We start from the raw sequence: 144,179 nt of genomic DNA on the forward strand, positions 1-144,179 counted from the left end.
TTTGGCCTTTACTTAGTATTTTTTATTTAAAAAATAATATACGTTCGATTGATAAAAAATCTTCTTTATTGCTACCAGATATAGGAGAAGGCAAAATTAAAACTTTTATAATTCCTCAGACATGAAAAACAAATAATATACGTTCTTAAATTCCTAATAATGTTGATGATTCTTTTATTAGTAAAGCTATATTAACATCTCACAGTAAATACACTCACTTTTTAAACAAAAAAATTTTAAATAATATGGTAGGAAAATTAGTAACGTACTATAATATTGATAAAGCAACTTACAAAGAAGTGGATAAATTAGACGATAGTATTTATACTCATTTCTCTAAAGAATATTTAAACAGTAGTATAAGAGGTCTTTTTCACACGAATTAGATTTTAAAATCAACGCTGTTGTTATGTCTATACGAAACTTAAACATATCTGGAGGACTTTGCAATGGTACAAGATTATGAATTACAAAATTATTAAAATACAACATCAAAGCTGAAATAATCTTAGGTAAAAAGAAAGGAAATAGAGTTTTTAGTCTAAGTATAACACTCAATACAAACAATTCTTCTTCACTACCATTTATATTATACAGAAAACGATTTCCATTTATCTTAACTTTTCCTATGGCTATCAATAATCTCAAGGTTAAAATTTTAATGCTTTATGGTTATACTTTAAAAAACCATTATTTTCTAATGGGCAATTATATGTTGCACTGTCTTGATGTTAAAACCAAAAAAAAATTTTTATTCCAGTTGATTTAGAAAACAAATTTTAAATTAAATATATTGTTTGGGATGAAATTTAAGAGTAACAAAACAACTATTATATAGTTCATTTCTATTTTTATACTCTCTTGCAAATTTTATCTTTCATCAAAAAAGCAAATTTCAGTACCGTCTAGTACCCAGATTTATGTAATCATCAACAATTCGTTCTTTGTTATATGTTTTTAGATACACCATCATGGATGCAAAATTTTATCAGTGTGAGAATTGTAACTCAAAATTTTCAAATCAAGAGTGTCTATCATCGCACGAAAAAATTCACAAAAAAAAATTTTTTGTATGTGATCTGTGTAGCATTATAATATTGAACAAGAAAAACTATTTGCGTCACACAAAGGAATGCCAAAATATTGAAAAAAATTTTAACAGTATTAATTGCGAAAAAAGTTTAAAAAGAAATCATCACTTACAGAGACATTTGAAAAGTCATGAAAAAAACGTTAAAAAAAATATTTGTCAAAATTGTGGAAACGGTTATGTAAGAACAGAGCACCCAAAAAGACATTTTAGAATATGTAATCAAAATAAATATCACAAGTAAGATAATTGTAACAAAATTTCTTGTTATGGTCAAATAAAATTATGTGTAAAAATTAGATCACTTGAAACAGTCAACATATAAGGCTTTACGAATATATTTACATTATATATGGCGAAGCTGGGGGGGAGATGGAAGGGAGTCGGGAAGGGAGCTGGGGGGGAGCGGGGGGGAGCTAGCAAAAAAGTAGGACTACTCGAAAAATGCAATAAAATGAAAGAATAACTACCTACTTTGGGGGCAGCGGGGGGAAGTAGGAGGGAGTGGGGGAAAGCTAGACCTCGCTCCATTTCTTACGACTATATAATATAGGAAGATATATATATTCATATTGTAGTGCTCTACGCCCGGGTCCTTCAAAAAGGGTACTACTATGGGCACTTAGCTCTTTGGAGAAGGAAGAGAAGAGGGATGGGAGCTGCCCCATTACTGGGAGGGGGTAGGGGGAAATAGGCAATTTTGCTGAGAGAAAGTCGCCTAAGCTTCCTTGAGGAGCATTGCGTGGTGAAATGCACATGTGAAAAATCACAGAAGTACTTACCCGAAAAGTCACACGGGCTGGAAATGGAACCACGGTCTCCCGCGTGCCAATCCACGACCTACCCGACTGAGCCACCGCGCACTCTTACATATATATACTCCCATATTGTATAGCTATTCATGTAGGGCATTCCACATATATCTTCCACATCTCCCCCACAGCCCCTTAACATCTTCTCCACAGATCCCTCACGGATCCTCCATAAATAAGCTGAAAGTTCGACAGTTTTTACCTTTAAATGGAGATCTCTCATTTTTTTAAACCCCTTACAGCCCCTCCACATCTCTCCACACATTTTTTCTTGTCCCCCTACGGACCTTTACACTATTTTTTTTGTCTTCCAAAGCCTTCCCACACCATTTTTCTTGTTCTCTAACAACTTTTTCTGTTAAGTATAAATTACCTTTTTTAACAACAAATATTAATTTTACTTAGCTTTTGAATAATTATGTTCATCTATTTTTCAACACTGCCAAGAAGGCAAGTGGATGGACTTCATACATATAGATGAAACATCAAATCCATGTTCAATTAAGTTATAATGTAAATAAATAATTTAGTAAAAATCGTTATATAATAATTGTCAAATTTTTGAAATTCATAAATGAGTATGAGGTTTTTGGTGCATTCAACTTTTTTTGTGTTACTATCATTTAAAAAAAATGTAACATTCATTATTTTATAAATGTACATACATAACATGTTAAAAAAATAACCTATCAAACTTGGCTCTATCATAACCACGAAGAGACATTCGGATAATATAAATTTTTAATGATACACATGTGTACTTGTTTCATGTATATTATTAATTTATACATGTTCTAAGTGTATTAGTATTTTATGTGTTCATTCCAATATATTACCTCAATTTGGAGAACCCGACTGTCTCTTATCTATTGCTTTAACGTAAACGTGTGAAAATCAATTATTATTGTATTTCTATTTTGTCAATCAATAACTCAATATTTAACTTTATAACTGCCATTTAAGATATTATTGATAATCAAATTAACTAAACGTTTCTAAAAAAGCTGTAATAATTTTTTTTATAACATGTTTAACAAGCTATTATATTTGAATGAATTTTGTTAAAAAAGATTTTTTATGCCAAAAAATTAGAAATGAAATTTTATTTAACAAAAACTATCTTCATAAAAAAAGTATACATCATGTCATATACACTTGTTAACTAATGACATATTCATTAATAACTTTTTATTTACTGCCATAAAAATTGAAGATTTATCTATTAAAATTTTTAAGTAAACTCAATAAATTATGTAAAAATCTCTTTCCAAACAATATTTTTTATTTTTTTATTTTTTCCTTTCTACTTGAATACATAAACTATTTTTATCTTTGCAACTTGATAAAGCCACTTACAATTGACCATGAAAAATGAGGGTTTTTTAAAATACAAACCTACGTTATCAAAACTTTGACTCTGGGATTTGTTTATTGTCATAGCAAATGCTACAACGATTGGAAATTGTTTACGATACAAAATGAAAGCTGATGTTAAAGAGTTTCTGCTATCTAAAGTTATGATTGGAATTAATACTTTATTTCCAATTTTTTCTCCAGCTGTTATTTCTTCTTCTATATTAGACCGTAATAGTTTTGTAATTCGTAAATGTAGTCCATTGCAGAGTCCATCTAATATACTTAAATTTCTCAGTAACATTACTATTGTACCAATTTTTAGATTTGGTTTATGAGGTGGTAATCCCTTACGAATATTGTTCATCATTTCCACCGGAAAATTTAAATAAATATTATTGCCAATTTATCAACCCCTTTAAGATTCGGGTTTTCTATCCTACAGTAAGTTTTTATTTCCCTAGTAAATTTTTTAAGAATTTTATTATTTATATGAGAGGTGTAGTTATAATACAATGTAAGTATAACACTATTTATCAAATAAGTAAAAACAACGTCCAATGGTGGTACTGTCAAATTTTGAATTTATTAAAAAACAAAACGACGTTTCGGCCGTTTGGACAACGTCCCGGCCCTCATCAGGTACAAAAATCTCTGACTCTTACGAAAGGGATGTAAAATCGTCATTTTACATCCCTTTCGTAAGAGTCAGAGATTTTTGTACCTGATGAGGGCCGGGACGTTGTCCAAACGGCCGAAACGTCGTTTTGTTTTTTAATAAATTCAAAATTTGACAGTACCACCATTGGACGTTGTTTTTAATTATTTACCAACTGTCATTGGACGTTTTATTTGAATTATCAAATAAGTGTAGATGTAAGAAAATATTTTAGAACATTTATCATTTAAAATCCAATTTTTAGGAATTTTCCTAATTTTTAATAATGATTATGAAAATTCTCTATTGTTAAAACAAATAATTATTTTTAGTTTTAAAATTTTGAATGAGTTCCATAAAAATAAATATTTAATAGTTTGTTTAATTATGGTTCTTCTATTACTATTTTTTATCACAGGAAGAATTTGACGAAAATCACCTTCTAAAATTATTAATTTACTTCCAAAATATTTTTCAGTAGTACAAAAATCTGGTAACGTTCTGTCTACTATTTCTAATGCTTTTTTTTTTTAATTATTTAAGTCTCATCCCAAGTAATTAACTCAATTTCTATAATTTTTTTTTTATCTGACTTAAATTCTAAAAATGCACTTTCTATATTATTAAGATCTAAAGGAAGTCTAAAAGTTCTATGACAGGTCATCTCCTTAGGTAGCAAAATTAATGCTATGTCAGTCCATGCCATTGACATGATTTCTTTATCTTAAGAAATAGAAAAATAAATTAACAATTTTTATAAATAAGTTTTTCCCAAACTCCCAGAACCATCTATAAGGAAAACGTTGTTTCTTTGTTCACAAATAACATGAAATATATTTTTCTGGTCATTATTCAAATTTTTATACATCGAACTTTTAATATGTAAAAGAGCTAAACTATCCTTATTATTAGGCAAACCCTCCGTAAAAAATTCTTTGCATTCATTCAATATTTTATCACCTTGAAAATTTTCTGAAAGAAGAAATTAAGCAAAAAATTGTCTGAATTGATACAGAAACATCACAGCAATTTATTTAAAAATATCATTAATGTTTTTAACATTGTCTATTAAATCTATTGCAATTGCAGTATCTTTAAAAGTTTCGTAAGTTATTTCATTGTATGTTCTTATATCTATAAACAATGTCAACCAGTTTCGTTATTTAATACAAGTTTAAAAAAAATTGTTCATGATCTTGTGAAGATACAATATTTAAACTACCTATTGCAATATTTCTTATTACATCTTTTCTCCTTCGCCAAATTTTTTAATTTATTACTAAAAATGGGACTCTCTGGAATGTTTACATACTTTATGGATTTTGCAAAGGTCATCAGGCTTATTTAATTTGAGGCTAGCTGTAAGCTGTGTCTCTTATTTTTTTATAAGAGTTTTAAAATTATTTTCTTCAAATACCAGTTTTTGTTTGTTTTCAAGGTAAACAGCTAACTTTACGACTGTATGACTTCGACCGCAGATTGGGAATTCTTCTAATCTCCAAGCTGCTTTCATTGGCCCTACATATCTAGCATTAACGCAACTGTTAATTTCAGTAAATACTTCTTTACCTTGGTCGTTTAATTTTTTAATTTTAATGTGTGCTATGCCACTACCTTTATGTATATAGTCATAAATATATTTTATGCTCTGAATAGATGCACAGAATTCTACATTAATTTGACATTTACATTTCATTAACAAAAATTTATTATATGGTACGACCATTAAATTATCTACTAAGATTTCATCTTTTCTCTAAATTGTATAAACATGATATTAGGAAGTATTATTTTTTCTTCTATATGTGGGGTACCCATGTGTTTGAAATAAAGTTACGTTGGTAAAGCATTTGGGAAAATTTTTGGTACATTTTTCATCAATTATACAAGGACTTTATTCTGTATGAGGTCCATGAAGCATGTGTTTAATTACTAATTTTGTGAGCTTTGTATTACCAGAAAGAATATCAGTTAAAATAATTGAATTAACTTTCTCAAGTGTAACAATTTTTTTTAGCAGGATGCAAAGTTATTAAAATATGTGCATGAGGTAGACCACGTTTTGAAATTCAAAGGTTTAGAAGTATGCTAATACTTTAACGAATACATCGTTTTTAATGATGTCATCCAAAACTGACATTAATTTCAAGTGAATTAGTCTAACAGTTGAGTTTAGAAAATTATTTAGTGTTGTATTTTTAGGAAATTATGGTAAAATTAACTTTAATTCTTTTTATTTAGGACTGCATGTTACTGTTATGAATAAATACGGTCCACAACATTTCCTTACTATAGACATTGTATCTTGATAATGTTTTTGCATATATCTTAGACTTTCAATGCATGTAGATGGGAGAATAGAAAGATTTTCAGTTTTCTCTTGAAATTTCTTGAAATGTTAGATGCGCTATTAACAATTGCATCTAATAAACCTTGATTACATTTTATTCTTAAATTTTGTTGATTATTATTTAAAAAATTTAAACGGTTTTATTAGATCATTATGTAAAAATGAATAAAAAATCGTTGTGTCAGCCATCTCCCGTATGATAATAGATGAAAATTATTTTATTTGGTCTGTAAGACAGTCTGTAGGAATAATGTTGTAACATACTTTCATTCAATTCATGTAAGTTTTTCGCTCTTATTCAAGTAATTTTTAAAATAATCGGTACCTTATCCTAAATCTTCTGAAGCAAAAAATTATGGAAATTCCATGGGATCGATAAAATGAGACAGTTTATTTAAAAATGTTTCTCAAAAATAATTATTGGGTGATTCGTTCGGGTATATACAAAGATTGAGACTTTCTGGTAGTTCAAAGTTTAAAACTATAACAGCACCATATCCTGCTGTCAATGGTTTATTGTGTGCATGTTTTAGCTCGTCAGTTTTTCTAAAAAAAATTATTTCATAATTTGGTAGTTTTTCTACATTAGTAATTTGATGTAAATGTTTGTACATTTTTTCTATTGGATTTTCTTTCATAATTTTGTCAAAGTTCCGATATGTTTTGTAAGAATTTTTCTGTTTTTTACAGATTTCATTCTTAGATCAATAACATTTCCATCGTCATCATATATTTATAGCTGACTATCTTTTAGTTTTACATTGAAATCAGAATTCAATGTGTATTGTGACACATGAAAAAATTGTCCTTCAGTTTTAATATTGTATGAACCTTTTTCTTTTCGTTTTATTTTTCTAGTTATCAAAGATGCAAAGACAAACACATTATTGGAGTACCTGATAACTATTCTAAAATCATCCAGGAAGGATTCATTAAAAAAGAATGTTCAGACATATCATAAGAAGAGAGTAAAGTTTTAACGTTGATATTTGATTCAATATTACCAGATTAATAAATATGGTGATATATAATTATTTTATTTATTTCGAAATTTTGACAAAAGCGTTTTTTTAAGAAAAATAAAACCACGAGCAGAAATTATACTATTTTTTTAAATTTATAAATAATGATGAAATATGTGCGTAAGAATTTCAAATATTTATTTTTGTACATGGTAAGAAATACTTAAATGAATTAATTTTCACATTTGCGGTTCTTTTACATTTGAAAAAAAAATAAATAAAAATAATACAGATAAATTTCAAGTGCTTCAAGATTTACGGAAAAAACTTTCAATCTTTTACACCGAGGAAAGGGGCGCAAAGCGCGCAGGAGAGTGAAGCTTCACTAGTATACATATACATACACGTCTATAGAAAGTGCCTTGTGTGGACTTCACGTACCTTGAGAACATATGTGAGTGAGATGGTAGAGTTATGCAGACATCCACATAATTCTACTTTTGGCCTTATAGTTTCCCTTACATACATGTAGTTGTCCACATGAGTACTCTCTTAATAAACACACACACCCATATGTATATATTTCCCCATATTATATAGTTGTATTGACAAACGTGAGTCTCAGCCCCCCCTCGTTCCCCCTTAGCTTTCCCCTTAGCTCCCCCTCGATTCAAATGGTTATTTTCTTGTTTTAACGTCATTTTTAATCAAATTATATTTAAGTAACCTCCCCCCCGCTCGTCTGCAGCTCCTCTTCCACTCCCCTTCCGCACCCCCTTCACCACCCCCCAAAAAATACTTATTTTTAGAATGTTTTAACGTCTGAAATGTTAAAATATATATGTCATTTAGTACCCAAGTCATACCTCGTTTTTAGGATTTTTTAAGTCACTGATCATAGGTCCCCCTCTGTCTATTCTATCCCTCTTACTCACTACACGTCTCTAAAGAACTATTATTCATTTAACTTGATTAAACTTTTACATTTGGAATCTTTTTCTGATCCATGTGTACTTTTGAAACAATAATTCAATCTGTTAGCTTAATGTTGTGACATTTCATGTGTCATTTCAACCCATCTGTTCTTTTAAAAAACCTTTTCCACATTTCTCACACATTTGTTTTTAATGGTTTTTATGAATTAACATACGTCTGTTTAAATGTCATAATCTTTGAAGTTACATATTTTTGAGTTACTGAAAAATTTCTTGCTAAGGTAAAGTACCCAATTGTGGTCCCCTTACCTCAGTTAATGATCCATATCTGAATTAAACGTTAATAAATAATTGTTCATCAAGTTTAATGCCTGTAAGTCAATAGTAAATCGAAACATAAGGCACTGAGCAAGGAATTAAAAAAATTTTCTCCCAACCATCATAAAATTAGCATTTTGTTCAACGTATTTATTATCGTCATATGCAGTGCGTATAGCAAGTCGGTTAAGTTGTGCAGGTGTTATTGCGCTTTTCGTCAACTTTGAAATACAGGTTTAAAATTTTGTATTATGTTTTGTGCAATGTTTTTCATATGATCCAAAAGCTCATAGTTTGAGGATTTGACGTATTACCAATAAAAAATTGAAAAAATAGAATTTCATTAAAAATATTGATGGTCCATCAAAAGGTGTCCTTTTGGTGAATGTACCCCAGTTTTTGTCCCTCAATTACAACGGTCAATAATTACCGGCCCTTTTGCTTAGTCCCACTGTTCAAGCGAAGTTTTTCAATTGTGAGAGTATATTTTTTTTTTTAGTTTGCTGGTTACAATGATTTAATCGTCAGTAAATTAGTTTTAAAGTGCTACTGTAAGTATAATTTACCGTCCCAATCACACAATTGACTCATTGATGATTGTTATACGATTACTTAATACAAACAGATTCACATAACCCTACTTATGAAGAAGTTGCGAATGCTTTTAAGTTTTCATTGAATTCAAGCCTTTATTGATGATAAAAGTTTAAAAGATGCATGCACACTATTAATTTTCCTTACTATTTTTCACAGAGGAACTTATATTTTCAGACAGAAATGGATTCAAAAGGTGTTATCAAAGGTTTTAGAAAAAAAAATTAAAGTTCTTGAAGAAAAAAAAAAAAGAAAGAAATTATTGAAACTAAAAGAAGTTTGATCAAAAAGAAAAAGAAGATTAAAGATGATAAATTAAGACTTAACATGAAACTTAAAGATATTCAAAAACAGATTAATGATTTGCAGTACGATATAAAATCTGATAGTTAATTTCCAAATGTATTACTAGAACTTCTTGTAACTGTATACCAAAGTGTTTATTTTTTTAAATTAAATCTAGGTATATTTTGTAACATTACAATTTTACTGTAATATCATAACTTTGATAAATTTTTAATAAAAGGCTATAATAGTAAATATAAATTACTACATCTTCATAAAAAGCTCATAATTTACTTGCTCTGCGTAAATAATGCGAAAACACACAGCGGTCCAATAATTGGGGTACTTCGACGTCTAGTCTCAAAAATATAGTTTTAAAGGTCATATTTTTAAAAGCTTATTAATTAATAAATGAGCAAAAATTTTAAGTAAATTTTGTAAAGTTTCATTCAAAAGGCATTTAAAATGAATTAAACAAATAACTTTTGCATACTATCGGTGTTTTGTGTGTGTAATATTTATTACGTTGCTGACCTCAACATTTAGGGGACCACAATTGGGTACTTTACTTTAAACAATGTTTTTAGTTTCAGATCATTCTGAACTTTTTTCAGATTTAATCTAAATAAAAATTCTTTTTTGATTCTTGCATCTTAATCAAGCAACGTATAATTGTCCGTGAGAGAATAAAGGTTCTTTAATATACAATTCTAAGAAATTAAAACTCTGTCCTTGTGATTTGTTGATAAACACAATAATCGCTAATACAAAGGAAAACTATTTTCTATAGAAGACAAAAGGTAGTAATAATGAGGTGCCAGTATACCATGTTAGTCTAAGAATATAAACTTTACTTCCTTTTTTTCTCCCGTTATTATTTCTGCTTCTATATTATACTTAAATAATATAAATATTTTAGATCTTGTAACATTACAAAGACCGTCCAATATACTTACCATAGCATTTATTTCTAATTTAATTTTGTGTTGTGAAAGGCATTCTCTGATATTATTTCAAAATTCTATTAGAAAATTAATATTCATGTTATCATCTGTTTTATCAACTACTTAGTGAGTCATGTATTCTGCTATTGTTAACTCATCCTTAGTCTGCATTGATAATTACATGAGTAATGTTGTTATTTTGTGTACTTAATCTGTTAGTGGGGGTTGGCGCGTGGAGCGTGCAGGGGAGGATTAGCCCCACTAATATAATTATATATATATATATAAGTTATTACGTCACTATATACCTAGATTTTTTAAGCAAGTCATCGTCGGCTACCAAGTCTTATAGTTATATATATATATATATATATATATATATATATATATATATACACATGTGCTGAGGTATATTAACATTTATTTATAAATATTTACCTTACCCTTCTTGTATACAAAGTGAGAGAGGGAGAGAGAGGAAGAAAGTGAGGGATAGAGAAAGAAGGTGTATTATTTTTGAGGAAAAACTAGAGAACAAATAAATTGCGCGAGTGAGCTGTGAAATTTATACCAGTAATTGTGTTTATTCGTAATTAGTGCCTCCTTTGCTTCCTCTAAGATTTTCTTTTAGAAGTGTTTGGCCTTTCCTAGCTGAACACCTCTGGCAAACCTCCTGGAAAAGAGGTATTTAGTGTGTAAAAACTAGGTTAATGGCATAAGATAGAATTTTGTGATAGGATATTAGGATGGCTGTTACTGGCTGGAGAATCCTTGTTATAGTACAGTCATAAAATAAAGGGGGAAACTTTAAGGAAAAATTATACTATGAGGTTTAAAAAAATAAAGTATTGCAATAATTATTTTTCACGATCATGTGTGCACATAACCCTTAAAATAAAAATAAAAAAACGTCATACCTAGACAAGATACAAGATAGTCTAAAAAAAAAGGTTGAAAAGAAAATTCAATGTCTAGATATAAAGACATAAAATTATGTAAAAACAAAACCTTACATTTAAGTTTGACATTTATTACTCTTTTGCTAAAAAGTAACAAAGGAGTTCCTTCAAATGTTAAATATGCTTCAAGAAAGATAGATGAAGAGATTGAAAATGGAAATTTTTAAATGTATTCCCGTGTGTGCAGTTTGAATAAGCCATTTTCTTAAAATGAACATTATGTCAGGATACTAAGCACAAGACTGAATCTTCATAGCCGCAGCATAAGTACTATGAATTTGAAAAAACTTTTATAAAAGAACATGTATATGGACACTTTTGATTTTTAACCCCTTACTTTGGTAGGTGAGATGGTACATGACTTATAGCTATAGATACCAATAAAATTTCAAATTTAAATTCATCTTTACGTAAATATTACGAGAGACATATTCTTTAATTTATACAGGTTAAAAATTAATATATGCAATTGATTCTGAATTAACCTATTATCCGTGGTTAATACCATATTGAACTGGGAATCCTTTCATTTTTCATTTAAATTCATTCCATGCATAATAAGCAGGACACATTCTCGTATGTACTTTATCGATGCTTAACGGTAACATAGCAAGCCGTTGGAAATTCAAAGTAATCAGTGATCCGTTCGGGGCGAAATGTGAGAAAATAAATAAATACAAGTAAAGTGTATTTAAATTTTCTTGCGCTGATTTATTAATGCGCAACGTTTCCCTGACAATAAGCGTCAGCCTCATCAGGCGCAGGTACGCGAGAGTTCGTAAGTTTGGTTGACTTACTCGTCACCTGTCGTGCTATTGACAAACAATTGTCCTATGTTGTATAGTTATCTTAAAGGGTCATTTCACACAACCCCTCATAGCCCCCACAGACACTCAACAAAATAAGACAAGAATTCGTTATTTTCTTGCTTATATTAACACACTACAGTTTCTTCTTAAACCCCCCTACAGCCCCCGCAACCCCCCTCCCACAGACCATCCACAGTCTCCCTACCAATCCCCATGCGTTTTTCATCACACCCAACTTCTTCCCACAGTCTTTTTAGGGAACCTGACAGGGATCATACAGTCTTTTTTTATCACAGGTTACTGCCATGGAATTGTTCACTGTAATCTTATTCTAACAATTTTTAATAGTATACATGTCAGTATCACATCTTTTATAATTTTGTCTTTACTTTAAATACAAATTTTTTTATTAAGAAATAATCCATTTTGTTTTTAAAGAGTTTTTGTATAATCATTTTGATGACTTGTAAGATAAGGACTATATTTGTTGTAAGATTCATAAATCGTATGTTTGATAATTAATTTTTTTATGTATGAATCAAGTAGAATTTCTGCAAAAATACATTTGTTAAAGTCTGTTACAGTAAAATAATTCACTGTTAGGATACAACCTCACAATAAATAATAAAGGAAATACCATTAAATCAACATGCTGTATTCAGCATACAGTATCAACATTGCAACCGATAAAGTTGTTAATAAATCAGATATCAAAATGTATACACATCAAATATACATTTTCTATTAGAAGTGTTAAAAAGATTTCGAGTAGGCTTGCCACCTCATGAAATTGAGTTTAAAAAAGGTTCAATAGTAGCGTTAAGTTTTAGTTTTTGTATTTTAGGTGGCTAATGTAACGGTATACGATTGCAAATAACTAAATTGTTGAAGTATAAGGTTAAAAGCAAGATAAATATGAACGAAAAAATTGGTTTTTACTAAAGTTCTAATAAAGTTTTTATTTAAAAAATTACATCAAAGACTAAAAATACTTCATCGTTACCTTTTATTTCATACATAAAACAATTCCCGTTGGTTGTAACTTTTGCTATGATTATAAACAAGTCTCAAGGTCAAATTTTTGATAATGTGGGATTATTTTTGAAGGAACCTTTATTTTCTCATGATCAATTGTACGTGACTTTATCGAGGTGCAAGAAAAAAAATAAAATCTTTTGTTAAATCGATACAGAAAATATTTAAGGTGGCCCCTGACTATAAATCCCACAAGAAGAGTAAGCATACTGCAACAAAGCTTTTCATTGGCTGTGGAGGTTCTTGACTAAAAGTGGATAGGTACCTATAATCCCTTCAAAAAAAGTTTAGTCACATCTACAGCACCGTTGACCTATATCGTACAATACAGTGACCCGAGCAGACGTATGTATACAAATCTGACAACATAACCCTTGTATGTAAATAATAATAGTCAGCGTCTCATTTATTTTTATTATAATTACGATTCCCCACAACTCCTATTTATTTTACGTACAACTTTCTGACCAATTCAAACTACGCGGGCTACCGCTCTTCAGTGTAGCAGACGCTCCACACTTTTCATCTGTTTCGTGACTTGCACAGTTATCTACTATTTTCACAAAATATCCTATAAAACCCATGGTAATGTCCAAGTAGCTGAATGTCGTTGGAAAGATTCTGATTTCTTCTATCTGCTACATAGTTTTCTATTAAGAATTACAGTATCTTTGCTGAGATATCATACAACCTGCGCCACCGATTTGACGACCCTCCATATGAGGCTATGTTACAGAGTCTATTTTCCAGTTAGTTTTTTTCAACAATTTTGGTGGTGACGAGGTCTAAGATTTTGGGAGAAGACTCCTGGCACCTTCAAGAATTATCCTTTAAAATATTATTTAATACTCCAGTGTTTTGATTTAGTGAGGAGCCACCTTAAGTTATTAAAAATATAGTTTGGAAGAAATTTTTGATTATAAGTTATAAAGTATGTCATAATAACAACATAATTGAAATATTTTCATACGTATGGACGGAATTCATTATCTAATAGTACATTTAATGAATTTATATTGTGTTTATCTTTGGTACCAATTTGAACATTAATTTAAAACAGAATTGGAATAGACCTAGGACTTGGTGATTTCATAAGGCTTAACAAGTTGACTCATAAAATAAGTTATCCTGATGTAAATTTCGCACGGTTTATTTTAATAGCCAGATAAATCAGAGTTGAATTTATACATGAATAAGTTTTATTAACACATACGAAAATAATATTAAACATACACATAAGAATGCTATTAAAAAAAAATTAGCGTACCAAGAACCTTATACTTATTAATAAATAAAAATGCAATTGATATGAATTGGTTTTTTATCGTACTCATAGTTAAAGAAATGAAATGGTCAGTAATTATTCGTATGTATGAAGTCCATCTATATGCCTCCTAAGTGATGTGGAAAAAAAGATTTAAAAAAAGGTTTATTGAAAAAAAGCCTTGTTATTATTAGTTAATACATTTTAAGAAAATGAAAATTTTAACAGTACAAATGTATACATGACACATTGTTCTTATAATTTAGTAAATTAAATTTTGACTAAAAAACTTCAAGTGCAACATGAATCAATAAATAATTATTTAACTACCAATATTAATGGTTTTATATGGTAAAACGTTGCTTAGAATGCCCCACACAGCTGAGTATATGATATAACAGTCAACTTTAATTTAATGTTTATATTAAATGACAATGTGCACAACGACTACCTACAAATAAATCATAACTTTAAATTTCTTCGTGATGCTGGGATGATTCATGTCGATAAGATAGTTTTCTGTTTTTAAGTAATTCGATAATAAAGCAGTTTAAAAATAATACATTAATCCATGTACGACACGTACACCTCTGTATACCCATCAAGGACCGAGAAAAACTGTATGATCGCTGCCAGGTCTCCCAAAAGTAGTAAGGAAGCCGCAGGGGGTGGTATGGTGTAACAAAAAATGCATGGGAGTTGGTAGGGGGGCTGTGGACAGTCTACGGGAGAAGGGTTGCGGGGATCTATAGGGGGTTAAAAGAAAAACTGCAATGTGTTAATATGAGCCAAAAAATGATGAGTTCTTGTCTTATTTTGTAGAAGGGCAGCAGGAGGGCGGTGGAAAGTGAATTAGGCTCTGTGAGGGGGTCTGTGAGAAGCTATGATGGGTTGCGTGGAATGACCCATCGAGGTAACTATATAACATAAAAAACCTACGTATGTGTGTGTGTGTGTGTTTGTGCGTGCTTAAGTGTGTGTGTGCGTGTATATGTGTAAATGTATGTGTGTATATATCAAAAGGGTATTAATGTGGCCGATAATGTGTATGTAAGGGAAAATATGAGGACAAGAGTAGAATTATGCGGACGACTGCATAATTCTACCATGTTATTAATACATATTCTAGAAGAACATAAAGTCCATATAAGTCACTTTCTGTGAACGTAAATGTATAAACGTGTCGGTTCACACCAACTGTGTGCTTTAAACGTTAACCTCTTAGTCTAATTAAGTATCAAAATATGCGTTGCAGAAAAAATTTGCTATGTTGATATTCCTAAATAATACTATTTTTTTTTAAGAACGACCACTTGGTTAAAACCAAAGATAGTTTGAAATAATTAAACAATAAGTTGACTTATGATGTTGTCATCAAATTTTTTTTAAACTAATTCGAAATCGCAGATATAAAGCAGAATCTTTCAAAACGTTAAAATCAGTTAATAAACAATTACATAGTTCATTTAAAGATACGGCTGTTGCTTCAGATTTAGTAAAAGACAATTTTCAAATTCATAATATTCCTGAAGAAGCATGTTCCATCATACTGCCATGCCAATTAAGAAAATCTTTTGCATGGTGTTTAAAAGTAAGAAGATGTTGGTAGCAAAAATTTATGGAAAAAACTTACATAGTTTTCTATTTCAGAATCTAAAAAATTTAAGAAAAATGATGCCTTTGTACATCTAAATTTGATTATTTCATTTAAAGAATACTCATTTAAAGATTATGAACTATAACAACTAATTTTATAACTAGCTTCTTTAAATAATAAAGAAATCGAAATAATTGTGAATTTTTAAGCAATTTTTTGAGATCTTTTCATGAAGTTAAGTAGTGATTAAATGAAAAATTTGATCAAATAATTAAATGTAGAACAAAATAATATTTTATTAATGGCCTATAAGGTTTTTGTGGAATATTTTTGTACAAAACATCCATTTCTTATTTTTTGTTGATGGAAACAAACCAATTTCTAGAGATGAGGGTAGTAAAGCATTAATTTTTTTTTCAATCATGCAGAAAGTTTATAAAGTTATTTAGTCTGCAGCTTTAATAATTTTTAAGAATGGTTTTAAAGTAGTTAACAAAACATTAAAAAACCTCAGTAACAATGACTGGCCATTTATTGATTTATTGGTAAGTTTTTTTTTTTTAAGGAGATTACATACAAAAACTTGCAGTGGTCACAAATGAGCGTCAAATTTTAATAATTAACAATTCTATAAAATACATATTGTTCGGATGTATGAGAAAGAGAGAGAGAGAGATGTAAGAGTAGAGAGTAAAATTGTAATTTGAGTAGTAGGTATGCTCTCTCTGTGTGAGTCTGTGTGTTGTTAGGTATTAACTAGACAAAGGATAGCTCGCTTTTCCTTATGCGTGGGGGAAAATTTCTTGAGGTAGTCGATGGTGTGAAGCGTATTCGAGTTCAGTTCGGCCGGAGCAAGCGATTGGGAAGCCACGGTGTCGACTCTTCTTCAAACTTGGAGATTCGAGAGAGCGACAAAACTACAACTTATCAATTGCCGTGGACTTCATCAGCAACGAGCAGTCTTTTGGAGGCACCGACGAATACATCGTTTTTCCTTCGTCAAATCAAGGCCTTCGTCTCACCTCAACATCTGCGAGCCAGATTAGTAACACAGCGCAGGTATTTTGTAAATTTACTAAGAAGAGATAAAATGTGTGTGTTTTGCGAGCGGCCAGGCAACTATATTATTCGAGGCCTTTCGAAAGGTAAAACAAATAAAGTCAATTTCGTTCCATGAGTTTAGAAAATTGTTCTTAGAGTTTATTTTGTATTCCTTTCCTTTACTATCAACCATGGCATAAATTGTGGCAGTTGCTCCGCGTATGATAGTCAATAATTCGATTGACTTAAAGCGTCAACATTTTTGGTAGCAGAGCGTGGTTGATAGTGAGAGGAAACGTTTTTTCTTCGTATCGTTGTGTCGGTGCATTTACTGTGGGTTGTAACAAAAAAAATGTACTCGCAGAAAAAGCAGTTGTCTTCAACTCGGATGCATTGGGAATTTTGGCCCTTTTCCGTCTACTGGGATGTGATTTCGACTGGTTGAGCACCGTTATCGTGGTGCTGCTTTGATTGGATACTCGCAGCGAAGTCGCATTGCTGCATGACGATAGAGGACGGCAAGCATCAACAACTTCGAGGTCACGATTGTTTACCTTCGGCGATTATTCCTGATGTACGTGCTACACATTGAGCACGGAGAGGTCACCGTCGCTGCTTGAGATACCTGCTCGCTGTATACCGATAAGTAGACGCTTGGCTCAGCCGAACTTTTGTGTTGTTGTTGTGGTTTTAATACAAAACTTGCTTTTGGTACCTTGTAAGCATATTCGTAGGAATTTTAACTTTGATTTTAAAAATTTGTTTTAGATGCTCAAGTAGAAGATTGGAACTTTTATACTTGTTATTGTTAATTTTACTGTGAAGGTTTTTTGTTATCGTTAATTGTTGTAAGGAAAGTACAGCGAATTTTTGTTTCTTGTTGAGAATACATCGAAATTGGCACGATGGCACAGACTGCTGTTTCGAAGCAGGTGCGACGCGCACAGTTAATTATTAATTTCGCACAAAATACTTTTGAGAAAGCCGGTCCGACTAAACAGACTATAGAGCAATATGAGTCGCGTGCGCCCTTGTTGGAGCAATGTTGGTCAACGTTTGTAACTGAGGATTATGCACTTATGGAGTACGAGGATCAATTAATGGATCATGATTATTTTCGTCAGGACGGTTATGCGTGGACGGAAACTGCATATCTTGATGCTCGTTCGTTGTTGGCGGCAAAAATTCGTGCACTTAATAATGCAAAGTCAATGCCTCCGGGTCATTTGGGCCTTAATATTGAGCCTGGTCTAGTAACGACGTCCACTTCAACCTTGCCTTCGTTTTCGCTTCCCATGTTCTCCGGTCGACAGGAGGACTGGGAGAGTTTTAAACAACGCTTCGAAGCCGTAATGCAGTCGCAGACAAACATGTCAGGAGTTACTCGGTTGCAGCATCTTTTGAATTCGGTACAGGGTGCTGCTGCTAGTAGATTAAAGGGGCTCGCAGTTATTGAGACGAATTACTCTGTGGCTTGGGAGCGTTTGCTGCGGCGCTATGATAATCGTCGCTTACGTCTTGCGACTCATTTGGAAAATCTTATTCAGTTGCCCACGGTTCGAGCACGCCGAGTGGACGATCTTTCGGCTATTATTGATCGCGCAGAAGAAACCATACAGGCACTCGTCGATCTTAATTGGCCTATAGAGCAGTGTAATCATTTTGTTGTTCACTGCATCGTGCGTAAACTTGACTCGGGCACGCGAGAGTCGTGGAATGTTTCACAGGAAGGCAAGGACGCATTCGATCAGTATAAAGAATTAATTGCCTTTATAGAGCGTCGAGCCCGATCTGTGGACCAGTCTCGCTCTGATTCAAGAAGTGAATCATTTTCTCGGGCCGATTCAAGCGGTAAATCGGGTGGTGCGATTAGGAATCAGTCTCGTGCTGTCGTGGCCAACGTGGCGAATGAGAATTCTAGAGAGGCTTGCGTATTTTGTCAGGGCATGCATTATGTATATTTGTGCGAAAAGTTTCGATCGTTGGATGCTTATGCGCGGTTCAAATTTTGTAAAAAAGAAAATTTATGTTTAAATTGCCTGGGGAGGGGACACCGTCTCGCTGATTGTTCCTCGAAGCGCTGTTGTAGTCATTGTCGGAAGCGTCATCATTCATTGTTGCATTTGCAGCCTGCTGGGGGTCCAGGGTCGGCTGCTTCGCAGACAGGAGCACATCAGGCTCAGACAGTTCATTCCGATTCTTCGAATGGTAGTAAGGAGATCACTGCTGGTGGATCGACACTCGCTTTTGCGGCTTCAATTGATGGTCGAGTTCTACTTGCTACAGCAAATAATATTTTGAAAAATCCGAAAGGTGGATCTCGTGTTATTCGTGCGCTTATAGATCCGGGTGCTGAACGGTCTTTTCTGTCAGAGAACGTAGCCTCTTGCTTGTTATTACCTCGGAATAGGGTTTCGGTATCGATTTCAGGCGTTGGATCAACGGTTTGTGCTAGGGCGTCGCACGAGGTCACTGCTCTGATCGGCTCCAGTGTGGATAGAGAATTCGTGAGTTCGCATCGATTTTTGGTTCTTGGTGAATTATCTCGAGTTATTCCTTGTAGAGTGACGGAGATTCCAGACAATCGGTATTTGAGTGGAATCCAGCTTGCTGACGAGCAATATAGTTCACCCGGTCGCGTTGATGCTATTCTTGGTGCTGACATTTATGCCGATATATTGAGGGAGGGCATACGACGTGGTCCGATCGGGGCACCGGTAGCTCAACTGACGGTGTTTGGTTGGATCCTCACTGGACCTGTTAATATTAATTCGGAGAGTCATTCGACTGTGCACGCTCATCACATTCGTGTTGATGAGAGTTTAGATAAGTTAATCGTTAAATTTTGGGAGATCGAAGAGGTGCCCGATACTAAAGTTTTGTCAAGGGATGATGAATATTGTAACGAGTTCTTTCAGCGGACCACCAAACGTGATCAGTCGGGTCGATTCATAGTTCGACTTCCGTTTCGCTCCAATGCTTTGTTGAGAGATTCGAAGGAGATAGCTTTAGCGTGTTTGCTTCGTTCGGAGAAACGTCGGCAGGGATCTTCCGAATTACAAAAGGCTTATGATAGTTTCATGCGCGAGTACCAAGAGTTGGATCACATGAGGAGAGCATTGCAGTCGGAAAGGAGCGCGGCTTTGTGTTATTTACCTCACCATGCAGTTTTTAAAAATGATGGTTCAAAGAAATTACGCGTAGTGTTCAATGCGTCGCAAAAGTGTTCTAACGGTTTATCGCTTAATAGTCTTCTACATTCCGGACCAAAATTGCAGGTGGAGATAGCGGCGTTGATTACTCGTTGGCGTTTTTTTAGGTTTGTTTTTACCGCAGACATAGTAAAAATGTTTCGTCAAATTCTCGTACATCCTGAGGATCGGAGATGGCAGAATATCTTTTGGCGTTCTAACAGGTCCGAATCCATACAAGAGTATCAATTGTCAACGGTGACTAATGGTACTGCTCCTGCTCCATTTTTAGCGATTCGTACCTTGTTGCAGTTGGCTGAGGAGGGTAAATCAACGCATCCTGAGGCGGCTGCTATTCTTCGGTCACAGGTGTATGTGGATGATATTTTTGCGGGTGCTGATACTTTGGGGGAGGCAACTCTTCGGCGTGATCAGTTGGTTTCGTTGTTGGCTGGTGCTGGTATGCAGCTCGGAAAATGGGCGTCGAATACAGTTGAACTATTGGAAGGAATTGAGGGCTTGTCAGAAGGGGAAGTTTCTGTAGATATCGATGAGATTGTTTCAGCTTTAGGATTGAAGTGGAGTCCAAATGAAGATAAATTTCGTTTTAAGATTGATCTTCCTACTCTTTCTGTTAAGATCACGAAAAGGCTTGTTTTATCGGAGACTGCACGTTTATTCGATCCTCTTGGTTTCTTAGCTCCTATAATTGTCGTGCCAAAAATATTAATGCAAGATATGTGGATTGAAAAATTAGATTGGGATGTAGCTCTTCCAGCTGACTTCGAGAGGCGTTGGTTGGCATTTCGTGATTCATTGAATCAGTTGAGTGAGATTAGGATTGTTCGAGCAGTGGGAGTCATATCGACTGAAAACTGGAGTCTCCATGGGTTTTGCGATGCTTCTCAAAGGGCATACGCTGCCGCAGTTTATTGTGTAACTTCTGATGGAAAATCTACTTTGTTGATGGCTAAGTCCAAGGTGGCTCCAGTTAAAACTCAGTCGCTTCCGCGGTTGGAGCTCTGTGGGGCTGTTCTCCTTACTCGTTTGACAGATTTTATTATTGGGCAGCTAAAAACGAAGCCGAAAAGTATTTCCTTTTGGAGCGACTCCCAGGTTGTGTTGGATTGGTTGAAGAGTCATCCGTCGCGTTGGCCTGTTTTTGTTGCCAATCGTGTTAGTGAGGTATTAACTCGTTTTCCTCATGTCACATGGAGTCACGTGAGGTCTGCCGATAATCCTGCGGATATTGCTACTCGAGGAGTTACACCATCGCGACTAGCTCTCAGTGAATTATGGTGGCATGGGCCTGCGTGGCTGGGTGATGATAGTCCTCCATCTCTGTCGGTGGCATCCATAGAGGGTTCCCAGGCCGTGGCATCTCTTGTGGCTAACGAAGTAGAGGAGAGTTCGGGTAGAGTAGAATCTGAAGCACTTACTCGGTTGAGGCAAATATCAAAGTATTCTAAGATTTTGAGAGTGCTAGTGGTTATATTTCGGTGGCGACTTGGACTGCGAGTATCGAGTGCAAATGTGAGTTCCGTTGCTTCGCGAACCTGGGCTTGGCGGGCGGCACGTATCTCCTTTTATAGACTTATACAGAGCCATCATTTTGCTCGTGAGATTGACCATTTGCAGAGAAAGAGCTCGATACCAATGATCTCGCGTTTGTTGCGCTTGGCGCCCTTTATTGATAAAGACGAAGTGCTGAGGGTTGGTGGAAGGCTTCAAAATTCTGTATTGAGTTTTGAAGAAAAACATCCTGTTATATTGCCAGCTGATGAGCCGTTGGTTCGACGCTTAGTTGAGTATTCTCATTTTATTACCATGCACGGTGGGGTTGCGCTCATGCGAAGTTATCTAGGTCGTTTTTGTTGGATTGTCCATGGTAACAAGCTGATCAGAAGTGTTTATAGAAAGTGTGTGATTTGTACGCGTCATGCTGGTAAGGTAGTTGAACAAAAAATGGGTATTTTGCCTTCCTATCGATTGAATGGAACTCGAGCGTTTGCCTTTACTGGAGTTGATTTTGCTGGACCGTTTCCCATACTCTTTTCTAAGGGTCGCGGGGCCAAAACGGTCAAAGGATACGTAGCGATCTTTGTATGCATGACTGTGAGAGCTGTACACATCGAGGTAGTGTCGGATCTTTCTTCTAAGGCATTTCTTGCAGCATTTCATCGGTTTACTGCTCGTAGAGGTGTTTGTATTAGGGTTTTCTCTGATAATGGTACCACGTTTCGAGGTGCTTCACGAGAAATTGAGAGCCGTTTCAACGGAGCGTTCAAGGAAATGAATGATGTTGTGGCTCGACTGGCGGAACAAGGGATTGTATGGGAATTCATTCCACCCAGGGCGCCTCATTTTGGCGGTCTGTGGGAGGCAGCCGTTCGATCTTTTAAATACCATTTGCGTAGGGTAGTGGGTGAGAATTCGCTTACTTTCGAAGAATTTTCGACTTTGGCAGCACAGATTGAGGCCTGTCTGAACTCTCGGCCTTTGTGCCCTTTAAACTCTCAGGGTGAGGATAGTGTGGCATTGACCCCGGGTCATTTTTTGATTGGATCCGCACCTCTGTCTGTTCTTGAGTCCTGCTCTGATCCAGGTGAACGATTAACTTTGTATCGGCGTTGGAACCTGCTTACTCAGATGCGCAATTCTTTTTGGGTTCGCTGGCGCAAGGAAGTCCTGAATCAATTTCAACTGAGAAGTAAATGGCTTAAGGAAAAGGAGAATTTGCAAGTAGGTGACGTAGTGATTTTGCGTGAAGAGCAATCTCCTGCTGGTCGATGGCCATTGGGTCGAGTGATTGAGTGTTTCCCTGGCTCTGATGGGTTGGTGAGAGTGGTAAAAGTCAAGACGGCGGCTTCAGAATTCAAGAGACCAGTCATTAAATTGATAAAGTTGCCGGTTGATCAGGAATTAGGGGTCGCGATTGCTCAAATAAATGGGAGTAAGTTGCTAGAGCAAGGCGGGCGGTAGTCAGTTGTGTTGGTTAACTCTCCAGGCAATGCGTAGAAAAAGAAATGTATTTGCTAGGAAATCCTGCGTCAATTTTAATTAATTATTGCGAATTATAAAGCGAAAATTTTAATTGTATAAAATTTGTTGTAAGATCTTTTGAAAACACACTTTTTAGTATTTATTTTTTGTAGTGATAAATTTATTTATTTTTTCTTATTTTTATTATTTGGTTAAGATGTGGAGTGTGAGTTCAACGGATCGTTGAAGAGATTTGTTCAAATTTCAAGAATTTAAATCAAGTTGAGCATTGTTATAAAGAATTTGGCTGAATTTTAATTTTGTTTTAGAATTAGTAGAAAACCAATTTGATTGTTGCTTGGCCGCAACAAGGCTGGCGGTATGTTCGGATGTATGAGAAAGAGAGAGAGAGAGAGATGTAATAGTAGAGAGTAAAATTGTAATTTGAGTAGTAGGTATGCTCTCTCTGTGTGAGTCTGTGTGTTGTTAGGTATTAACTAGACAAAGGATAGCTCGCTTTTCCTTATGCGTGGGGGAAAATTTCTTGAGGTAGTCGATGGTGTGAAGCGTATTCGAGTTCAGTTCGGCCGGAGCAAGCGATTGGGAAGCCACGGTGTCGACTCTTCTTCAAACTTGGAGATTCGAGAGAGCGACAAAACTACAACTTATCAATTGCCGTGGACTTCATCAGCAACGAGCAGTCTTTTGGAGGCACCGACGAATACATCGTTTTTCCTTCGTCAAATCAAGGCCTTCGTCTCACCTCAACATCTGCGAGCCAGATTAGTAACACAGCGCAGGTATTTTGTAAATTTACTAAGAAGAGATAAAATGTGTGTGTTTTGCGAGCGGCCAGGCAACTATATTATTCGAGGCCTTTCGAAAGGTAAAACAAATAAAGTCAATTTCGTTCCATGAGCTTAGAAAATTGTTCTTAGAGTTTATTTTGTATTCCTTTCCTTTACTATCAACCATGGCATAAATTGTGGCAGTTGCTCCGCGTATGATAGTCAATAATTCGATTGACTTAAAGCGTCAACACATATTCTCCCAAAATAACTTTAAGATTTCAAAATGTAAAAACTAAAAAGATAAAGAATTTGCTTTATTATATCTGTAAACTGCCTTTACTTGCTCCTTTGTTATAAAATAATATTTGGACCTAATCTTGGTGTTCTAGAGCATGACTTTTTAGTAGTCATTAGTAGTCATGCTCTAAATCACCAAAATTGAGTCCAAATATTAATTTGCTTTATTGTTGATGAGGTAAGAAACGAAAAAATAAGATTATTTAATATTCCCCACAAATAAGTAGCTAATAACATTTAAGTGTTATTATCAAGATCAAATTAGATCAACTAATTTTTTTAAATAATAAAGAAATCGTAATAATTATAAATTTTTGAGCAATTTACTAGGGACAAGTGATCTGGTGACTAATTTTTACCTTAAAATTGAATCGTATAAGTAATATATAAATGGGGAGAATCACGTCAACTGTCGCAGCACCGCGCTGGATGGCCCGCGCGGGCGTCAAACACGAGGTTTTCAACTCGTCGTTTCAGTGTCAAAACTTTGATAAAAAAATTATCTAAAAAAATATTCTTATGTATTTTTTCCTCAGCTTCTCAGTGGTGGCATCAGTTTTTCAAAAATTTTCTCCCATAACCTCGAAAAATGCACTTGTTTGAAAAACACGTTTTATCTCCATGATCTTCAACTTTTGGAATTTTTTTGATGGTCTAGATCGAAAGATGAGACATTTTTACGTAGATATGGACCATAAAAAAAAAGGGGTTCTTCGTTTTTATAACGTATTGAAACGACGAACGAGACGATGATAGCCACGGCGGCCGGGCCACGTGCGGCAGCAGCGCGTCCGCCGTGTGTCTGTTTGGCTATATAATATATAATGTAGTAGTGGCAATGTAAACAAGAATTAGTTAACCAGGGTTTACAATGGATAAATAATAAATGTTTCGATAAAATTTATTTATATACACAACAGTTTTATAATAAAGAAATAAATAATGATTAATATTGATTCAATATTAGATTATTACATAAATAAAGTAAAAAATAAAAAAAAATTTGTTTTACTTCGTTCTCTTTTTTTCTTTAGGCATGGTAATCGAAGTGACACTTGTTTTACGTTCTTTCAGTTTCAGAAAAATTTCATACTGGTTACTCAAAGAAGTTTTCTTCAACATTAATTTATTATCCTTAATAGGGATAAACGCATGATAATTCAGTGTCCCTGGAATCAGTTTCGCACTGGAAATTTCGTTTTTTAATCTCAAGGAAGTTTCTTTGGAGTCAGATTTGCTACTAAAAAAAAACCTTCGTTTCTTTGCAGTGTTTTTCCGCCCAGTAAAAAAGATCTTGTGCCGTTAGAATATAATTTTCGGAAGAGAGTTGCAAACTTGACCTTCTAGCCCCACGTTTTAAATTCGCACCTACCCCATCACATCCTTCTTTCCCGTGAGCAGTCGCGTGAAAGTGCCACTCCGCTGGAATCCCAAGCTTCTTTTCGTGATTCAACAGGAAATGAAAATTAGTTTTGTTTTTAAAGTGTTGCGATACGCCGTCGCTCACGTAATAATTTTTTTTCAGATTGAAATCTCTTATTAAATAATCAACGATAATTTTTTGGTAAACTTGTACGGCAACCGTGTCGTGCAAAAGGTTATCCGATATCACTGCTAAGCTTTTGTGTTTTAATTTATTGTTCTCTTTATAGTACACAACGCACGTAAATATCCTAGCCTGGTTGTTATTCCAGTGAAAAGACTGTGCCGAGTTTTGAACCACAAATGGGTTATTTTCCGCAAAATCGAAGCTAACAATAAATTCATCGCCAACCAAATTATTTTTCAAATTTTTTACGAATGAAGCTTGTTTCTTTGCGAAATAATCATGTGTCTTCAATTTCATTAACTTCTCGCCAAGTAAATCTAAAAATTCACGAACTCGGATTTCATTGGATGTTATCGTGCACCGATCAGTTTGCGTCCATGCGTCATAATTAGTTTCAAAAATTTCTTTAGCTTCTAGCGAATCTAATAATAATCTTCGAAGTTTTCCGAAATTGGGACAATCTAAACATTTTCCTAAAAAACAATTTTCGAAAAGATTATCGCAAGCAATGGCGTTCAAACAGTCCGTGGAATTTTTAAGAGGTGTTGCCGTAGGTTTCGTTAATTCTTCTAAATTTAGTGCATCTAGCATAAGTTTTAGGTTTTCGTGATGCACGCATACACAAACGTTATGAGTGCCACTACTTCCAGCTAAGATACAGTGAGGAGGTCTGAGCTGTACGAATTTCGTGAGACCCACTTTGACATTTTCATGCTCTTCTTTAAATAAAATGAATAGTTCGTTCAAATTTCCAAGTAATAATCGTTTTTGGACATAAACACGTTGACCATTACCCTGTTTTATAGAAACATAATCTTTTAATCCAGGCATCAAGTGGCTGACACTGTCACGCTCGTAAAAATTTTTTACGCAGACCTCAACATCAGCAGATAAAACTTTTCCTTTTTTTTTATCGGGCCATGAGAGTATGCCACGTTCTGCAACTGAATTTAAAGCTTGCCTAGCTTCTCTATCTGTGCAACCAAATTCTTTCATAAGCTCTCTTTGGTTCCAAAATTTCGGGGCGAGGGTGAGTAACGTGATTCTCTCTCGCTTATCGTTAGATGATGCAAATTTCTCCTTAATTTGCTCCAATACTGCGATGCCTGCTTTACGATTCTTCTCATCTTGAATACTTTTTACAGATTTATACTAACAGGCTTCTACCTTGCACTTAAGACATATAAAAGCATTATTTTAAATATTTCTTTCAAAGATTGTGGAAATGTAATCAAACTCTTTTTGACGTTATGGTTATCTATATTCAATGGATTGCAACATTTCACCATCTTGAGTACTTGAAATTGAAAGCGAGTTAAAAAAAAACCAAATCCCTTTTGAAATATACTAATAAATGCATAAATATAAAGCTCACTTTGATTCTCTATTGCAATCACATAACCAACGTAAAAAAATTAAAAAGAATAACATTACGAATTAAAAATAATAATAAAACCTACGAAAACTTCGACTTACGATAGCACAACCTCAAGTCATAAAAAAAATAAATACTAATATTTAATTAATCAATCGAAACTTTTTGCGAAGTGCAAACCGTCACGGTTAGGTGTATTTGTTTACATCCTGTCAGAGAGACGGTAGCAGACGGCACGCTGCTGCCACGCGTGGCCCGGCCGCCACGGCTCGCATCGTCTCGTTCGTCGTTAAAATACGGTATAGAAACAAAAAACCCCTTTTTCTTTATTGTTGATATGTATGTAAAAATGTCTCATCTTTCGATCTAGACTATCAAAAAAATTCCAAAAGTTGAAGATCATGGAGATAAAACGTGTTTTTCAAACAAATGCATTTTTCGAGGTTATGGGAGAAAATTTTTCAAAAACTGATGCCACCACTAAAAATCTAAGGCAAAAAATTCATAAGAATATGTTTTTAGATAATTTTTTTATCAAAGTTTTGACAACGAAACGACGAGTTGAAAACCTCGTGTTTGACGCCCACGCGGGCCGTCCAGCGTGGCGCTGGGACAGTTGACGTGATTCTCCCCAAATATACATGTTGACATTATAATTATATGTATGAGAAATAAAACTATACAGGAACTGGTACCACCCCTTTGCTACGCCTGTGCTTTTTTCCACGTGGCAATGAGCATGGGCTGAACCCATGGCTGCGATAAATGCTCGTGTGCTTGTCCCGCTCTTGGGTCCATAGCACCCATGGCTGCTGTTAATGACCCGCTCTTCTGCCAGTAGCTGCCGGATTAGCTCCCCTTTTGCTCGTTCCACTCTTATTCTTACCTGCAGTACCGTTATACCATCCGTTCTTGTTCATAATACGCGCTGCTAGGATTCCATTAAAACTGTCGAGCACAGTGCTAACTCCTAGGAGCTGGTACAGTCGTGGGCCAGATCTCGCGTGTGTACAAGCATACCCTCTCTCTATCGCCTACACCTGTAGTGCGTAACTTCTGATTATTACTCTATACTTTTATCCTCACCTACATCACTTCTAAATAAAGAGCAGTGGTGAGAGCTGCAAGGCTCAATTAGTGCTTTGAGTCGTAGACAGCCACGTCTACTCTCAGGAACGTCTCGAAACTAAGCTTTTTGTCTCATCTGTATAAAACTTATTTCCTTTTTTCTACTTAAATTATTTCTACTTTATTTAAATATTTAAAGAAATGTATAATTTAAAAAAAGTGAACAAAGGGTACTTGGTCACTTGAGTATGAAGTGATACTAAAAAAAAATTATATGGCAGATAATGTAATTTTAAATGTAATTATACCTCATGTAAAACGATACTATGTAAAAAGATGGTGCAATTAGCGTTGAATTGTGAATACCTACGTAAATTGGGTGTGGTTGTGATAAATATTTTAATATTCAATAAACTTAATAATTGAACACAAAATTTTGTGGCATAATTTAATTTAAACAATATGGCAGCCAGCCAGGATGAGACTATGCAGTTTCGTTGAATCTTCTGATGATTAAAAATTAACTTTCTACCATCTACGCTGATTACATATTCAACGTCATGCTCACACACTGATTTCTACTGTATACTTAATACCTTAAATGTAATTGTATTTCAAAAATTAGGACAAACCATCGTGTAGTACCATTTTTTTCGAAAGTATAGTAATAATTCCTAGTGAACATTCATCACACATATTTTTTTTACATATATTATTTTAACATTAAAAGCATACTCAAAATAGCAACAGGTAATCTCGGTCGATTCACAGTCTTAAAATAAATGAGCTAGAGAAAAGATTTTATCATTTGTAGGTTCTGAGCGTCGCTTAAACCAAACATGATTATAAAAAATGATTTTAATTGTCCGTTTTTTCGCTAGCACCTCCTTATCACCTATTAGGAGAGGGGGGGGTTGAAAACTTTAGTTCTTGTACAACATCGATAAAGTTGTGTGATTCTATGTTTTTTGGGATGCTGAAATCGAAAAAAAAAAACAAAAAATAAATTTAATACCTTTATCAAAATGATCACTCCTCTTAATACTCCTAACAGGGGGGAGGGAGTTAAATTTTTAATTTTTGTATGAGATCCAGACGAATGTACATCTTTATGCTTTTTTAGATGCTGAAACCGAAAATGATAACAAAAAATAAATTTAATATCTTTATTACCCATTAGTACCACCTTAGTCACCCTTGAGACCTTAATTGGAAGTTTTAATTTTTGTATAAATTTAAGATGTATGTGTATTCCTATATATTTTATGATACTGAGACAAATAATGGTTTAAAAGTATGTGTTAATGTAACTTTTCTGTATGCATGCATTTGTTTTTATAATGCTAAACCCCAATCATGATTTTTGTCCTAATATTAACAAGATTTTTTATATTTTATCGGTTTTTTTATTTTTATTTTGTATTTTATTTTATTTATACTGTTATCTACCCAAAAGTCTTATTTACGTTTAAAAGATGTCAGATCTAATTTTATGCCTAAAGAATATAATTGTTTTTTTATGTATTCGCAACTGAGATACCTGCATGCGATAAAAGCAGATAACAGTTTAACTGGCTAAGTTCTTACGTAAAAAACATGCCTTAATGGCAAAAGTATGGAAAATGATAACGGTGCAGGGGAAAAATACCTCAGTTTCAGTGGCTGGTCTGGGTGAGCAAGCAGGCCTGCAGATGACATCACTAAAGTTTTCCAGTTCTGGAGTAGTGGGAGACTTGGCTACTTTTGAGTTCAAAGTTCCAAGAAGATAAATAAATGCTTAAGTTTTTTTGAGTCAGTGTGATAAGGAACTCGAAGTAGCTCTTGATGGTGGACCAAGTAACAACACAATAATTACATGTACGGAATATGATATGGACATTTCTGATTCTTCTGTTCACACTTGTAACAAGGACAATTCGTTGTTCTGTTACGTATGCAGTAAGTTTAAATCGTAAAAACTTTGTAGGTTTTTTGCACACCATGAGGATAAACAAAAGTTTGTTTTATTATTGCAAGTTGAAAGTTGTAAAGATGATACGTGGGTACTGGGCAGAGTCTATGAAAAATGTAGAAATATATTAAATCGTCAATCATTTAATCCAAGTACAATGAATTGTATGAAGTTTCCTGCTGGGTGAAAAAAGTCTGGAACTCAAGCAAATCGCCATATTTGCATGGTTCAATTCAGAGGTATGTTTACATTAAACTATGCTGTATATGAAACAACTTCATTCTTTACTTCGCTAATTTATAATAATATCGACGTCATTTTAGCTAGGCATATAAAAATAAATTCCACGAGTAATACAATCGACGGTGGAAATAAAATAAATGTTGATAAGCTAACTGAAGAATAAAACAGTACTGAGACTGAAAGTAAGTCTTATTTAAATTCTGTTAATAATAATGATTATTTCAGGGATGATTAGCCAATAAAACCATAGGATTAAAAGAAAAAAAAAAAGAAGATTTGGTGAGGGATTTTAAATTAACAAAAGGTGTCGCAGAATATCTTGCTTCAGATCTCAAAAATTATGAATTTTTGGCTACAGATACACATGTTACATTTTTCCTGAATCGGAAGAGAGATTTTCTTTCTCTTTTCGAAAAACAAGACTGTTTTATCTATTGTATAATTGTTTAAGGTCTTATAAATGTTTTCAAACCAAATACTTACAAGAGTGAAGGATAAAGGCTTTTTATCGACTCATTTATCTGCAGTCTGAAAATAGTTCTTCTGCATAATACTAATGAGTAAGCTTTGAAATCAATAGGCCTTTCCATGAAGACGAATGAAGAGTATCAGTCATTAATGCTTGTACTTGAAAAAATGAGATATACAGAACACAACTGGCAAATTTGCGGAAATCTGAAGATCCTCATGAACCTTCTTGGCCAGCAAAGTGGTTTAACTAGGGATCCCTGCTTTTTATGCCTTTGGAATAGTCGAGATCATAAAAAGCATTACACAAACTATGATTGGACTGCTAGAGCCTCTTTAGTTCCTGGCTCAAAAAAAAATTTGAACCATTCATTAGTACTACCTACGAAAGTTCTTTTTCTTCACTCTTAATCAAGCTCGGCTAATAAAGTAATTTGTTAAAGCTTTAGAAAAAGAGGAAAGCACTTTAATGTATATCTGCCAGAAGTTTCAAACAAAACGTGACGCTAAACTTAAAGAAGGTATTTTTAATGGGCTGGAAATTCGGAATCTTTTGCTTGATAATGAACTCTTTAGGTTCAAGAGTGCTTACAAAATCAAATTCTTGGTCTAGTTTAAAGAGTGTAGTAGATAAGTTTTTAGGTAATAAAGAATGTCCAATCAACAAAAAAGAAATAGAGAAACTTCTAATAAACTATAAGAGGATAGGTTGCTTGATACATTTTAAATAACACCTTGTCATATCCCATCTTGACTATTTCCCTCGGAATTCAGGAGACTAAAAGAAGGAGCAAGATGGAAAGTTTCATCAGGATTTTAAGATAATGAAACAGTGCAGGAAACAGGGTGAATGGAATGTCAATATTTTAGCAGACTACTGTTGAAATTTAAAAAGATATTTGCCAAAACAGAAAAGAGGCAATAAAAGGCACCACTAAAAAAATCTTTTGAAAGCAAGAGAGTTCGTTATCATAGAAAGTTGTAGACACCGAATAGTAAGAGGCGAGAAGACTCACTTCAATCCAGCACCCATGATAGTAAGAGGTGAAGAGACTCACATTAATCTAGCAACTCGGATAGTGAGAGGCAAGGGGACTCACTTTAATCCAACACCTTGGATAGTAAGAGGCAAGGTGACTAAATTTATTCCAGCACCCCGAATAGTGAAAGGCGAGAGAACTCACTTTAATCTAGCACCCTGCATAGTAAGAGGCGATAAGACTCACTTCAATCTAGCACCCTTGATGGTGAGAGGCGAGGGGACTCACGTAACTCAAGCACCCTGAAGAAAACAAAAATCTACTACGTCCACGCCGTTGTTTCTGGGTTGCGCTAAAATGAGAATTAAATCATAAATATATCTAATACTTCTGATTAATAAGGCATTGAATTTTGTTATATAAGAGCTATTGGTAATCTGTAACTAGTTTGATAAACAAGTTATTGACTGTAAAACGTTATAGTTTCAAACGTTGAGCAATAAATAGCTCACTCACGTTAGCGCGTCACACACATACGCACACACATATTTATAGTTATTTAAATTAATTACATACTATTTTATTACTATTTTACGATTTATCTTTTATTCTATACCATACGGAATATTAACTCATTACCCTTAAGCGTGAGTGCTTATTCCTTGAGAGTATGGTATTTATTAAACCTACCTTTTCAACTCAATATTGTGTGATCTTTCTTTAACAAACGTCTGAAAGTCGCACCTTCCTTAACCAACAGGCTACACGAACTAACAAGTTTTATGTGTTATATACTACGAAAAGGGAGACATTTATGGCCTTTATTTCTTACATATTGCTAAGGATTCCTAGGCAGCTTATTCCTAGTTCGAACTGCTTGTATCTTCTTTACTTTTCTTTTCTTCATTAAATGCGTACGCCATGATGCCTTAATTCTTGAATTTTATACAAAAATTGAAATTTTCACCCTGCGTAGCAAGGGGAGGTAAGGAGATGATAGTGGGTTATAGAGGTAATAAATCTATTTTTTGTTATTCTTTTTGGTTCCAATATTTAAAAAAACATATAAATACACATTCTTTTCTATTTTATACAAAAATAAAGAGTTTTACCTCTCGTAAGGGGTAGTCAGGGTCTGATTATGGGCAATAAAAGTATCAAATTTATTTTTTGTTACTTTTTTCGGTTTAAACATCTAAAAAAAATAGAAATACACATCAATATTAATGCTATCGAAAAATTAAAAATTTTACACCCCGTGAGGAAGGGTAAGAGGGTGCTAGCGCAAAACCGGGAAACTCAATTTATTTTTCGTAGTCATAGTCTGTTTTAGCGACCCCCACAACCTTAAAAAGCATCTTCTCCCATCTGGTTTATGAAATTTTTTTTTGTGTGCCTGTGTAATGAGGCATCTGTTGTGGCTATAAGGACCTTCATTTATATACACTTATTACAGCTCGTACTGCGCACTCGATCAAGTGCTTGTGGACATTGAAGCCTTATCAGACCCTCGTTAGATGGCTTATAAGCTCGTTTCTCGAGCGTGCTGTGTCGAAAATTTGTGTACACCACACGTGCGAGAGATTATGTGACTAATACACATGGTTGATCACCTTTTCCGCGCACTTATATTATTATGTACTAATTTAGTTATTAAAACTAGTTTTAATCATGCCAAAGTAATTTCTCAACAATAAATTGAAATTAACACAAAAAAAAAGTTATAAACCTCTCAATAAGGAGAAGTAATCGACAAATACTAATATCGGGGTCACCTTAAGCAAAATGGGTAAGGGCCTCTGCCCTTAGTGGAGTCTAGTAATCAAGAGGTCAGGGATTCAAATCTATCTCGCAACTGTTTTTAAATTTTTTTTTATTTTTCTTTATTTTTTATCAATTTTTATACAAATTGCTAAAAAAAATACATAATATTCATAAGATTCGAAACGTGTAATCTGGTAGAGTTGTTTGTACTACAGGGGATAGGAGATCTGTCACAGGGGGTAGGAAAAAGGAAAAGAATCAATAAACTTTCACTTCTGATACACTTTTTCTTAAGGTCACCTTACAAAAAATTTTTATTGACTCTTATGCATTATGCACCTGCAGAAGTACTACTTTAACAAAAGTTTAATTAACTTCATTTGGATTTGAGCCTCAGTATTCCGAATACAGTCTGGTATGCTACCAGCTGTGCTATCGAACTATGGTAAGGTAGCTGTACTTATACAAACGTGTTTGCAAGATGGTACCGCACTGTAATATTATTATAAACTATTACACAAACTGTCTTAAAGACAACTAGTAGATGATTTTCGGATGACCTGGCATTGTTTCACAGATATGTGATTTTAAGATGACTTTAAAATAACTAAAAGATGAGTTCAATGTATCCTTGTATTAACGTAAAGGTATCTTAAAAATAACAAAAACATGTCACTTTTACTGTTTATATCTATATGATAATTTGAAAATTTTTTTAACGTTATTGAAATATTTATTTTATGGCTAGCTTGATAAAAGTCCTTCTTAAGCTCTCTTTTCTGTGAGATACGAGCATTTAATTCTTCCACTTCATAAGAAGCATAGCTAAAGATTTTAGTTTTCCTGGTGACTGCTTAATAGTGTATATTATATTTTATAATGAATTTTTACAGATCATCATTAGAGCTTGGTAAATCATTATTTATTACATTTACCGTATTTTTGACGGTGATTAGACAGTCCCTTACTGCAGTGGAATTTTAAATAGCACCAACTGGATTTTTACATAATTTATGTGCAAAGCAAGCTTCATAGTTTTTATTGTTTTTTTTTATAGCAGGGCATCCTAAGTTTCCAGCATTGCAAATGTTACTGAACATACGAAGCAATGTTGAGATTAAATTTTATGAATGATGTGTATGATAGTACTTACTATTTGTACAGTATCTTTGTCAGACAATTTTTTTCTCCAACCCTCAACGTAAATAATGTTGTCATTTATTAAGAAATTTTAAATGACGAAAATCATTTTGGATAAAGATGTCCTTCCCGAAACCCAGGGTATGTTTAATACTTTTCTCGAGCCAACTACTATCCATACGTTTCTAATGCAAAAGCTTGAACCATTTACATAGATCATTGAAATAAAAACCATTGGTTAAACATTTTTCTTGAAAGGAGAAATATTAAACTTTTTAAGAATAAAAATGTTAGAGTCATTTTTGAAGTCCTGAACATCAATAACGTAGTCCATGTTTAAAGAGGCCTGGTCTTTTGACTAGCTGCTCGACGACTGATCTCTCTAGCATGAGCCAGCTCTTTCTATCATTTTTTCCCCACTTTTTATTTTCACCAATCCTACCCATTAATTTTTAACACAGAGCAGTAGTTAAAAAAGCTAGGAGGTATAGTGCTCGAAGTCCTAGATTGGCGTGTCTATTCTAAGTACTATGCAGCAACTAACTTATTTTTACTTACTCTCTTTCTCTATTATTACTCCTCTGCACCCCCACTATTGAGATGTGATTCAGAAGTTCAGTTAAGGCTGCTTTTATCCCACCCCCACTGAATTTTAATGAAGTGGGGATGAGTGGTGAGAACTAAGTCAGGAGAGAACACAAAAAGACTCAGTTTGTAGAGAGGTCAATGTGAGCAGAGCTATTAGCAGTGTCTAACAATCATAATTGTTCTCTGTCATTTGCAGTAGTAAAGTGAGAGTCAGAGCTATACATAAGGCTACATTTATTTTTTTTAGAGCTCACTGTTTGTAATATAGTAAAAAGTCTTCTTAAAAAGTTTATTATTCACAGAGTTTTGTGATTGGATGGGGGTTTCTCTTATTATGAGTATATTTTTTTTTCTTAAAATGTACTGTTTTGTCCATAGACATCATGAGCGTTCAGTACTTTAAGTTCACTGCAGATTCTTTGCAAAAAGCCTTGAGGCAGATTTCTGAAGAAGACGATAATGATATACGAAGATGGTTGAAGTTGACCATTTAAGCGCTTAAAGCATTGGAAAAGTACGTTTTGACGTCATGATTTAGAGAAAAGATGAAATCTTGAGAATTTATCTGGGCTTCTTTAATCTACATTCAAGACAAGTCAAGCCATTTACTGAGTAAGATCAGAGGAGAATAACAGTGGCACTTTCTAGAGCAGCAGCAGTGTAGTGAACAAAATAGTCATAGTGTCGAAAACAGTACAGATCATTTTAGTACGCACAACAGTGAGGGTGCAGATAATGTTAGTTCACCAAACAATGTTAATAGACAAATAAGTGTTTTAAACAGTGACTGTCAAGATGATCCTAACAATATTAAAGGGCAAAATAGTGTAGAGATAGTCCAAGCATGTATTATAGCAGCTATTTTGATAATCAATCGTGGACACATGATTATTGCTTTCTTTCTAGATGATGCTAAAGTTCTTATTATGTCTAAGGTTATGAATTTTTTGTAACAGCACAATGCTCTAAAAGTTAGTTTTGAGTTCGCCACAGAGAACATTACACAAAACAATAATGCAGAAATCATTGACCGAAAGAATATTAATACTTAGAATGCTCAAGTGTTGAGATCAACAGACATGAGGTCGATTGGTTTGATTTAAGTATAAAACAGTTTGGAGACAAAGATTCTAGTGGGACACTGCAGCAGATAATTAGTTTGACATTAAATACAAATAATTTAATTCTATAAAGTCAAGCTTATATTTTAAATTATTAAAAAATATACTGGTGAGGAAAACATGTATTAATGTACCAATCTATCATAGCCAGTGTTTCAAGTGGGCAGTTTTATCTGCTTCACACCCTGCTGAGAACAATGCTTAGTGAGTGAATTATGCCATATCATATGAAAGTGGATTCAATTTTAATAATATGACATTTTAAGTTCCTTTAAAACAAACAAGTAAGTTTGAGACACAGAATCATATCTTTCGTTAACGTCTATATGTCTAGAAAATACGGTGATGAGCATCCAGTTTTACCCTCTTACATAACTTTGATGACGAAAGAAAATCATGTTAATTCACTTTTGCTACAAAATTTGTACATTAATGAAAATGCAATGGGGAAAAAGATTATAATATGCTAGAATTAAAAAACCACTATGAATGGATCAAAAATTTGTCCAGGCTAGTGGTAGATCAGATATTTGAGACAATGTGGAAATTTTGGGTTTGTGACAGACGTTTGCATTTTTGCTACAGTGAAGATAAAGTCAAGACACATAAACTTTATTGTACTAACGTTAACATGTGTCAAATAAAGTGACTCAGTGTAGGAGACAATATCTTCAAGCTTAGAAACTTTAATTGAGTTTAATAAGTTCCTCACATTTTCTATGCTGACTTCAAGTGTCTACTCGAACATCTAGGAAATGATGTGCGTGTGCTTTAAAAGCTCTTAGCCTACAGTCTAAAGTAGTACATGAAATGCTCATTCGACAAAAGCTTGTCAGCTGAAAAGAGTTACCAAAGAGAAAATAATATAGAGTCTGCTGCAGAGTGGTTTACTCTTGAACTGAAAGCCATCGCAGATTATCTGCAACAGGTACATAAAAATCTAAAGCCAACGATTTTGACTTAAACAGAAAAGAATGAGTTCAGAAAACTAAAAGCTTGTCATATTTGTGGTGGTTCATTAAAAAAAACCGAGAACAAAGTAACAGGCTATGGTTTACATTTTATATTTAAAGAATTTACCGCTAGTAAAGGTTTCAAGGGATAAGGTAACTTTACAGCTAAGATCAAGGAGAAGTGTATTTTATTAGCGAAGTACCTAATGGCCAGTGGTATTCAATTTTTGATTCGTCGATTCTATTCATTCCATCGTGTATGTAGTGAGGAGCAGACAAATTTTTTTCTAAGAACGGGTGTTTTTCCTTATTACTGTATAAGTTCTCTGGAGAAGCTCAAAGTAAAGGTGCTGCCACTTTCAGGAGGCTTTCTCGTGCAGAAATGCTCACCCTCGTCGTAAGTCTCTCATTTACCAAGAAACTCAGGTATAGTTGGAATTACTGGAACAAGGGGACACAGAGCAACCTGTGAAAATACAATGACTTGATCAAATTTTTAATAGAATATCTCAAAATTTTTCAGAGTAACACTCACTTGGTTAGGTGTCATGTGATAAAGGAGGTTTTTTCTACAAAACGTGTGCACTCTATTTCATAAACTGTTAATTTTATTGAGTTTCTAAGTTGTTATTATCGTGTGTGCAAGCTCTACCATAAGAAAGTTAAGAAAGCAGTTAGTAAGGAAAAAGCAAAAATACCGCGTATCTTACCAACCCGTGCTCGATCTAGTAAAGCTTTATCTCTAAGACCTTTATTTGCTGTCGTGAATAAGCTAGCTCACTAGTTAATGGTGTAGTAAGAATATCAAAAAGTATAGAAGCAAATAAGGCTGCACAACAGAAGCTGCAAAAAAGCCATGGACACAAGAAAATTACGAAAGCCATTACATTCTTGAAGGTCTAAAATTGCAACCGTATAAACTTGTTGCAACAGCAATAAACTTCTGTTATAAAAAAAATTCTGCAATGTTTTAAATGATACGTATTTCTCTTTTTTTTACGTAGTATATTAAGTTATTATAGTAAGCACAACATTTTATGGATCTCATGTTCTTGTTCTACTACTTTTAATCTACAATTTCACAGTAGTTTATTTTAATCTTACAAAATTATAAACACATCATTGATACATCAGTATCAGTTACGGAATTAAATATTATAGAAATCTGAGCTATAGATTCAGTACGGATAGCATTGCCTTGAAGGATTAAGCCCTTATAATCCTATGTTAGTACGTATATTGACATAAAAATAACATATTAGTTTCTGAAAGTTTAATGAAAAATTAGTTTCATCAACATAAATTTGTTCAGTTTTATATAACTTTGGTAAAAAATAAGTACAAAAAAAAAAGTAATTTTTGTGGTAATACAAGTTGTATATTTTATGTTACACTAATACGTAATGTTCTAAACTTATATATATTTTGTTAATGAATTTACATTTAGTGTGTTTAAGTATAAAGTCAACTCAATGTTCTTAAATTTGTAAGTGTATATTTACGATAAATATTTCTATGTCAAGGAACGAGTTTCATATTTATGTCAAAAGCCAATAATTCCTAAAATGCACGAATGGAAAAAATACTTACAATGAAATTAAGAAAACAGTACTGTTGTGATCTTTTAATACATAATGCTATTCAGTTATATGCAGTACAATGAAAATAACAATGTAACTTAAAAAACTTTTTTAAAGGTCTTGTAAAAACAAGACTGTATATGTTAAAATCAAAGTCGATTTATTGGTAGATATGGAACTTTTTTTACGCAATATTCTTTACTTTACTTTCATTATTATATTTATCATGCACAATAACACAATCGTTAGTCTTATAACTTAATAAAGATAAAATAGTAAGCAATAGATAGTACACCATGCAAGAACAATGATTTTTTTTCAAATAGACTGACAATACAAAATGTTTGACCTTGTGATTTTTTGATAGTCATAACAAAAGATAGAGATGAGAAAAATCGCTTATTCGATAGAGTTAATGATAATAGAGATAAATTTTTAGTACTCTAAATAATTTTTATAAAAAAACTTTTTATCTAATAATTTTATCACTTATTATTACTGCTTTAATGTTGTGCTTTCATATTTTTTTTATTTTTATCAAGATGCTATTCTTCAAACCTGTAAATATGTTTAAATTTCGGATGATCGTAATAATTGCTTCCGTTTTTAAATTAAGTCGATAAATTAGTAGATCTTAATAAACATTATTTGATATTTTTATTGCGAAACTCTGAATTAAGTGCTGTCAATAGATTTGACGACTTCTAAAAATTGTGCTTTATCATTACTGTACTATTTTTTTTCTTCATTTAGTAAATTTTTAATTTTAATATCGTCATAACATGTGTATTTCTAAAAACAGAAAAGTGTTGCTTTTATTATAAAAAACAAAGTAGTAATTCAAATATCTTAAATATTTTAAATATTTCAATACTAAAAAATATATTCTTGCCTAAGATGCAATAAGACAGTATGATAATAAATGTATTGTAAAACAATTTTATTTCTTTGCAGAACATTTTCGTCTAAGCATTCCCAAAAAGTGCTATCGTCTTGTACCTGATAACATAGCCTTTATTAAAATTTTTTTTTCTCCCTTATAACGAAATACACAAGGTTTAAATTTTAACAAAGTATAACTCTAGAACTAATTTTGTTAAAACTATAGTTATAGCATAATATGTAAGTAGGTAGGGGATTCGCACGTTAAGTTATAAAATGGCAAGTACCCACTAATATATATATATATATATATATATATATATATATATATATATATTTATTCAGAGGATACTTAAGCGGACAAATAATTGTACGTAAGGAGAATTATGACGACAAGAGTGGAATTATGTGGGCCTTCCGCATAATACTACCATGTTATTGATGTATACATGTGTCTGTGTGTGTGTATTGTTAGTAAGTGTGTGTGTGTTGAGTGAAAGTGTATTTTGACGACTTTACGTACTTTTAGAAAAAAAAATTAAAAACACAGTAGAATTATGCAGACGTTCGCATTACTTAATGTTTCTGTACATACGTACCCCCCTTCATGCATATAATTGTCTGCATAAGTCAACTTGCATATATATATTCATTGGTCAGTGGGCTACACACCTTTCATGATTTGCACGTAAACCCAATAGAAAAATTTAATGTATTTTGAAAATCACATCATATTCATCAATTTTATTAAACATTGCTATTAAAAGATCAGATATTGTTTCTTTAAAAAATGATGAAAGTTCTTATTATGAATTCACACTCAATATAATATAAAATTTAATATTATAAGATTTGAAAGCGTATAGTTAAAGTATTTACTAAACATTTAAAGATACTACTGTAGCAATGAGATTGCTAACAATGAGCAAGCAGCAGCAAAAATGAATTATAGCCGAGCAAGAGGGGCCAAGGAGGGCCAAGTGAAATGTAAAACAAAATTCGGAGGAGGGGCGAACTGGCAAAAAAAAAAAAATAAGAAGTGGTGGAAGGGGGCTAAAGAAATGAATACGAAAGAGATTTATGGCGTAATTTTTGTATTAAAATAAAAAAAAAATTTTCCGTCTGTGAAGCGAGAGCTAAGAAAAGGCTTAGGTGTGGCCGAGGGAGGAAGGAATTTTAAGGGGAGCCAAGAATGAAGACAACAATGGGCCTCAAAAAACTTTATTTGGTTAATTTTCTCTTTAAATGAAAACGATTTTTCTTGTTTTGAAAGAAGGCTGAAGGAAGGTTAAACGTCAATTAAGAGGAGGCTGAGGAAAAGGTATGTGGAAAGCCCTGGCTAAATGACTATATAATATAGAAAAATACATTCCTCCCTACATTATAGAGTCGTTTATGTTGAGTATTATAACATTCACGACCTCCCTTCCCCCTACAGACTTCATTCTTAAAAAGAAGTGTGCATAGTTTATGCATTATTAAGCTTAATCCCGCATGGAGCTAAAACTCAGATTTGAGTTTCTCACTTTGTCTCTAGTAGCGCTAACTTTATGTAAGTTATTTTATTTTTTAATGTGTGTTATCAGTTAAACAACGTTCAACGGTAAAATTAGCATATTTTTGTATAAAATAGAATACAAAAAAAAACGCTTAAGCAGCTGGTACAACGTCCTGGATCTTATTAGGTACAAAAAGCTATTAGTTATAAAAAATTTTTCTTACAGTACGAGCTCCACTTATATATAACCAACGATAGTTAAGTTAAGTGTCTACTGTACCTGTGACTATTACAGAAGAAATGCCTAATCGTTATGTAGTCAGAGTTTTTTTTTTAGCTGATTTTATACTCCACGCATACAAAAGTAATTGAAGTACACGTACGCAATACAAGTAAATAGAAATTGCATACAGTTTTATTGAACTTTAAGTTTTATATAAACTTAAAATTCGGAAAAAAAGGATTTTTGTTGTTTTATTTAAGTCTAAGATTTGTATCTTATTAAAACAAAATTTATGTGAAAATTCATAAGGTATGGTGTAATGGCACCAATCTTCTTTTTTGTTATTTATGTTTTCCTTGTGATCTATCAATCTTAATTTTAGAGCTTTTGATCAGTGACCAGCACCGAGATTCATAAAAGTATAATTTGGAGGAATCATAACATCTTTCGATACATTTTTTTTTTTTGTATTTTCGTGCCCACACTTTGTTAACAACGAAAGCAAAAGTACTATCAAAAAAAGTCATTTATGTAATCTTTTTGACACGCTGCTGCTGGATTGTGGTGCAAGTATGTAAGTGTTAGGCGATAAACTTAATTTTGTTTTGAATACTAATAAATGTCATTATCACAAATTTTGTAAGAATGTTAAACACTCACTGTAATACCTTAAGAAGTTTGAAATAGTTCAAAAGAAAAAAGTTAAGATTACTAGTAACGATGACCGTTATATACCTACTTGTCTTGCTTGAAATGATAGATAACTTAAAGCAAACATGAGACTCTTTTTGAACCACTAAGCCAATTTAAATCAATAAATTCAACGATGGTTATGTCACCATTGTCATTTTCACAGAAATTACTATAAATGGAACAGAAGAACTGTTAAGTGGCAGTAAAAATTATTTACAGTTAATCAAAATTCCTTGTAACAAATAAACATAGATACTCGAAACTTTGTGAGCAAGTTGGATCAATACAGCATTTTTATGGAAGTAAATAAATTTCGTAAAGGTTCTTATAAAAAAAGCTTATTTATATGCAATGGACTAATATTCATTCATAAAGCTATTTTTTATTAGTATGATTGTCTTCATATTAAAATTACCCACCTTTAATTTTTCAACATTCTGTTCAGACTCCTCTCATCAATATTATTTGACTGGCTAAGTTAAACAAAAAAAGAATTATGTATCAAAAAATAAATTTAAAAACCAGTGGGCAATCATAGGACTGCCAACAGGAGTGAAAACTTGAAACTATAAATTATATTTTTACTTAGATTCTAAAATGAATTAGTAGCTATCCAAATTATTTACTGTTTTTAAAATAAGTAACGTAAAGTTATGGTTAAAGTGAACTTAAAGTTATTCATATAATTATGTGGATCGTAATAATACATACAATAACATGCATACCTCTTCATAATACATACTTCGAAGAGTGAATTATGAAGTTTATTACAGAATAATACAGGTGTTCCTTAAGCTAAACATTCTGAAAATCATACGATTTCCCATGAAAACATTCATTTAAGATTTTACTACAACAGATACTGAGGAGTACGAATAAATTTATTAAAGAAGTTAGACAATTCATGTCCAATGTAGGATTATAATCATTTTTTGATAAATTTATTTGGGGTCCACGACATGCAGTTTGTAAATAATCGCATTTATTTTTCAGCAGGAATCCTAAATACTTACATAAAAGGAAGTGTTATTTCCATTTTTTTTAAAAGTAACTTAGTTTTCTGTGAAGGCCATTAAGTAATTTTTAAAATAATTGGTAATCACTACTAGTGAATTTGTTTGAGAAAAAGAGTAAGATAATTAAACTTGTAGTAAAATGTTAAGTTATACCCTTATTAAATAAAAGTTAAAACAATTTTAGAGGTTCTATGTTGTGACTCCTTCTAGTTGTGCTTTAGCCTCGTACATAAGAACGAGCAGTATATATTTCTTATATGTCTATAAGTGTTACAAGAAAATTCAAGTGCACACGCGCACAGTGGCTGTCTTTAAACAAGAAGAGAGTACTTAGCTATTGTCAGCACGACGAAGTGCGGCAGAGTATGGTAGTATGGATGGTAGTATGGATACGTACGGATACACTCCACCACACCACCAAGCTACTTTCTCCTTCTCTACTGCTGGCCATTACAGAGTGAGCTTACCCTCTTCTTCCACCCTCCTCGCCATTATTTTATTCTCTCGCGCTCACACGTGACTCTCTGCAGGGATCGCCTTGCTTTTAAACGAGAGTGATCTAACACGGAACCAAGAGTATTTTCTCATCCAAAATCGTCTAATGCTCCTAAAAAAGTTTTCACTTGAAAAATATTATTTTTACTCCTTGTTACACTCTCATTAGTCTTAATGTGGTCAGCTTATTTACTTATAATAGTAAAACACTAGTTATAAACGCAGTAAAACATTTTTGAAAGTTTTTTGAATCGTTAAATTAATGTCTTTCAAAAAATATTTGCACAGGTGTTCTTTATTTTAAGTTTGACTTTCTCTTAACTTAACAAATAATATTATGAAAAAACTTTTTGCTTATCAATAGAAAATTTCTGTAGGCTGGTACTCCGTAACTTTGTTATGCACTCACTAAAAATTTAATTCTTCAACAGTTTCTGTATTGATATTCCACTGTATGTACGATAAGTAAATGATACCCTAATACAAGAACCTACTTAAAATATTAATCATACTGAAAACATTTTCAGTAGCTATCGTCCTGAATTACAATTCACTGTTGAAACATGTAATGATAACATCATTATTTTCTTAGAGAAAGAAATTACCGTTTAACAAAACAATATAGTCCATTTAAATGGGTGCCAAAAACTCTATTTTTTCTAGGTAACAATTATCCTCAGAATATAACTGTTAAATTTGTGAATAAGAAAATAAACGCTTTACAAAACATAAAGTTAACTGACTATCACTATGAAAACGATAATAATTTTAAACCAATCTCACTATTACCACTTAGTCTTTATTTGTACAGTTGTATTAAATCTTATTGTAAGAAACTTAACATTATTCTTGTATACAGATTCAATAACAAGTGATGACTATTATTTCTTCTTACCAAAAATATAACTAAGCAGAAAAATGAAATATACTTTGGTTAACATATAAAATGTACAAACTGTAACTGCTTTTATGGTGGTCAAACATAAGGAGCTCTAAAATTAAGAATGATAGATCACGAAAAAGACATAAGATTATGAAAAAATGATTGGTGCCATTACATCATACCTTATGAATTTTCACATAATTTTGATAAAATACAAATCTTAAGAAAAAAAAACTACTACTAAAACGCTTGTTTCCAAATCTTAAATTCGCATAAAGCTGAAAGCTTGATAAAACTTAATTGCAATTTTTGTATTATTGTATTGCGTACGTGTCCACATGTTATTTTTGTAAGCGCAGAGTATAAAATGAGCTAAATAAAGATTTCTAACTACAAACCAAATTTATGTTCCTTCCGTAAAAGCCGTAAAAGTCAGAAGTATGTTGTACAATCAACTCTTTTTTCGTTGGTTGTATATTAGTAGAGTTAGTACTGTGAGAGAAATTTTCAATTACTCATAGCTTTTTGTACCTGATTAAATCCAGAACGGTATAGAAACGACTGAAACATTATTTTCATGTTCTATTTAATACAAAAATATGCTAGTACTACTGTTTCACGTTGTTTCTTATTATTTTTTTACTGTTCTTGGACGTCTAATCAGAACGTTGTTCAACTAATAACACGGAATTAGAAATAATATTACTTACATAAAGTTAGGGCTACTTGAAAAAAAAGTGAAAAACTCAAATTTGAGCCTCAGCTCTATGTGTGCTCAAGCTTTATAATGCATTATAATGCATAAACTATACATACTTCTTATTGAGAACGAAGTCTATAAGGGGAAAGGAGGTTGTGGAGGTTAAAATACCCCACACAATCAACTTTAAAATGCAGAAAGAAATATACTTTTCTATTTTATACAGTCATTTAGGCAGGGCCGTTCATATCCCCTTACCTCGGCCTCCTCCTACCTCATGTTTGATCCCCTCTCAGCCCTCCTTCGAAAGAAAGAAAAATTATATTTATTTCAAGAGAAAATTAACCACATACACTTTTGAGTGAGCCCTGCTTTGTCTTTATTCTGAGCTCGCCGTGTAATTCCTCCCCCCCTCAGCCACACCAAAGCCCTTCCTCAGCCCTTCCGTAACAAAGGCAAAATTTTATTTCATTTTAATACAAAATCATGCCATAAAACTTTTGTGGACCCATCTGTTTGGCCCCCTCCTACCACTTTTTAATTTGTATTTGCACCTGCTTGTTCCCATCCCTCACATTGTTTTTTACATTTCACTTGGCCCTTCTGAGCCCTCTCCGCTGCACTTTATCCCTTTCTTGCCCCTGCTAGCCCATTTCTAGCAATCTCGTTGCAACAGCAGTATTTTCAAGTTTTTCATGAATAATTTTATTATATACTCTTAAATATTAAAACAAAAACAAAATTTATAACCAAAACTTTCATTGTATTTTGAAAAATCGTAGATTACGACACTCGGCCGGAAAGTTGGAGTTTATGGCTGCGAGGTTATGACAGCCGAGGTGAAGCCAATTATGTGGGAATAGGGTCTAGAAGTATGTAAAGTTGTAGAAGAGTGTGAAACTAAAAAAAAGGCAGGAGCAGGGCTGTTTAAAAAGTAAGTCAAGTTGAAGTAAAGGAGAAAAAGATAAAATTTTATCTTATTTTGTGGAAAAACGTGTCAGGTCAATATTGTCTGTGGGAAGTAATGGTACAAGTTTGTGTGGAGTTCCTTATACAAAAAGATGTATACATATATACATGTATATCTTCCTATGTTAAATATTTGCATGGTTTTGAGCGAGTACTAGCTCCTCTCTGCTCCTCACTGCTCCTCTTCACTCCTCACCCGCTCCTCCCCAGCTTCCCCAAATAACTCAGTTTTTCTTATATTTTTAACGTGAAATTCGACTCTATTAAAATTTATGTCAGTCCTTCATGCTCCTCCCCACTCCACATTGCTATTCCCCACTTCCCCCACTTCTTACCAGCTCTTCCCTAACTTCTCATGAGACTTCCCCCCTACCACCCCCCTAACTTTTTTGAGACTCCTATCAGCTCTCTTAATCTTCCTATACCATAGGTTTTTCTCCCCCTGCTTCACCCAACTTAGGATGTATATGCGCGCGCATGCGCAAGTATGTGTGTATATGTGTGTGTGTCTGTATGTGTGTGTACTAATGGGGTTTAGCCCCCCTGCACACTTTGCTCACCAATCACCAGTGTAAAAAATTAAAAGATCATTTTCGTAAATTTAGAATTACTTAAAACTTATTTATATTACTTTTATAGCATTCTTCTAAAGTATTAGAAAACCACAGATGTAAGAAAGAATTTTCTTCAGTATTTCTTATTAAGTATAAGAAGTAACATTTAAAACTTTTATGTACATACTATGTTTATATTGACATATTTAATAAAATATAATAAAATCTGCCTATGGTATAACTTTTATTGAAAATATACTTTAATCAACATTCTAAAATGAATTATGTTAACATAATTTCAAATAATAGGACAAATAAAAGAAGTATTAAGATCAAAAGCCTTACAGATTTATTTAATGTTCACGTTAATAATAATTTTTTTAATAACGATATTTAAACAACTCAAAATTAAAATAGTAATGTTAAGCTTAATCAATTTTTCTATGAAATTATTTATTCTAGTCATTATGATATATGAGATTTTGAAAATCTAACAAAAATTTAATTCATAATATCTTTCGAAAATCATTTGGAAAACAAAAAAAAACTAGCGTAATAATGATGGAAGTATTGATAAAACGAGAGTTTTAAACAAATTTCTCAACAATACTACAACTTAAAGATATAAATTAAATAAAAAAACTTGTTATGTATTATATAATATTATTATTAATTATTATTTTGAAGATAATTTTTCTAAAAGTAAGAAAATTCAAAAAATAAAAATAATGTCTCAACAGAAGTTCGAAATTTGATAAGTAATACGTTAAGCATTATACAAACAAAAATCTTATGATAACTCAATAGTTAATCGTACTTAACTAAAATAATCAAAAAACTTATTAGATAGTAGTTTATGTAAAGAAGATAAAAATGGATTATTTGGAATTTTTTCTTTTTATTTGTATAATAAAGACTATTTTTATTCTGAAACAAAATTAATAACAGCTTAAAATATTGTAAAAAAATAAAACTTTCATGTCAATTTTATTTTTGGGCATAAACATTTCAAAAATGTTAAAATTCTCAAAATTATATTCAAATATTGATAAACTTTGAATTTTATGCTACGTCGATTGAACTACCAAGTTTTGTTGATATGACAAATACACACATTACAATTTTTGTTCAAAACTCCATACACGTGATATATTTTGGTGATTGTTCAAATGATTTAGAATGAATATTTAATTTTTAGAAAATATGAATTTGCATTCCTGAATTTTATGTTTAAAAAAAGTTATAAGTGTATGTCTTATTGAGCAGTAGTTTGGCCAGATAAAAGAAAAAAGTCTACGTGCTGTCATAAGGGAAAAGTTCGTTTTCGTCCGTTGAGTAAATATAATTTAAAATGAAAAGAACTTTTACTTTATCATGAAAATATTAGAATACTTATTAAGTTCTACAATCATGTGTTTAGTTTTGTATCTTTAATAAGTAGAGAAATAGAACAAAAAAGGAAAATTTTACAAAATGTTTGAATTCAAGGGCAATTTTTTTATGTTGCGTTAAACACATTTAATTCTGATCATAATAAGAACCAAAAAAAAGTCAACTGTATATACGTATATATTTAGTAGTAATGAAATTTCTATTAATGCAAGGTTAAAATCTATGATTCATATTAAGGTTCTTGGAAGACATCGAACTTTAGACAAAAACTATACAGAAAAATCCAATAGCAAAAAAAACCAACATTCACATCAAATCGCAAATGTAGAAAAACTACGATATTATAAAATGATTTTTTAAAAAAAATCGGCCAGCAAGAACATACGTAGAATGAACCATTAATCGCAGAATAAGGTTCTATTAGTTTCAAACTCTGGACTTTCAGGAATCTTTGACTTTTGTGTACATTTTGAGATCACGATACTTACCTAGACCATAACATTCTACTTAATACAATGAAATAATTTTGAGAATAAGCTCCTGCCCTTCTAATATCCTATGTAGAAGTGAACAGGTAAAAACCAGGAAAAGTTTGGGTGCCTGTCAATACTCAATATATTACGAGTATATCGAACAGTCCAAGAAAAGGTGATGGGATCCCTTACCCATAAACGTACAAGTAATCTGATTGTAATATAGTATTACGATCTCATGAAAAAAAACATAGAACGTATAAAAATGCTCATAAATTAATAAATACACGAAATAATATTTATGAAGAAGTAATCGCGTATTCAATTACATAACATACAAGGATACTCATGGCTCGAAGTTATACGAACAAGTTATGAAGCTCGTTCGTATGTGAATTTATCTTTAAATATCTTAGTAATCATCCAAATTTCAAGCATGACTATAACAATAAGAAATATAATTGAAAATTAGCTACAAAAATTTACAGAAGAATGATTTTAATTCGTGATAACGATTATAAGATAATAGAAAAATTAGCGTGATGCAGACGCAAAAGGATCAGACACAATGCCTCAGCAAGCACGTCGCTATAGGCCAGTGGCACAAATTTTGAGATCAGTCTAGAAATCCAAGAAGCGAGGTACTTTTGACCTGCTAAGCAGAGAATCTAAGGCTAGAATCTGGCGTTGCTGTGCCTTGCTTGTACAGTAGACCTCGGTTCTTTGGCGGCTCTGTGATAGCGTCGGGCGTGGGAGCTTTATATGTAAGTAATAACAAATGTTACATTGTTTTAAAATAATAGTAATACAAAAAAAGTTGAATGCACTAAGAACCTTACACCTATTAGTGAATTAAAACATTTTGATGATTATCAGATGACGATTTTTTATTTGTTATTTATAAATAACATCACATAATTAAATATAAAGTATGTACATGAGGAGAAAAGAAAAATGGTCTGGAGGGGCTGTGGAGAAGCTGTGGGGGCTGTGGAAAGTCTGTGGAGGATTTTAGGAAAAGTGAGAAATGTCAATTTAACGGTGAAAACAGTTAAATTTTAGCTTATTTGTGGTGATCTGTAGCAGATATGGGGGGCTGTGGAAGTATATGAGGTATGCCTAACGCAAAAAACTATATTACATAACGATATATTGACGCCCTGGGCGAGGACTATGCCCTGCTTCGAAGTCTGGACGAAGACTATGCCTTTTTCCGCAGTCTGGACAGAAACTACGCCCTTTTGTTTGTTCCAGACGAAAACTATGCCCTTTTAGGATCCCCGGCGAAGACTATGCCCTTTTCTGGCGCTCGGACGAAAACTATGCACTTTTATCTGTTCCAGACGAAAACAATGCCCTTTTTGAGTCCCGAACAAAGACTTAGCCTTTTTCCGGAGTTCGGACGAAGACTATGCCCTTTTCTCGCGCTCGGACGAAAACTATGCCCTTTTTTACTAGTTCGCGTCGAGACTATTACATTTTTTCGAGTCTGGACGAAGATATTGACTTTTTCTAGAGCCTGGTTTAAGTACAATTCATTTAAGCTCACCTTACATTTGTGTTCGTAATAAGATATATAGTCAAATATACTTATATAGTGGTTATTGTTTACATTCATACAAATAATTGTAAAGATAATACACCATTATAAAATAATAATCAAAACTCAGAAAAATTTTTATGAGCATGGTAATTTGCAATTAATGAATATGAAAGACTCGTTTATGTTTTATTTAAAAATTTATTATTTTTTCTACGTTTTTGTTGATTATGAAAAGTAATTGATATAATTACTTTTACTTGAAGTTAAAAATTAAGTAAAATTTGTACAATTCATGATATAATTAATTATAGTATTCGTAAAAAAATTAAGAAAAAAGTAAACTTTTTTTTATTAATTAATGTTTGTAAGACATGCATATTCGGATTACAAAGTGTTTTTTAACACATGCATAAATTAGCAACTTTAAATAAATTACAGTTATTGTTATATACAATTTACGGAATCTTTTTAAAAAAAGCTCACAAACCCCTGTTTTCTACCACTTATCACAACTCTAAATACTAAAGCCGTCAGATCTGCTAAGAATGATAATTACATGTTAATTTTTTACAAAAGTGTCTGTGGATTCACGTACATGTCAATCTCGATGTGAAGATAAGACTTACATCGATATAAATACATACACAAGTATCAAGAAATCTGAAAATGTTAAATTGTTTTCAGAAGTTTCGTATTCGTGAGCTTCTTGCAGCGTACTAGTAACTAGAAGAGGAGTAAGTATATGTATTTGGGGTGTTTTTTAATTTTATTTTCGTCTGGATGCGAGAAAAAAACATATTTTTAGCCCAGACTCAGAAATAATAACATAATTTTCGTCCGGACTATAAAAAAGGGCAAAGTCTTCGCGAAGGCTTAAAAAAAACTGGCATGTCTTCGTTGGGGACCAAATAAGGCTATAGTTTTCGTCCGGACTAGAAAAAAAGGCATAGTTTTCGTCCGGGCTTAAAAAAAGGGGATAGTCTTCGCCCAGACTCGAAAAAACCGGGCAAAGTCTTCGTCAGGAATTAAAAAAGGGCATAGTTTTCGTCTGGACTAAAAAAAAAGGCATAGTCTTCGCCCAGGAGGTCAAAAGGGCATAGTTTTCATCCAGGGCTAATTAGGGGATAGTCTTCACCTGGTGCGTTAATATATGTGTGTGTGTTTTTTTGTGTATGTGTGTATGTGTTTATAGAAAGTAACGTATGCAGACTTGACGTATTTCTAAAATATATATCAATAACATGGTAGAATGATGCGAACGTCCACAGAATTTTACTTTTGTTCTTATAATTACCCTGACATACATATAAGGGTCCGCATGAAACCACATAAGTCTACACACACACACACACATTTATATATATATATATATATATATATATATATATATATATATATATATATATATATATATATATATACCTATATTATATAGTCATAAGAGTTAGAGCGAGGATTTGGTCCCCCCACTCCCCCGAGCTCCCCCTCTGCTCCCCCCGAACTAAAGTAGTTATTCTTTCATTGTCGTAAATTTTTTGAGTAATCCTACTTTTTTGCTAGCTCCCCCGCTCTCGCCCATCTCCCCTCCACTCCACCCCCCAGCTCCCCTCCCCACTCCCCCACAGCTCTCCCCAGCTTCTCCATCTATAATGTAAATATATTCGTAAAGCCTTATATATTAACTGTTACAAGTGGTCTAATTTTCACATATTATTTTATTTAACCATAACAAACAATTTTGTCACAATAATCTTATTTACGATATTTATTTTGATTATATACTCTAAAATGTCTTTTTAGGGGCTCTGCTCTTACATAACGTTTTCCCTAATTTTGACAAATATTTTCTTTAACGTTTTTTTCATGACTTTTCAAATGTCTCTGTAAGTGATAATTTCTTTTGAAACTTTTTTTGCATTTAATACACTTAAAATGTTTTTCAATGTTTTGGCATTCCTTTGTGTGACGCAAATAGTTTTTCTTGTCTAATGGTATAATGCTAAACAGATCACACACACAAAATTTTTTTTTGTAAATTTTTTCGTGCGATGATAGACACTCTTAATTTAAGAATTTTGAGTGACTTTTGTCACACTGTTAAATTTTGCATCCATGATGGTGTATCTAAAAACATATTACAAAAAATGGATTGTTTATGATAACATAAATCTGGGTACTAGACGGTACTGAAATTTGCTTTTTTGATGAAAGAGAAAATTGGCAAGAAAGTATAAAAATAGTAATAAACTATAAAATAGTTTTTTTGTTACTCAAAAATTTTATTCCAAACAAAATGTTTAATTTCAAATTTTTTTTCTGATTCAATTTCAGTAAAATTTTTTTTTGGGTTTCTACATCTAAACAATGCATCATATAATTGCCAATGAGAGAATAATGGTTTTCTAAGGTATAATCCTGAGGTATCAAAGCTTTGATCTTGAGATTTATTAATAGTCATAGAAAAAGCTAAGGTAAATGGAAATTGTTTACTGTACAATATAAATGGTAGCGAAAAAGAATTATTTGTTTGTAGTGTTATTCTTGGAATCAAGACTTTATTTCTTTTTTTTCACCTGTGATTGTTTCAGCTTCGATGTTGTATTTTTATAATTTTGTAATTCGTAATCTTGTACTATTACAAAGTCCTTCAGATATGTTTAAGTTTCATATAAACATAACAATAGCGTTAATTTTTAAATTCAATTTATGTGGAGGAAGACCTTTTTTAATACTAGTTAAATAGTCTGTAGGTAAATTAATGTGAATATTATCGTCTAATTAATCTACCCCTTCGTGAGTTGCTTTATCAATACTATAGTACATTACTAATGTTCCTACGATATTATTTCAAATTTTTTTGTTTAAAACATAAGTGTATTGATTGTGAGATATTAACACAGCTTTACTTACAATTATTTATTTACTAAACGTATATTATTTTTTAAATAAGAAATATTAAATAAAGGCCAAAAATTGGAAAATTTTGTGGTTTCTTGAACAATAGTAATTTTGATTCCGTTTTTCACTACTGGGAGAATTTGACAAAAGTCTCCACCTAAAATTATTATTTTATTTTCAAAAGGTTTATCACTACTAGATAAATCTCTTAAAGTCCTATCAACGATTTCTAACGCTTTTTTCGGTATCATAGAAACTTCATCCCAAGTAATTACTTTTACATTACATAATTTTTGTTTATCTGGCTCAAACTAAAAGAATGCACTTTCTATAGTGCTTAAGTCTAAAGGAAGTCAGAAATTTCTGTGAGTGGTCATTCCCTTTGGGAGCAGAATAGAAGCAATACCTGTCCAAGCCATTGTAAAAATTTTTTTTCAATCAATATGAAATGACAAATTTATGTTTCGTATAGAAAAGTTTTTCTAGATCCACCGGGACCATTCATGAAAAAAATTTTTTCTTAAATCTTATTATTTCTTGAAAAATTTGACGTTCATCATGACTGAGTTGCAAAAACATTTTATGGAATTTATGTGTACAAAATATTCTCTCATCATTGTCAGTATTAATATTTTTTTTTTTCCTTTTTTATTGGTTCGGGTAAACTAAAATCTTTACAAGACATATTTTAAGTCTTAAAAATTTTGTTCTAATGTAAAAGAGCTTTATTTTGATCATCCTTACAATCTTCTATGAAAATTTTTTTTGCATTTGTTTCAAACAATATTACCAAAAAAATTTTCTCATTTTTTGAAGCTTAAAAAATTAGTAATACAAACCTTATTTTGAAAAAATTACTTTTATTACACAATAAAAGGGGGAGTGAGAGCACGGAGCCCGCAGGAGGGTAGAGCCCCATGAGGTGATATATATATATACATATATATATATATATATGTACAGGCTCATAAATTTTCGTGGCATGTTCCAAGAGCAGCAGTTTTTCTGAAGCAAATATCGTCAGACTTAGTTTTTTAGGGCAAATAGCTTTCGAATAGAAAAAGATGAAATATAAATTTCAAACTCCCCTAAATAAAATGTAATAATTAAAGATTCTGTAGCTATCCAATGCTTTATTTATTAAAAAACTGGCCAGTAAGTGCCCCTGGTTACATGGTCCACCTGGATGTACGAGCAGCGTTGCCACATTATTATTAAGCTCAGTCGGTAAGTAGAGAGAACTATATATGTAGGTATATCTATGCGCACGCAATAGGGTCTGCTTATATACTGCAAATAATAGTAAGATTTAATGTTGCAAGGTTAATATTATCTGCTTTTTATGCTGCCAGGTTGAAAAGCCATTAGATGTAATTGCATGAATATTACAACGATAAGGTGAAAAATCGTGTGACCACAAGAGTGTAATGGTATAAGCTCATCATCTAGTAATAATCGTAGCAGTTATTATAGTTACAGAGAAAATATAGAAATTACAATTCTTAAAACGTGATAATTTCAAGTGGGTAAAACTTTTTTTTCAAATATTTAGACTCATATCTTTATACAATTTATTAGTTTAATTAAGTTCTGTTATCATATTAAGTCGAAGCGTTATTATTGTTTCTTCAAAACTGTATTAATAACACAGAAAATTCTTTAGTTAAGCAACTCATCTTATTTCTTAAATTTAAAATTTCAAAGTTTTTTTTAAAAGAATTGGAATCTTATAGTATTGTTGATAATCGAAGGCTTACACTTATGCTTTACCACTAGAAGTGTTTACTTAAAATCACTTCTCAAATTGCATAATTTTTAACATTACAGTAAGTTCTTATTACTCGAGTCTTTCAATGTTTTGTCGATGATTATCAAAGGATTTTTAACGATCGTGGAAGCTTTCTTTTAAAGAACTACATTTCTTTTAGTTAATTTTTACTTAAATTCATTTACAAAGAAAACTTTGAATTTTAGTCAAATCTAATAGTAATCGGAATTTTCTTCGACTAGCCATTCCCTTGAGTTATACGATTAAAGCTACTACAGTTCAAGCTATGAAAATTTTTTTTTTGAAATTTATAAAATTAGTAAATAATTTTTTGCACAAAAATCTTTTTCCATATCCTCTTAGACCATTAATTTGTGGCTTGGATATAATGACGATTGATTTTAAGTGATCTTTTTTTCAAAGAAGAGAAGCTGCCATATATATTTATTTTCATATTATAGTGCTCTACGTTGGGCTTCTTTAATAAGGGCACTACTATGGGCACTTAGCCCATGGAAAAGGGACAAGGAAAGGGATGCAAGGTTTCCTATTAAAGGAGGGAGGTCGAGGGAAATGACACAATGTAGCTGCGAGAAGTTTGCCTAAGCCCTCCTCAAGGAGCATTGCGTGGTAAAAAAGTACTTGTGAAAAATCAGAGGTACTTGCCCGAAAAGTCGTACTGGCTTGGACCCGAATCAAGGCTTCCCGCGTGCCAATCCACAACCTAGCCAACTGAGCCACCACGTGCTCATACGTGTATATATATATATTTATATATATATATATATATATATGTGCCAATCCATGGTTCGATTCCCGGCCAGTGCGACTTTTTCGGGCAAGTACCTCTGTGATTTTTCACATGTGCTTTTTCACCACGCAATGCTCCTCGAGGAGGGTTTAGGCGACCTTCTCGCAGCATAATTGTCTAATTACCCCCTACCCCTCTCCCAGTAATGGGAGACCTTCCATCCCTCTACCCTTCCTTCTCCCAAGTGCTAAGTGCCCTCAGTAGTGCCCTTATCAAAGGAGCCGGACGTAAAGCACTATAATATAAAAAAAAAAATATATATATATATATTTGACTGTAGGATAGATTATCAGAGTTTTTTATAATAGATTTAGTTGAAATGTAATGAACGTGACCTTGAAATTTTTTAATTATAATGGTACATTACGTCATTAGGGCACAAAGTACATACAGGGTGCAGTTGATGTATGTTACTGCTCCAGGAGTGTATTATGTTTTTCCTGCTGAGGGTGGAAAAATGCTGGTGCAACTTATTCCCATGGTAAATAACGTAGCTTTCGCTTTTATGCACGACATTTGCACTTATTAATGCAAAAGAGAAAAGATTATTGTGGAATCAATTAAAATATTTAATATTAATATCGTTTAGCATTAGTGTCTTTGATTTATTTCCAAACAAACTTGAAAGAGATAATGAACCTCGAAAAACTTGAAACTCGAAAGAGAAATATTCTTTTACTTTAACAACTATTCAATGTTAGTCCTAATATGTGCTAAAATTATGCAGAACAAAATTCGCATTGAATATTTATTTTGTCAAATCAGCTGTTTTTTTTTAAATTCTTGTTTTTTCTATATAACGTTTTTATTTATGTGTGTTTTATTTGTTGAAATATTTTTCTTCCTGAGCTATTCTTTTTTTGATTTCATACTACTTTCAGTCATCTCTTTGAGATTATAATAATTTTAAGTTATCGTTTTAAATTTTTATTTATAACACCTGAAGCCTTACACGCAGCGTCTATGTTTATTATTTTCTCTAGCGTTATATCTACAGGGATTTGAGAGAAAAGCTTCGTTGTCCTGCGGATACCAAGACAGGTACTTCTGGAACCCTCCGGTGAACCCATACATACATACGTGCTAGCCTATAAAAAAGGGAGCAAAATTCAATAGTTACATTTTGAATCTCAAAAAATAATGAAAGAATTGTAATGACGTCTCATTCATAAAAATATAAAAAAAATTTTTCACTACGATTAATAAGCTTTTCTGTATAACTATTTCTCTATTGTTTTGAACGTTAATTCGTAAAACTATCCATGATGAACTACATATTTCCGGTTACTTCTACAAAATCGATTAGTTTAAAAAAATATTTTACTATATTCTAATTTATAAATGAGCACATTGTGCGTACTGCAATCTCATTAATTTTAACGAATACGTTTATACCACGGTCACATGGTAACCATATCATGTTGGCCAAAGTATACGTTATATTGTTTGCTTTATTCTACAGAAAAAAAATTTTTTTCAAGTATATTATTAGGAAATATGGTGACGCAATAAAACTACGTAATTAATAGCCTTAAACTAAAAAATGAACAAATTGTTTTTGTCAGACGAATTTGATAGTAAATTTTTAATAATATTTTTCAGCAGTATAAAAAAATTAGTTTGTTATCAATTAATATTTTTGAGTCCTCATTTACAGACGTTTCATGAGGTAAACACGGATAACAATTTAAAATTTTTATCTGATAAATCTTTTTTCTGGCGTTTCATTAATTCTTCTTGCAATTCTTTTTCATGGTTTTAAAGAATTTATAAATTTTTGGAAGTTTGTTAAATACACGACTTCCCAGTACATTAGGGGGAGTAAGCTGTAACGTTGGTAAACTAAAATTACTAATAAATTTTTTTCCCTGCTTGTTTCTTCGAAATTTTTTATGTCAACTTAAAAGTACTGTCAAACAGAGACCAAAGTGCATTTAAAAAAGATGAATCACCTGCAAACTCTATTCGTAGCTGCAGCACATCAAGCAACTATAATTCAGGCAAACGCACGTGAGCCTATACTGACCTGAAACGAAAAGCAAATAAGATAATAAAATACTTTTTAATACAGATAAATGGAATAACTTCAAAAACTAATAGAGGCAAATAGTTTAACTGGGAACAGCTAAACTGGGGTGCAATACTCAATGCTGGTACAACTTGATGAGATGTCAAAAGTAAGAATAACGTTGAGGTAAATAATATAGACAAATAATAATACATACTGCAGTAAATCTAGCAGAGCGACATTGTTAACTTTTCGCTCGTTTCAATACATGAACTACCCTCTTACACCACAGAAGTTTTTTGCAATAGCCTAATTTTTGTAAATTCGACAAATGTTCCTTCTTTTTAGAATGTAAAAGAAAGCGGGAAAGTTGAACCAATAATTGACAATAGCTCCCTCTCCTCTTCCTGACTCAGACATGTTGAGAGAGAGCTTGTACGGCCGCTCCAATATAAGTAACAGAATTTTCAAATCCCTAGTGCACCATGTGCCAACGTCCTCTCCAAAGAGTAAGCAAAAGGGAAAATGAGAATCGATCCCACTACTGACATTTTTAAGTATATTCGTAGCTAACAATAAATTAAAATGACTGGGAGGCTTAGATAAGTTAACAAATAATGGGTCACGACGAACACCTAATTAGTATTTGGACCACAACCACAGCTATTTCAGAGATAAGTGGTTGGACTGCTGTTAAAAATTACTCTTTCTTGACTATCAACTTATTCAATTAATGTATTTGGCAATCTTTGCAACTATTGTGGATATTAACGTATAAAAACTATTATCACTCAACTTGTTATTAATATAGCAACATATTAAACGACTATTCGATTAACATTTACGTGAAATACTGGGCGATTTGCACCTCTCATATTACAACAAAATTGATTGAGTAAACGATCTATGCTTAGTACAAGTTGATTTTTATAATATGTTGTTCTAATGTTAATATTAAGTAATATGGAAATTCTGTAAAATTTCGATGTAAAAGAGAAAGGAAGGGCACTAATGAGTGAATAACTTTCCCTTCTCTTGACGCACGGAGGAGAATGAGCTGAATGTGGGATGTGCCAATTTTTGAGAAGCAGATCTAGATTATCTCTAGCCAATTAAATTTTTAGTTATTATCTTTCCCCTTTAAGATTTTTCCGACAAAATTTTTTCTGCGTCGTCTCAAACCAGCGCGTTGCAGAGGTCCGCTACTCCTTATAAAAAAGCCCAGAGGCCCCGAGAAAATCACTCGACTCGACGATAACCCTTCAAGGTAGACTAAGTAATAAGAGTCCACCTCTGCTACAACCCAGTCTACTGCGAAGCGAGACACAGTACAGTCCAAATTTTACCCTTGAACGGTTGACTAGATAGTTAGAGTTCGTCTCTGCTATCCCACGGTCCTCCATGAGTGCCGTTTCAAAAGTTGTAACCTCGGATAATTTGCACTGGTTCCACGTGTATATTTTAATACTTAAAATAAAAATAAATTTTTTCAAAGTATTTAGATACTTAACTGTGTTTTTCTCTTTTGTTGCGAAGTCTGCATAATTGCCTACTACGGCATCGATGAGTTCTAAAACCGTGAGAATAAGTAATCAAATATTTTTCGTGAATCTAGAGCAATCATATTTACTCCGGATGGTATTGGTGGCTCATAGATCGATCGTGAACTCAAACTCATACGACCCATAAATCTGGGGCAATCATCTTTTACTCCAGATGGTATTGGTGGCTCTTAGACCGGTCGCAAACTTAACCTTATACTTCCTTCCTTTACATAAATCCAGAGAAATCACATTTTTTCCGGATGCTATTAGTGGCTCACAGATCGGTCGCGAACTCAAACTATTTTTCCCCTTGCGTAACTTCTAGGGCGTAACTAACTTTAATCTCTATATCACGGACAGGACACTAGTTTGACATCATCGCGTCGGATATCCCCAACGAATTATAGGCACGCCGCAAATGAGTGACGACCACTTCAATTCGATCAAGACAATCAGGCTCCCCCCTTCAGGACGCCCTGTCAAGAGATTTAGCTACCCTTTAGTCTCGCGTCCCACCTACGGGCCCAGTGTAAATCCTGAGTTATTAAACACAAGCTTAGACTCAAATAATACGTCACGCCGGTGCAACAAAGCAGTGGCTTAAGACTTTGCCAAGAGAGTGGGCTGATAGACTTGGTATACTTCAACTGGACAAAAATTTTCAAGGAGATATGTTTTAATTAAAATTTTGACGGCGAGCACCTAGACTAAAATTGTTATATTTATAGATCAACAACTAGATATTTAAGTAATATAATTTAATCTGTCTCAATAAACATAATGCTTTGTGTAGCACACTATTATGCAAAAAGTAAGCATGCAATATACGTTACTTTTCGAATTATAAAATCTTATAACTTATAATTAAGGACTAAGAAGAAAGTTATCATAATAAATTACACAAATTTTTATTTTGAGATTGAATACTAGGGGGCTGACATGCAAAGTGAAAAGGTGGTTAAGTCTCACTAGTATATTCGTGTAGTTTGAGTGGAAGGTAATTATGCAAATATTACGATCTTTAAGCTAAAGAGAAAGCTGGTCTATTACTCACTTGTTGAGAACAAGCATAATCTCGAAATTCCTGGATTATCTTAATTTGTGTCTGCAAGATGAGACTACTGAAAATTTAAGAAGCAAAAGACATCTAAATGATTTAAAAAGCATAATATGCCAGTGCCCAAGTCCTTTTTCTCGTGAATCAAACGAATTACACTTATACGGTATTTTCTCTAGGTAGTCCGTACCTAATAGACCCTCATAAACAATACATATAACTTAAGGGTCAGTGCATAAGCACACGATCAGTAAGAGCTAATTTAAGAGTAAGAATTAAAAACTCCAAAAAGTCAGGTGCTGGTTTGAGCAACGTTTCGTTGGTCCTAACGCTAATCACATCAGGCTTACTTCATTCACAAAAACAAAAACAAAAAACACAACAATTTACGTAAATTACATTATAGGGCCACTATTTACAAATATTAACATTAATTCCATAAGTGATTATATCTTAGTAGTCTAATATAAGTTGTAATAAATATAGTTTTTGAAAATTGAAAAATCCCTCACGTCTATATTGTTATAACGATCGTTACAGACTGTTGGTCCCCTTAAACGAATAACATAAATATCGAACTTGTATGTATTTCCATTTATAAGAATAAACAACAAATGTACGTTTCTTGCGAATTCAGATAACGTGTGTACATATCTACAATGTAGAGTTAAAAGAGATCACTTATAAAACCTTTATATGTATTATTGAGAAATGAGGTGTCCTCTTTTTTATTGATTGTGTGTTTAGTAGAGTGTACGTACAACATTTTTGATATTAATATCTTCTGTTCATTAAGGTTATGGTCTAGGATTTTGGTTTGAGAAAAATTAAAATTATGGTTGAATTTTTTCATGTGTGAAGTGACAACAAGTTGATCTTTCTTTGAACTTTCGTGTTCATTCAGACATTTTCTAAATGCTATCTTTGTCTTGCCTACGTATAATGAGGAACAAGAATTACAAGCGAAATGATATATGATATTGGTTTGGTCAAGCTTATCAATTTTATCCTTTCCATGAATAACAACACTGCCTAATTTATTTTTAATAGTAAAGTTAAATTGTATGTTTAATTTTTTCAAAGTTTTTAAACAAAATTTAAAAAAAAATAGGTTGTAAGAAATAGAAATTTTCAGTTTAGCACGTAAACTGTAATTTAGTAGATCGTATTTATTATTATTAGTATTTTTAATTGGGTGAAGACTTTTCTTGATGTATTTTTGTATAAAAAGCTCAGTATAGTCATTATCGTATAAAATTCTTTGAGCCATGAAAATGTTCTTTCTGTGGTAGAATTTATTAGATAAGAGAATGGCTCAATCAACCAAACCGTATACTGCATTGACTTTTAAAGATCAGGGATGGTTGGAATCATAATTAATAATTATATTGGAAGAAATAACCTTAGCATACTGGTTTGTGGTTATTTTGAAGTTTTTATACCTAATTGTAATGTCTAAGAAATTCATAAAATTATTTGTCTCTACTTTGTAAGCAATTTTCAAGTAATTGTCTTGTTTATTAAAAATCCGTAAAATCTTTGTGTACACGTATAAGAGTATCGTTAATATACATTTTATGTATAAAAGGAACGTAATGATGGTTTTCTTTTAACAAGCACAGGGCTTCCGTCTCAAGATCTTTTTAAACTAAATCAGCGAATAGTGGAAAGATAGGCTGCCAAAAATATGTTTCTCAATTGTTTTATCAAAGGTGAAGTAAATATTGTTGAATTAAAATTTTGTACTTTCTATGATTTCATGATACTAAATTTTCGATAATCTGTAGATTTGCATGTATTTTTTTCCAACCATTTATGACTGATTCTTACGAAGCGTTAATTTATTGTTTATATTTATAAATGGAAATACATACATGTTCGATACTTATATTATTTCTTTAATGCGACCAAAAGTCTGCAACGATCGTCATAACCGTATAGACGTGAGTGATTTTTTTAATTTTCAAAAATTATTTTTACTACAATTTAAATTGGACTACTAACATGTAGTTATTTTTAAAATTAATATTAATTTTTTTAAATAGTGGCCCGAAAATGTCATTTACGAAAATTGTTGTGATTTTGTTTTTGTTTTTGTTAATAAAGTAAGCCTGGTGAGGTTGGTGTTAAGACCAACGAAACGTTGCTCAAACCAGCAGCTAACTTTTTGGGGTTTTTCATTCTTACTCCTAAATTAGCTATTATTGATCGTGTACTCATGCACTGACCTTTAAGTAACGATGTAACAACTGAGAGCATAACGACGTATTCAACAAATGACAAGATACATATAACTTTAACTAGTTTGACGAGCCCCAGAGTCCTTTTTTTCAAGAAGTTTCGATAGATACGGTAGGTTCTAGATATCGGTACGATACATGATCACGTGTTTGGCATGTTTTTCGAAAAATTAAATTTGTTTTTGTCCAAAAAATATGAATAAGGTTTGTGACATAAAACGACTTAATTAACAGCCTCAGACTAAAAAATAAACAAATATTTTTTGTCAGAGGAAATCGATGATAAATTTTCAACAACACTTGGAAAAATCAGCTTGTTATTAATTATTAATTTTGAGTCTTCATTTTCATATTTTTCAGGCAGTAAACACGGATAACAATCCATAATTTTTATCTGACAAATCTTTTTTCCTGCGTTTTATCAACTTTTTTTGCAGTTCCAGTCTTTTACGGTTTTGCAGTATTTATAAATTTCTAGAAGTTTGTTATCAGTGCACAACTTTCCAGTGCATTAGAGGAAGAAAGGGGTGGCTTAAGACTTTGCCAAGAGAGCGGGCTGGAAGACGTGGTATACTTAAATCGTATAAAAATTTTTAACAGGACACATATTAATTAATATTTTGACGGTGGGCATCTATATTTTTACTAAAAAACAAAGAAATTTTTAGTGTCATTGTTAGTAAGACACAATAAAAAAAGAAAAATTCAGAAAAAACGTTGTGTCAATAAATAAAAAAAGTGGAAATGAGACTTCTATGCGCAAAAAACAAAAATTTATAGAAATACGCTATTTTGGTGAAATAAATATTGAATGTAAATTATATTTGGCAAAATGTTAGCAAAGTGAAAGACAAAAATTGGATTGTTGCAAGCGTGAAAGAATATTTGACTTATAATCCTTCTTTCGGTCAATTGTAAGTGTAATGACCTCACTTTTGTAGTAAAACCTTTAAAATCTAACCTAATATTATCGAAGCAACAAATTAAAATACTAACACAAATTATTAAAAAAAATTCGAATGCAAAAAACACAATCATTCAATCAAATCGCTACTGTAGAATGTCCTTAAGACCTTAAAATTTACCATCTGAGAAAATGTAATAATGGAAACCATCGGTACAATAAACTTGTCACAGCAGAATATGAAGCTATAATTTTTTTTAACAATAAAATATTGAAAATAATCACTTATGTGTGTATCTAAATAATTTTCTAAATAACATACCAAGTCACTTATATTTAATAAAATTATAACAGTATCTTGATCTAATCGTTTTTTGTTCATCATTTCTATCAGAAGATGTATAGTGGAGCACTTGCAATAAGCAAAAAAAATGTGTAGTAGCAAAAAATCTCACCTTATTACAATATGATTTGCTTAGAACTTTTTAGTTACGAAACAGTAAAATTTTCAGTCCAACACTTTATTCTGGAAAAATAACGTAACAAATTTGTATTCTGCATGAACTTATAATTATAGGTTGCAATAGAATGATTTTTTTCGTGAATATAAAAAAATGTTTCAAATTTAATCTAATAAAGGTCTCATAAATCATATAATACGTAGTGCATCGAATACTTGAAAATGTTTCTAAAATAATCATGTATAAAAAGTTTTCATTCGACCTTTATATTAATATCCTATGATAAATGCGAAAACATAACTCAAATGCAATGGCAATAAAGCAAAAAATTAAAAAATCTAATTTTTCCACTACCGTGAAATGTAACCTGAAATAGAAAGAAACAAAGCAAGTTTTAAAAAATTTTTCTCAAGGTACCACTTTAAATGACATACTGAATATTTCTGTTAGATAATTTTAATCAAAAATTAAACCCACATTAGATAATATAAGCAAGAAAAAATTGTTTTTCTAAGTTATTTCTTACGTTTACACAATTAAATTAAATGTTAAGAAGGAAGAAATGCTCCCATTAGTGTTACATTTTATCCTAAGAATGAATTATACACAACTACAGACATTGACAACTATATTCCGGCAAAAGTTCCATTTGATTAGTACATAAAAAAGTAAGTTATCAAATATATGCTCCATGCACTTCACAATGTATGGCTCTGTTCGGAAATGATGCGTTGGTCAAGTATTAAGTTGATACCTACCCCCACCTAGGCTTAACTAACCAACTGTGTGTTCGCACATGTAAACAATATAATCAGCTGATCACGTTTTGGTGCACTTTGAGCGCTTTCAAGTCCTCTCTTTAACCACAAAAGCGCTCAAAGTGCGCCAAAACGTGATCAACTGATTAACTATTTTTTACATATGCGAACACACGGTCAGTTAGTTAAGCCAGGGTAAGGGTAAGTAGCAACTTAATACTTAACCAACGCATTGTTTCCGAACAGAGCCCTTGTAGTTTTTGTCGTACAAGTCATCAAAATGTTTGTACAAAAAATTTTTTTAAGAAATTACGTTAATCTACATTTTCCAAGCAAGGTACAAGAGAAATGATAATAGATTGAATAGTCACATATATATTATAAAAAGAAGTTTACAAATTCCAATTAATAATTTTATGGTAGGACCATATAATAAATTTTGTTGTTCTCATAAAACTGTCGTATTAATTTTGTTCATTGGGCATCTTCTCAAACTCTGAAGTATATTTTTGATTGTATAAATAAATGGAAAATGGGAGATAGAGTATGTGTGAAATAACAAAATTAAGTTTAAGCGCTTATGAAAATAATATAGAAATATTCCTCTTTGTAGACAAAATCAATCGGTATTTAACTAACCAGTACTTGTTAAAAATAAACAAAAAAAGTATTTAGAAAGAACATTATCTTTAAAGCCGTGAGAAAGTAAGTAACAGCCTTAACGGCAGTTAAAATTCGCTTTTTAATATTACCTATTACCAAACACTACTATGTTAATTCAGTTACAAAAACTTGAATGAAATGGAAAGGAGTTTACAATAATTTAATAATAGGCTGACTTACTATAGTGTTTCTTAAGGCTTCGAAGCGTTTTTTGATCTCATTTTAATTCGCATTAATGAACAAAATCTTTTAAAGTAGTAAAAAGTTGGTATTTATATAAATATTGATATGCATTACTATGAATATTGATGTTCAATAAATTTTCATCTTTATGAGTTTTTGAGCAGTATTTACATCTTATCCGATAAGTAGATCTAAAAAAGTTATATTTTAATAAAAATGTATAAATTTTTTTTTTTTTTTATTATAGTGCTTCACGTCTAGCTTCTATAAAGGAATCTACTGGGATCACTTATCACTTGGAAGAAGGAAGAGGGATAGGAGGCCTCCCATAATAGGAGGGGGGGTAAGGGAAAATTAGGAAATTATGCTGCGAGGAGGTCGCCTAAGTCCTCCTCGAGGAGCATTGCGTAGTGAAAAAGCACATGTGAAAAATCACAGAGGTACTTGCCCGAAAAAGTCGCACTACCCGGGAATCGAACCCTGGTCTTCCGTGTGCCAATCCACGACCAAGCTGACTAAGCAACGGCGCGCTCTCAAGAACATATAAATAATGTAGCCCAAAAAGTATACAGATCATTGTCTTAGACAGTATGATTTAACTACATTTCATTATTTATCATACATTTAAAACATTTATTCATTAAATTTATATGGACATGGAATAAGTAAAGGCCTTGCATTGGTACATGTTGGAATTTTGAAACAACTTGTGTTAATTTTTTATTGTAAATATTTCTGACTTATCTTCACTTCAGAATACATTTGATTTTTTGGTGATTTTAATGAAAAAGATACATAAAGACCAGTTACTCACGATACAAACTTTTTTTAAAGCAGTCTTACTGTCATCAGTTACGGTTTACAAATAAAGGTTAGCAGTATAAAATATTAATTGAAATAAGCATTTTTATATGAAATCTACATTTTTAGTTTATAACCAATAAATGTTTACCAGAAAGGCTAAAATTAGTGATTGAAAGATCAAAATAATGAAATTCTCGTACTAGAAGGAAACAACATTATAACCTCAATTTAACAAAAAACTTTTAAATCACGGCAAATATTTTTAAAAAATAATGTTTTTTCCCACTTATAAACACAATTATTTAAAAAAAATTTTTTTTTTTTTACTACAAAAACTCTCATTACTTTTACAGAATGTCAAAAAAAACGAAGGGCTAACGAATCTCATAATCAAATTGAGAAAAGCAAGGGTGGTCCCTTGACAACTACTTAATTTCAGAAATTAAAATCCAACGTGAGAGATAAATCTGCTAAAGTTTTTTTGTTGAAGTGTTATCAAATAATTAAGCATAGTTCAAGCAAATCAGTCAGTACTAAGCTAATCTTTGTATCGAAATTAAATAAAAGTTTGGCAAATATTCAAGATGTGATTTTATTAGGGCTTTAGGCGAGGTTTACAGCAATAGACAATAAATGTTGTTTATTTTCTTAAAAAACATATTTTTTCTAATATTTTTATTGAAGATACTAAATTCTTAATAAATAATGCTTTACTCACTGTTGAACACGAATTTACTTACATTTTTATTATTAAACCTTAAAATCATGTGAGAAGACAAACAAAAACATATTACAGCATAAAACTTATTGGCTTATCTCGTTACTAAGTTCAAAAATTGTGAGGGAAGCCTGAGGGGGCGTTAAAGAGCCTGGTGATGCTCTTCTACATAAAGTTTGGGGCTGAGGGGACCTTTTTTGAGACCTTATAAAGTTCATTCCAAAGTCTAAACAGTCGCATAATATGCTCTTATAAAACAGTGCTCAATTCCCTTTATATCAGGCCCTGACTGAGAAATATTTCACACTTATCTTTATCAAACTATGATTTAAGGTAGAAAGTCTGTCATCACTAACAAATCAAACTTTTCTTGAATCTGAAGTATGTAGTACATCAAAATATTTTATGTTATCAAAAATTTTTAAAGGTAGGGTATTGGGACTAGTTTTTGAGATATTTGAGTTTAAATTAACTTTTTAACGTAGGTTCAATGGATTATACTAATAATAGCTTTAAAGTCATACGCAACAAATCAAACTATTTTTATAAAAAATACTCTTCAAATCTTAAAAATTCGTACTTTATTTTGGTATCATCAAATAATGGTGTGACAGCACTAAATAAAAATCAGTTTGTTGATTAACATTTTTTCTGTTACAAAATCATATGGCCATAACCTATAAGACTGTTACATTAAGGTAAATGACGCATTTCACTCGCATGATTACCTGAGTACGGATTTTCTACCTAAAGAAAATTAATGGATGAAAATTGGAAGAATATTATGAAAAAGTTTTTCTTGTACTAGCCACTTATTTTTACACATTTTTTAAATTGTTTAATGTCTTTGTGACATTACCTTGAAGTAAATACATAAATACATTTGTAGTTGACATCTAAATGACTTTAAGCAAAAAACTTATAATCTTTTTGATGGGAAATTTTTCATTAGTGACTGGCTAATTTTATTAAATAATTATACATGATCCAATGTCATTTAAAATGTTCTAGTCTTCTTTTGTCAATGCTTTAGAGTAAATATGTTCCTCAATTTAAGTTTAAGTCTTTGAAAACTATTTAAACTTTGTGTTTAAATTTAAAAAATTTAAATGCTATTCATTTATTTCCAACCACGTCCAATACGAAATTAAATTGTAAATAAAAATTTTTGATTGATTAATTACAACACTGTTTGTATACAGCATGATTCATTATTAAGTTTATTTTCTATTTACGTTGCTGGTTCTTGCCAGTAGCGATAACAGTGACAGAAAAACTTTTAATGTTTAAATACATACCCGTCTTCTGCTTCCCTGTATTTCTCTTCCCTCTACCCACACCTCCCTCTTTTTTTTCCTCGAATTGACGTTTTTATACACGGTGACTATTTTAAAAATTTCGTAAATAATTTTCTTTAGTAAATCCATAAACGTTTGACATTTTTTTTTACATAATTATTATTTTAATTAAAATTAAGATAAAAAATATACGTCGTTAAAAATAATTTCTTTCAGTAGACGTAAAAAATATTAATGGTAAGTATCAAAATATAAGATTTTAATTTATAAAATTCATAGTTTATTTGTAAAAAATACATACATTTAAACTTTTTTATTTAAATGAGACAAAAAAAATTGTTTCTCGTCAGACTCTGGCGATCGAAAGTACTCCATAAAAAAAGTTACTGTAATTTTTTCAGATTTTTTTACTATTGCCTCTGTTATCAGTGACTGTCACAAATTTTAGATTTTTCATGAGAAGGGAAGACAAATCGATGTTTAAGACAAAAAGAAAAAACTTTTTGTTAGTATTATCCCCGTAAACTACGATAAAGATAAGTACTACGTATCTCTTACTCGTACTTACTCATGGGCTTAAATTAGTTGCGCATTGATTTTTTCTGCATATGTGGCCATAGCAAATTAAAATTGTCCAAAATATAAGGTCCAGGATTATATTTTGTTTGTTGCTGTTCATCTATCAATAACGTTTTTCTTAAGATGTAATGCTAGGGTAGTGAATAGTGTTTTGCAAAAATTTTTAGAAGTACTTTGTTTTGTTTACTTCAATTTATCATATCAGTGACTAAAACGGACCTATACTAGTAGCAAAATAACATACGAAATATGTAAGACTCTGCAAAAGCTAAGACTGGCTCTTTTTGTTGTGGACAGTATATTGCAGAGCTCTATTGCGTAACGTGAAACAGTGCCCTAATGAAAGTTACTGTACTGCGTTTACTTTTATTCAAAGCCGTAACACGATAATGTATCATCACCATGTCATCTGGATGGGCCTTGGTATTTATACAAATAGCTTGAGAAAACTGACCGCTTTCCAAGTATTGACTTTGAATACTGTGATTCTAAATCAACTGATTTTAATCAGAAAAAACTGCAAAAAAAAATTAGTATTAGCTCTAGAATACAAAACATTTAGACCAAACATTCTTTAATCTTTAAAAAACGGAAAGAATAGAGCGGAAACATATTCGCTATCTTTTACTTATAAACATTTTCAAATTATCAAATTTTTTTTTGTTAATTAGTATTCTAGAACTTAGTATAACATATATTTTTTTAATGAACATAAAATTTTCGAATTTATTGTAAGGTATTGGAGAAGGAAAAATTGAATTGTTTGAAGTACTGAATGAATAGAAAAAACTTCTGTTCGTTCCCATATTTTTTGTGAAGGTATTCACTTTTTTATAAACAGCGTTATACTTACTTCTCATTACAAATCAATTTACTTTTTCAATAATAAAATTTTAAATTATATAAAAGAAGTAATAAAACCATAATATAGCATAATTTATGGTACTCACAAGAGTCAATAAGTGTAAGAATAATATTAATTTAAATTCTTTAATTAAATTTCTAAACAATACTTGTAAAAGCTTACCACCGTATGAGCCTTATTTGAAAATTAGAGCAATTAGTATGTTGATACAAAATTGAAGTATAGTTGATGGCTTATGCGACGGTACCTGATTACAAATCAATCAATGTATCATCACCATGTTAACTGGATGGGCTTTGGTGTTTATACAATGGCTTGAGGCTGATATAATATGTTTAGATCGAATTATTTTATCGTTGGGATGTAGTGTTATGAGAATATGTGCATGTGGTATGCCATGTTTTTGGAATTCCATAGTATAATTATAGACTGGTACTTTACCAAGGAAAAGAATTTATCTAAATCCCAAATAACTGTTTTAATGAATGAGTATCTATATTTTGCTGTTGACATTCACGTATTGCTCTAAGATTTTAGCTGATAAAAGGTGAGCACATCAAATACCATGTTTTTAAACGTAACTAAGTTATTGTTATATAAAGTCTGCTTACTGAGCCCGCAGGAGGATGACAAAAGTATAGTTGTATGGTTGTGAATCTGTATAGCTCACCCTGAATAGTTTTTTCTGGTTTTACCAGTTGTATGAAACCAAGATAAAATAGGTTAATTACCCTTGAAAAAAATATGTAGCAACATAAGCACCTCTAACTACGCAATCTACTGCTGATACCCCTGGCATATATATATGCACCAACCCCCAAAAATTATTTAAAACTTAAAAATTTAGTAACTGCGTATCTAGAAAATGATGGACTTTTACAGTATACTTGAAATACACGAACAACAGACAGTTTCGTACAACAATATTTCATTTTACAAAAAATACAACTTATACTTGGAATTAAAGTCTTACCACAAACATTTTCAGATATCAAAAACCACGCGGAAAAAATTCTCCAAAAAAAACCTTGTTAGGGGGGTTGGAAACTGAGTTGAGTCTTACAACTATATAATACATCGATTTAATAACAGTGTAAGGTCAGAATAGTTCCATTAAACTGAATACTTCATAGTTTTCTTGATTATAAAAGTTTTCAAAGGAAAGCTAATACCTGGCCAGCTCATCGAATAAAGTCACTTTCAGTTGTACAAAGAACATCACAGCAAGTTAAACACTTTTTTAGAAAACATCTTTTCATTAAACTTGATAATAGCTTGAGTATACTTTAAGCAATGCCGTGCCTCATAAATAGTATTCAGTTAAATGGACTGGATGTTACTATCATTGATTGACAAACTAAAACTTTTTTATTACTATTTTTATTATGTACTTGTAACTAACGCATCTACAGTAACTTATTAAATATATAAAATTATTATTTTTAAAACTCATTAAATACAACTAAACATAAATATAAGCCTTGTGAGTCATTATCTTGACAGCTCATCGGGTGAAGCCACTTTGGATTATAAAACCATCAGTACAGCAAGTTGGATAGTTAATTGAAAAATATCTTTTTATTTAACGAAATAATACCTTTAGTGTGCTTTCAACAATCGCTGTGCCCTGTATATCGTATCGAGTAGAAAGGACTATATGGTACTATCATTGATTTACAAACCAAAATTTTCTTATTACTATTTTTATTATTTACTTGTAATTATAACATTGATTGTATCTTTTTATGTATGTGTGTAAATAAATTATAAGTAAAACTGAATAAATACAACTAAATATAAAAATAAGATCTGTTAAATCACAGTTAGAAGCCAGAAGCGTGACCAAAAGGTAGACCAAAGGGGGACCGCAAAATTATGATGGTACTAGAAGGGGGAGGGGTCTAAGAAAATGTTCTTTTAATTGGTTTAAAATAAAGGACGAATGTAAGGATTTTTACCTCATTTTGAGAAAAGGCTTATGAGGTATTACAAAATTTTAAAGGTAGGGTAAAGACAAGCAAGGATGAGTTAAAGACTAAATTTGGTCTTCCAACTAAACAATATGAGATTTGTATTTTAATCTAAAATCTCTATATAATATAAAAAGACATCTTTCTATATCTTTTTATATTATGTAGTGATTTTAGAGGGTCATTTCACGCAACCTTCCCTCCAACTCCCCATCCCCCCCACCTCCTTAGTTCACACTTCGTCACCTCCTTAAATGAGGTTAAACTCTAACAATTTTAAGATAATTTTCATCGGGTTAAGCTATTAGTGAGCTTTGCCCCCAACCCCTCTCAGCACTGCTACTCGATTTTAATGACCCCCTTTCATACCCACATCTACCTCCCTTAGTCCCCCTCTTTATAAGGGCGAATTCTGTCAGTTTATATTAGACATATTTTTATTGGGTTAAAATTTTGTTTATTCTTCCTCCGCCCTCCTCTTTCCCCCTTATACTTCTGTAATTCAATAACCAAATAACCCAACAAGCCCCTCTTACAATTTAAAGGAACTCCCCTCAGCCTCCCATTAGCAGCATCTCTTAGTAAATGAATATTTTGCTTTGATTCGCTCGATCGGCCAAATGTGGGCTAATCAAGCCTCGAATCAGTTTGCAAATTCTATTTAATTTGTAGGTCGTGAATCGACCTATATGGAAATTGGAGAAAAATCATTATTCTACTTATTTTCTTTCACACCAAAAAACAACAACCAAGTCTCTTTAAATACCAAGATATTGGATTTATTCAAACAAAAACGAAATTCGTACAATGAATATGATCGCTGCCGCTAGAAGTAACCGCGTCACGATAACAATTCAATTGACGGAGTGGAAAGAAATTTGAACTAAAACAAATAAAGGAAATTTCTTTGGAACTGTAGACTCAAGTCGATTTATTTGACGAGCTTGAAGTCTCAAACTAAAAGACAAATCGATACTTAGCAAAACTCAAGTAGATTGGACTGAGGCTGGCGAACTCGAACGAGGCGAGGCAAAATGGCTGCAAAAGGCCTTGCAATCTGCCAGCTGAAGGCTGAGGAGGTGCTCTGACTCCGGCGTAACTTAGCCTAAGTGAAAATTCGCTCAGGCCCGCTGCTAACCAAGGAGTGGGCAGAGAGGAGAGCTCGAGAGGAGCTCGAGCTCTCGTTTCGAAGAGGCGCCGAGAGCGGGGGCCCCGCACACAGCCATACAACGCGTACAACATACTTGAAATCTATGAAGGCATAAGTAAATTTGGCTTGTGCGTTCGCGTAGGCCCCCCTCCAGACACCCCGACTACACAAAAGCGTCCACGTCGTCGCGAGTATCGCATGCCCCCGTCCAAACCACCACAAACAAAGTTAACACGAACAGTAAAGTAAAACTATATAAGTGATCATATCATTTTTAGTTAAATTACTTTTTGCACCCTTACTCTTAATTCTTCTTGCACTTTTTAAGAAAACTTTTTAGCCTTTCTACGATTTTCCAATAGCTAGATTCTAACTCTTGTCAGCTTCACGTTATTTCTTGTTCAAATGTAATTATAATTTTAGTTGAAAATTTTTTAGCACTATTTTATACTGTCAATTTTAACCTTTTTTATTGGGTTGAATTTTTGTTTTGTCCCTTTCTGCTCTCTCTCATAACTTTATAACCTAACAACTGGGAAATTCAAAAAAAATTTGAAGAATTCTCTTCTGTAACCCTTCAACTGAATCTCTAAATAAGGTATAATTTTATTGGTGCTTGTGTTATCTTAAATAATATAAATATTTGCACCTTTTGTCTCAACTCTCCTTACATATTTGAAGAAACATCTGATTTCTAGCAAATTAGCACATTTCTACACTACCGTTGAGGTAGTGCTATTATGCGCTGATTTTTTTTTCTTAAATTTTCTAAAAGCTTATTAACTGGATGTTCGAATGTGTATGAAAACATGACGTTATATTAAAATATTTTATAACAACGAATAAACCTAATAATAACATTACCTGTGAACCTTGCTTGTAGCCCTGTTTACCACGAAAAGATAGAAATCATATTTATTGGAATATGTCAAATAATGCGCATTGTCATAAAACAATATGTTAATGATAATTCCATTAATTTAATACATTTATTGTTTTTTTAAATTAACTGTGCAAGATAATTTTGGACCATTTTATTCTTATGCTACTGTAAAAAAATTAAATTTTTTTTTATCTACGGTTAATTAGATAACGACAAAAAATTCTTTAGAAACAATATTTTCTATTTCTAAATTATCATTATCACGTGTTATTGACATATAAATTCCATTTTTATTTTTGCATGTTAATGACGCAGCATATAAATGACCATGCGACAAAAAAGTTTTTTCAAACTTAATTCAATTTTACCATGAGTTTGACCTTGAGATCTATTGATAGTCATTGAAAACGCTAAGTCTAAAGGAAATTGTTTTTTGCATAAAATAAAACGTAATAATAATAAATTTTCTGAATTAAGAGTTATTTTTAGTATAAAAACTCTTTATCTAATTCTTTTTTCAGTTGTAATTTTTTCTTCAATATCATATTAAGGTACTTTATGATTTGTAATCAGGTACCGTCGCTTGAGCCATCAACTATACTTGAATTTTGTATCAACATACTAATTGCTCTAATTTTTAATTAAGGCTCATACGGTAGTAAGCCTTTACAAGTATTGCCCAGAAATTCAATTGAAGAATTTAAATTAATATTATTATTGGATTTATTAACTCTTCTAAGTACCATAATTAATGCTATATAATGGTTTTATTACTTCTTTTATATAATTTGGAATTTTATTATTCAAAAAGTAAATTTATTTGCAATCAGAAGTAAGAATAACGCTGTTTATTAAAAAGTGAATACCTTCACAAAAAATATGGGAACGAACAGAAGTTTTTTCTATTCATTCGGTACTTCAAACAATTCAATTTTTTCTTCTCCAATACCTTACAATAAATTCGAAAATTTTGTGTTCATTAAAAAAATATATGTGATACTAAGTTCTAGAATACCAATTAACAAAAAAACATATGATGATTTGAAAATGTTTAGAAGTAAAAGATAGCGAATATGTTTCCGCTCTATTCTTTCCGTTTTTTAAAGATTGAAGAATGTATGGTCTAAATGTTTTGTATTCTAGAGCTAATACTAAATGTTTTTTGCAGTTTTTTCTGATTAAAATCGGTTGATTTAGAATCACAGCATTTAAAGTCAATACTTGGCAAGCGGTCAGTTCTCTCAAGTTATTTTTATAAATACTATGGCCCATCCGGTTAACATGGTAATGATACATTATCGTGTTACTGCTTTGAATAAAAGTAAACGCAGTACAGTAACTTTCATTAGGGCACTGTTTCACGTTACGCAATAGAGCTCCGCAATAGACTGTCCGCAACAAAAAAAGTTAGTCACAGCTTTTGCAGAGTCTTACATATTTTGTATATTATTTTGCTACTAGTATAGGTCCGTTTTAGTCACTGCTATGATAAATTAAAGTAAACAAAACAAAGTACTTCTAAAACTTTATGCAAAACACAATTTACTACCCTAGCACTACATCTTAAGAAAAACCATAATTATAGATGAACAACAACAAGCGAAATATAATCCTGGACCTTATATTTTGGACAACTTTAATTTTCTATGGCAACATATGCAGAAAAAATCAATGCGCAACTAATTTGAGCTTATGATTACGAGTAAGAGATACGTAGTGCCTCTTTCTCTCTTGCTCCTACAAGCTCTAATATGTTGCGCAGCGGTCTATTCTGCACACATTAACAGAGCAAACTTGCCCCTCCAAAATAAAGAAATTTGCAATATTTCTGATTGGCTCTTTTCATCGCGAATGGTCTATTGCGGAGCTCTATTGCGTATCATGGAACTGCGCCGTTACTTTATTTGCTCCAGTATCGAACAATCGTGAAAAGGTTCTTAAGAAAACAAAGTTGGCTGGTATACTAGAGTTAATCCTTACTCTGTCAAGTACTGCGTTTTTTGGAGCAGCACATCTGTATATGGGAAAATATATTTAGACTCTCTTTAACATATTACAATAAGCAATAAACATTCTCGTGATAAAAAAGAAGTTTTGATATAGCTCTTTGATATTTATGATGAAATAATTTGATGTTACCGAATACCAGAAAAGTTAAAAACATGATTCATCATAAATCTTATAGAACACTAACGATTTTTTAATTAATAATGTTCTATTAACATACCATTGTTTATTTTTAAACACCTAAATTTTTTATAATATACAAGGAAAAATCGAATTTAGTACAATTTTAATTATACGACGTATTAAAGAATTAATAAGACAAATGATCAAAATTATATTGACATTTATAAAAAGTTTAATAAATAATAGTAAAAAACTTATTCAGCTACATGCGTTTCAGTTTTAAACCCAAACAATAATTCTTAAATTCAACTTTAAGATAAAATATGATCCATCTCAAAAACAGAGTTCTAATTGTGTAGGGTTATAATTGAAAAATTTGTTTTTCTTTTGTACAATCGTATTTTACATTATCTAGATGGCAAAATTAAAAATATTTATTCAATTGTAATGGAATAAAAAGTCAAAAAAAGAGAATGTTAGTCGGATAAAAATTTCTTAGAAGCACTAAATTTATAAATAATAGAAGTTCAACAAGCTATTACCATTTTTCTAATAAAATAAGATTTTTTGTATTTTGTCCCATTCTTTAAAATTTTAAGTCAATAACTTTTTTTTTAAAATCGTTTTTCATGGCTTTTTATGACTATAGTGCTGATACTAACAAGAAAAAAAAAGCCTCCTGTAAGCCTCCTCTCAACCTCCCCTTAAAATAAGAGAAAACTCAATCTCACTAATATTTAAAGCAAAGTCACTAAAATTGTTGTAATTGGTAACCACGAAAACTACTGAATCGATTTTGCTGAAATTTCGCACACTAATTCATGATACTTCCTAGATGGTTTTAGTATAGTTTTTATCTCAAAAAATTGAATAACAATAGCAATATATGAGCTCAAAGTTTTGCGGAAACACGCCAGTTTTTCACTTTAGTTCAGTAAAATCCGCTAGGTGTCATCGACATAAAATTGAAGCAACCTGCAACATAATGAAATAAGTGTGGTTATAATAGGCCAGAGTGTCTCGATAGTGATGTAGTCAAGCCTCAGCAGTTTAACGAGCTGTATAGAGAATGCTGATGATAGTCTTGCAGCTGGGTATTTCGGTTACGGACGACACTCTTATCTAAGGGGGGAGGGACCTAGGTGTCGATTTACCCTAAATCTCAACGAGTGCGATCAAAAAAAAAAATCAATGCCAACCGATGCCGTCTCTGCCAAAATACCAGGAGACCTATCTAGCCAGAGCACAATCTGCACCAACTCTTCAGAGTTTTGTGGCAGTCCCACCTGTTGCAGTTAGATAATTTGTGGCTACAAATGTAAGCAAGGAAAAACGGCTCTAAGGGGCACGGGCAACCACAACGGCTACCTTCTTGCGTCGCATCCCCAACGCGCTTATCCAAAAGTTCCCGTCTAACGATGAGTGGTTAGTTATCTGGGGAACGACCCGAGACGAGATATTCTTCGGTCAGCGGCGTACCTCCCTTCATCACAGTCTTTGTACATCGAGACTCCTAGGGTAAAAATCAAGCAACCCGTTGCCAGCTCTTCATCATCAGGAATATTAATAAAGAATAGCCTAGAAGTTTTACCACTGGCATTTTTTGGGGCCATTGTAAGTATTTACGTTCCCTACTTAACCATCGATTTCATCGGTTCTTTTTAGAATGCACCTAAGTGTAAACTATCTTGCCAACAAATACATTTTTATAACCATTTCCAGAAGCGATTCGTCGACTAAAACACTATATTAACTATAGACGGGCACTATTAAAGAAAGTCAGCCATTCACTGGCAGACGTCACCTGCGGAGTTGTTCTTCGCAAGGCTGGACAACCTGGTGACCAACGACCCTATATGTATAAACCTCTTGACTCTAAGCATTTAACCAGGAATCGATGATCCTCTCCAAGGTTTGTGTTGGTCAAACCTATGACAGCTATGAAGGAAAAAAAACTTGAGCACATGTTTTTAATAAGAAGATTATTGTTCTGAGTTGTATCAGGATAATGTGTAAAATTTTCTAACTCAAAATGTTTCACATTACATATCAACACACTACGGTGTTTTATTTAGTAGGTCTCGGGTGAAGCCGAGATAAGGAGCTGCTGTAACCCAGCAAAATAATACCCAAAGATCCATTAAGCATTTTTTTTCACCCCTGCAGACGTTACACATAATTTTTGAAGCTCCCATAACCAACTTTTTACTGCCCTTTGTAGCCCTAGCACAAAATAAAAAAAATTTCGTTTACTTTACCGTTATATATAAAAATATGGGAGTTTTGTAGGGTAAAGACCGTAGAACATGCTATTAATAATAAATTTTGCAAGTTTATCATTATTTGAAGTTATTAGAGGTGATAAAATATCGTTGCCTTTCATACTTTACAGAAAGCAATTTGTTTTAGTTTTGGTATTCGCTATGACAATTTTAAATCTTAGGAAAAAAATTTTAATAAAGTCAGCATATTATTAAAAAGCCTGTATTTTTTTATGGACAACTATACTTATCCTTTTCAAAATGCAAAAGAATTGTTGACCATTGGAAATACAGAGAACTCATACTTGCATTTGAAATCTTGAACCTGACCTATATAATTCAAATATAAGTTCCTTATCTCGTGCTCATGGAAACATCAAAGTTCATAAAGCTGGTTATTTTATTAAATGTATTATCTCCTCTTTTGGGGCGCTTTTGTATAGGATAGATAAGTGGTTATGTAAGTTTTCGACACATTTCTTAATAAGTTTTCTTTTTCCGTTATTAGCTTGTATGACGTTAAGATTGTTTCAAAAACATTATCGTTCCAGAAGGTTTCTCTTTAGTTCCCTTAAATGTTGTCTCTCTTTATGCCAATTTATCCTTAAATTCAATAAAAAGTTGTTTGAGCAAAAAATTGGGCTCTTTTATGAATTCCTTGGCCATTGACAAATAGAATTTCAAGATATTTTTAATTTTCTCATCAATTTCAATTATTTTACTTTTAACAACCAAGTATATAGGCAGAAATGTTAAAACCCAATGGTTATTACTCTTTATAAATAGCTGAAATGATTTTAGAACCGTTGAAGTTAACTATCATTCCATATCAGCCTATATACGCTATAAAGATAAGTGTTTCCTTATTATAAAAACATTGCAGATCAAACATACTTTAAACCTGTTAAACAAGTATAATACATTCTTACAGTTTACAGTAGAGAGAGGGACAAAAAGTCTATACCATTTTTAGACATCTTAATCACACGTATTCCTGGTTCTTTATGTGAAATAGACTTATATAAAAAACTATCTTTTTCTAGACGTTTGTTAATTTTTGTTTATAATCCTGTAAGCCAAAAAAACAATTATTAATTCTTTAATTAATAAACTTTTAAGCTAGCTGATCCTAAAATCAGGTCCAAAAACATCCGAGAGGTTAGGAGGCTCCTTACTGATAATGCATACCCCTGCTATGTTGTTGAAAAATACGTCAAAACGAGGATCAGCTTTCGTAATAGACTTCTTAATAAATTGAGACACCAAACTCTTGATAGGGTTAGTGTTACTATTTTAAAAATTATAACTTTAGCCCAAGAACATTATTTATTGTACTCTCATACTTCCATTCCTTAGAAAGTTCTTTGCGTAAGATTTTTTCTGAATCAAACATGAAAGTAATTTTTTCTAATTTTTGCAAATTAACTGATATTATAAAATTGGGTACAGATAAAATTTCTACACTAAAAAAGGGGGCCATGGTTTACTTAATTTTTTGTAAATTTGGTGCTTGCTATGTGGGTAAAAGTAAGAGACTACTTAAAATTTGTATAAGTGAGCACTAACGGATGGTTAGAAAATAAGATAATAAATCTGCCATTGCTCTTTACTCACTTTAATCGAAACAAACTTTTGATTTTAATAATGTTAAAATTTTAGACTAAGAGAAAAAGAAGTTTTAACGTAAATTCTCTTAAATGGTAGACACTTCTGTTTATGATTACAATGTTAATAAATAACTAGATATTAGCAAATCGAATGTATCTTATAAACATTTCTTTGGAGGTAGTAAGCAGTGAGTCAATCGTAATTATTTTTAATTTATTCTTTGAATGTGTATTATACGTTATCATACGTTTTGTATGTCGTATTCGGAGGACTACGTGCCCTTGGTTTTTTTAGCATTCTCGAATACTTTGCCTAATTTTATGTACATGCTCCTTTGCGATACTTAGTTCAATTATGCTTCAGCTTTATTGTATGTAGTTTATTGTATTAACTTTTCTTTAATCTATAATGTAGTTTCTAAAAGAAAAATTTTTTAATAAACAATTATTTTTATAAATTTTAAATTATGTACTAAGTTTTCTTTGCTTCACTTGCAGCGTCATGTTTTGTTCTGACACATGCATTGGTATTTATACGAAATTTTTTTTATAATACTATTTTTGTTATTTTTAGTTTCATAATTTTTTTTGTTGTATATTTTTATTAGTTGCCCTGAGAATCATGTCAGCATGACATCAAAATATCGGCAGTTTTGTTAATTAGTGAAATAAAATCATGCTCCAATTACCATTTTGTCTGCAGTTTGATTCTTGATTACACGACTATGGAGCACGTTTGTGGATGATTTACCTTCACATTAAAAAAAAAATATTTATGTAAATTAAACGTAAAAATAGTTTAGAATTAGAAAATTTTATTGAAAAAAAGAAATTAGCGAATTAAAAGTTAAGATATAAATTTAAACAACATTATTTAGTAGAAGCATATGACATGATATGTTTATGTGTTACAATTTTGTAAAAAATGATTGAAGTTAGAATTCTGATCCTGGATAATTGTAAATAACATTTTCCTAAGTACCATAATTCTTTCTATATTTTTTAGTGAAATTGGTTTACTTTTGTGATTACTTCATACACGTTGTAAAAAACAATAATTTAAAAAAATCTAACTTTGAGATTCTGTACTAAAAACCTTATTTTATGAAAGTTAAAGTTATGTATAAAATAATTACCTTTTTGTATTATATAGTGTTTTTTCGATTAGTATACATCAAAAGTAATAGGTACGAGACGGATGGAATTTAAAAACAAAAACAAAAAAAATTTGAACAAATGTACAGAAGTATAAATGAACTATCATTAAATTACTGTATCTATGAATGGTTATTTTTTTTCTTTGAATAATTCATTAGGAAGCTCTGTCTCTTAGTGGTTTTATAAGGCTACTGGCAATGACTACTACGGTTCCTCTTATTTTTTTACTCTTTGAGTTTTAATAAATATGTGTGATCATAATATGTCATACGATGAAACGTATTTATTTAAAACTCAGTATTAGGAAAAAATTTTACAAAAAAAAAAGTCAACGCTCATCAAATTTTATACTTATCAATATTTCTATATAGCCATAAATGTATTCGACGTTTCTTTTACTCGGTGTTGATAAGTGTTAAATTGATCTATTTGCTTTCTGGGCGGTGTGGAAGAAGTATATAACTATACATAGCTAAAACATCTTTTACTGAAAGTCGTAAGAGCTTCTGCTTGCAGTTGCTGGCTACAGCCAGTTTCAGTTCATGTACAGTTTGTACATACAATAGTCTATCAATGTATTATAGACTGAGCTGCTAAAAATGTGTAGAATTATCCTTTATATTACAAAGGGTGCTGGATAGGTAATATATGATAGGGGAAGGGCACTTAAGAATATGCAGGGAGCAAAGTGGTTTTGGGGGGAGGAGGCTTACAACAATCTAAGGGAGACTTTTAATGGGTCAAAATGACGGTAAAGAAAACGGAATTTTCTTTTACTTTGTGCTGGGGCTACGGATGGCTGTAAAAAGGGGGCTTTGGGGGATTTTAAAATTGCGCGAAATGTCTGCAGAGGTGACAGAAGGGCTTAGTAGATCTTTGGGTATTAATTTGTTGGGTTACAATATTATTGACATTGAGTTTTCTCTTATTTTAAGGGGAGGTTGAGAGGGGGCTTAGAGGGGGCTTCTTTTCTCTTGTAAGTATCAGCAATATAGTCATAAAAAGATATAAAAAACAATTATAAAAAAAAAGTTATTGACTTAAAATTTTAAAGAATGGGACAAAATACAAAAAATCTTATTCTATTAGAAAAATGGTAATAGCTTGTTGAACTTCTATTATTTATAAATTTAGTGCTTCTAAAAAATTTTTATCTGACTAACATTCTCTTTTTTTGACTCTTTATTTCATTAAAATTGAATAAATATTTTTAATTTTGACATCTAGATAACGTAAAATACGATTGTACATAAGAAAAACAATTTTTTTCAATTATAACCCTACACAATAGAACTCTGTTTTTGAGATGTATCATATTTTATCTTAAATGTGAATTTAAGAATTTTTGTTTGGTGTCAAAAATCGAAACGCATGTAGCTGAATAAGTTTTTTACTATTATTTATTAAACTTTTTATAAATGTCAATATAATTTTGATAATTAGTCTTGTTAACTCTTTAATACGTCGTATAATTGAAATTGTACTATATTACGATTTTTCCTTGCATATTATAAAAAATTTAGGTGTTTAAAAATATACGTTGGTATGTTAAAAGAACAATATTAATTAAAGAATCGTTAGTGTTTTATAAGATTTATGATGATTCATGTTTTTAACTTTTCTGGTATTCGGTAACATCAAATTATTTTATCATTAACATCAAAGAGCTGCATCTCATTTTTTTTTTATTACGAGAATGTTTATTGCTCATTGTAATATGTTAAAGAGAGTCCAAATAAATTACTAATATTTAGTGTTCATAACAAATTTTATTTTAATTCTTAACAACCAGATTTAATCTATAAGTCTTACTCTTGAATAAGAAATTTTTTCCTTAATATTTTATTGCTAGTCCACAAATATCATAAATAATTATTAACATTTTATAGTACCTATTTACGATATCAGATAAGCTTTATTAAAAAATGTAACATTTGTTTCACGTTATATTTAATATGCACTGTTAACAGTATTCAAATACAATAGCAGCCTTTAAATTTTCTCAACTGTCTTTGCTTTACATTATTATATAAATGTCAAAACTGACCAAGCTAATCATTTTAGAAGGGTTTTAACAATTTTTTAAATCATTTTAAAAGAGAATTGTTGTCATCATTGTTATCACAGTCATTATTATTATAATGATCATAATAAGAAGTATTATTTTTTCTATTATCACAACCGTTATCATTATTGTCATTATTATCAGTATTATAATTTTTTTTGTTACTATTTTTAAAATTTTTAAAGCTATTGTTACTTTTTTTAATACTTAATGTCATAACCAATGCCTTGACGTGCACTAAAAATCGCCACAAATTCTTTTTCCTGTGTATATACTTATCACTTTACTAAAAAGACCCATCTTCTGGGACACATGCCTCAGAATCCGCTTTCGCATTTCAACTTTAAGCTGGGATCATGGAGTTTTGACCATTGACTGAGCCTCCTATCAAAGTATCGTCCTCGTCGTAATCTTGTCTCCTCTTTATTTTGTCTCGTCATCTGCTGATGTGCAAAAACGCGTGGAGGGGGTATACCGAGTATGTGCCTACAGATTCGTGTGGAAATGGGCACATAGGCACATTCTTTCATAGATTCATGCTGAGTATGCTCTTTCATGGAAGAGGTATGACCATATAGTGAGCCTGTAAAGAGGAGAAAAGTGCTTCTCCACTTCTGACTGTTACTATATACAAGAATATATATAAAATGCAGCTGAGCGGAGCAAATGTGTACGGTGAACGACGCCATTAGTTTATTTTTATGCTAGTATCGTATTCTTGTATACCGATACGCTTCAACCTGATATGATAAATATGGATGCTTTTTTCGTTTTCAGATTTTTATGCTAAAATGTCGTAATAACCATTAACTATAGCCTAAGCTTTGAAGGTTCTCTATGAACATGTGCCACTTCTAAACTATGGTAGGCATGTTGCATCGATAGCCGAGGTAGCTAATGCTTCCGTAAAGACGAGTATGATATTTTGGTCCTTGATCCAATTCCTGGCATTTTTTTTATTGCAATTCAACAAATGTTTGTTGCACGATTAATAAATTTTTTGTTTTACATTCTTTCAATATTTATTAATAAAACATGCCTCATGCTATTTACTAAAAGGTAAGTAGAAAGACAACTTTACCTAGGTATCTTCATTCAACAATCATACAATAATCGGCCATACCTTTAGTATTCATGCAAATTATTTAAAGATCGTTCCCTACCTTCTACACGGATTCCTGCGTTAAGATGGCCAACTTTCTTATGTCTTATAGCTTAACGGCCTACCACCTGCGCCGTGCTGTAAGCTGCAATCATGCGTTGTTGCGACAGTTTGCAGCTAACGTTCTTCCTCATTATTTCTGTTGTGCATACACACATCGACCGTTAGTACGACAAATACCAAGATTTAACATTGTTCTGATGAAATATTTTTTTTATCTGTATTCCTCGTATGTACACGTATTGCAAATGACACTTAGTGTGTGAACAAGTGCGTGACTGAATAAAGTGCAACAACATAAACAAAGATTTCCTTGGTCGGAGGTTACATCAGCAAGTTAAGGTTTGCTGTTGTGGCAGCTGCCTGTTGTAGGTTTTTTTATACAATAGGTTAAAGTTATAGTGTATAATGTTATAAGTGTAATGACAATATAAACAAAGTGGTTTTAGAAAGAATTTTTGCTTTCTCGTCATTAATAAGTTTGCTTTTGGCTATTTTACGGTTGTGTGATACCCGGGCTACGATGTTTTTTCAGCGATTGAGTAAAAATGGCAACAAGACCCGATGACTTTTGTCAATACAGGGGCAGCACAAAATTAAAACTTTCCAGTGAAAAACTCTACGGATTCCTAGATGCCACAAATTAAAAGGATCGCTACATCACGTGAATTCAATACGCAGGTAAGCGTTATTTCACTTATATTTAATGAATCGTTGGTTTTAAGACTTGGTCGCGTAGAATTAAGGATGAAAGCGCTTAAAATCCGTGTTTTATTTAAAACTTAAATTTTTTTTATTTGTTCGTTGACAACGTTTAACAGGACCATTGTTATTTATATATATATATATATATATATATATATATATATATATATATACATCATTTCAATGCGAAGGCGTTTGAGAAAACATTGTCAAAAAAAAATTCTGGGAAAAAAAAATTTTTTTGGGACCTTCTAAATTTTGTAAAAGAGTACTTATTTCAACGACTCTATTATTTTATTTTGATAAACAGGGGTACTAGGGACATTTTTATAGCTAAAAATGTTGAACTGAGACCCCACTGAAAAGTATATATATTATTTGTTATTGTATGAACAGTAAATAAAATTTAAAATATCCGACTAAGTACAAACGGACGGGTCATTTTAAAACAATTTTACGTCAATCGCTTAAGGTGGAAACACCCAAGTTCAGAGTTCTAGATTGTATAGCTCAAAATTTAGAATAAATATGCAACTGAAAGTTATGCATACAGTCCAGTAAATAAGCTGGGAAGAATAGAAAAATGGGAAAACACAACCGATTTGAATTGGGCCTTTTCATTGTGTTCCCAGAACCCTTAGGAATATTCCTTATCCTTAACCTATTCTGGCAAATGAAAATTTAAAAAGCTACGGTAATTTAAACCCCCTCTAGGTACCCCAAAAAAGTCATATGGTAAAAAGTTTCGTAAACTTGATATTCAGCCGCCAAAATGGTCTCTTGGGTTTTTTTGTTTTTTTTGTTTTTGGGTCACTGAACACAATAATGATGACAGCGATAATCTCTGAGGTACCTGGTGCCTGGGGTGGAGAGTATTGAAGTCATCTCTTGGACTTTTATGTTCCCTTAATATACCTGTTCCTTTGAGTAGAAGATCTTTTTTTTAGTCGTAGTGGCTTTTGTGACTGTGATCTTAGCGTCTTCCAGCTTAAAATCAGTCTTAATCTTCTTTAGAACCTTTATAAAGCTCTGCCCTTCCAGAACCTCAACGAGAATTTTCTCCTCTTTTTTTTGGATTATGTTGTTTGCCGCTGTCACTGCCATTGATTCTTACCTAAGGGACAAGCTCTCAATTTCTCTGAGCTTTTTTTCCCTTTTTTAGAACAGCGATTAGGAGTCTCCTTCAGAGCTTCTAGACTCCTGTTGTACTTGATTGTCATCACGCTCTTCACGAGTCTAAATTAAATAAAGTGTGTGATTCTTTTTTTTTTAATCTAATCCATCGGTCTTTATTAACAGATTATTATTACCTCGTTCAAGGATATCTCCCATCTTCTTTCTTGTCCCTTCACGGCTATCTTTGAATTAGACAGTAGGCTGAACACCACTTTCATAAATTCTTTTATCGGCATCGTTATTTTGTGTAGATTGTTGTTGCTCGTTCCACCACATCTGCCATTTTTTTTTCAAATTCTGTCAATACAAGATTCTCCTTTGTTTGCTCTATATTTAACTACTAGTAGCCCCCTGTATTGGCTTCGCCCGAGACTTACAAAATAAAACACCATAGTGTGTTGACATGTAATGTAAAACGTTTTCAGTTAAAAATTTTACACATATTCCTGACACATCTCAGAATAAAAATCTTCTTATTAAGAACATATTTTTTCGGAATCCATACAGTTTGTTTGGTCAAATAATGTGTAAAAATTCAAAAAAATAATTGTGCTGAAAAGAACCATGCGTCCTTTATGCCATAAAATAATCGCTGGCCATAAAAAGCCGTTGATTTGCAGTTTCACCCGTGTAATTAACGAAAAAGGCTATTTTTTGAAGCTGTTAGGATTTTAAACTTCCAAAGAATTCATATTAAAAAAAAAAATTTTTTTCTCTTATCTCACAACCTTAATACCAGAGAACCAAAGTCCTGGACCTTAAACCCTACATTTTTTATTGTCACAAAAACACAAATACATTCTCTACTTATTTAAAAATCTGAAGTAGGATCTTTGAAGATTTCAGGGATTGCTGTAAGGGTACAATAAAAAGCTAATCTCTCACGTTCTGGATTCTTTATTTGTCGATTTTGAAGCTGCTGTTCCAATCTTGATAAATTTTCTACGTCAGTTTCTTGACGCCTAAATAAAATTGTATTTATTAGATATAATTAAAGTTTTTCTCCCAATTCATCCTCTTGCGACTTTTAGCATGCTTAAAATTTTTGTGACCCCTAAATACTATTTTCTGTCAACTTTGTTAAGTTCTAATATATTTGTTGGCAAGGTAGTTCAACGTCCGATAACTTAAAAAATGACCAGTAAGCTTTTTAAGTAAACTCTTTCTTGACTTCAGTTAACAGCAATTGTGACTGCCTCGATACCTCAGGGTGATCTTCTCTGGCTTGCTGTTGAAGACCCAGACTGATCGGGAGAAAAACTACAAAGTTCGGAGCTTTGGGCCGGTATAACGTCGAAGACGTTGGTATCTAAAGCACCTTTTTTATTTGCAGATTCAGTCGTTTTGGTGATCTTAGATGGGGCGATTGGTTAGTGATACTCGTCCAGTGAAGGCTATCCTATTGGCTCCAAATTTTTTTCCTTCATAGCTGTTATGGGTTTGCCCAGCGCAGACCTTGGAGAGGATCCGTGATTCCTAGTTAAATGTTTAAAGTCAAGAGGGTAGTACATATAGGGTTGTTGGTCACCAGGTTGTCCAGCCTTGCGAAGAACAACTCCGCAGGTAACGTCTACCAGTGAATAGCTGACTTGGTTGAATAGTGCCCGTCTTTAGTTAATATAGACTTTTAGTTAACGAATCGCTTCTGGAAATGGTATTAAAAATGTATTTGTTGGCACGGTAGTTTACACCTAAGTGGCCCCTAAAAAGAACCGATAAAATTGATGGTTAAGGTAGGGAACGTAAATACTTATAATGGCCCTAAAAAGCGCCAGTGGTAAAACTTCCAGGCTATTCTTTATTATTATTCCTGATGATAAAGAGCTGGCTACGGGTAGCTTGATTCTTATCTTAAGAGTCTCGATGTACGGAGACTGTGATGGAGCGAGGTATGCCGCTGACCAAAGAATATCTTGTCTTTGGGTCGTTTCCCGGATTACCAACGGCTGATCGTTAGACAGGAACATGTGGGCAAGCGTGTTGGGGACGCAACGACTAAGAAGGTAGCCGTTGTGGCTGCCCGTGCCCCTCAGAGCTGTTTTTCCTGGCTTAAATTTGTAGCCGAAAATTCTCTGACTGCACCAGGTAAGATGGTGGGACTGCCACACATCTCTGAAGAGTTTGTGCAGATTGTGCTCTGGCTAGATATGTCTCCTGGTATTATGCCAGAGATGTAATCGGTTAGAATAAATTTTTTTTTTATCGCTTTCGTCGAGATTCAGGGTGAATGGAAACCTAGGTTCCTTCCCCCTTACAGAGAAGTGTCGTCCGTTACCGGGATATCTAGCTGCAAGACTATCATCAGCATTCTCTTTGCAGCTTGTTGAGCTGCCGAATCATGACTGCATCACTATCGAGATGCTCCATGACGTATTATAACCACACTTATTTTATTTCTGTTGCAGGTAGCCTCGATTTTATGTTGATGCCACCTAGCCAATTTCACTGAACTAAAGTGAAAAGCTGGCGTATTTTTGCAAAACTTTGAGCTTATTTGTTGCAATTGTTATGAAATTTTTTAAGATCAAAACTATACTAAAACCATCTAGGAAGTATCCTGAATCAGTGTGCAAAATTTCAGCAAAATTGGTTCAGTAGTTTTCGCGGTTAGCGATTACAACGGTTTTAGTGACTTTGCTTTATATATTAGTAAGATGACCCTAAGTTTCTGGTATATTCTGGATCCATGTCGGTGATGTTGTTGAGAATTATGATAGCACTGACGTTACTGCCTCTACTTGCACTGCTTTGCATCCGGCCTTATTTACCACTGGACAAGAATATAAACCTCTACTGTGATCGTTTTTATCTAAAGCTGTCTTTTTTTTGTGCTAGACGCCTTTTTTACCAACTTGAGAATCTGTGAGGCCAATACCAATTTTCTGGGCTTTCACCAAGCCATAACTGGTAACTGATTTCTTCTATTATTAAAATTATTATTATTATTATTATTATTATTGTTACTATGATCATAAGACAGTACTGTTATGTCCTTATGTTATTCTTATTACTATCATTATGATTATTATCATTACATATTTTTATCATTATTGCAATGATCATCATCACTGTATCTATTGTCATTACAATTATTAATCACTATAATCTTTTATTATATACACATGTAATCATCAGTTTCTTGTAGTCCCTCCAATTTTCTTGCAGATTTGTTTGCAACAATATTCTGCAACAACAGATAATAACTTTTAAAATTAAGAAAAAATTGACTTAAGGTCTTGAGGTGTTGATAATAAAAACTAAATAGTACTTGAAAATCATTAACGATATGTTTATTGACAATTTTTATTTCCCTTTAACCTTTCTGTTTTAAGTTATTTGTGTTTTTTTATAACTTTTAAACTGTAATATTCAAGAAAAAAAGATGTATCAGCTTTTCCATCTAGTAAAAAATAAAAAGGAATCAATTATAATTCAAGCAATCAAAGAATAATTTAAATTCCAATTATAAAGTTGAAAGAACGGAAAAATGTAAGACATGAATATACAAACAATGAAACAAATTTTTTTAATTCATGTGCATAAAATTATTTTAGTAACACAATTTATTAATCTTTTTGTTCCTGTTCTTTACCATGTACAAAAACTTTTCTTGTTCAGTAGCTTATGATTATATTATTTTATTATTATTATTTATTTTATAATCAATCTTATTAGTATTACTACTTATTTTTATAATTATTTATTATCATTATTATTATTATTTTATTTTTCATTTTATTATTATTATATGATTATTTGTTTTATTATTATTTTTATTATGTATAGTCAAGAAAAAAATTAATGTATTTGTTCTTGTGAAGATAAAATCACGTTACCACCTTTAGGTTAATATAAAAAAACGCAATTTAGTAGCCGTCATTTTGGGATAAAAAAGTTTAAGAATTGATTGCGTTTTATCATGAATTGTTTAGTTTTTCAAAATCAAATGTAAATGCAAAAAAAAAAAAATTTCTTGTTTTAAATAACAAGGTAACGAATGCTATAATAATTTTTTTACGTTACCAATTTAAAGTAACGAGTCAGTTATTCATTTTTAATGATATTACAATCATTCACGAAAAATTGGGTTCAAACAAAAAATTATAAAAATCAGGTTGGGATTTGAAAATAAAAATCAAAGAAATATCTTGTAGCGAAACATCATAAGCAAAAATTAGTTATTACAGATGTGTATTAAGGGAAAAACAAAAAATGTTTTGACTTAATAAAAAAAAAAGTAAAAATAAACATAAAACTCTGTTGAGTTAATAAAGTGCTACAATAGAAGCAAAAACTAAAACAACTGAAAATTTTGACATTCGTAGTTCATAAAAACGTAAGCCAGTTAATATTTGAAATAACCTATACATAGATGAGTTATTATGATTTGTAGATCCAGTTGTATATCTATTACTGTTTTCTTTGGGATATCAAGGTAGGGCCATATAAACTTTTAACAATCCTATGTGTAATAACAACGTTTTGATTTACGCTCACCGTAAACATTGTGCTATGTGTTGAAAACTAAACAAGTTTCAAACTCTTAATATACATTTTTATAGACGTATAAAACATGTAGCAACACAAAAATTTGAATTTTTTAAAGTAACTTTATAACATATAACATCAAAATATATTTATCTCAAAATGAAGTAAGGGGTTGGCGTATCAAGCACCCAAGGGGTGGATCCTCACTAGTATATATACAATATATGTCTGTCCCTCCTGCGCTCTGATCCCCTAATGCTGACTTTTTAGTCGTAGTTTTTAATTAAAAGTAAATCATTTCAATGATCTGAAAATTTCTTTAAGTTGAGTAACACTGGGTAATAAGTGATTTATAAAATTATTCACAATATATTTTTTTTGTATTTATTTTTTAAATGTCTTAAAATTATCATCGTTATAAGAAATTTTGATTTATTTAACATATCTACGTGCCTTTTGAAGGGACAAAAATATCATGGTTATACAATAAATATGTTGATATTTGAGTTATTTTTCAAATAGAGCATAGTTTAATAGTTTCATAGAAAGTCTGATTACTGATAACTTTTACGGTTGTTTGGACATAACTATGTACTCCTTTCACTTGCTAATTAGTCATCATAACTCATATTAAGAAATAAGCTTGGTATCATGGATCATGAATATTTATTGACTTTCCATTTACATGAAATAAATATTTCGCTGTCCTGCTGACAACCTCTTCAGGATTGAAAATCATGTAGGTGCCAAGACAACCCATTACGTAGACACCGATATCTAGATAACATTTAGAGGTGGCTATTATATAATTAAACTTTCTTATGACTATTATATAATAGACATTTTGAGAACATAACTTTTTTTAAACTAAGTTGAGTTGTTGCAATATGTGGACAAGGTTATAGGCATCGTCGGTGTCCATTTAACGTGTTGTCTTTGTACCTATATTATTTTCAATCCTGAAGAGGCTGTCATCAGGACAGAAAAATATTTATTTAATGTAAATGAAAATTCAGTAAATAGTCATGCTCCATGATACCAATTTTATTTCTTAATAATAATTTTACGATTGTTATTATTTAACTATAATAAAAAGTATTATACTCTATACGAGTATCATGTCGGACGTGTAAATTAGTAAAAATGAAAGTGTAAAATAATCCACTTAAAAATAACAAAAAAAAAAAATAAACGCACCTGTCTTTTTGCCTCATGGCTAGTGTAAAAAAATAGATAAAAATGTGCACAAACTATTTTTCGGTTTCTTGTACACAAAAATAAAGTTAACTTAGCCTTTTTTGATGGGAATTAAAAAAGAACGATAAGTTTCTCAACTGAAACGAATAATATACAGGTGGTTATTTAAGAGGCAAAAAGGGAAAGGTTAAACTAGTTTATTATTGGTTTGCAAACTAAAATTAAATTCAGTGAATTTTATAGGGAAAAAAGGAAACATTTCTTCCTTTGAATATGCTGCTGAGAGGAAAGAGGGAAAAAAAAAACAGAAAACTTTGTTTTTTTTATTGTGTAATGAGAGGAATACCAGAAAAACGTGAAGAATGTAGGTAGTAAAAATATAAAACAAATGAACCGAGTTTCTTCGTTTTTTTAAAAATCAAGGGGGGGAAGACAAAAAATGTGAAGAGTCGCAGGGCAGTGAGGGAAGCTGACCAAAATTTAATTTGGTTTATTGCAAAAATGAATAAAAGGAATTTGTCTTATTTTGAAGGCATCAGAGGGTGTTAAGAGCGCTAGGGGTTGAGATGACAGAGAGTAGGGGCCGCTTGTCATAAACAATTTCATAATATATTTAAATATGTATAAAAAATAGTTAACGGAGATAAACGAAAAAAGCTAGTGGCATTTAGTTCGCAATATCAAAAATATGCTGACGGTCTGCATATTTTTTTTAATATTAATAATTTATTGAACTCTTTTTGCATAAATATGTCAGAGTATGTAACGGTTTGCGGAATTAATTGAGGGTTTAACTATAATTGTGTTTAGTTTATCAGTGGTAAGTTTGTGGGAAGATGAGTTAGGAAAAATGGAGTCGTAGTTTCGGGGATGAGTTAGTGGTGTATAGGGGGCGTGGGAGTTAAGAAAAATTGTGAAGGGGATTAGGAATCCTTACAAAAAATGCTTACTGTTGCTATATCTTTATTATCATAACCAAAACCGTAGTCTTGTATACGTTTAGATGCTCCTTATTATTCTTACAGTCATTTAAAAAATATTCTGAAAAACTTGTGATAATACACTGATATGACTGCTACTATAAATCTTTTATTACAAAAATGTAATGCTAAGTAACGAATGTGTAAATGTAAATTTTCATGGCTGTTTTTTCATGCTTCGAACCCTACAAAAAAGTAACTGTATCGATTTCTTAATCATGTGTTAAGGTTAATTTCATTTAACTTGAATCCACATTACGAACATATAACTTGTACTCCCTTAAAGAATATTATTTTAACGTATTAAGCTTGCCTACTGTTTAATTTTAGTTGAAAGTCTCATTCATAGGTATTATTCATAGGTATTGCATAGGTATTATTATTCATAGGTATTGCACAGTATTGTATGCACAGTAGTTTCCACTTTTACTATGATCGTATCCTAGTTGTACCCTGCTCTTCTAGTAAGCTGTTGATATTAGCTTCATGCATTTCTCCAGATCAAAGCTTTATAGAGAATGTCATTTATTAATCAAGTCATTTTCTGGGTCTCAAAATTATAAATCAAATACTTTGAGCGATTATTGAGTTATGCTACTTTATTAAAGAGATTACTTCTTCTGCTTGGAATGTTGAAAAATTATAAAAATATCTCTAAATAATCAAAGATAGTGGCTCAAGTCTTATTCACTAGTTTAAGTTCTACTGTTGCAGAGTTTTACTGCATGACATTATCTCATGAAAAATATGCATGATTAACAAATGCATGCACAATAATACTTTGTGAGTTGGGTGTTTTCACACATCTTTTAATTCATTTGTACAATAATTATTAAGAGTTAACTTGTAAACAATACTGTAAATAAATATTATGTATTCGTATGTATTAGAATTAAAAAAAATAATTATGTGAACTGAACAAGTAACGTTTTATTTATACATAATACAGTTATTTTAAGAAGAACAATCGTACTTTTTTTAACTTCGTGATTTAAGTTCAATCTATACAGAAACAATAACATTTTGGTGCTCGAAGTTCCAACCATTCTTCTTGATTAGAGACAAACATTTCTGCAGGCATTTGTTCCAAGCTAGGAGATCCTGGGGATGTATTTTCTTCAGATTTTAGAACTTAAAAAAGAAAATCGAATGATGTAGACAAAAACATTTTATAAAATTTTTATTTATAGTACAACAACATTGACGTTTCTTAAATTATATTTGTCTCCTAATAATATTTTCTATTAACTAATAAACATAACATTAAAATTGAAAAAAAATTTTTTTTTATTATATTGAAAGTATATTACCCCAATGACTTTCTAGCTCTCACTTTAACACGTAAAACAGAAAAGAAAAATTTTTTTAAATTAACTGTTAAGTTGCTAACTTGGAATACTTCATGGCGTAATATACCACTTATATTAACGAGTCATGACTAACAACTTTTTTAAAGTTGTTAATACGAAATTACTGATTAAGAGAGTCAAAAAATCTATTAAAAAATTTTTAAGACATTTGGGACCTTATGAACTGTGTGATGAAACACCAACATAATTCGATGTTATTACAGAAGGTCAAACAATGACTAAAACTAAACGTTTGTTGTTCCGTGCATGCAGACTTACATTATCTCACATGTAGCAATAATTTGAAATACGTTTTGAATAGGCTAATCATTGAAAAAATTAGGAAATAAAAAGCTAGCTAACTTATCAAGAATTAATGAATTTTTTCAATTTTTGCTTATCAACATTCTTCAAATTAAACATTCACGAAATTTTATGAATTGTTTGATGCTGCATACGTATGTTAAGTATACATTGGATGTAATACCTTATAACTGCGATCTAATTGGCTAGTTTTGCTCATACACACCTAATATGAGTCGCGGTGCCTAGAGTTACTATAGGATTGTTAGTTTTGTTTGTTATAAAGTAATGATTTTATGTCTTATAAACACTGAATAAATTGACCTAAAGTATTTTTTCATACTTATCAAATTTTCTCAATACTTTTTTAAATTTATGTCTTTTCCATGATTTTATCTGCAAATACTTGTTATTACTTAATAAAAATTTTAATCTATATTAAAATACGTAAGGAATACATTTTTAAGTGAATCTTTACAATTTATTACCAATATATAAGTGTTTTAATTATTTTGATACACTACACCTTTTTTAGACACAAAGGTTAAAAAACTTTTCAATAAAACATTTTGATTTTAAAATGCCAGCCAATAATAAGCATCTATCACGTAGAAGATGCAGCAAACTTTTAGACAAGAAACCGATAGATAACATTTATCTCTACCAAAATTTTGATTACTTTATCCCTTGCAACAAATAATTATACAAGCCTATAATTTTCAATGAACAAATAATTTTACCTAAATTTTCTAAGTAGATACCTTTAGAATTTAACAATACATGAAAACAGCTTTCATTTAAATGGTAAGCAAGTATGAAAAAATCATTAAATAGCTTACTCTTGTTTAACAACATCATATTTATCAGACATACACTCTACAAATAACCCTATCAGAAGGTTGCAAGTCATACAAACGGTACTTTGTAATGAATTCCATTCTTGTTCAAGCTAATTTACAATTAGATCAGCAGTTGTAAAGAAAAAAGCCACAGTAAAAGCAAAGTTGTTTATTTGAAACAGAGAGTAAATGTACTAGAATCAAAAAACAATTTTCTACACAAAAAAATTCAGGTATGTGAATTAACTACACAGAATAAAAAAAAATGTTGAATAATAAGAAAAATGCTTATGCATAACTAAAAGATTTAACTTTAAAAAGTTAGACATGTATAGTGATAAAACCGCTTTCCTCAAAAATAGGTACTCGGTTAACTACTTCCGAGACTTTTACACCAAAAGCCCTTGTAAAAGTTTTAGAAGAGGGGTAATGAAGAGAGAGATGGCGCAATGTGTACGTAAAAACCAAATTTTTTTTTATTTTTCTTTCTATTATGATTTGTATAAGCATTACTTATTATAATTGTAGTATTAATCCTGGTGAAAGTTTTAATGACTGTTTTCCTGTTACCACAAAGCCCTTCATTGATTTATTTTACCATACTTTAGGATACCCTGGGTGAATGCAGGCCAGTGAATGAACATTAATCATAGATAAATAAGAATTTACTAAGCTTAGTGTGTAAATTGATCGTATGGGAACTAGGTAAACAAATTATCAATACTCAGCCAACTGTTTCCAGACCTTTTTTATCGAAAGTCCTAGAACCAGTTTCAGGAGGGAAGTGTACTGTCAGTAAGCTGTTGTTAATGCAGTTACTACTGATTTTTTTTGCTCCCTCCTTTAGAATTTCCCATGCTGATTCAAAAAGCATTTTAAGCAGGGACCAGTGTGCATCAAAAAGAGTTGAATCATCTGCTAGCTCGCTCTTACCTGTAACGAAATGACCAATTATGATCCACACTCTTGCATGCTGGCCTATGCTGATCAGAAATAAGAAACTTATAATGAATTATTTGGTCGTTATTAATCTTATAGGGTTAAATAAAAACTTAAGTAAGAATGAGAAAAATATCCTCACAGAGTGTGGATCGAACGCACAACCTCCTGCTTACTTGACAGTTGCTTTACCATTTGAGCTACCAAAGAGCCGTACATTTACCTGCACCGTAGGTTAGGATAAGTTTTTGCTCTTAATTTAAGCTGTTTTTATTTCCAGAGCTCGATGTTTAAGGTGGCTCCAGCGCCTAGTGCCGTATCAAAATGGGGAGACTAAAAATTAATCATTATTTTCTTTAAAATATGGTATAAAATTATCGTAGAGACTGTTGTAAGCCAAATTCTACATTTTATCTGTTTTATGGTGCCCTAATTGATGAACTGTTACGGTACGCTCCTAAGTTCAAGAATGTGGCAACACTGCGCAGTTGTAGTTACACCTATGTATATGTACTCTGCAGAATGCAGACAGCTGAGAGCTGACTTGCACTCGCAACTGTATACTTAGTCTCCGATTATTTAAACATTTTGTTCGATAACAAGACACTTTTCTCATGTCATCGAAAACTGCGTAATAATATATACAAGATAGTATAAAACTTTAAAAAGAAGTATTATTTGGTCCTTGTTGATCTTATAAGGTGAAATAAAGAACTTGACGCTAAGTAAGAACAAGAAAAATATTCTCCCAGAGTACGGATTGAATGCACAACTACCTGTTTGCTACACAGTTGCTCTACCAGTTGAGCAACCGAGGAGCCGTACATTTATTCGCACTGTAGTAGGTTTGTATAAGTTCTTGCTCTTAATTTAAAATGGTTTTCAGAGAGCTCATACAAGTGGTAAATCTAATTAAGTTAATAATTAATAGCTCATGACAATCACCTGCCTACTGCTACTATAGGTATCAGTGCTCAAAATGTAACTGCCGCTGTTAATTAATTAATCTCTTATTATTACGATTTTTTCAAAGTAATACATATGTAAGCTAGTTTTACCTATGGTTAATCTAGCAACTATTATTTATATAAGTTTCTTAACTTTACTACTATCAACATTACTATTAATACCATAACGTACTGAACGTTTATTCAACGAATCATTTCAACGGAATATGAAACGATTTTCACCAGTTTTTTCGCAACAACTTTAATTGAATAAACAAACAGTACTGAGCATTAGTAAAGATCAATAATATACTTTATTATTATTGAGTTACAATAAAATCTGTAACATTTCAATGTGAAGGAGAAAGGAAGGGCATGAGTAAGAAAATCATCTTCTCTTCTCTTGACGCGTTTAGAAGAGTAAGCTGTATGTAAAAAGTGCCAATTTTTGAGTGGCTAAGCTACAGCTGTTCCAGATAGTTAGATCTTTGGATATTGTCTTTTTTTAAAGATTTTTTTCTGGCAAGCTTTTCTACGACATTTTGAAACCAGCGCGTGACCAAGGTCAACTACTCCCTACAAAAAGGCCTGGAGGCCCCGAAAATAACACAAATTTAGTTTTACTCTTAAACGGCCACCTAGGTATTAAGAGTCTGCTTCTGCTACCATATAATCCTCTACGAGTGCTGTTTTACCTCGGCTACAGGCACCTCGTGCTAGTTCACTGTGCGTACGAATTTTGAGATTAAAAAAAATGAAAGTAAGATTGTGAAGAACTATTAAGTTTTTCAATTATTTTCTTTCTTTCTAAAGTAAATATAACTTGTTAAATACTAATATTTGTTAATCTATTCTTAGTTATGTGGATATGGTGTTCCCAGTGGGGACAGAATTGTGCATTACTTAAAATAATTTTGTGCTTAAGTGGACGTTATTTCTTGTCCGTATTAAACAGTGCTCGAGAATTTGATCAAGCTATTACAAATAAATAATGGTATGAAGCTGTGTCTTAATCTTACTTCACTTGATTTTTACTTATTTTTTTTTTAAATCTGGGGGATCGCGTGCATAAAATGTTGACTGACATCAACAAATTCTGAAAGCAAGTAATTATAAATAAATAGTTTTGTTAGTTCTAAGAAGAAACTTTTGGTTTCATCTTTTTAATAATAACTTTAGGATTATAACTTACATACTAAATATTATAAACTTAGAAGAACTACTTTGCAAAATAGTATGTACTTTTATTTGTATGATTGATATTCCATCGTGTTCTTAGCTTGCTTGCTAAGTGTAGCATTAAGTAACACATTTAACTGTAATAGAACTTTTAATGTCTTGTTTGTTTGCTTGTCCATTTTCTTGACTTACAATGGTGAATTAATCATTTCTAAAACTCATCATCCTTATTATCAATATTTGTTGTGTGGGTCTGTGAGACTGTAACATAATTATTTTTGCAGTTTCTTACTTAAATGTAATATTGCCAATACAATAAAGCGAATAGTGAATAATTGGGTTGAACCTCTTAAAAAATTATATATTACTACTATTTGAACATTAAAAAAATTTTCGTTTTAAAGTTTATAATATTCTCTCACTGATCCTTAAAACAAACCTACTTAACTGACGTAAATGAAATTTTGCATACTGACTGTTGACAATTCCTCGATGCTTTTTACATGGTTTTTCTCTTGAAAAAAATTAATAATAACAGCAATAAACAAACTCACAATTTTTCAATAAAAACTCTAGCTATGCGCTTCAGTTCAGTAGAATCTGTCAGGTAGCGTTAATGTTAAATTGAAGTTACCTACAATCAAAATTAGTTAGTCTGGTTATAGTAATTCTAAACAGAATACTATTTACCATTGTCGTTCACTGGTAGTACTTTGAGATCACAATTTTTAGTCATAAGGCCGGATATTCTGAATGCCAACAACACTCTGACAGTTTGCAATGAGCTGGCGACGTATGCTAATTTTCGATCTGGGTCACAAAGACGATCAAGTGCCATGAAAACAAAAGTGTTGCAAGCGTTAACATCCATGCATAATAGAAGGAGACGTCTAGCTAGAGCATAACTAGCTCTAGTGATTGAAGATGTCGTGACTATTCTTTCGATCAATCAGGTGCTGCATATGCACCTCTGGCTACAACAATAAGCTTACAAAAACAATTTTAAGTGATTCGGGTAATATCATCTGCTTGAAATATAAGTAGCTTCTGACTTAAAGTATCACCAATGCCCTTTTTTAGAGTTATCAAAAGTCTTTACGTATACTAAACCACTATCAATCTCATTAATCCTTTTGAGGTATATCTAACGACAAATTATCCCCGCAATAAATTTCTTGCCAATTTGCTTTCAAATTAGGTCAGTTATTTATTGGCAGAGTTTTTTACAGTGAGACTGGGTATCATAACTACTGTCAATCCCTCATAACCGTCTTGACTCTAAGCATTTAAGCAGGTATCACCGATCTTTTTTCGATGTATGTATTTGGCGAATCTTACAGTAAAATTGTAAACAAAAAACAACTTTAAGCTAACGAAGCTGTCTTTAACAGTCAAGCAACCTGAACAACTCTCCGTCTTGGATCTATAAAACGACTGAGCTCCACGATAGAAAGAAGAAGTTTTTGATGCCAACATCTCTCGCATAATACTAAAATACATTGAAAAAGAGCGCAACAACTAACTCTAATACTTAAATATCTGCCTCTACTTTGAGATATTTAGACAGTCATATTTGCTGGAAACTTCAGTCAGGAAAAAGTTTCGCTTACCAGCCCTTTTAAGGGCCATTCAATTTTAAACTACTTTGCCAACAAGAATGTAATGCATCTAAAAAAATTAACAAAGAAAGCCCTTAGGACCCAGAAAAGTTTTTAACAATACCTAAAGTTACAAAAGAGCTACTTGGATGAAAAACTTTAAATGCTTCAGATAGATACAGTTTTAGGCGTCAAGACACTGACTCAGAATAATTATCAAGATAAGAAAAGCAGTGTAAAAATTGACGAATAAATAGATCGTTGAGTAACAGCTTCTTATTTGTTTGAACTCGCTTTTATTAAACCAAAAGTTAAACTTTGAACATACTTTATTAAACTAAATCACAACATGTCAAATAGAAATAATCTGTATACATATTATATGTGCATGGAGATAGGGACAGAGGCACAACCAGATATGATGGCTAATGATTGGTGCCGAAGTGTTGCTGTAGACTGCTGCTGTTGGCCTGCACGCGAGTGTTGGTGCTGCTGGCTCCATTCATCTTTTAGTTGGACTCAGACCAGCGGAGAACGGGCAGAAGGAGGGCCCTTGAGGTGATAACCAACGTAGCGTCACAATGTGATGATCATGCACATTATAACTCTTACATTAGTTACTTAAATCATTCAGCTGTTTAAAGATATAGAATCATACGTATTGATATTTACTGTAGCACTAGAAAATAAAGGGACAAGGATTAAATACTATTTCAATCTGGTTGTACAGTTTTCTAATTACAAAAAAAAGTCTTAAAACGTTTATTTTTTATCTATTTTTAATCCTTACAACTTTAACAAATATTCCTTGCGATAAACGGAAAATCAACGTCCATTTAAAAAATTTTTGAGTGGAATTTTTTTACATGAGGAAGTGCCAAGAACATATGCTTAATTCTAAATTAAAAACATTTTACATTACTTAACAAAACACTAAAGTGCTTCATTCAGTGCATCTTGGGAGAAGTTGACGTGTGGGGGGGAGGGTGCTAGGTTATTCATAAGACTTTGCTTCAAAAACTTGTTGATTCTTCTTTGCAAGTGGACATTGTATATGCACACTACCACAGCCAAAAAAAAGTTTAAAAAAAGCATTAGAATCAAGTTAGACAACCAAAGCTAGATTTGAGTAAATAAACGTAATTTCTCGTAATCAAAAAAATGTGACTCGATGAAAGTTCTTCCGTAGGCTTAAAAGCATTAAATTAGGACTCTCCTAAGATATAATTTAAATTAAAGCTTTGAATTTGAAGTCAAACAAATTAAAATTCTTATATGTTCTCACAGTTATCCAACGTGATTAAAAAAAAATAGCAAACTTAATTAAACATGTCTTTCATTTTTAGGTTTTTCACTACCCATAAAATACAAAAATGACATATTCATAGTTATTAGGCGATGAAAAATAGTCATAAGAACTTTGTAATAGGCGATTTTTGCATTGTACAACGTTAATTTAACACTATTCTAAGTAATGAAAATCCGAATTAAGAAGAATCATAGAATATATGCATCAAAAAACGATTTAATCTAATTTTTGACTATTAAAATTTTATTTTTAATCTTAGTAAGATGTTACCAAATCATAACTTTGAAATACGAAAACAATGTATACTTTTGTCTTATTACAAGCTAATATAGTTTTTTTAACTTATTTGGGAACCCTCAAAATTTTTTAGTGTCTTTTGTGAGTTTGAATTCCGTTTCAGGTGCTTTGCTGCGAATCCTCTATTCACTACCGAAGGCAAAGCAAGACTTGATGGGCCATTTTAATTTTTATAAGTAACTTTGACATTTTCTAAATTGAGTTTTTTAATCGTATGTTTTTTTATAGCCTTAACTTTGCTAGTTACTTACTGGAAGACAGTTTAGATTTTAATAACTACAGTTTCTTTAATACAGTAATAAAATAAGCTACTAACATTTGAAATATTATATAATTATGTGCGGTTTTCCTGCTAAGTGGTGTATACAATTTTTCTTCATACCCAGTGAGGAATTCACAAACCAAAAAAAGTATAATTTACTGCTCAATTTTGTGTAAAATCAACACGCCATTTTTTTTCTATACTTATGATCAAGGTCAAAGTACTGGTTACTGGACGCCTAATAGTTGAACAATATTTAAACAAACAATTTATTTAAGAAATATAATATATGGTTAAAAATTTTTAATGTTTATTCTTGAACTATACTGTAACAAATACAATAAATTAAAAAACTACATATTGTAGGCAAGGATATGGATAGTAAATGAGAATTTTAAAACATATAAAGAGCACTAGTACTTGAAAAAGTAGATCAAAGGCGTAGTAGTGTCCTAAGTTTTATGTACTAATAACTGGGCGTATATTAATTCACGGAAATCTTAGCACTTGCGTGACGAAAAAATAACATTTTTTTACAGTTGTGTATTTTACATAGTTACATGAATAATATAATAAAATGTGTCTTTGATTAATATCTTCTAACTACAGCTAAAAAAAAAAGTTCAATCTTATTTCGTAGCCTTAATTTAAAACATTGAAGTAAATTTTATAATTGAATATTTGGTTACATATATATACACATATATATGGGTGACCCTTATTTACCAATATCTTTTTTTTTGCTGCGTCAAGCCGTAAAAACCTTTTATTTGGTGAAAAATAACCCCTGAACTTTTTCCGACTTTTAAAAAAATATTTAACCGTGCTCATTTTGTAATAACGGTTTTTAGTTTACGTATGTGTATTATGCTTGATATATTATACTTTTTTAGATGAGTTTGCTTAAAATTTCCCTTTAACAATTTAGAAGACAAACATTTTTCATGTAAAATTTGTTGTAGAATCCGAATTTTAACTTATTTTTGATCTAAGAGTGCATCAGATAGCGTAAAAAGGTCTTTTACGTCGTTGAAGGGCCTTATTTATCGACTTTTTGTATAAAAAATCTCTGTGAGCCCGTTTTTACTTCCGTAAATAAACGAAAATAGTATTTTTCAAGTAAAATTTATCATAGTTCTTTAATTTTTACTTATTTTAGACCTTCATTTACATCAAATAGCATGAAAAGGTCTTTGATATTGATAAACGGCCGTTTTTAAATGATTTTTTGCATGAAAGCTCGATAAAACTTTCGTAACTAAATAAAAGCAGCGAGTTAACAGTGAAATTCAACGTAGAATCTAATTTTCTACTTATTTCCAACCTTCAGTTTGATTACATATTGTTAAAAGGTCTTCAACGGTCATAACCAGCCAGTTTACAGTGATTTTGCAGAGAAAAGAGATTTGCAAGAGCTGACAAGCTCAACAATAAATAAAAATTAATATATTGACGAAAAATTTTAATTTAATAACATTTTGATCTAAATTTAATGTAAAATTTTTCCTATCCTCTCCTTATATCCTGGCAAAGATGTGGGACGGTAATGCTCCAAGTAATCGAAATGAGTTGTTAAAGATTGTATCCGGTATTAATTTACTTTTTTTTTAGTTTGTGAATTAATCTGATGCACTAGCAAGTACTCCGTTCGGTTCATCTTAATTAATGTAATAGCTATGGCTTTGCTTGTATCTTAAATCACGTGTCAAAGGCAGGGATTTTAATGTAAGTGGAGTTTAAGTTTTAGAAGTTATACAAGTTATACAAGTTAGATAAATTATATAATTTAGCCTAGTAAACCTTGTCACAAAACAAATACACGGAAATTACTACTACTAATCTGTCACTTTTCTATTTGTACGAGGCTGATTTGTATAACTTACATAAGTTATACAACTTCCAAAACTAAACTTACATTAAGGCCACGATCACATGGGCCAGGAACAGATTAAATCATAGAACGTGATTTGTAGTTTCAACGGAAAGGACCAATCGCATTCTATGCTCTATTCTATTTTTGGCCAGGAATGGACGTGTCATTTATTATGCGTCATAAATTGAATTTATGACGCGTCTAAAGTTGTAATAAAACCCACTATGACGAACCTCAATTTCCGACACAAGTGTATTTACGACACTTAAGTAGCCGATGCTTGGCGAGGGCAAGCTTACACTGCTCAAGTGCTCCCAAAACATAGATCCAACCCAGTGTGAAAATTCAAAACTTTTCCGTTTATAACACAAGCGCCTATCATCCAATGATCCAGGGTGCTGACTGGCCACTCTATCAAATAATAAACTATTAATAAATAATACAAGCGCCTAACACCAGATGACCCAGGGCACTTACTAGCTACTTTAATAATGCATAAAAGATTAAACAATAATACAAACACCTCTCAGCCTACGACTTATAACTACGTTTCTTAATTCTTGTTCCTGCCACTCATCGTTGGTCAACATTAATCACAAAGTTTTCTGTTTATTTTTTGGTACCCCAAATAACATAAGCTCCAAATTGACAGGTATAACAAGGAAATCACTTGATCAAATTAGGGCTGAGCGTCCTTGTACCAACGCAAAATTCTAGTGACATGTCTACACCTTCCCACTGTCATGCATTAATCATGACAACATAAGAAACTTATATATACAAGTATAGTTATATTCTAATATGTGTCAGTATGCCTTGTTGAGAGCATTCGTTTGTTGGATGTAATAAAGAAGGTATCAGACGATTTTTAATTTTTTTTAGAGAACGTTGCTTCTCTTATTCTGTATTGCGTCTTTTTGTAGAATCTGAAGGTTTCAATACATAGTCAATTTTTTCATCGTTATACTAATGTTTTCGTTCATTTCTTTAACCTCAAGATGTGAAATTAAAGAAGTATCAAAGTCACTGGTAAAGGCTATTTTAGAGACAGTAACTATATTAACATTAAATTCTATGATTTAAGAATAATTTTTTTTTGTTATGGTTGACAAACAAAAAAATTTAAGATAATAAAGATCGTACCATAAGAATAACTTACAAGTGTTTTATAGTCCACATCAAATTTTGGAGCACTAAGATTATTTTCTACTATTAATTATCGTTGCTTGTGGTTTTACCATAGATTTTCTTGAGCCAATTGAATTGGCTTCTTTTGTTTGCTGTCACAGCAAGTCTGTTAAAATTCAACTCGAACAAAAATCATAATTATTATACATACCTATTATGATACAAAAATGTACGGAAAAAAAATTATGAAATTCAGGCGATAAGACCTGACTTGAGATTGCACATAGGAATTCAATTTAACGTGTTTGGCTGAACGTGTATTGCGTACATCCAATGTAGCGAGGTCTTCTTTAGTTATGATTGGTATGTTCTCGTACTCTATTACACTTGTCTCAGGAGTGTTCATTGAACTTTCCTTTTATTGAATTATTTGTAAACAATTGACTTAAACTACAGAACAAGGAAGTGCCAAAATTTTAAACTCTGAATTCTAACAATAGTATAGAGTTAAGGTAATGAAGTTAAAAAAATATTGAACACTAAAAAATGTGATAATAATAACCATAGTATGAATAAAAATAATAATAATTATTATTTCTGAGCTGAGAAGTGTACCTATGAGGCGCGTGCTCTCCGGGTGGTGAATGGGACAATTAAGGACTGAAAGGTCCTGGTTAATAGTATAGCTAAAACCGTTAAAATACTAGGATCCATAAGAACAGACAAGAAAAGGGTAGCCCCCAAAATCCCAGATCTGGATCAAATTAGCGAGAAGGCTAACGTCAAATTTGCATTAAGTAGAATCCCTGGTTACTCGCCACATATGAAAAAAGTGACGCTACTAGGAGTGAATAAAAAAAGGGCAGAATGCATAATTGGTAAATACTGGAGAGACTGATGCCAGATATATAGAAGAACCGAACAGACTGTCCGTAGGCTTCACAAGTTGCCAAGTGAGGAGACGGGTTGAAGTTCTTAGATGCTAACAGTGTATGAAGTATGGACACGTAGCCCAGAACTACAACTAAGAGGACCTGTCAAAGCTATGTTTTCGATGTGGCAGCTGAAACTACCATAAAAAAAATTGCAAGGAGAAGGCCCGATGTTTTGCTTGGGAGCAGAAGATGTGAAACACGGAGCAGGTAGTTGCACTTGCCCAGCATTAAGGAAGGCTCTTAAAGAGATCATAACTAAGTTTAAGAGAATGGAAGCTAGCTGACCATTGTAGATCCAAGCTGCGCTGACTTACAGAAACTATCAGTAAGGGAAAGCAACGGAAATCGATGCTTCCGCAAAATAGCAGATGACCAGACGGAATAAAGAGAAGGTAACATCACGGCAGTAATGACACTTTGATGCAAAGCCATGTCAACGATCAATACTCCGTGGCCCTCGCTCGAAGTATTAATTTGAAAGCGAATTTCATGCCAGGTGTCTCAGAAAATGAGACTTGCCAGTTTAGTGGGCATTTAGTCATCATCGTGAAGAACACCGTAGCGAGAAATAAGCATTCATAGGCTTACTGCGAGTCTTACACAGTCAAGGGGTTCGTACCTTCTTTTATCGTGCACCAAAGCATTTTGGATGACCTTAAATAAACAAAAAAACAAAATGAAATAAAATAATTATAATAATAAAATTATAATAATGATAGTCATAGTAATAGTAATAAAAAAAATAAGAAAAATAATAATAATTGTAATCATAATAATTACCATGAAAAAAATAATAATAATGATAATACTGCAAATAGAAGCAATCATAATGTTCCAATTTCATTGGAATAGCCTTCAAGACTAAATACCATTGAATTCCAAAACATAACTGCTTACTTACAAATTTTATATATGTTATATAACAATATTAAGAATAATTCTTTTAGCTATGAGTGTCAATAATTGCTTATAAAAATTTAGTGCTAAGAGTCTTTAAATCCTTAAACAATTAGAATTCCCCTACATTTTCATCTCATCTTAATGAATCAGTGTCTGATAAAGCAGAATTAAGTTCCTGTTATACCGTTCTCTTAAGACGTTTTCCCATTAGTAATAAGCTTCTTTCAGTTCCAATCATTTGATAGTGGCCACATAATTATCTTCTACTGAATTACATTGTTCTTTCATCTTATCAAGGATCTTAATATTTACTGTATCAGCTAAGAACAGTTTTAGGCTGCAGTTTCTAAAAACCATTTATTATTATGTTTAGAAGACTCAACATGATATGAATGGCTTGTTTTAATAAAGCAAAAAAAAGTTTTTATTATGTTTTGAAATTATTTTTGGATCTTCAATTATCATTAGCTCTCTTCCAAGATTCATTCAGTTAATAAAACATGGCTATATCTTAGGGTTGAAAAACGTGAGTAGAATTAATGTACAGTAAAATTGAGTGGATGTTATTCTCTTCACAAAAATTAAAAAGTTTTAAAGTCATATGAGAAACGTGACTGTCTTGAACAACAACATTTAATCGTTGAATCTAATTTTTTTTTCCAGGGTAGAAATTGAGATTGCATATATTGTAAAAATGTTTCTCGTGTCATTTATTGAGACTTAGTTTTGTTAGCTGACCAATCGAAAGGCAAACTCCTTGTTGTATTAACTGGCAGTTTTTCGTACCATAATAGAAAGAGAGGAGAAACCATTACGTCATTTGCAATAAGATTAAAAATACAGTGATATCTTCTCCTTCATGTCCGTTGACTACCTCAAAAAATATTTTTGAACTTTTTCGATGTAATACGTTGTGTCCTTTCGGGACCATAAAAATAGCACTTTAATCAAGATTGAACGCCAAAAAACTGATAGTATCTTTTAAGCCATAATTTTGTAAATATTTGTCAATTTGTCAATAATTTTTAACTATTTGCTTAAAACATCTTCCTTTGCTGCCACTCAACTCATGTTGAGATTTTGACTAACATGCTTCGATTTTTCTGGGTGTCTTTTCAACAAACTCTTGAACTATGATCTTCCTGGTTTCTTAATCTTTTCATTGTGTCTCTATATTATTTATAGAAATCAAATTCTAAACAATTTATTTAAATCCGTTTAAGTTATAGAGATTATACTCGCACCACAGTGAGAAATCCACTTGACAATTTGACTTTCTTTACTATATGTTAAAAAAGTATACAAACTTTTAACAGCTTCTACGAGAATAGTTAAAGTACTTTAACCGTTCAGTGAGACCTTGGAGAATCTTACACTATATATAAGCTGATTTTAACGATATTCTCTTTTAAATACTTTCAAAGCACTGGCACCCAGCATCCTGAGTGTATTGAGTGACGTTACTCTTTTTTTTATTATATTTAGCCTTTTTTTTATTCTTTTATTTGACTTATAGTGTGGGACTGCAACAATTAAATTTAAAAAACAAATCAAAAAATTTTAATATAAAATCAAGAAAAGACCTTATCTGATATGAAAAGATTGGTCTAATGTAGCTATGCAGAGAATAGAAACTTCGGCCAGCAAAAAAGTCCATTTAATTAGTTATACTTTTTTTGACTGCTTTTGGTACTAAATATCTACATACAAAGCTTAATATTTACGCCTGGCTAGGTTTTAAGAGTATTATTACTGAACGATTTTAAAAATTCCAAATTGAACTTATTGATCCCCAGTGCAAGAATCAAACTTTTTTAATGATGATTCCAAATTAATGGGAAGTCACTTCCTCAGTTTCGTATCATATTTTAAATAGCGTTGGTCTTGTATTACTTTTTGCTGTGAAGCTTAGAAAAAAGTTAGACTTATTCTTAGAATACCTGACTTTTTGTGGTTTCATAGGCTAAAAAATTTTCTTTCATAAACACAGTTACAACAGTTTTTCTAAGATTTCAAGCAAAAAACAAATTTGTGAATTTTTTTGAGCTGCAGCTTTTCTTACTTATGTATAAGCAAAACTTTAGTCAGCAAAAACAAACCTTAATTAAATTATAGCACTCACTTTAGCTACTCAGATCATTAACCATAAGTTCTAAAATACATAGTTCCTACTCTCAAGAATTTAAATAACAAGCTTGTTTCTATTTAAACAATAAAACATGTTATTTACTTTTATCAAGTTCTTAGAATTTAATGATCTTGTACTATGACTTTATGTAGGTAATTTCTATTTCTAAGCGTTTATATTTTTACTTTAAATTTAGAGTGTAGGTTATGTAAAAGTAAATACATGTATTAAGGTGCTTGAAACTCCACTCAGGCGTGTTTTAGTAACTGAATAATCATTAATGTTAATGTTCTTTAATATAAATATTTACGAATAACACTTAATTAGTTCATAGACAAAAAGTAGACGAACAAGTTTTTTTTGTGTGTAACTATCAGTACAACTATCGATTCATGTATAAATGAAGCATGGTAATGAGCAGTTGAATAAGTAAGTGGATTGGCGTTTTAAAATACGTACTCAGCATTCTTTATTGTACTAGTAAGTCGGTGCTGTAATTTTTTTTTTTTAATAATAAAACAATATAATTCCTTATCTCAGCTAATTGAGGCCCGCAAAACAGCTTATTTACTTTGTATTTTTTATATTCGATAAAAGTTTTATTGAAATATTTTCATAAAAAAATTGAGTAAATGCCTTAAATATTTGTTAAGGTCTTTACAGTTGTCTCAAACATGGCCAAGATGAATATTTGATAACATTGTAATTACCGTATAAATTACATGCATAAGTTAATAATGTTTTCATGACACATGAAAATTATTATATTGCTTATACTGACCAGAGTTTTGTATTTTGTAATCATAAAATTTTTAATACTTACTGATTATTAGATGTACTGAGAAAGATTTGGCACCGTTAGAGTACCACTGGTAGTACAGTGCTTGTTTGGAAGTTAAGTGCGTCAGAGATACCAGTTGAGACGAGAGCTGCAGAATACCTGTATATGCAGTGTATCAAACCTATGGTACATACGTCAAACCACACTATAGGTTATGTCCAAATCTTTCTCAGTGTGGGTGTCTAATTACTCGTTGATTCCAGTTACTAGTGCTTTAATTTTATGTGATTATCGATACAGGGTCTCTAGGGCAATGATAAGTAAGTGAGATACGAGACAAAAAAAAGCAACTTAGGTACTGTATGCAGCAGCAACGCTTGTAAAAGTCATTCAGTCATTCGTACAATTCATTGGCAAATGAATCCAAATCCTTAAGAGCTATAAAATTTTTACCAACGGTATTTTCGTAGCTGAGGAGTTGAACTTTCAGATAAGAACTTGAAAAAAAAAATTATCAACAAGTTAATATTTTTATTAACAATTTAATTATTTTGATCGATGTTTAACAACTAACCCCAAAATAAATCGAGTTTTTATTATTACCATCGTATTCTGTGTCAAATTTGACATATAAATCATGTTTTTAAAATATGGAGACTTTTGAATCAATATTGTTAAAATTTTAATTTATGTAGCGCGTGAGGGTAAAAAAAATTGTTTTTTGAGTATGAAATATATTTGTGTTTCGTATAAAAAAAAATTGAAAGTAAAAGTTGTTAATAATTGAAATATCTACAGCTTTTGTATTTACCAAAGTCAGTATAACCTCAAAGCTTTGTACTATCATGCAAAAAAGCGAGAAATTACCATTTGATCATTTATTTAGTATAAATTTCATTAAACTCAAATCATGAGTGACTTGTTCTCCAATCTAATCTCTAAAATAATAAGAAATAAATTTTTATTAAAGGAAAAAAACATTATTAACCACTAGACAAAAAAATATTTATAATAATGTTTGACGTAATATCAACATGTAAACTGTTTTTTACCCTTCAAATTTTTGGGCACGTGAATGGGTACTTCTATATACACATGCAAAAAGTCATCAATAGCATACACAATACACAAAAATAAAAAGAGATAGAGACTGAAATGGCTTATCGACATAGTGTATCCACGTATGCATGAGTACGCTTGTAAGTATGTGTGTGTGTACTGTCTACTTCTATAACGTACATCTCAGTGCTCTTGACTGTGGTAGAAAACTAAAGACGTGACCGTCATAGTACCATCGCCAGAACTGACGCCCTGTAGCCAGAGTTATTGCGTGTCAAGCGGCAAATTCAAATGTGCTAAAACCAACTAACTCAATCTCAAGCTATTTAACACAATAACTTAGTACCCAAAACATCTTAAACCAATGAACCCTACACTCCAAATAAATAAGACCCAACAATTTTTTAAATACACGCTCAACTTATAACTGTATAAGTAGACAATACTCATCAGGTTGCAGAACCTTTCAAATAAAGATCCAAACGACTAGTATTACGTTAATAATATTAGAAAAAATAACTTCATAACCTAGGGAGCCTAATATCCAATTTATTTCTTAATAAAAATATGATATATAACTATGGACCATATCCCCATATGACCCAAGGTTCTTCCAAGTCAGTTTATGAAGTAAGAATTAACAGCCCAAGCGCCTATCACTAGATGACCCCGGGCGCTCACTGTCAAGTTCATTAATCAACTGAATAAAAATGAAAGGCCTAAGCATTTATCATCACATGACCCTAGGCGCTTACTGGCCACTTTGTTAAAAGCCCAAGTGCTGATCACCAGATGACCAAGGGCACTTACTAGCTACTTTGTTTATAAATAAACTAGCAGCCCCCCGTCCTTACTAAATAAAACACCGTAGTGTGTTGACATGTAATGTGAAACGTTTTTAGTTAGAAATTTTACACATATTCCTGACACATCTCAAAACAATAATCTTCTTCTTAAAAACATATTTTTTCGGAATCCATATAGTTTATTTAGACAAATAATAAGGTGTAAAAATTCAAAACAATAATTAAGCTAAAAAGTACCGTGCGTTCTTTATGCCATAAAATAATCGGTGGCCATAAGGAGCCGTTGATTTACAGTTTCTCCCGTGTAATTCAAGAAAAGGGCTAGTTTTTAAAACTGTTAAGATTTTCAACTCCCAAAAAATTAATATTAAAAAAAAATTTTTTTTCTCTTATCTCACAACTTTATTACCAGAGCAACACAGTCGTGGACCTTAAATCCTACATTTTTTATTGCCACAAAAACACAAATACATTTTCTACTTATTTAAAAATCTGAAGTAGGATCTTTAAAGATTTCAGAGATTGCTGTGAGGGTACAATATAAAGCTAATCTCTCACGTAATGGATTCTTTATTTGTCGATTTTGACGCTGCTGTTCCAATCTCGATAAATTTTCTACGTCAGTTCCTTGACGCCTAAGTAAAATTGTATTTATTAGATACATTTGAAGTTTTTTTTCCAATCCACCCTCTTGCGACTTTTGGTATGCTTAAAATTTTTGTGACCCCTAAAAGCTGTTTTCTGTCAACTTTGTTAGGTTCTAATATATTTGTTGGCAAGGTAGTTTGACGTCCGATGACCCTAAAAAAGACCGGTGAGCTTCTTAAGTCAACTCTTTCTTGACTGCAGTTAACAACAATTGTGACTGCCTGGATACCTCAGGGTGATCTTCTCTGGCCTGCTGTTGAAGATCCAGACTGATCGGAAGAAAAATTACAAAGTCCGAAGCTTTGGAGCTAGTTGTAGTGCTCTTTCTCAACGTCTTCCAGTATAACGTCTAAGACGTTGGTGTCTAAAGCACCTTCTTTATTTGCACATTCAATTGTTTTGGTGATCTTAGATGGGGAGATTAGTTAGGCATACTTGTCCAGTGGAGGCTGTCTCGTTGGCTCAAGTTTTTTTTTCTTCATAGCTGTTATAGGTTTGCCCAGCGTAAACCTTGAAGAGTATCAGTGATTCCTGGTTGAATGCTTAGAGTCGAGAGGGTAATATAGAGTCGTCGGTCACCGGGTTCTCCAGCCTTGCGAAGAACAACTCCGCAGGTGACGTCTGCCAGTGAATGACTGACTTGATTTAATAGTGCCTGTCTTTAGTTAATATAGTCTTTTAGTCGATGAATCGCTTCCGGAAATGGTAGTAAAAATGTATGCACAGTGTCTTAAGTACGGAGACTGTGATGGAGGGAGGTACGCTGCTGTTCAAGGATATATCGTCTTCGGGTTGTTCCCCGGATAACCAACCGCTCATTGTTAGACGGGAATATGTGGGTAAGCGCGTTAAGGACGCGACGACTAAGAAGGTAGCCGTTGTGGCTGCCCGTGCTCCTCAGAGCTCTTTTTCCTGGCTTACATTTGTAGCCAAAAATTCTCTGACTGTACTAGGCGGGATGGTGAGACTGCTACACATCTCTGAAGAGTTAGTGCAGATAGTGCTCTGGCTTGATATGTCTCTTGGTATTATGCCGGAGACGTCATCGGTTAGAATGACTTTTTTTTCAATTGCACTCGTCAAGATTCAGGGTGAATGGAAACTTAGGTCCCTTCCCCCTTACAGAAGAGTGTCGTCCGTAACCAGGATGTCCAGCTGCAGGACTATAATCTCCGTTGTCTATACAGCTCGTTTAACTGCTTTAGCACGACTGCATCAGTTATTGAGACGCTCCGGCCTATTATAACCATACTTATTTAATTCTGTTGCAGGTAGCCTTGATTGTATGTCGACGCGACCTAGCGGATTTTACTGAACTAAAGTGAAAAGCTGGCGTATTTTTGCAAAACTTTAAGCTTATTTATTGCTATTATTATTTAATTTTTTAAGATCAAAACTATACTAAAACCATCTGGGAAGTATCATGAATCAGTGTGAAATATTTTAGCAAAATTGGTTTAACAGTTTTCGCGGTTAGCGATTACAACGGTTTTAGTGAATTTGCTTTATATATTAGTAAGACATATCGCCTATTACCACATGACCCTGGGCGTTGACTGGCTACTTTGTTTATTAATCAACTAAATAAAAATTACAAGTCCAAGCACCTATCACAAGATGACCCAGGGCTTTTAGTGGCTACTTTGTTTATTAATCAACTGAATAAAAATCAAAATCCTAAGCACCCATCACCCCATGACCCTGGGCGCTTTGTGGCCACTTTGTTTATTAATAAACTGAGCACCTATTATCAGATGACCCAGGGCGCTTCCTGGCCACTAAATAATGAAAAGTAAAATGCTGCAATATACCGTATTCATCATGTAGCAATGTAAGGCACTTTATAGATTCTTAATTTTATTATGACAAATAAGCCAACAAACAACTAGTGCTGTTTATATAAGTAACCTGACGTACTAGCTGCCTGAATACGTCAATAAAAATTATTTTAAAATATTACAAAGGCATACTATGGAGTGACTTATACACTTTAGAGCAACTTTAAGTGAATAAACAAAAGAACAGAAGTTATGCTTACCAGCAGACTAAGGACGTTTTATAGTTTGATGTTAATTTGTAAGCCATTAAGTAATACCAAAAAGGCAAAAAACTTAATTTTTTTCGTTTCTCCACATGCACTTGTGTTGTTAATTATTAGTTAAACGATTTGTAAGCTGGCAAGCAAGTATCTCAGGTCATCTGGTAATAGGCGCTTAGTTTTTTTATAAATATAGTAGTTGGTAAGCGCCCCAGATTACTTTGTGATAGGTGCTTGAGCTTTTAATTTTCATTCAGTTCATTAATAAACTGGCCAGTAAACTCCCTCGGTCTTCTGGTGATAGGTGCTTAGTGGACGTATAAACAAAGTGGCCAGTAAGCACCCTCGGTCATCTAGTGATAGGCACTTTAGCTGTTAAATTATATTTTATTAGTGAATATACTGGCCAGTCATTGTCCTGAGTCATATGGTGATAGGCACTTAGTTTAATTATAAACAAAGTGGCCAGTAAGCATTCCGTATCTTCTGGTGATAGGCGCTTGAGCTGTTAATTTATATTAAATTATTTAATAAACTCATCAGAAATCACGTTGAGTCCTATGGGAATACGCGCTGTAGTTATGTATTATATTCTTGTTAATGAATAAATTGGATATTAAGCTCTCTGGGGTATTTGGTTATTTTTTCTAATGTTATTTATGTAATGCACGTCATTAAGATCTTTACTTCAAAGGTTTTGCATCCTGATGAGTATGATTCATTTATAAAGTTATCAGTTAAACGTAGATTTAAAATATTGTTAGGTTTTATTTGTTTGGAGTCTAGGGTTATTTGGTTTAAGAGGTTCTGGGTACTGAGTTATTAGGTAAAATAGCTTGTGACTTAGTTAGTTGGTTTTAGCAAATTTGAATTTTTTGCTTGGCACGCATTAACTCTGGCCACAGGGTTTCAGTTCTGGCAGCGGTACTATGACGATCACGCCTTCGGATTTTTGCCGCAGTTTAGAGCACTGATACAGCCTCTACTCTACAGGTCTTACTGAGTTCATATATGTGTATATGATACATACGGGGAGAATCACGTCAACTGTCCCAACGCTGCGGTAGACGGCCCGCGCGAGCTTCAAACACGACGTTTTCAACTCGTCGTTTCGGTGTCAAAACTTTAATTAAAAAATTATCTAAAAACATATTCTTACGTATTTTTTCCTCAGCTTTCCAGTGGTGGTATCAGTTTTTCGAAAATTTGCTCCCATAACCTCGGAAAATGCACTTGTTTGAAAAACACGTTTTATCTCCATGATTTTCAACTTTTGGAATTTTTTTAATAGTCTAGATCGAAAGATGAGACATTTTTACGTAGATATCGACAATAAAAAAAGAGGAGTTTTTCGTTTTTATAACGTATTTAAACGACAAACGAGACGATGTGAGCCGCGATGGAAGGAGAAATTTGCATCATCTAACGATAAGCAAGAAAGAATCACGTTGCTCACCCTCGCCCCAAAATTTTAGAACCGAAGAGAGCTTATGAAAGAATTTAGTTACACAGATAGAGAAGCTAGGTAAGCTTTAAATTTAGTTGCAGAACGTGGCATACTCTCATGGCCCGATAAAAAAAAAAGGAAAAGTTTTATCTGCTGATGTTGAGGTCTGCGTCAAAATTTTTTACGAGCGTGACAGTGTCAGCCACTTGATGCCTGGATTAAAAGATTATGTTTCTGCGAAACAAGATAATGGTCAACGTGTTTATGTATGAAAACGATTATTACTTGAAAATTTGAACGAACTATTCATTTTATTTGAAGAAGAGCATGAAAATGTCAAAGTGGGTCTCACGAAATTCGTACAGCTCAGACCTCCTCACTGTATCTTAGCTGGAAGTAGTGGCACGCATAACGTTTGTGTATGCGTGCATCACGAAAACGTCAAACTAATGCTAGATGCACTGAATTTTGAAGAATTGATGAAACCCAAGGCAACAACTCTTAAAAATTCCACGGACTGTTTGAATGCCATTGTTTGCGATAATCCTTCCGAAAATTGTTTTTTAGAAAAATGTTTAGATTGTCCCAATTTTGGGAAACTTCGAAGATTATTATTAGATTCGCTAGAAGCTGAAGGAATTTTAATACTTAATCAATATTAATTATTATTCATTTCTTTATTATAAAATTGTTGTATATATAAATAAATTCTATTAAAACATTGATTATTAATCCATTGTAAACCCTGATTAACTAATTGTTGCTTACATCGCCACTACTACATTATATATATTATATAGCCAAACAGACTCAACGTAGCAGACGACACACGGCAGACGCGCTGCTGCCGTGCGTGGCCCAGCCACCACGGCTCGCATCGTCTTGTTCATCGTTTAAATACGTTATAAAAACGAAAAACCCCTTTTTTTTTATTGTCGATATCTACGTAAAAATTTCTCATCTTTTGATCTAGACTATCAAAAAAATTCTAAAAGTTAAAGATCTTGGAGGTAAAACGTATTTTTCAAACAAATGCATTTTCCGAGGTTATGGGAGCAAATTTTCGAAAAACTGATGCCATCACTGGAAAGCTGAGGGAAAAGTACGTAAGAATATGTTTTTAGAAAATTTTTTAATCAAAGTTTTGACACCGAAGCGACGAGTTGAAAACGTCGTGTTTGATGCCCGCGCGGGCCGTCCACCACGGCGCTGGGACAGTTGATATGGAACAGTTGACATAGATTAGTTAATGTTGTTATATCAAGAAAAAGAATTATCCAAAAATTTTTGCATGCTTGGCAGATAGATGTAGATAGCCTGTATTAATTTGATAGATTTATATAATCAATTGATAATCTTTGTATATTAAGAACTACGTCATATTTTAAATGGCGAGCAAGATAGGCAAAGCGTAATAATTACAACGTGTTCTTTAAAGGGTCAATAAAATGGTGGTGCACAATAAACACTGGCGTTAAGTTACATAAAACATAATTTTCATTATCAATGTTTTTGATGTACCTTTATGAAATGAAGGTAGAAAATCTTAGGAAATAGTTTATTGTATTTAGTACAAGTTACAATAATGCAGAAATGATTTTTTATAGGCATGCGTGCAGATAATCTTTAAAAACTAAAAATACGCCGTATCTTAAAAAAAAGCAAAATAGACCAAAGTAACGATTTCTACAAATTTTTTCAAGAAGTAAACATCGATTTCTCCAAATCAAAAAGTTTTAAGTTACGTAAAAATATAATTTATAATTCAAGTGTTTTAAACATTTCTCTATCAAATTCAGGTAAAAAGTGTTAGAAAAGATTATGTAGCGTATATGCAAAGTTATGACACACGTTAAAAATACAGATTAAAATACTTGCTTAAACATAACTTTTAAAATTATTTAAAAAAATAGATTATGAATTCAAAAAATAATCTAACAGAATAATAGATCGCTACGCAAAAAAAAACAATTTTCATGTGTGTGAGCGTGTATGCAATTTAAATCAGCAATTTATTTTTAACTAGCAATTTGTTTGTGTGCTTAGTACAATACTAGACTTTTATGTTTACAGTATAGGAACTGTACACTTTGTGAAACACTTATTAATGAACATATTCTAAAGTCTTAATTACTTTTTACCCCTTACTTTTATATTTACAAGCTTTTGTTTCCTTTATTAATTTATACATATTTTGATTATTTTCGAAGTTCACACTTCTGCAGCAAATTACATGTGATGCACCCTATTTTTTTTTTACTATACATTTTTTATGGCATGTTTCCAAAGATTTAATGAAATCGTCTTTTTACTAGGTGTGCTGCATAGCATGAGAAAGAATGAAAGGCTAATAAACAGTGAACTAGATTTATATTTATTTTAGTGTAAGCCTAAAAAGTATAATAATACACGTCTTGATGTTATTGAATAATTAAAAATTTTGGAATTCGTACTTTTTAATAACTATTTTGTGCAAGTTTTTCTTTTAATCGTTAAGTGTAAATTGTAACTAATCAATAATAACTTCACTGCTGGAGATCCAATGATTGTTTCGGATAAGAAATGGATCTTTAGTTGGGCCTCGTTTTGAGATAGAAAAGCAAGATGATCTACAATTTTGCAGTTCACTCTGACAGCTTTGGCAACATTAAACATGTATTTTTCAGACCTGTTGGAGTACTCTAAACGTTGGTTCACACGATGGCTCAGCGACGCAGTCACAGTCTCTTTGATCACCGTGGTTAAGCAGCTTAGTACTTAGATGAGTGTCTATTTGAGTCTCACCGTTTCGCCTTTGCGGTTCACTTTGTGGATTGATTGACTGTTTTTCTGGCTCTTTGACAACCTAAGTTGGTGGTGTGCCAAATTTATGCCCTGTTGTCTAAATCTGTAGCTTAGACACCAGGTTAAAAATGAGACAGATACACCGAGCTGCTTAAGGTCAGATTTTGCTTACGGGATATTTTCTGGCATTATTCCAACCCACATGACAATTTTCATAGGCCAATGCGGAGCAGTCATTAGGGCACTACCTACTTCTAATCCCATCCCAACCCTTTCCTTATTCTAAGTGATAAGTGGCCTAAGTAGTGGTTCTACATGAGAGCTGGACGTGTAAAACTATAACATAAAAAAAGAAAAAAACTCAGAACGTTCTAACTATCTTAAATTCTTACATTAAGTCCTAAGCCACATCTAAGGTCCACTTTTTAATTCTAAGTGTATTAGAATCAACACTCTTAAAGTACATTTTCGTTTTGGACTATAGCTCAATATGGTACTTCAAGATTAAATGACTAATATAACTAAGTTTCAGTTAATTATTCAGTATAAAAATAAGCTACACTACCTAATATTAAGAAATCACTTAATTGCTAGGGATTTAATGAATGCTAAAAATTTAAAGCTAGTCTTAAGTTTTATCTACACCTTAAATTAAAAAGGGAAGGTTACCTATGAGATCAGAGGAATGTAATATACCTAGTTAATCCACGTTAACACCTCCAAAAGCTCTTAGTGCAAAGAGCCCCCTATCTTAGTAGATGGGTATGGACAAATTCGTTCAACTTTGCAATCTTTTACTGTCACTTAGTCATTTTTTATCTTATAATGTATCTTCTCATAAAATCTGTTACTTTTTGGCAAATATATACTTAGAAGTTAGGAAATTCTAAAATAAAAGTAGTATAAATATATTACGAATGTATGATTTAAAAAAAATGATCTTACAGCTTAGTGTAAGCTGGAAGATGACAAAATTGTGACTGCAAAAAAGTGGCTAGTATGCAACTATTTAGATTGAGACATAGACAAAACATTATAGACGGAGCCTTAGCGTGTGAAGAAAGGTTGGAAGGGTTTATTCAAATCTTCTTAGTTTAAATTTCGCCTTGCATTATTTTAATTTCAAGAACTTGGTCAAATTAAAAATGATTCTGGATCTGCAGCAATCATTAGATCTCTACTGTAGCTTGATTTGGCACTTAAAGAATGAATAAGACTTGTTAACAACAGTCATTTTTAATTGCATAATAATTGTTAAATATACTTGGGAAGTATTTTTAGCAATGTGGACTTACGAACAAACCCAGAATATGAATCCTACTAAAAAACACGACTGTAAAGCACAAACGTAGATTAATTTTCATAATGGACATTATGTACCGTTTGTTTAAAAGATAATTGTATTTGTTAAATGCAAGAGTGTTACTTGATTAAGACACGGTAGGAAAAAACAGCTAATACATCAGTATCAAATCAATGATTACTTTTCAAGTACAAAACGTCCAGTGTAAATAAAAGTTGTAAAAAATAAAAACTGCTTGTTTTTAACACAATCCCTCATAAAGAATTTAAATATTTTTTCAGGAAAGTTACAAAATCCATGAGTAAAGTAACTTCTTACAGAAGTAAGACTTATGTAAGCTTGAGGTTATTGTTAGTACTGTTAAGAGCAGTACGCAGATGGTTTAAATTTTCTACCTCATTGGTAAGGTTACTCAAACTGCATAGCTTTATAACATATTTATTAGCTAGCTTTTTGATGTGTCAAGCATGTGTGTCTACTCTTGTTTTTTCAATAAAATAGCTAGCTGCTATATAAATACTGTTATAAAGCTATGCTATTCGAGTAACCATACCGATAAGGTAAGAAATTTTAACTATCTCTGGACTGCCCTTAAGTCTAGTGACATTTAACTACCGACGGTAATAAGTGCTATATGATGTCACTTGCCTAGTGACCACCCCAACAAATTTATACTAACGCTTAATTAATCGGTTGCCAGCTGACCAATAATTCTTACTCCCTAGCTTTACCTTGCTAAAATTTAATGTCTGGACGAGGCCTGCAGCTGCACTTTTTTTTTAGGAATATTTTAATAAAATCGACCTCTATTTCTTGACTCACTCTCAGCCCTATCCAAGATTATTAATTCCATTTAGGGTAAGAATAGGACTACACCTTGCGAGCTCATCCTCTTCTTTAGAGAAGCAGGCAACCAGTAAGCAATTAACTTGTATTATGCAAGTGAGTCGTATTTATGAGCAATTATCTATTTATCTTAATTTCTTACTATGGTTTTTGTAATGTAATAAGTCAAGTTTTGCCAATTACTTTATTGAGCTTTTTTTTCTTGTAGAGTAAATTACTAATGCAGTAATAAACTTACTTTACTGGTCATCACAGAAAAGCTGTCAACATTGGACTATTTATCATACGTAACTGTACTTGTTGGTTACTTTCAATATTTTGATTGCATAAAAATACTGCTAATTATAAAAACAGTGGCTTTTTACGTGCTTATTGCTAAACCGTTGCTAAACTAAATCGAAAAAAGTATACTTTCAGCAAACAACGTAAAAATAACACAAGATTCTTTAATGTTAGGTCTCAACATTCAACTCAACCGCTACATAAGAACATTAAATTTTACCAATGCAAATAAAACAACTCATGAGTCACAATTCTCACAAGACAAAAATACAACCTTATTAACTAAAAACAAAATTTCTACTACATCAAGCACTATTAAGATAACATTAAGCTACTACATCAAGCACTAGTAAGATAACATTAACTAGTAAGAATACATTGAGCCATCTCGACAATAACATACCAATATTCAATGGCAATCTAGAAACACTCCCATTGTTCAAACAAATGACCAGAAGCTTTAACAGTAGGATCACTGTACGAAAAATTTCTAAACGATACTCTTGCAAACAAGTTACTAAGCAAGGTGAGCATATTCATTCTTCAATTGGCACAATTTTTTCTTACAATAGATGAATTGACAGAATTAAAAAACAGGTATACTTTCACCAGTAATTTTATTACCTTATTTTTAAAACTAAAAATTATATCGCAACAAAGAAATAAGCCAGGGAAGTCAAACTGTAACCAAATTCAGACATTACACAGCTGATTAATAATCTTATAAGGTGTAAGCCCAATTTATTCTGCAAGTCAAACAAGGTTATAAAAAAAGACGCAAAAAAATCAATAAAGCTACTTTGTCATGGACACAAGTCAGGATAAAAAAAATAAAGAAAAGTGTACACATATACAAAAAGGTGTAAATAGAAAACAAACCGAAATGGAATCCAAGCAAGACAAACTGTGATCCCTGCTCTGCAATAAACACGACCATGTGACAGAAAAGTGCAAAATATTCTAACTTAATGTAGATGCCAGGGAGATAAAAAATTTAAATAAACGGGAACACAATATGGCAGTAAGAAGCGGTACTCAAAAAAACTAAACCAAAACAAAGAGTCACGAAAATTCGACCCCAAGTTGTGCGTACTGTAGACCGAAGAGACACAGTACAAGCAAGTGCCACACATTGGTCAGGAATACATTTGTTTCAGAACAGCCAGGGCTACAATGGAAATAGTAGCAGTTCCAGCAGAAATAATGATAATATTTGTAACGATAATAATAACCATAAGAACTGAGGTTACACCAGAAACGAACATAGGTTTGACAGAGATAACTATAGTATCTTTAACAATAATAACAACCAAAACAACGAAGGTTACAACAGAAACGACAACAGATTCAGCAGAAAAAAATTATAATAATAACAATAATAACAGAAACAACCAGAATAATTAAGGCTTTAAAGAGGCCGAAGGTATATTTAATAGAAATGATTATAGTAATAATAGTTATAACGGTAATAGAAACTTTAACAGAAATTTTAATTATCAAGACAGAAGATCTCCATACAGAATAAATAAATAAGCCTACGAAGAAAACGGAAAACTCGCATACAGAGCATTTAAACTTACAGAACGCTCGCTATGCTCCCCAAACGCTGAGCGAAAAAAAACAATAAGGAAAGAAGAGACAGTAGATAGATAGCAGGCAGAAGTTACCAGGAAAAAGGCACGCTAAGCCATGTGTTACCAACGATGCAAACGCAAGGGATGAAGCGCACATACATAAAACAAAGAGAGCACAACATAAGCCAAACAGTAGCACAACGGGAATACAGAATCATAACAGTCTCGAGCGAAGATTACTTCCGCAAAGCCCTAAAAAAAAAGATGAAGAGTCTTTAGTACTTTTAAACAGCCCTAAACTACCAGTAAATAATAAAAAATTTCATGCAGATACTGGTGCTAAAGTCTTAATTATAAAAAACAGCTGTGTCATAGCAGACACACTCATGAATTTAACTGGCAAAAATAAAGTTATGATAACTGGCTTGACACATGGCGCACGCTACACGTTAGGTACAATTAAAATACATATTAATGATTTTGGTGTTACTTACTATGTTGTTCCTGATGACTTCCTGATTGAAGCGGAAGGCATAATCGGCTGAGACATGTTTAAGTGATAATATATAACGACCTGATAAACACCAGAAGTGAAGTATTAATATTAAACAGCTCCAAGATTTCCCTGTATAAATAGAAATATTTTGAGATTCAGGTGAAAACAAGAAAAATAATATTTGCACTTTTTAACGAAACTGAGGATAATTTTAAAGTGGGCTGGGTTTCCTTACATAACATAAAAGAGGAAATTCTGTTCGGAAATTTCATAGCAGAAGACAAAGAGGGAAAAGTATATAGAGAAATGACAAATATAAAAAACAAAAAAATAAAAGTACTAATACCAAAAGTAGAAATAATAGAATGTGAGATTACACAAAGGGCAAAACCATTTGACATCAAAGGAGACTATACTAGAGGCTTGCGCAAATCAATAGTAGGACTTATAAACTAAGAATCAAGCTAGAACTCAAAAAGATATTAAACAGGGGAAGATCAAACTAAATTATTATATGTTTAAGAAAATTAGCATTGAGCAAAGGGGGGAGATAAAAAGAATTATAGCATCAGGGAGGCACAATGTACTAGCCAAAAAATAAACATACAAGGCTGGATCAAAGAAATGATGAAACTTGTTGATTCATCAAGCTGCAATGAAAAAGAAATTAGGCACGTACGAGAACTAATAGAATTAAGCCCTTTCATATTAAGCCTGGAGGAAGAGCCGCTAAAGGTAACTAACTTATAGAAACACAGGATATAAACAATAACAGATGGACCCATAACTAGAAAAAGGCCTGATACCCTGTAAAATGAAGAGAACGAATGGAGTCAGAACTGGGACAGTTATTGAATAAAGGTATAATCAAACCATCAAAATCGCCATACAGCTTTGACACGCAGATCGGGCTGAAAAATATGGAACCGAATAGAGAAAAATACTGCAAAGCGGTCAAAAATTTTAGGCTATTGAATGAAGTAACTGTGGGCTCATGCAACCCGTTACTATTTTGAAACGAAATTCTAGAAAATTTAGCGGCCGGGTAATACATATCAGTAATTCACTTAAAGAGCAGATTCTTCTAGGTAGAAATACACGAGGATGACGTACACAAGACCACATTCTTAGGCACAAAAAGGCACTACCAATATAAAAGAATGCCGATGAGATACTGCGATTTACCAAAAATCCTTGTGTAAGCGATAACACTAGCACCCGTAGTACTGCAGGGCCATGACATTGAAATATGTATGGATGATATGATGGTATAGAAAAAAAATGTAGAACATCATGGCGTACGTCTTAAAAGACTATTTTAAAGGCTAGCGGATGCAAATTTAATGATAGAGCCAAAGAAATGCCTATTTCTTAAGTGACAGGCAAAAGTACTGGAACATATTGCTTGGAACGATGTAATATAGACAAACCAACGGACAATAAAGGATGTCAAATAATTTCCAAGACCGACAAATACTAAAAAAATTAAACAATTTCTTGGGCTTACAGAATACTATACGCAATTTACAAGGAACTGTGCAAAAATAGCCCAACCACTTTAAAAACTGACAAAAAAAACTATTGATTTTAAATGGGCAGAAGCATAGAAACAGGCATTTGTAAAACTAAAAATGCTTTATGTAGCGATCTGGTACTTACAGCACCAGATATGAGTGAACCATTCATAGGAACAATTGATGCATTCAACTACGCTATTGGAGTAATTTTAAGCCAAGGACGTATACGAACATGTCACCCTTGTGAATCTGCGTCTAGATGTTTGAAAGGCAGCGCACTACGGTACCTCACATAAAATTGTTGGTGATGATGTAAGCTAAAGAACAATTAAGATCTTCTTTCATTGATTGTAAATTTACAGTTGTAACAGGCCACGAACCGTTTAAGCATTTCCATACATCAAAGAAACCGGACTTAGAATTTACAAGGCTGAAATCAGAACTCGAGGGATATGAGTTCAATGTTGTTTATAGACCTAGACAAATAAACAAGGTACTGGATGCCTTTTTCCGTAACTTAATATAAGAAGAAGGGGAGGAAAATTTAGAACTACCCCACCAGGAGCTGTATGAGCTCATGGAAAAACAGGTAAAAAATAATCACGAAAATGTAAATGCACCGCTGGCCCGTATTCTTAAGATGTGTACAAGAAGACAGAGGAATTTGATAAGAAAGAATAAAAAAGACACAATAGAAACATTCTACTCAGACGAGTCAGATAAGAAGGTAATTAAGAAGAAGTCTAGTAAACTTAGAGAAAGCAAACACATATTGAGTATCAGCAGCTACAGTGATAGAGATAAAAGATCAAAATGGAAGATAACAAACGGACTAAAAGATAAAACAGAAAAAAATTATCCTTGCTGCAGTAAGCAATAAAAAAGACACTTTGTGACAAGGACCAATGAATAATAAGCTAGTTAAGACGCGCACAGAGAAAAACATGCAAAAAGAGGTGAAAACAACGAGCACACCGTTTGTAAACGAGAATATAGCAAAGAAAATACAACACAAAACTCGCTAACGTCAACTGGATATGTTGAAGATGAAGAAGGTAAGAAAAAACGAAAAATAAGGGGGGGACTACATGGAGGGAAAGAGAGTAGGATCAAAGACAAACAGCAGATAAATAGGTGAAAAACGAAAATGATTAGGCCAAGCCAAACAGCACCAAAGGAGTACACGATTAAATGACTTTCATATACACAAGAATCCACTGGCAATAAAAATAGTTATAATAAAAACAGAGGCCTAATTACCAATGTAAAGTCAACACTTAAAGAATTAACTAATCAATTCTGAGCGAAGGTCTCAATAAATATTGAAAAAAAAGACATTAGGGGGCAGGAAGACATAAGAATCGATGTATGGGAAAGCGATGATACACCGATCGTTATGAACGATGAAGAAGGTGCAAAGACTCAAGTATCGGGGACCAAATGCGCAGAATCCTACAAACAGCCTCTAATGATTAATGTCCCTAGAGATAGAAGCTGGGTTAGAAAAATCAGTAGACGACTTTAGAGAAGTACTATGCAGGTAAGAATGGATAAATGAATATAAAAACTTAATAGGAGCCAAACAAATACTCAATAGCAGCCATGAATTCGGCAACGGGGAATGCGCTTTTGCATTCTCACAATAGTATAAAGCAAATGTATGCAGACACCTACAAGTGTCATCTAAAAGGGTAGTATATCAATACTTTATGAGGGAAAGAAACGGAATTCAAACACATGCATCTTGAAGGCCAATATTTTCAAGCTTCCATCAGAGACGCTGGTAGAGACTCCTCACCTACAGCTAATCTTAAGAGTCAAGACGAAGACTTTAACTAAAAGAAACCTCCAGATAATATTCAAGAGAACCTTGAGAGAGACAGTAACGACCAATTTGTTTACAAATTGGATGGAGAGAACAGATAAAAAAGCCATTGGAATACGAAAAGCGAGAAAAAGAGTGAAAGAGAAGAAGAAAGAGGAAGTACTGATTAAAAGCGTATAATTCCCCTGCCGTAAACTCTAATACCACTGAACACTAACACTAAACAAGACTTTCTTACGCCACGGAGTGACCAAAGCCTAAATTAAAATTTTCTAGAGGAACAATAGAAAAGTACAGAGTATGTAGAATACGATTACCACGGAGCATACCTCCATGGGATCCACAAAATGGCTCAGACCCCACCCCGTTTCAAAAAATATAAAAAGTGAGAATAACCCATTCAGATACATCAACAGTTTAGCGTTTTTTACAATAAAGGATGATATTTCAGACACAGGGACAAAATGAGAAAAGTGTATTATAAATGTTTTTCAGTTGTTCACAAAAACTCACTTTGAAGGTTTAGCACTAAGATTTGATATAAAGAAATGTGGTAGAGCCCTCAAAGTACTAATAAAAAAAAAACACTTTCAAAACAATAGGAAGAGTAAGGGATTTAGTGATACTCAATCTTGACCAATAGATATATGTAATCATACTATTTAAGGAAATTGTCGAAAGCATAAAAATAAGCGCTACCTTATACACAGATAAATTGGTAGTGCCACCCGTGGATCAAAGATATGAATTAATTCAAAAAAATACCATGAACAGGCAGTAGGAAAACACCATGGTATTTAAATAAAAAAATAAGTAATAAAACAAAAAATGGAAAAAAAAATGAAATGAGATCGAAAAAGACATAAAATAATACAATGGAATAAAAACAAAAAAATGAAATGTAAAAAGAAATAACAAAAATAAGATTAAATTGATACGAAAAAGTACATAAAATAAAGGAAATTACAAGAAAAATTTTTTTAAATAAAAGATACAAACCAGGGGGTATAAATAGGTCATGGGACCCACGGTAAGGACGAAGTTCTTAAAACATATAATACATGCTAAAAAAACGTTAAACATGAGATGTGTGTTAAACAACATTATAAAATAAAGAAACACACTTTCTCAGATAACAAGGGGTTCGCAAGACCCATCAAAAGAAAAAAGCTCTATAAGAGTAAGTACTGAATTTATAGTGTTCACTAAAACAACAACTTAAAAAACGAAAAAAAAAAGAAAAAAAAACTAGCTCACCAACGAATAAGAAAAATAAATAGCTTAGTACTCACGATGGTTCAACTTTGTAAGTACTGTATTATTGCATGGCGTACTCAGGAAGTTCAACCATCGTGAGTACTAAGCTATTTATTTTTCTTATTCGTTTTTGAAGTTTTTGTTTTACTGAACTACATGAATGCAGTACTTATTCTTATGAAGCTTTATTCTTTCGATGGGTCTCACGACCCCCTTGTGATCTGAAAATCTGTGATTCTTTTTTTTTTTTTAATGTTTTTTGACACCTATCTTATGTTTAATTATTTTTCTGCACTGATCTCATGTTTGAAGAACTTTGTTCTTACCGTGGGTCCTATGACCTATTTATCACCTCTGGTTTGCTTCTTTTAATTTTTTACATTTTTTTGTTAATCCCTTTATTTTATTCCTTTTTTTATTCTTATTCGATCTTTTTATTAATTTTTTTTTTTTTTTTTCATTTCATTGTATTTTTTTATATCTTTTCTAACATAAGTATTTTTTTTTTATTCTTTATTTCTTTACTTTTTAATAATTTATTTGCTTTTTTTATTTTACTTATTTTTTTTTTTTTAATTTTTTTTTCGTCATTTTTATTTTATTTTCTTTTTAATTGTTTTTCCATTTTCTTTTATTTTTTAGCGACTTCTTTTATTTCATACCCTTTTTTTGATTTCAGGTCCAATTATTAATTATTCCATTTCTTATTTTATTCTTCTTGTTATTTTATATTTAATCTTTTTTTTAGGTTATTTTTTTAAATTGGATTTCATACCTTTCCGTCTATTTTTATTTCTTAATGTTTATCATTGCATTCTATTTGATTCGTCAATTCCTTTGACTTTTTCAATTTTGAATTTGAAGAATTTGAACCTATGTCAACTAAATTTAGTTATAACTTAATTTATTATCATAAATCGTATTAATTTATAACTATTAATATAATTATATATTAATATATATAAACAGTATTAATTTAATTTCAAAATATTTAGCTAAAAAAAAATCAAAACTTAAAACTAAAAGTTGCAACTAAAAGAAAAGTTGCAACTGAAAATTGTTACTTTTCGTTCTTCCAGTGGCAACTTCCAATTGAAACTCTACATCCAGTTGCAATTCACAGTTTTAAGTTTTGGCTTTTTTTAGCCTAATATTTCTGAATTAAATAAATGCTTTGTCTTTGAAGTGGTTAGTAATGATACAGTGGACTGCCTAGACGGTAATTTTAGTTGTAAAAAAAATTACAAAGCTTAGCTAGGGCCTAGTAAATGAAAATTGAAAAAAATACTTTTAGAAAATCGTCTTAACAACCAAAACCAATATTGAGACTGTTCACTATGTATATATTCTTACAGACAACTACAAAGCCATGGCACTACCAAAAGTTCGAAATTGTTGAGATGAAAAGCAGCTAAAACTCTAAATGCCTGTATCACCGTTAGTAATAGTAAGAATAAAACCAGCGGACAAGTGTACCGTTTTTCATATGTTTAATTTGAAAAAAACCTCAATTTCTTATCTTACCTAATGCAAGAATCACGTAAAATTGTATTTAGAAGGAAGTGATCTGTTAAAAGCTCCCAATGTTTCGTATGATAGATTTCTATTGTATAAACGTATAAAATTTTGAAATTAATCTATAAGTTGTTTTTTCATAAAATAAGAAAGGAAGGGTCAAGTATTTGTAAAAGCGCATGTATAAGTATATCCAAATAAAAAAATAACCACCAGCATTGCTACGTATTTTTGCACCTCCTACCTCTCTAAACTTTCCCCCCACTAACTGTAATGAACGTTTTAACTCAAAAAAATCACCTTAGTCCCTGACACAAAAATTATAAAAAAATAAAACGCGATAAAAATTAATTACTGTGTATACAGAACCTCGTATGAATAAGCCATTGATGAAAAAATGATGAAAAAAATGTAAGACTGTTAAAAAGCTGTAAAACTACAAAAAATGAAAAAATTGTGAAAATAATTATTTAATAATTTATTGAAAAATTTATAAATTACTAAAAATCAAATACATAGTCATTAATGTATAATGAATCTACTCCTAAAAATGATATTGTATTTAAGTTTGGAAAATAATGATTCAATCTAAAAAAAAAAAAAAAAAAATAGTTAACCGAATAAATAATTTAGTATTAAATATGACATTCTATCAAACTAAATTATTAAATAATGAGTGAACGAATATTTTAATTTAAATTCAGTTATGAAATCTCTCTTAGAAAGTGCTTTTTTTTTTTTTTTTTTTTAAGAATTGTAGAAGACAAAATTTAAAGTTGAATAAATATTTTTGTTGGAAAAAAAATTATGATTGAATAAAACATTAAAACATTAATTGCTTGGTGTGTGTGCTTTAATGGTGTAGTGTATAAGGGAATGGTGGGGCAAGGCAAACCGGAGTGTGATGAGAGGAGGTGTGCAGGAGACTAGCACAGCATGGTTGGAAGAGACAGGAGAGATGTGTAGGGGACTGATGGTTAGGGTGACGGGGTAAGGGGGGAAATAAAGGAAATTAGGAGTTAGAGATTTCTAGTAAGCGACTTCCGTCTTATGAAAATCTGTCATTTTTAAAACTCCTGCCCCCCAAGCACGCAACATAAAGATTTTTGTTCTTAAATCATGTAGCAGAGTAGTGAAGGACGTTGATTGGTACAATGGCACAACATGAGGTGAGACAAAAGGTACTACGTACTCGGCTGCTCGTCGTGCCAAACAAAAAAGCTAGTGCAAGTGAAAATGAAAGAGGCCATATTAATCACTTAAACTCTGAGTAGGCCATTCGAAAATATATCCATAGACTTTTACGGGCTAATAAACATATAATCAGTGGAAAAGAAAACACACATTTTTTTGTTACAGGATTGACTAAGCAAATATATAGTGCTGGCCCCCGTCCAAAAAGTGACGGATAAGGAAACAGTGAGAGACTTAATAGACCAATTTACATCATATTTCGAGGCCCCAGAAAAATTATTACCTGACAGGAAAACGCACTTCGTGAACAGAACCATGGAGTACTTTGCTGGACTATTTAAAGTCAACAAAATCTGTAGCACAGCTTACCACCCCCAAAGTAACGGTGCAATTAAGCGCATTTATTTCGTCATGAAAAAATATTTGAAAGCATATGTCAGTTAGGCTGAAAAATAAAACAAAGTATTACCACTGTACGCACTGGCATACAACATATCAAAGCACGAGAGCACAGGTTACTTCCCATACGAGCTCGTATTTGGCTAACGTGCAAAACTTCCGTCAAACTTCAAACAGCCGGAAGAAGGACATACGTTCAGAGAACTGCTGGAGCAAATAACAGAGAACCTTACACAACTAAAAACGCTGGCAGTAATGTCACAGACACAAATTAAGTATAGTTGTAAGTACTATTATGATTGGAAACTAAATAAAAAGTTCTTTATGGAAGCAAAAATGGTGTCTACATTAAAAGAACTATTCAAAAGGATGTAAGATGACAAATTTAAGGGACCATACAAAGTAACAGATATAAATTATATGAATTATAATGCAAAATTACAAAGAGATCACGAGATACGCATAGCATATGTGGACAAAATTAAGAAGGCATGTTTACTAAAATCCCCCCATCCAGCAGAAAATAAAAAGGAAAAAGAGTTGTGTACTAGAAAATAAGTACTATACATACAAATATATAAGTATATAGATCCTGATAAGCTGTCATGAAACAATTTAATATCTCCATAACCGTGTAACCCAATAAGCTCCCTTATTATTTGAAAAAACTCTCTTCAGCCCTTCATCGGCAGCATCTTGAAATAAAGTAAAATTATATCAGTAATCATGTCCTTCTTAGTTAAATTGCTGTTTGCACTCCCACTCTCAGCTCTCCTAAAACTTTTTAAAAAAATCTCTCAGCACGCTCACAATTCTCTAAACAGCCTGTCTTAACTACTTCTGAGCCCAACGTCATTACTTTGGAATGTAACAATTGTTTTACCTGTATAAATTGTTGCCATATTCCTACACTGTCAGTTTTTACCTATTTTTATTGAGTTAAATTTTGGTGTAGTGTCTTTCAACCTTCCCACCCTTTTTAACTTCATAATCCAACAATTAGATAGTTCAACACAATTTTAAACAACTCCCTCCAGTCGCCCTTCAGCCGCATCTCTGAATAAAATAAAATTACATCGGTTTTCATGTCACTTCTAGTGATAGGACTATATGACGGTACAAGATGATAAATTACGAAATTACTTAAGCACAATATAAAAGCAAAAAATATACCTAATTGAAGAAAAACTTGAAAAGAGAGTTTTTATTTTATGCAGAAAATAATGTTCCTTAGTATTATGGTTTTCAATGAATTATAATTGATCTCGAGGTCAAAATATTATTCATTTGAAAGAATATTTTAAAAAACCACTTTTTTCGCACGGTCAATTATACGTTGCGTTATCAAGATGCAAAAATAAAAATGATATTTATATAAAAATAGAACATGTTAATAATTAGGAAACAGGAAGTCTTATTTGGAAAGAAATTTTTGACGTTATCTTATCGAAAATTTTCAAAAAAATGTTACTTCTTTATATTAGAAAAAGTCTTTAATTGTACGTATTATTTTTGCACAGATTACTAAAATAAAAAAAAATTTATTCAATTAAAAGAATTATCATTTAACTATTGTTCAAAGATGATGCTTATTATTTGAAATACCTTAATAACTTGGATTGTTATCTTTTCGTGGTAAATGGGAGTACCAGCTTAGTCCATGCTTCAAATATTTTATAAGTTTATTATGAAATATAATGTCACTTTATTATACATATTAAATAATGCAATTAATGTGCTTTTAAAAGATTGAAGAATGAAAAAAACCGGTGCATCGTACCACTTCTTTAACGGTGGTGTGGAAATGTGCCAGTGTGATAAAAATCAGGGGCTTTCTTAAAACTGTAAGAAGAGGTGAGACAGAAGGTGCAAATAGTCACATAACTAGAAATAACATGAAAACCAATCAATTTTATCTTATTTAGAAATGTGGCTGTAGGCTAACTGGAGGAAGTTCATCAAAATTGTGTTGGATTATCTCATTGTTAAGTTATAAAGCTGACAGAAGGGGGGGTTTGAAAGGGCCTAACAAAAATTCAACTGAATAAAAATATGTTAAAACTGACAGTATGGAAATGTTCTAACAAACTATACTGCAAACGTAATTATCATATTTAAACAAGAAATAATAACATGAAGCTAAGGAGTGGTGAAAACTGGCTGCTTTGAGAGTTGTGATTGGGCTGAGAGAATTTTTGAAAAAGTCTTAGGAGAGCTAAGAAAGGGAGTGCAAAAAGTAGTTTAACTAAAAATGACATGATTATTGATATAATATTAACTTTATTTTAAAATGATGCTTATGGAAGGCTGAAAAAAGTTCTTTTTATTTATGAGAGAGGTTTATTAAGGTATCCGGTTATTGAGATATGATATTATCAGAAGGGCAGAGGGGGAAGTGGAGGGGGGATGACCATATATTTAATTTAATGTGAATATAGTTTTTTTTTTTTTTATATTATAGTGCTTTACGTCCGGCTCCTATAAAGGGCACTACTGAGAGCACTTAGCACTTTGGAGAAGGAAGGAAAGAGGGGGATGGGAGGCCCCCCATTACTGGGAGGGGGGTAGGGGGAAATAAGGCAATTTTCGCTGCGAGAAGGTCGCCTAAACCCTCCTCGAGGAGCATTGCGTGGTGAAAAAGCACATGTGAAAAATGACAGAGGTACTTGCCCAAAAAAAGTCGCACTGGCCGGGAATTGAACCACGGTCTCCCGCGTGCCAATCCACAACCTAGCTGACTACTTTTAGCTTACTTAGAAAGTGGATGAAGGGTGGGGGGTGGACGGCCTGAGGCAGGGCTTATAAAAGTGAAGGAAGAGGGGGGTGGAGGGTTGGGAAAGGTGGAGAGAAGGCTTACCAAAAATTCAACCCAATAAAAATTACATTAAGTCCGTTAGAATTTCATTTTTCTTAGGTGTTGGCCGATGGGGACCAAAAAGGGGTTGATGAAGGGTAGAGGGGGAGTTATTTGGTATGATCTGCTTAAATCATTGTATTATACAAGAAGATATATTTATGTGTATAAGGTTACTTTTTCAGACTCCTCTTGCTCTTGGAATCTGTATAAATAACACTAAAAATTCTTGTAAACCGTCTGCATGAGTATGATTTTGTACTGTTAATTATTTCTATTGACCCAATAATGTTAGCGTAAGTCACTTTTGCTTAAAATTTATACCTTATATTATATAGCGTAAGACAAAATTCAGTTTTTTATTCGGTTGCTTCATTTGAATTCCCTCACAAGTTTTGAATGCGTATCCCCTCAAAATAAGGTAAAAATCTTCATATTTTAACTTTTTCTTACCCGATAAGAATTACCTGTTTTTTCAGGATGTTCCTTGCCCATTCTCGCTCCCCCCTTACAATGTTAAGGCACTCTGTCTGATCTTTTTCTCTAGTCACGCCTGTGGCTACCGATTATACTTTAATAGTACATACTTAGTATATCCAACCAATCTTATTATTCTTCTGATAGCGTCGATAATTTTAGAACCGAATTTAGTATCCAACCATCCCTTTGCCCCCTTATAATTTTTAGGTATCATCTCTATCTATCTTTGGGGTCTAAGCTCATGGCCTTCTAAGTACTTGGGCTATAAGGCTAGCACGCTAACTACTAAGCTGTTGAAGTCCTAAGAAAAATCGTGTTATAATTATAGATTATTGTAACTAAATAATACAATAAAATTTAAAGATACTTAGGAAAATGAAGCTGTAATAAATTGAGTAATAAATTTAAAGCATCTTGTAAATAAACTTAATAGTAATCAAAAAAAGTTTTTAATAATATTGATATAATTTTTGTTTTGAACATTGATTTTTCATTTTTGATTAATAGAAGAACATCTATTCATAGCTCAGACAGGAATTGTTTTAATTTTATAACTTTAACAAATGACAAGTCATAAGACATTTTCATGAATAATGAATTTAAAGAACATTAAAACTTACTTGTAGGAGTACAAAACTCATGAAAAAAATTACGATAAGTAAGTTTTATTATTTGGGACAAAGTTTTAATAATTTCTAAAGAAGCTTTAGACACAGTAAATAAAAACCTAAGAGATTTATGTGAAAATAGTTTTCTATTAAGTGCAAAACTGTTTTTATTTTAGGAGGCAATTTTATATAAATAACTCTAGTGATAAAGTGAAGGTAAAAAAGGTTAAACAGTTATAGAATCAAATCAATAAAGTATTTATTTTTATGGAAATACCTTAAAGTTTTAAAATTAAAAAGCAATACACGGCGAACAAACTAACAATTTTAATTATTGTTTATAAATACTGAAAATAAAACCATAAAGTATTTGAAACTCTTTAGGTATAGAAAACTGATAAAGTTTGTAACCCAATTGACGAAGACGATATAATATATAGCTGCCTAAACAAAAACACTTTAGCAACTTATAACGAACTTTTATGTATTTTAAACAAAAAATGTGAAGTTTGATTAAAGAGATAAAATTTACTTATTATAGCATAGATCATGCAAAACATGAAGGTCACACTGATGAAAATAAAATCTTAAGGACGTTCATCACACATAGGGTTTTCTGTACAATCTTCTTGAAATTTTAACAGGATGCTCGTAATGATGTGAGAAAGTCACAAGTAAAATTTGAAATCGTCTTACAACATGGTTTTTAAAATATTGAATGTTGAAAAAGCTTTAAAAAAAACACGTAACCTTTTAAAGGAGTCACATAAAAATGGAATTTATAAATATTAAAAGTGATAAATTTTCAATGTCTGGGTGAACTTCAGAAATAAGATTATCAATAGTTGTAACCAATTTTCCAATGGATTTATCTTAGGTGATAAAATTATTTTTGTTTTTCATCGTGCCATCGCTAGTTTTTAACAGCTGTGTTGTAAATTCCGTGTTTTCTATACAGAGATGTGCTCTTATATTAGTCCGTAAATGAAAAGACTCTTTGTTATGCCAGAGAAATAATGATTTTAAACAGGCATGAATTATATTAACTCTAGTTCCTCTCGTAGTAACTAGTAACTTCTGCCTAAAATTATCAGCAAAAACAAATGTAACTCCACCCATTAGTTTTTGGTTTGATTTTAAATCTTGCAATGTTCTATTAATTGCTTCCATGTGAGCTCTGTGACTCAATGTGCACTTATCCCATACAGTAAATGTTGTATCTTGAAAAGTTTTTCCAAGTTGGTCATTTTTGCGTATCGGACACGTATAATCTTCTCCGAAAAAAACACATGATGGAGGTTTGAAAGTGGAATCAGCTGTTCTACCCCCACTCAAGAGAGTGGTAGCAATGCCAGAAGATGCGACAGCAAGGGACACTTTTCCAGTTGATCTTGCTTGGGCCAACATAAGATTAAATAGAAATGTTTTTCTAGTGCTTTCAGCAGCATCCAGGGAGAAGACTGTTACACTTTTTATTGAGACATTATTAATTATACGATCAAAAGCTTGTCGTTGGTCTGGAACCAACTTTGAAAGACTTTGCTCAACGTAACTATGTAAATAGTTATAATGATAACCATGTTTAATGGAATGCTCGAAAGGAGCATTAGTACATAATTTATCTTGAACCGGTGAATTTAGCCCAAATGCAGTCAAATTTTTTTCTGAAAGAGAGATGATCTTGTCTTCAACATCAGTTAAGCCTCTGTTAGACATTTCTTCAGAGAATTCGATTTCAAAATCGTTGAGTTTAATTCATTGAGAGTGAAGAATATCTTCACAAAGTTGTTCTTTAAACAAACCTGACTAAATTTGAGGTTACGATGGCTCACAAACAACTAAAATAATTGCAATCAAGTCATGAAATTTAGATGGATTTTGAGGTTAACATCTAAATGTTAGACTGTAGGATATTTTACGTGAATCTCAAAATCAAACAAATTTTAAATCCCTCAGAGAAACAAATATGGTGTCCATAGGCATAGTTTGCAATTTCATCAATAGTTCCAACTAAAAAAATAACACGATCCAATCCCTTCTTCATGTATTTGCAAATAAATTTAATTGTTTGCACTAAATGACAAAATTTGACGTTAAAGTGTGCATTTAAATACCAAGATAAGACGAGTGCGTTACAAGACGAGTGCGAGTACGGTACAACCCGTCTATTATTGTCTATTTTATCTGACTGAATTTTTGTTTGAAGCCAGAAAAGTATGTGCACATGAGGTAAACCTCGTTTTTGCCTTTCGTCACAAGATCTGAACATTAACTTTGCCGTATATTCCTTCCTTAGTAAGGACATCCATAAGTTTCCTTAATGTCAAGTCAAAAACTCTTGAAACAATGTTATGCCAATCTAAAGGTTTTTGATTTTGGTGCAATTCAGTTCTTACTTCCAACAACCCAGGTATACATGCGAAGGGGGGCTAAAGAGGGCTGTTTTTCTCTTATTTTGTGAAGTTATCATATATATTTTTACAAAGTTATTTAGCGTTAAATGGCCCTTAAGAGTGCCGATAAGATTGACCAAGTTAGCTGAGCACTAATCTTGGAGGAAAAGTGATTTCTGGCTTATGTACTCAAAGTGTATAGGGTCGTTGGTGGCCAGGGTTCCCAGAGTTACGACGAACAGCTCTGCTCTCGATGTCTGCGAGCAAATGACTAACTTTGTTTTTACATCGGCCGTCTTTATTAGATCTTTGATAGATGGATCATTGCAAACTACTATAAGATATTAGTCTGAAATAGCAATCTTAATAAAAGTGTATTTTTGAGAAAAGTAAGTAAACGGGTTATGGCCCTAAAAAAGACCGATGAGATTGATGGCAGTTGACTTGAGAAAGAATTTACTAGTGATCCAAAAAGGCCAGTGGTGATACTTATTCTTTTTTTTTTTCCTTAATAATGGAGAACTAGTAGTAGATCGATGATCTGACACACTGGATCTGGCCTTCTGTAAGCGGCAAATGTCTGCCACTTAACTTTGTTAAGTCGACGGAGATCATGGAGCTGGGGTATCTGAACCCAAGTTTTCTTGATTTTTGCCGTCAATGTCTCTGCGAATAGAGAACATGCTGGAGGAAGGTATGTGGCTGTCCAAAGAATACTTTGTCTTCAGGTCGTTCCTCAAATTACTAACTGTTGACTGTTAGTCAGGAAAGTGGGCCTGGAGAATACCTTTTTCGTGGAAATGCTGCTGCAACAAACCACTGAGAAGGAGTGTGATAAAATCTCCAGCCGATGTGTCTGCTTAAACTCCTCAAGTTTGTTCTTTCTGGCCTGCTCTCGTAGCAATAGATACTATAGCAGCACCAGGTTAGATGGAAGAAGGGCCTCGAAACACTGTAGTATTGGTGGATCAGGTTGAGCTTTGGCCGGCCGTCTCCTGGTATAACGCCTGAGATGTTGATGTTCTGATCGCCTATTTTTCCATGGCACTCTATTATCTTGGCAATCCGGGATGAAAGCCAATTTATTTCGCTTGCCCATGAAAGAAGAGTGTCAGCAGTAGCCAGAATGCCCAGCTGCGTGGCTTACAACTCGGTTCTTGGTGTACTGTCGATGAACGACTACGATAATCAAAGACTTGATGGGGCATGTTATAATAAATCTGCACTATCTTTGACTGTTGATGGCTGAAATTTTACCTCGACGCCATCTAGTGGATTCTAATGAACTAAGGCGCAAAGCTAGCTTATTCCTAAAAATTTTTGAGCTCATTTATTGCTATTGTTGTTAACTTTTTCAAGAAAAAGACTGTGCAAAATTATCTCGGAGTTATCAAAAACCAGTATACAAAATTTCAGCCCAATCAGTTCAGTAGTTTTTGTGGTTAGCAATTACAGCGGTGTTAGCGACTTTGATTTATTTATTAGTAAGATTATATTCACCACTTAATAATATAATGTTTTACTAACGATATTTTGTATGTAAATTTTTAAATTATAGAGATATTAGAAACAGATGTTAAGATATCAAAAAAAGTTGAACAAACTGAGTGATACTTGTTAGTTTTACTCGATTATATATAACCAATAATTTCATCATTTTATGGATATTAGGTTACTAATTTTTTAAGTCTCCTGAGTATAAGAAAGATGATACTCGGGGGAATCGTGCGTTGTGCACGCAGGGGTTAAAGACCTACTTATATGTATATCTTTATTTTATTTTATTTTTTTTTTTACTAATTCAGATGAGGGATACGTTTCTGTACACACCAGTTGCTGTAAGAATTATAAAATTATCTACTGTACACTGACTGAAGCGTAAACGCTTAGTACAGACATAAAAAAAAGTTGAAAGCTGTAAAAGCAATTTGTTTGAAAGAAGGTAAAAAAATAATAAATTGTATGAACATTGGTTTTTAATTTAATAAACGTAAGCAATGAAACAGATTATTTCTCTCAATTTACATTTAAATATGCACCGAAAACCAGAGTAAAGCTAGACTGGTAATTAAAACAGATTCAATAATCTTACAAAATACTAACATATTCTCCTCTGTAATAAAATATTTTCTTGATGTTAGTATTGCAATAGTTGTACTAAACATTTGAATAATGTTAAAAACTGAGCAATTTCTTGTTAATCACATACCCCTTAAAATCTTTCATTTCATTGAAAACTTTGAAATAAGTTACTTCAGAAATATTGTATATCTTTTAATAGGCACTTGACATTATCATGACTTCTGCTTTTCAAATAAATATCGTATCTCATACCACTAAATAAGATTATTTTTGTAGTCTTTGTTTTTATTTTTTAAGGATACCAAACACTTAAAAGTCACAAAACCTTTACTTTTAAAAAAAGCTATTTTTTAGTATAGAGATTTCCCTTCGTTTTCGTGTAAATTGTTATAAAATTCATAAATCGTAATGTTTTATTTAAAGAAAAATGGTTCAGTACATAATGTTTTATATAAAAACTTTTCCTTTTTCCGATTGAGCTCTTAAAATATTTTGAATTCACTCTTAAAAGAAAATGTAAGGATCTCTAGCACCCTTGTATTGTTGTTTTTTGACGATATCCTTAGCGTTAATATAATGTTACCGATTTGGTTGGAGTAAAATAATTTTTTTATACTGTTTATTATAAACGTCTACTTCACATGTTGTATTACATTCTTAAATTGCTAATTTTAATAATACCATTATTAGTTTTCTTATATACTACTGATTGTACAACTAATCCAACATTCCAAATAGCTAAAACTTTGTTGTAAATTTCTAGCTAATCTCTGATATTTTAATTTGTGATTTTTTAAAGTGTGTGGCTTTAAAAATTTCCAGGTAGTAAAAGAGTTGTAGCTAAAATAAATGCTTCATTATGGCTTACTTTATCTCAATCAGAACAGATAGTTGTAAAGTTTTTTTTCAACATGGTAGCAAAACCAAGTGAATTTTGAACCGTAGAGGCTGATTACATGAAGAAGAAAGTATGATCTTACAAAAAGTTAATGGTATAAATAACGATTTGGTATGATTGTTGTCGTACTATTTAACCAGCAGCCCCCCGTCTCGGCTTCACCCGAGACTTACTAAATAAAAAACCGTAGTGTGTTGACATGAAGGCATCCGGCGGGATGGTGGGGCTGCCACATAACTCTGATAAATTGAAACAGATTGTGCTCTGGCTAGATATGTCTCCTGGTATTATGCCAGAAGCGTCATCGGTTAGAATGACTTTTTTTTATCGCACTCGTCAAGATTCAGGGTGATTGGAGACCTAGGTCCCTTTCCTTTTAGAGATAAGTGTCGTACGTAACCAGGATATCCAGCTGCAGGACTATAATCTCCATTGCCTATGCAGCTCGTTAAACTGCCGTAGCACAACTGCATCAGATACCGAGACGCTCCGGCGAATTATAACCACACTTATTGAATTCTGTTGCAGGTAGCCTCGATTTTATGTCGACGCTACCTAGCGGATTTTAATGAACTAAAGTGAAAAGCTGGCGTATTTTTTAAACTTTGAGCTCACTTATTGCTATTGTTATTACATTTTTTACGATAAAAACTATACTAAAACCATCCAGGAAGTATCATGAATCAGTGTGCAAAATTTCTGCAAAATTGTTTCAGTAGTTTTTGCGGTTAGCGATTACAACGGTTTTAGCGACTTTGCTTTATATATTAGTAAAATTAAAATAAAATTGTATTGATTTCAAAAGGTAGAATGAAAGTGTTTTTGAAAATGAGTTATTAACAAAACAAATATGTGTGGCCTTTACTGTAAGCTTTAACTTTTTCCTGTGTCAAAAGTTGTACTATACTAGAAAAAGTTACATTAAAAGAATAGTTATAACTTATTAAGAGTAACTATATTTTTAGAGAAGCTAAGACATATTTACCATATAACAAAAATCATTATGCTACATTATAGTAAGACAAGATTATATCAAATTCGATATTCTACAACGTCACCTTTAAATTTGTTTATAAATAATTTTAGAGGTAAAAGTATGTATTTATATTATTTATTCGTAGGAAACATGTAAGTAACAGAAGATTACGATGTATTTCTTTTTAATATAAATTCTTTGCCCTTAAGACTATTGATATAAATGCGTTTTGAGATCATTTTTATTCTTAAAAGATCTGCTCTAACCAGGAATTAAGCCTCTGTCTTTGGCTTTTTAATTGGGCTTCGTATCTACTAGACAACGGCTTGCTATGTTAACGTTAAGCATCGATAAAGTACATGCGAGAATATGTCCTGATTATAATGCATGGAATAAATTTAAAAATCAGAGGGTTTCCTGTACACTACGGTGTTGACCACGGATAATAAGTTGATTTAAAATCAATTGCACGTATCAATTTTGAACCTGTATAAATTTAAGAATATGCTTCTCATAATATTTACGTTAAGATAAATCTAAAATTGAAACTTTATTGGTATCTATAGCTATAGGTCATGTACCATTTCACCTACCATGAGAACAATCGACGAATGCATAGAGAATTACTTTCAAACATTGTATTTATTACTATACTGAAAAGCAATGCAGTGGAATTCAAAATTTTAATATGTCACGGAGTAAATTCTACTCCAAAATGTTAATTTTGTAATGAAACAGGTGAAAATGGATACAATCAAAGCTATGTTGTACAGAAAAAAATGTACTTTAACGATTCTTAGTTTGTTAGATATAGTAATTTTTACGTTAAGTTACTTACGATTATGTATACCCTAAAATATGCTTACAATGTTTAATTGCAGTCAAAAAACTTGTCTAACGTTTCATCTTCTGTGTAAAGTAGTAGCAGTTATGACGTTTTATTTTGTTTCTATGAAAATGCACTAAAAAATCAGAATGCGTTATATGCAACGCACCGCAGAGAACTCAGAACTTTTAAAATAACTGAAATGTGTACGAACTAGCAGGAAAAACGAGAGTTTCTGGTTGAAAAAGTAAGGATTTAAGAATTAAAAGTGTTCATATACATGTTCTTTCATAAAAGTTTTCTCAAATTCATAATACTTATACTGCGGCTGTGAAGATTCAGTATTGTGCTTAGTATCCTGACATAATGTTTATTTCAAGAAAATGGCTTATTCAAATTGCACACACGGGAATACATTTAAAAACTGCTATTTTCAATCTCTTCATCTATCTTCCTTGTAGCATATTTAACTTTTGAAGTAATTTTTTTGTTACGTTTTAGCAAAAGAGTATTAAATGTCAAACTTAAATGTAAGGTCTTGTTTTTACATAATTTGATATCTTTATATCTAGGCACCGAAATTTTTTTTCACCCTATTTTTTTGGACTATCTTGCATCTTGTCTGGATATGGCGTTTTTTTTATTTTTGAGGGTTATGTGCACACATGATCGTGAAAAATGATTATTACAACACTTTATTTTTTGAAGCTTCATAATATAATTTTTCCTTAAAGTTTCCCCCTTTATTTTATGACTGTACTATAACGAGGATTCTCCAGCTAGTAACAGCCATCCTGATATCCTATCACAAAATTCTCTCTTACGCCATTTACCTAGTTTTTACACACTGAATACTTCTTTTCCAGGAAGTTTGCCAGAGGTGTCCAGATAGGGAAGGGCAAACACTTCTAAAAGAAAATCTTACAGGAAGCAAAGAAGGCACTCCTTACGAATAAACACAATCACTGTATTAATTTCACAGCACACTCGTGCTATTTATTCGGTTTCTACTTTTTATCAAAAATAACACACCTTTTCTCTCTTTCTTTCTCTCTTTCTCTCTCTCTCTCTTTCTCTCTCTCTCTCTTTCTCTCTCTCTCTCTCTCTCTCTCTCTCTCTCTCTCTCTCTATCTCTCTATCTCTCACTCTGTATACAAGAAGCATAAGGCACACATTTATAAATAAATGGTTAAATACTTCAGCACACTGCTCGTGAAGTAGATGTCTTCATGAGAGTAACTTCTGATCGTCTTCACCGTTAAACGTCTTCTTGGCTCGATTATCGGTGGCCATTACCTATTTTATACACCCATACACACGTAATCTCAACCACACCACGTATTAAATATTCTATCTGTGCGTACGTCTCACCAACTCCATGAAAATTCTGGTGACACTTCTACTTATGTCTACACAACTTATTATACCCTCTCACAACTACATACCTACGCTTCTTTTATCATTTTTTATTTTCACATACACACCAACCCCCATAGACTCATTCACTCAGATTGTCCAGAACACTTTTTCCCGTATACGACCAAGTGCACTGTTCACGGTACATTCATACCTTTTTACTATCCTCGCTGTTGTATAGTGCAATCTCAAACTCGTCCAAATCGTCGCGGCGTTTAGACTGCGCGGTTGACCTCATGCGATTTTTACTACTACTCTTCTCGCTAGGTCCTTTTCCTATTCTCTACTCTATTTTTCGCTACACTAATCCGTATTTACTTGTTTATTTTTTTTCTCTCCTCTATCCTCGTCTATATCTGATCTATTTGCTCTAATCCACTGTTTTTTTATTTCACCAGTCACTTTATTTGTAATTTCCTAGCTCTTGCTTATATATTTTGCTCCCTCTGATGTCTAGTTTAATACTAATTATGCTATGCAGTTAGCCTGCAAGCATGCGCACACCCCTCCCGTCGTATCTCAGAACCTCTAACGTTCCTAAAAACCAAATAGTTGGATTTTTAAAATACTAAAGGTATACTCGTATATGTTCATATATATGTTTGTGTCTAATATATATATATATATATATATATATATATATATATATATATATATATATATATATATATATAACTTTAATAATACGAATTAAATATTACCAACATCAACCACGTATTCTTTGATGTCTTACATCTGTCGGGGGCCCCGAGACACACTGCTGGTTTTTTTAATATAAGAAGGTTACGTCATGTTATGAATACCCATCGAATTGACATTGGCTGTTTGCACCGATCTTTTATGCAAACAAAATCTTGGTGGTAATTTACGTTATTTAAATAACAATAATAACTAGTTCAAGTGTGCATTATATTCACTCATGCGTGCACGTACACTTGCGACTCTTAATACCTTTATCCTTACAACTTTTTTTTTTTTGATAATGGAAACATGTTATTTTTAAACTATAAGGAAATTGTTAAGATTCATT

The 144,179-nt window shown here is 32.2% G+C and overlaps 1 protein-coding gene across 1 annotated transcript; it reads left to right on the top strand.

Moving 5' to 3' along the window:
- Window positions 1-17,911: 17,911 nt before the first annotated feature.
- On the top strand, window positions 17,912-72,965 carry LOC149374799 (uncharacterized). The gene is made up of 6 exons (XM_089591701.1): window positions 17,912-18,937; window positions 19,136-19,319; window positions 19,437-23,150; window positions 23,509-23,558; window positions 23,762-23,979; window positions 72,878-72,965. Exons 1-6 carry the CDS (start codon window positions 17,912-17,914, stop codon window positions 72,963-72,965), a joined length of 5,280 nt encoding a protein of 1,759 aa, XP_089447827.1.
- Window positions 72,966-144,179: the final 71,214 nt, after the last annotated feature.

The sequence above is a fragment of the Copidosoma floridanum genome, unplaced genomic scaffold, assembly GCF_036245765.1.
Source record: "Copidosoma floridanum isolate Cflo_tuat_1 unplaced genomic scaffold, Cflo_Japanese_pri ptg000013l, whole genome shotgun sequence".
Taxonomy (NCBI): domain Eukaryota; kingdom Metazoa; phylum Arthropoda; class Insecta; order Hymenoptera; family Encyrtidae; genus Copidosoma; species Copidosoma floridanum.

Coding starts and splice junctions, on each gene's coding strand:
- LOC149374799 (XM_089591701.1), top strand. CDS start 17,912: ATGGCACAGACTGCTGTTTCGAAGCAGGTGCGACGCGCACAGTTAATT. Junction 18,938..19,135: donor AGAATTCTAGAGAGGCTTGC/GTATTTTGTCAG, acceptor TTGCATTTGCAG/CCTGCTGGGGGTCCAGGGTC. Junction 23,980..72,877: donor AGATTAGTAACACAGCGCAG/GTATTTTGTAAA, acceptor ATCGATACTTAG/CAAAACTCAAGTAGATTGGA.